This window comes from Aquarana catesbeiana, linkage group LG08 (genome assembly GCF_042186555.1).
Source record: "Aquarana catesbeiana isolate 2022-GZ linkage group LG08, ASM4218655v1, whole genome shotgun sequence".
Classification (NCBI taxonomy): Eukaryota; Metazoa; Chordata; class Amphibia; order Anura; family Ranidae; genus Aquarana; species Aquarana catesbeiana.
This window is the reverse complement of record NC_133331.1, coordinates 21,513,232-21,649,735: the sequence shown is the minus strand read 5'-3', so window position 1 is coordinate 21,649,735 and position 136,504 is coordinate 21,513,232. Positions and strand designations below refer to the sequence as shown.

Below are 136,504 nucleotides of genomic sequence, written 5' to 3'. Positions count from 1 at the left end.
AACAAACCAAACTATAACTGGCATTGAAGTAGGAGGTATTACACACAAATTATGTATATTTGCAGACGATATATTACTTTTTCTATCATCACCACAGGTCTCTGGTCCTAACTTAATACCAGCTCTTGATGGATTTGCAGCCCTATCCGGCCTTATGATTAATCCTAAGAAATGCCTAATGCTTAATATTTCACTCACAAACATGGAATTGATCCCGGCTAGGGCTGCACTCCCATTCACATGGGCAGAAAAATCAATCCCATATCTTGGAATTCATTTAACAGCGTCTCATTCTGACTTATTCTCAACCAATTATCCTCCTGTATTAAGACAGATCACAAATCTAATAAAACAATGGTCTCAACTTCCTTTATCCTGGATAGGGAAGATTAATGCAATCAAAATGACTATTCTACCCAAATTGCTTTATCTATTCAGAGTCCTCCCTATTCCAATTCCTTCCTATTTTTTGAGAATAGTACAAAAAAGAGCAACTTCGTTTATATGGGGCTCTTCTAAACCACGTATACCTATACACACACTACATCTTCCCAAAAATAAAGGAGGCCTGGGATACCCTAATTTTACTAACTACTACAGAGCAGCACATTTGGCCAGTCTGTCCAAATACCATGCAAAACAGGAAATCCCATTATGGGTATTTATAGAGGCTTCAGAAAATGACCTTCTATTAATATCAAATTTATTATGGCTTGATCCTAAAGACCGCTTTAAAATTCATAATCCCATAACTAAACACTTCTTATCTCTCTGGGATAAACTAAAAACCAAATATCAGTTACAATCTCCACACAATCCTCTCCTTTCTTTTATCAGAAATCCGGCCTTTTATCCGGCATGGATCTACCCAAATTCTTTTAAAGCTTGGACAACATCAGGCATTCAGACACTAAATGACTTCATAGCATCTAAATCATTCCTTTCATTCCCATCGCTTAGAGAAAAATATGATCTACCAAACTCTGAGATATTTAGATATCTCCAAATCAAAAATTTCTATACACCATTCCTAAAGGGGGATACACCATTATCCCAATTATCCATTTTTTAATCAATCTGTACAAAAGATCCATTTGCTAAAGGTACAATTTCATCACTTTATAATCAATTATATGGAGTAGCAAATCTTAATAGACCCTCTTACGTTCAGAGGTGGGAGGAGGACCTGGGACGAACTTTAGAAGACACGGACTGGTCTAACATATGGCTCACATCTAAGTCATCTTCACCCAACATCTTAGCACTGGAGACAAATTATAAAGTCCTAACTCGCTGGTACCTTGTACCCGCTAGAGTGGCAAAATATTCACCTAATACCTCAGCTCTTTGTTTTCGAGGATGCCCAGAAATAGGCACATATTTACACATATGGTGGACGTGCCCAGTAATCCAAACCTTCTGGAAGGAAGTCTTCGTAATTGCATCTAAAATATTTAAAAAAATAATACAACCAGATCCATATTTAACTTTACTTAATCTAAAACCGGAATGGTTAACACTCTCTCAATTCAAACTTATGATCCAACTAATAACAGCTGCAAAACAAACAGTGGCCAAGGCATGGAAATCTCCTACATTGGTACTAGCAGAAACAATTCACAGAATGAATAATACAATGTCCCATGCTAAGATGGTAGCCATCGATCAAAATCAAATTCCAAAATTTGAAAAACTTTGGCATCCTTGGATAAAACAACAGTTCCTGTCAAACTTCAATGACTCTGTCCTGTTGCCATGGTAACAGATTAAATGACTTACAGAGACACCCATTCTAAGGCTTCAAAGAGAACTAAAAAGAATAATAAACTGACGAGCGGGACAACCTTGTGGACCATACCTCTACCTTTCAACCCTTTTTCTTCTTTTTCTTTCCTTTTCTCCACCTTACGATTAAAGCTCATTATCAGAATTTATTTGACCTATATACACTCTACTTGTAAACAATATGTATAGTAGGTATAAATCATTTAAATACCTACAAAAGTAACTAAGGAAATGATATATATCTTTAATTTAGGTTTACGTAAACCCAATGTTTAATATTTGAAATTTCATTATATTTACCTATAGAAACCCTACTGTAAAACAATGAGCTTACTTTATAGATCCTTGTAAACTTACTTTATGTATCTTTATAACATTGTATACTCAATAAACTTCTTTTGACAAGGAAAACAACAATGGCAGAAGATTTAATAGATGTAAAGATGAAAAATTACTGAAGTTCCACTTTCATGCCATGTTCTCATACAATTCCTCTCAGTGCTGGTGTGACTGTGGCAGCCGAGCCACACATGGTCATATTTGGTGGTATTGCCAGAATGGACAGATGAGTGGGCAAGATATGATTCAATTGATTTCTGTCTTACAAGGTATTTATGGGGGGGGCAAACAACCAACCATCCCCCCCCCGAGCGGCAGGCCATGAGGCTTCCAGCTCCTCTCCTTCTCCTAGGCGTCCAAGAGGTTTGCCTGTCCTTTCAGCCAATCAGATGACCAGTGTCAAAACCCGCATCCTGATTGGCTGGGAGGAGGATCAGTGTTACAATAGTGAATATTCATTTGCTGTTGCAACACACCTGGGTGGGCTTGGATTGTACTCTCTGCGACCCAAGCTCATCCTATATTGAAGCCTATTAGAGCCTATGGCTCTAATCGGTGCTTCAAAAAAAATCAGACTAGCAAACTCTGGGGTTGATTTACTAAAGGAAAGCATAATGTGCACTTTGCAAAGTGCAGTTGCACGCTACATGAGCAGTTGCTCCAGAGCTTAGTAAGTAAGGTAAGGCTTTTGTGACAGACCTAGCCAGGACAGAGGCTTTTGGAGGGGACTGAATGCTAGTCTCTTGCCTACCGATTATGGGCCCTGGCATTTGGGGGAACGGTGCTCGTTGTGAGCTGTATGTCTGGGGACCCTTGAGGTGGTGTTACTTTGGATTCAGGTCCATGTCCCCCAAGACACACAGACTCTGGGAACCCTGTATATGCCATATTAGAAATAGTGTCTGATTCATACTGTTGGGACACATACTGTTGGATGCCAATGTCATCAACTCCAGCCACCTGTCTGTTGTCTTCTATAATGTAAATGAGTCTAGTCTGGCTTGCCACAACTTCTAAGAGTATTTCACCCATTGTTGTTTGTGCTAATTAACCTTGCTATTGTATGAAGGAGTTCTGTGTTGATGTTTATGATAATGTATAATCTACTGTGTGAAGCTCGGTGACAACAAGTCTGACCTGTAGTGAAATCCTGATTAATCATAACAATGCTCAGGAGGGCAAGGAGTCACATCAGCTGCTTTAAGGGATTAGTTAATTAGCTCATGTTAATTCTGTTTCTGGTTACAGTTGTATTGTCAGAGTAATATGAGCAGGGGGTAGGAACCTCCTCCTCGTTAACTGTATATAAGACTTGTATTTTGCTTCTAGTAAAAGAGTCCATGTTCAGCAACTAAACAAGTATCGTCTTGTTTTGTGCTTGTGAGTGGTTGGAATATCTGATATCTATATTCAGACTGGGAGGAAGCGGTATATGACGAAAGCCATACCTCTCAACTATCCCGGATTCCGCGGGACTGTCCCATGATTTAAAGTCAGTCCCGGTGTCAGGGCTGGAGTCCCAGATTCCCAGCTCCCCACAGCTCTACCCCCTGCCTCCGGCTCTAGTTTACTGGCAGTCAGCGGCAGAAGCCATGTAGCAGGGACATAGCCCGCGCGGCCCCCCCTTTGCACCTGGAAAAGAGGAGCGGCTCGGCTGCATATGGATGAATCCATCTGTCCATATACCTCCTGCACTCCGCACTTCTCCCCTGTGCATACTAACCACCATACACTCTGCACTCCTCTGCTGCGCATACTAACCGCCGCCATACACTCCACACTCCTCTCCAGTGCATACTAACTGCCATGCACTCTGCACTCATCTCCTGCGCATACTAACCACTGCCATACACGCCGGACTCCTTCCCTGCGCATACTAACCACCATACATTCCGCACTCCTCTCCTGCGCATACTAACCGCCATACACTCCACACCCCTCTCCTGCACATACTTACCGCCATACACTCCGCACTCCTCTTCTGCGCATACTAACCGCCGCCATTATCTCCACACTCCTCTCCTGTGCATACTAACCGCCATACACTCTGCGCATACTAACCGCCATACACTCTGCACTCCTCTCCTGCACATACTAACCACCATACACTCTGCACTCCTCTCCTGCACATACTAACCACCATACACTCTGCACTCCTGTCCTGCACATACTAACCACCATACACTCCGTACTCCTCTCCTTCGCATACTAACCGCCATACACTCCGCACTCCTCTCCTGCGCATACTAACCACCATACACTCCGCACTCCTCTCCTGCGCATACTAACCGCCATACACTCCGCACTTCTCTCCTGTGCATACTCCCTGCCATGCACTATGCATTTCTCTCCTGCGCATACTAACCTCCATACACTCTGCACTCCTCTCCTGCACATACTAAAAGCCGATATACACGCTGCACTCCTCTCCTGTGTATACTAACCGCCATACATTCCGCACCAAACTGGGAGAGGACTTGTGCAGGTGTGTGGGATTTGGAGGAGAATTTATGCTGGGGAGGATTGATTTGACTCAGGATAGGGCAGGGGGTGGTTGTGCTGGAAATAAGGACTTGGGAGAGAGGATCTGTACTAGAAGCGGGGAGAAGATTTTTGCTGGGAGGGGGAATTGGAGATGGGGGCAGGATTTGTCCTCGAGGGTTTTGAAGAAGAGGAAGAAGGATTTGTGCAGGGATGGAGGGGTGGGGTGACTTCATGCTAGAAGTGGGGAGAGGATTTGTGCTGGGAGAGGATTTGGGGGTGAGGTATTTGTGGAAGGATGAGGAGTTGTGCTGGGAGGGGCAATTTGGGGGAGATGCTTTGTGCTAGAAGTGGAGAAAAGAATTACACTGAGAGGAGTAGGATCTCTGCTAAAATAGGGATTGGGGGGGATGTTTGCTGGGAAAATAAATTTGGGGGGGATTTCTTGTGCTGGGAAGGGGGATTGGTGGGGGAAAGAAGATTTGTGCTGGGGCATTTGAAAATGGGGGAATTGGGTGGGAGAGGATTTGTACTAAAATGGGGGATTTGGCTGGGATGGAGGATTTGGGGGAAATTTGCAATTTGGTGGAAGAGGATTTATTCTGAGAGTGGTACTGTGGGAAAGGAGGATTGTTGCTGTGAGGGGGAACTTTGTGTTGTGAAGGGGAATTTGCATGGGAGGATTTGTTCTGGGAGGGGGAGAGAGGATTTGTACGGGGGGGGGGTTATCGTGCAAATTTGTTTTTTTTGAGAGGAGGGAGTGGTAAAGTGGAGGAGAGTATTGCTTGCGGGGGGGGGGGGGATTTTGCATTCTCCTTACCCCTACACTGACTCCTGCACTCTTTTTGTATTGTACACCTGACTCTTACTGTGCATTACATATTCCTGTCCCCAGCAATCTATGCATTGCATACTCCTGACCCCTGCATTCTTTGCATTCTGTGCATTACGCACTCCTGTCCCCTGCATTCTGTGCATTACGCACTCCTGTCCCCTGCATTCTGTGCATTACGCACTCCTGTCCCCTGCATTCTATGGATGACACTCCTGTCCCCTGCATTCTGTGCATTACATACTCCTGACCACTGCATTCTATGGATAACACTCCTGTTCCCTGCATTCTGTGGATAACACTCCTGTCCCCTGCATTCTGTGGATAACACTCCTGTCCCCTGCATTCTGTGGATAACACTCCTGTCCCCTGCATTCTGTGCATTACATACTCCTGTTCCCTGCATTCTGTGGATAACACTCCTGGACCCTGCTCTGTGTGTCATGTACTCCTAAACCCAACACTGACTACAGCCCTCTGTGCATTAGATACTCCTGATCCTTAAACACATTGCATTACACACCCTGGACCCCTGCTGTCCGCGTTGTGCATCCTAAACCCAACACAGCATTCCCCAACTCCTGTGTTCTGCATTACACACTCCTGTACTATATACACAGTACTGTACATTATATATATACACAAAGGCTCAAGCGCTGACGTGGTTAAAGATTGCTACTAAAATACTGATATGGAAACCGAATGGATAAGATAAGATGATCAAATAATATAGCTGCAACTAAATAAGTAATAAATCAATAAATGGTAATAAAGTGATCAGTTGTGCTTACATTAACCTCATCTACCCATTAAAATAGTGAAAGAAGAAAATAAAATACTAAAAAGTGCCTCCAAATAATCTTAATCTACAAATGCTTTCAAAATTAAGTTAAAATAAATAAATAGATGAATAAATTAATCAATCTAATCCCATCATTATGCATATAATTAACTCATAAAGTGCATTAGTGATAAAACTTGCTCAAATGTGCATGTGCTTTTCAACATATCTATTATTCATATTAAATACATGGCATGTGTCTGAATAAATATATAAAATCGTGCTGCTTCAACTTCCAAAAATACAATAAATATAAATGTGCCAATACTGTGCAAGAAATCTTACTTTTATCTGAAAAACCTTCCTGTGAGCTCTGGCCAATACAACAGTATTATGTAACCAAAACCTCTTTAGTATCAGATATAGTGTGAATTTGAAACAAATTATATAAACTGAGTGAAAACAAAATGTGTTACTTTCCTTTTTTTTCCCTTTTTCTTAAATCGCTCCTCCACTCAGATTGCGGGCATGTAAAAAAGGAAATTAAAAATCCATTGCGCAGAGATCAACCACTGGTTTAAATACCATTTATCAGATAAGGTTGTTCCACTCACATAACCACTTAATGGGGAATCGCTTTCATTGATCAGCTGCAGAGAACCGGAGCACAGCGGTGAGACACTTCATTCACCGCTGCTGCTATCTCACACACTGCAAATACAAGGGACTTCCAAGGGTTCCTCCTACATGTTACGTCACTGCCACGTGACTTTTTCAAGGATGCCCGTCCACTTCATCTGCTAGGTATTTATAGTGTGTGTGTGTGATGGTTGCCATAGCAATCATCACTTCAATAGCGCGATCTTCCCTGTCATCTCATGATTATTCACAAACAGTACTATGGTTAACTTATATTCTGCCTCCATTTAAATATACTTTATTACATTACTAAAAAAACATAGACCCTAAGTATTATAAAATTGTGATACCCTAACTAAAACAGTCTGTATTAAAGTTTAAAAGATATTTTATTTTATTTTATCTCCTCATTGCGTATTTACTGTTCTATACTCCCCTACTGTCCAAAACATGGAACTTCACCTTTTGAGAACATATCTTCTAAAATCTTGATATTATCATGCTTCCACATAACATTTTACTTATTAAAAATATATGGGCTTTCAATCATCATATGTAGATATTAGTATTAAAACATATATCCAGATTGAACATAAAACTTATTATATAAAAAAATCTTTTCTAAAAATTCCCAAAAATTTTTTTTTTAAAAATCCGTCAGAGTAAAAATTGTAAATTATATTAAAAATACTTCCTTTAAAAATCTGATATAAAACAGTTTAGATCAAAATCTATATTTAAGCCAAGTGGCATGAGTGTACGCATGTTAAAGATCCATCTTGATTCCTGTTTACTCAGTTCTTTCACCTTATTACTCCCTCTCCAATGTGCATTATATTTTTCTATGGTCCAAAATTTTAAAAATGCTGGATTTTTTTGATGATGTGTGGAAAAATGCCTAGAAACACTATGTTTGGGAAATCCTTTTATGATATTTTGAATATGTTCCCTAATTCTCTTCCATAGTGGTCTTTTTGTTCTTCCAATGTATTGTAATGAGCACGGGCATTCCAACACATATACAACCCCTTCACTTCTACATGTCAGGAAGTCTTTAATCTCATACTGAGTGCCATTACTTGTGGCTTTGAAATTAATGCATTTTTGACCATTCAACTTGGTATTTCTGCATGCGTAACATCTTTTACACGGATAAAACCCATTTCTTTGGAAAAAAGACAATTTTTTTGTTGCTTTCGGGGGGTCCAGAACATTTTTTGCAATTATGTCTCTTAACGTAGGTGCCCTTCTGTAAACAAATTTTGGCTTGTCCGGTAATATTTTTCTCAGTTGATAATCTGCTAATAAAAGTGGCCAATGCTTTTTAAAAACCTTTTCTATTTTGCGGTGTTGTATATTAAAATCCATACTCATAGGGACATCTTGTGACATAATTGTAGGTTCTTTTATTTTATTCTGAATAAGTTCATCTCTATTAGTATTTGCAACCTCCCTTATTTTTTCTTCTATAAATATCCTGTTGTATCCTTTCTGGATAAATTTTTTACCTACATTTCCTGCTTGTTCAAGGAAAGTGTTTTTTTCAGTACAGTTCCTTCTTAGACGTACAAATTGTCCTTTGGGTATATTTATCAGCCAGGGGTCAAAATGACAGCTATCCACCGGAATAAAGCTATTTCTTTCTACAGGTTTGAAAAACGTTTTTGTTGTTATTCCATTTTTGGTTAGTTCTATCTCCAAGTCCAGGAATTGTACAGATTGAGTGTTTATTTCATAGTTCAATTCAATATTTTTTTCATTATTGTTTAATTCTTCCAAGAATCTTCGGAGTGGTTCCTCTTCACCCTTCCATAACATGATGCAGTCATCTATAAATCGTCTGTAAATTATTAATTGTGTAGGGATGTTGTTGTATATCGCTTGCTCCTCCCACTCAGACATAAATAGATTTGCAACGCTTGGGGCGTACTTAGCTCCCATCCCTATACCGTTCAATTGCCTATAGTATTCCGAATTGAACCAGAAATAGTTATGTTGCAATCCGAATGCTAAACATCTTAGTATAAATTTCTTTTGTTTTGATACTAGGTTGCTGTATTTATTCATGGCACATTTTGTTGCTGATATGGCATTCTCGTGTCCTATATTAGTATACAGTGATGACACATCCGCTGTAACAAGTATATATTTCTGTTTGGGTTGAATTATAATTTTATTTAGTTCCTGTATCAAATGTTTAGTGTCTTTCAAATAGGCTGGTGTCATGAGAGGGTTTACCCGTTGGTGGCGCTATCGGCCTCTTGGATCGCAGTACCAGTGTCCACCAGCGGGTGTCTTCCAACACCTGGGACCTGCAGTAAGAGGTCTCTCCTGCTGGTGGCACTGTTGCATCCTTGGGCCGTAGTACCGGTGTCCACCAGCGGGTGCACTCCGGCAGTGTGGAGCAAACAGCACACTCTGCGATCAGCTGTGACATGAGGTCAATTACCACAGCCTTATAAATACCCGGCAAGCCCTCATAGGCTTGCCTTGGTATCTTTCTTCCTTGCGCCCTGACCTGTTATCCTGCTATCCTGTAAACCTGTATCGCACCCTGAACCTGTTCCTGAGCCTGTATCCTATCCCATCCTTTATCTCCCTTTCCCAACCTGCCCTTGTTCAGTTGCTGATCTCCTGTGTATGACCTTGGCTTGGCTACGTTTATGTTTCTGGTATATCCCTTGTTCCTGCTGACCTGCTGTGTATGACACTGGCCTGGCTGACATCTGTGATTCCGGTATTGCCCCTTGCTGTATATATTATCTGTTGTTTGTGGGTTTCTGTCGGTTGGTTGAGCACTATTTATATTTGGGGTGTTTGTTTATTTATATCACTTATCTTTAATAAACATTCTTATTTCACTTTACATGCGTTTTGGTTTCCTCTTTGCAGTCCACACAATCTGGTCACACCGGTTCATGACAGTATACCAAGGCCATCTCTGACCAGAAGTGGCTGCACAAGGGAACCATCTCGGTTCTGTTGCACATTACTGGGATGAATTCAGATATAATTGCTTATTATGCTCTGCTGGCAACAGAGAGTTCTGAATATCTCCGCCAGACATTGAAAGGGTGGTCCAGTGATCAGCTGCTGGAGATTATCTGTTTAGCTCACTCTGTGGTCGATCAGGGCAGTATACGGTTTGAGGATGTTCAGCCTTTGATTGGAATGTGTACAGAGCTGGCTCTGCCTTGTATTCCAGAGGGCCATGATGACTTTTCTCCCCCCTTCAGCATTAACCAGATTGCGTCCTTAGTATGGCTGTTGGAGGATGACTCTGCATCCTTTTTTGAGCATTATTCGGTTTGTCCCAAACAGTTGTTGAAGGATTGTATAGATGAAGTGCAGTCGCTGGTCAGACAGGGGGAATGTGAGGCCACTTTTGTGCTACCTGTACTTCAGGCATGGTTAGACCTGTTATGCCCAGCTTCTGTCAGCTCTCCACAAACCAGACCTGCTACTAAATACCTGCCTGCTCAGATGTCCTTTCTCCCATCACCCCTGGCAACCTCAGCTGCAGTCCAATATACCCTGCTCCCCACCAAGTATCAATGCCCTGTTTCTACTTCCTGCACCTATCCTGCCTTTAACCCACCTGCCTCTTCTCTAATACCTGCAACTTCCCCACAAGAACTCCCTCTGGCTGCTGTTCCCCCTTCCTTGCCATATCCCAGCCCTTCCTTTCAGTATGCCTCACCTCCTGTCTACAGTCCTACAGCCTCCTACAGATCTCCAGCAGTTAAGCCAAAGAAGAAACGGAAGTTCTTCCCCACTCACACAATCCTGCCAGTAACCCAACCTGCTCCCACTTTCCAGTCTGATGTGCCGGCTTCCCAGTCTGATGTCTTGATGCCTGCCTATCAGCCTGATGTTCCAGCTTCCCAGTCTGATGTTCCAGCTTCCCAGTCTGATGTTCCAGCTTCCCAGCCTGATGTGCCAGCTTCCCAGTTTGATGTGCCAGCTTCCCAGTTTGCTGTGCCAGCTTCCCAGTTTGCTGTGCCAGCTTCCCAGCCTGATGTTCCAGCTTCCCAGCCTGATGTTCCAGCTTCCCAGTCTGATGTTCCAGCTTCCCAGCCTGATATTCCAGCTTCCCAGCCTGATGTTCCAGCTTCCCAGCCTGATGTTCCAGCTTCCCAGCCTGATGTTCCAGCTTCCCAGTCTGATGTTCCAGCTTCCCAGTCTGACGTGCCAGCTTCCCAGTCTGACGTGCCAGCTTCCCAGTCTGACGTGCCAGCTTCCCAGTCTGACGTGCCAGCTTCCCAGTCTGACGTGCCAGCCTCCCAGCCTGATGTCTTGAAGCTTGCCTTCCAGCCTGATGTCTTGATGCCTACCTACCAGTCTGATGTGCCAGCTTCCCAGTTTGATGTGCCAGCTTCCCAGTTTGATGTGCCAGCTTCCCAGTTTGATGTGCCAGCTTCCCAGTTTGCTGTGCCAGCTTCCCAGCCTGATGTCTTGCAGCTTGCCTTCCAGCCTGATGTCTCGAAGATTGCCTCCCAGTCTGATGTGCCAGCTTCCCTGTCTGATGTGCCAGCTTCCCTGTCTGATGTGCCAGCTTCCCTGTCTGATGTGCCAGCTTCCCAGTCTGATGTGCCAGCTTCCCAGCCTGATGTCTCGATGCCTGCCTACCAGCCTGATGTGCCTGCCTTTCAGTCTGATGTGCCAGCTTCCCAGACGGATGTGCCAGCTTCCCAGACGGATGTGCCAGCTTCCCAGTCTGATGTGCCAGCTTCCCAGTCTGATGTGCCAGCTTCCCAGCCTGATGTCTTGCAGCTTGCCTTCCAGCCTGATGTCTTGAAGATTGCTTCCCAGTCTGATGTGCCAGCTTCCCAGTCTGATGTGCCAGCTTCCCAGTCTGATGTCTTGCAGCTTGCCTTCCAGCCTGATGTCTTGAAGATTGCTTCCCAGTCTGATGTGCCAGCTTCCCAGTCTGATGTGCCAGCTTCCCAGTCTGATGTGCCAGCTTCCCAGTTTGATGTGCCAGCTTCCCAGCCTGATGTCTTGCAGCTTGCCTTCCAGTCTGATGTCTTGAAGATTGCCTCCCAGTCTGATGTGCCAGCTTCCCAGTCTGATGTGCCAGCTTCCCAGTCTGATGTGCCAGCTTCCCAGTCCTATGTGCCAGCTTCCCAGTCTATTGTCCCTGTGCCTGCCTTCCAGCCTGATCTCTCAGTGCCAGCTTCCCAGACTGATGTGCCAGCTTCCCAGACTGATGTGCCAGCTTCCCAGACTGACGTGCCTGCTGCCCAGCTCGAAGTGCCCATGCCCGCTGCCCAGCCTGATGTGCCTGCTGCCCAGCTCGATATGCCCATGCCTGCTGCCCAGCCTGATGTGCCTGCTGCCCAGCTCGAAGTGCCTGCTGCCAAGCTTGAAGTGCCCGTGCCCGCTGCCCAGCCTGATGCGCCTGATGCCCAGCTCAAAGTGCCCATGCCTGCTGCCCAGCCTGATGTGCCTGCTGCCCAGCTCGAAGTGCCCATGCCTGCTGCCCAGCCTGATGTGCCTGCTGCCCAGCTCGAAGTGCCCATGCCCGCTGCCCAGCCTGATGTGCCTATTGCCAAGCTCGAAGTGCCCATGCCCGCTGCCCAGCCTGATGTGCCTGCTGCCCAGCTTGAAGTGCCCATGCCTGCTGCCCAGCTCGAAGTGCCTGCTGCCAAACTCGAAGTGCCCGTGCCTGCTGCCCAGCCTGATACGCCTGCTGCCCAGCTCGAAGTGCCCGCTGCCCAGCTTGGTATGTTCCTGCCCGCTGTCATCTCGGATGTGCCCGATGTCATCTCGGATGTGCCCACTGCCTGCTCGGATGTGCCCGCTGCCTGCTCGGATGTGCCCGCTGTCTTCTCAGACGTACCCACTGTCCAGTTTGATGTACCCGATGCCCAGCCTGATGTGCCCTCATCTGTTCGGTTGGAGGCCATGAACTTTGGACAATTGCACCTTGTTAGAGCGTCCGGAGGCCGCTCCTTTAGGGGGGGGTACTGTCATGAGAGGGTTTACCCGTTGGTGGCGCTATCGGCCTCTTGGATCCCAGTACCAATGTCCACCAGCGGGTGTCTTCCAACACCTGGGACCTGCAGTAAGAGGTCTCTCCTGCTGGTGGCACTGTTGCATCCTTGGGCCGTAGTACCGGTGTCCACCAGCGGGTGCACTCCGGCAGTGTGGAGCAAACAGCACACTCTGCGATCAGCTGTGACATGAGGTCAATTACCACAGCCTTATAAATACCCGGCAAGCCCTCATAGGCTTGCCTTGGTATCTTTCTTCCTTGCGCCCTGACCTGTTATCCTGCTATCCTGTAAACCTGTATCGCACCCTGAACCTGTTCCTGAGCCTGTATCCTATCCCATCCTTTATCTCCCTTTCCCAACCTGCCCTTGTTCAGTTGCTGATCTCCTGTGTATGACCTTGGCTTGGCTACGTTTATGTTTCTGGTATATCCCTTGTTCCTGCTGACCTGCTGTGTATGACCCTGGCCTGGCTGACATCTGTGATTCCGGTATTGCCCCTTGCTGTATATATTATCTGTTGTTTGTGGGTTTCTGTCGGTTGGTTGAGCACTATTTATATTTGGGGTGTTTGTTTATTTATATCACTTATCTTTAATAAACATTCTTATTTCACTTTACATGCGTTTTGGTTTCCTCTTTGCAGTCCACACAATCTGGTCACACCGGTTCATGACAGCTGGTGTTTTAGGTACTAATGGTTGCAAATAATTGTCGACATATTCCCCAAGTCTAGAATTAATGTATTGAATCCCATTAATAATGGGGCGACCAGGAGGTTTTACTTGATCCTTGTGTATTTTAGGTACTGTATATATTACTGGAACTCTACATGTCTCCGGTACAAGGTATTTTTCCTCCTTCTTGGTTAAAATGTCTTTCATGCTTCCTTTTTTGATTCGTTCCTGTAGCTCCCTTTTGTACTCTTTTGTGGGGTTTCCTCTTAATTTTATATATGTGTTGCTGTCATTGAGCTGTCCTTGAAGTTCCTCGTTGTAATATTCTTTAGACAAGATTACAATTGCCCCTCCTTTGTCCGCCGGTCTGATTACTATTCTTTTATTTTCTTCCAATTCTTTTATTCCATTTTTGATCGTTGTTGGGTCACTGATTTTTCTTATTCTCATCTTCTCAATTTCCTGTGTAACCATATTATTAAAAACATCAATATGCTGATTATTATGCACTTGAGGGTTGAAAAGGGATTTGTTTCTTAATTCACTATATACAACTTTTCCTGGGGTTTCTGTTGAGTTCCTGGTATTCCTATCAATGGCCACTGGTTTATTTAACATGTATTTTTTAATGTTCAGTTTTCTTATGTATTTTTGTATATCCACATATAGGTTGAATTTATTGAGATTCTTTTTTGGTGCGTACTTCAGGCCCTTGTCTAGCAGTTTCATTTCATTCTGTGATAGTTCAACTTCACTTAGATTATATATTCCTTCCCCTAGTGTTCCCTTTTCCTTTTTGACCTTGTATCCTCCTCTGCATCCCCTTTTGCGTTTGGACTTCTTGGGTCTGCTTGTCTTATTTGTCTTGGGGGGGTTGTGTTTCTGCGACGGTCTATATAATAAGTTTAGTACCAATCTGGATATATGTTTTAATACTAATATCTACATATGATGATTGAAAGCCCATATATTTTTAATAAGTAAAATCTTATGTGGAAGCATGATAATATCAAGATTTTAGAAGATATGTTCTCAAAAGGTGAAGTTCCATGTTTTGGACAGTAGGGGGAGTATAGAACAGTAAATACGCAATGAGGAGATAAAATAAAATAAAATATCTTTTAAACTTTAATACAGACTGTTTTAGTTAGGGTATCACAATTTTATAATACTTAGGGTCTATGTTTTTTTAGTAATGTAATAAAGTATATTTAAATGGAGGCAGAATATAAGTTAACCATAGTACTGTTTGTGAATAATCATGAGATGACAGGGGAGATTGCGCTATTGAAGTGATAATTGCTATGGCAACCATCACACACACACACTATAAATACCTAGCAGATGAAGTGGACGGGCATCCTTGAAAAAGTCACGTGGCAGGGACGTAACATGTAGGAGGAACCCTTGGAAGTCCCTTGTATTTGCAGTGTGTGAGATAGCAGCAGCGGTGAATGAAGTGTCTCACCGCTGTGCTCCGGTTCTCTGCAGCTGATCAATGAAAGCGATTCCCCATTAAGTGGTTATGTGAGTGGAACAACCTTATCTGATAAATGGTATTTAAACCAGTGGTTCATCTCTGCGCAATGGATTTTTAATTTCTTTTTTTACATGCCCGCAATCTGAGTGGAGGAGCGATTTAAGAAAAAGGGAAAAAAAAGGAAAGTAACACTTTTTGTTTTCACTCAGTTTATATAATTTGTTTCAAATTCACACTATATCTGATACTAAGGAGGTTTTGGTTACATAATACTGTTGTATTGGCCAGAGCTCACAGGGAGGTTTTTCAGATAAAAGTAAGATTTCTTGCACAGTCTTGGCACATTTATATTTATTGTATTTTTGGAAGTTGAAGCAGCACGATTTTATATATTTAATCAGACACATGCCATGTATTTAATATGAATAATAGATATGTTGAAAAGCACATGCACATTTGAGCAAGTTTTATCACTAATGCACTTTATGAGTTAATTATATGCATAATGATGGGATTAGATTGATTAATTTATTCATCTATTTATTTATTTTAACTTGATTTTGAAAGCATTTGTAGATTAAGATTATTTGGAGGCACTTTTTAGTATTTCATTTTCTTCTTTCACTATTTTAGATGAGGTTAATGTAAGTGCAACTGATCACTTTATTACCATTTACTGTACATTATATACTTCTCACCAAAGTCTTCATTGTCTCAACAGTTGCTGGTTGCTATGCAGTCCCTGACTATTTTAATGAAGTTCTTCTTTAAGGTAGGCTCGGAAAAAGCAATCAAAGCATATTTTTAGGTACAATGAAGCCTGGGCTTAAAGCGGGATTAGCTGTAGCTGCTGACTTTAAATAAGTACTTACCTGCCCTGGGTGCCCGCGATGTCGGCCGCCCGAGGCAGACCCGTCCCTCGGCTCTTGGGTCCTGGCACCGCCATCCAAGGTAAGGGAAACAGGCAGTGGAGCCTTGCGGCTTCACTGCCAGTTTCCTACTGCGCATGCGCGAGCGGTGCAGCGCTTTGTGAATGGGACGCGATGTGTTGTGGGACACACACAGTTCCCATAACACACCGTGCCCCATTCCCCAGAAGACAACACGGGGAGCAGAAGACTGAAGATCACCGCGGTGTAGGAAGAGGCAGATTAGGAAGACTGCCTAGCAACAGCCATTTCACCTAAGTAAAAATGTTTTTTTTTCTTTTCCTCCATGTTTTTAGGTATTTTTTGGTGCATTTTTTTCAGGGTGGACCTCCACTTTAAGCCTCCCCCACTGGTAAGACTTTGGCGACACCCACACTTCCCCGCCCGTGTGTAGCAGATCACTACTTCCCTCAGGTGTCCCTCATTCTGAAGTTCAAATGTTGGGAGGTATGCGAAAGCACTCAAGCGGAGAGTGGGATGTTTCGTTACAGCTTTACTTTGCAAAGAATACCCAATCACATGCAAGGAATATTAAAAAAACAGCATTTTTGCTTGCACGTGATTGGATGATAACAGTCAGCAGAGCTTCTGCTCATTTACTAAGCTCTAGAGCAACTGCACTTGTCCATGTAGACATAATAAACCCGGAAAGTGCTATTGTGCATCATTCACACAGATCATATGGTAAAAATTACACATAACATAAGAGAAGACGTAAGGTGTATAAAGACCAAAACAGAGAACTATATCCACTGTGTATGTCATATGTCAATATTGGCCAAGTTTTAAAAACAGCAAAATACCCATGTACTGCATTCTACCCTGTATTGCATAATTTGAGTCACCTGGCAAATGTTTAGGGAAGAGAGCCAGTTAGGGCAATGGAGAATTAAAAGAGTCACGGGAGGTTTGTACTTAACCTGTCAACTTGCATGAAGATTCTTTTAATTGCATGAAGATTGTTCTAATTCACCATTGCTCTCACCAGGTCTCTTCACTTGACATTTGCTAGGTGACTCATAATGAAAAACATAAGAACACACATATTCTCAAAACTACAGGAAGTTGTATTCTTCATACTATCCTTCCTAGTTAGGTTCAAGAATAGCCAGGTCTCATCTTGGTTGACCACACAGGAACACCCACACCTTGTATAGTGTATGTGATATTGTACATCTAGCCGACCTCACCAGACACCACAGTACAGCAGTTCAGGACTCTTCTCATGTTATCAGACATGGAGACAACAGGTAAGATGCTCTTCTTTCTTATAATATTGTAGAATTGATTGACGATTGTGGATTTAGGATTAACTCCAGAACAGTAATCACTGGTAATCATTTAGAAATAAAGGAATTGCCTTAGTAAGTATAACATGTTTGTTATTTTAATTTAAAAAAAAAGAACCTTTACAACCCCTTTAACACTTATGCCCCGTACACGCGATCGGAAATGCCGCCAGCAAAACTTCGATGAGAGCTTTTGGTCGAAAAATGCGACCGTGTGTATGCTCCATCGGACTTTTGCTGGCGGAATTCCAGATTGAGAGCATGTTCTCTATTTTTGGGTCGGAAAAAGTTCCTATTCGAAAATGCGATCGTCTGTATGCAATTCCGACGTGCCAAAAATCATGCATGCTCAGAATCAAGTACTAGATGGAAGCGCTCGGTCTGGTAAAACTAGCGTTCGTAATGGAGATAGCACATTTGTCACTCTGCAGATCTTTTAATGCAGCGCATTCTTTTGTTCTTTATAATGCTAGAAGAATGAAGTTGTTTTGCTGCTGATATTCACACTGAGTTCTGACCAGGGGCGTTGCTAGGTGGCAAAAAGACCAGGGGCTTCAGCCCGAAGTCCAAGGCCGGACCCGGGGGGGGTGTACACGTGATGCAGGCTTTTTTTTTTTGGCTGGGCCGTGACCTACCTGACCTACATACACTGACGGTAGTGAACACTGACCTTTACATTCACTGACCTACCTACACTGACCGTAGTGACCTACCTACACTGACATTTACCTACACTGACATTTACATACACTGACCTACCTACACTGACCTACCTACATTGACATTTACCTACACTGACCTACCTACACTGACATTTACATTCAATGACCTACCTACACTGACCGTAGTGACCTACCTGCACTGACCTACCTACACTAACATTTACCTACACTGACATTTACATTCACTGAAATTTACATTCACTGACCTACCTACACTGACCGTAGTGACCTACCTACACTGACCTACCTACACTGGCATTTACCTACACTGACCGTAGTGACCTACCTACACTGACATTTACATACACTGACATTTACATACACTGACCTACCTACACTGACATTTACATACACTGACCTACCTACACTGACATTTACCTACACTGACATTTACATACACTGACCTACCTACACTGACCATAGTGACCTACCTGCACTGACATTTACCTACACTGACATTTACTACACTGACATTTACATACACTGACCTACCTACACTGACACTTACATACACTGACCTACCTACACTGACCGTAGTGACCTACCTACACTGACCTACCTACACTGACATTTACCTACACTGACCAGCCTGACCCACATACACTGTCTGACCTACCTCAGCTCAGCCGTGGTGTGCGGTGTTACAGCAGCCAGGCAGTCAGAGGATGAGGAGGAGCCGAGGAGGAGAGGAGAGCGGGCCGCCCGAGCGCTGAGCGGGGATCTTACAGTGGCGCGGCGGCCGCATTGAAATTCCCGCCTTCTGGAGCCTGCAGCGCCTATGATGGACGTCACACGTCCCGCGGTCCGAGCATTGGACCAGGGGGGCGTCCATCATAGGCGTGCAGGCTCCAGAAGGCGGGACCTGCTATGGCACTCGGCCAAACTCGGCCAAATTCGGCGGCGCTCGGGATCAGATCGGTCCTGGCGCTCGCCGCTCGGGGCTTGTAATGAAGAGCTGCATGCCTGAGGCTCGGGGCTTTTCGGGGGCACATTCGGGGCTTCAGCCACGGCTAGCCACCCCCTCCCGACGCCCCTGGTTCTGACAAACTTATTTCTTTATTATTTCTCGTGATCTCCTGAATAATCTTTTTTGTTTTTAAAGCCAGATCTCCATAATAATGTTTAGAATTATTTTTTATAGTCATCTTTTTTTTTATTTTTAATCAAGATCTCCTGTTTTTTGGATTATTAGTTTCTAGTGATCGCCATAATTTTTATTTTTTGGTGTGTCAAGTTTACACAACAAAATTATGATCTTGTATTTTTATAAAGCTCAAGGAGGTTGGTGTCCCTTGTTAATTTGACATTGTATTTTTTAAATGTACCTGCCTACTCACAAACTGTCCTATTTGAATAAAAACACATAGGTAAGTATTTTCATATAAAAAAATCTCCATTTATTCTGGCTCCTAACAAAATAAAGAGGAAGGCAACGCTGGAGAAACTGCTTGAATTTGTGAAGCCTTTGGCCCCCAGGGCACACAACTTTTTGTAAATTAAAATTGGTAGCCTGAGAAGTCCATATAATATTGAGCACAATCTGGTCCAGGACTCCCAGAGATCATGAACAGCAGCAGATGACATATATGTCCCAGGCTGTGGTACTACAACAGGCTGCGTCTTCTGTCAGACCAGACTGAACCCAGGCCCTCACTTTCTTGTCTTCCCTGCAGCCTTCCCTCCATGCTTCCCTGCAGCCTTCAATGCAGCCTTCCTTGGAGGCTGTGGCTCTGGAGGTGGACCTGTGGCAGGAGGAAGAGGAGGAGGATGATGGGCGAGTGCACCTAAGTACACGTTATCTGTCATTTGGCCCCTCAACCCCTTCCGAAGGGCCTGAAAAATTAGATTCTCACACATGAAGCGTTGGCTCTCCTCTATTTGCTGCAATTTGGCAGCTACATAGCAGCCATAGGCCTCTTCATCGTTGAGGGGGTTTCAAGGCTGCATTAGCATCCTTAATGAGGCCCAGTGCTGCCTCCTCCATGTTACTCCCCTTCCTGGCCCTTTTTGTTGGAAGGCGGGGGGGAAGCACCTGGGATTGTGTGAGGCTACTGGACCTGGCCACCTCCTGCCTGACACTTACACCCGCCTCCTCCTGTGTGCCACATTCCAGAGCCTCATCCTGGCTGAGGTCTTCCTGTGTATGAAAAAGGGACATGGTTTTAGTTTTTGGTTCATCAATCACACACAATTTTCAGCTCATGACTGTTGCAAATTGAATGTTAATAAATAGAAAAGACTATCATTCTGAGCTCAGCATTGTTCATTCTTGCCCCAATCATTTTTGGCCCCTACTGTCAATTGATATGGCTCCTCAACTTCTTCCAGGATGGAAGGCCCAGGTTGGTCCTCGGAAGCCTCAGCTGGGGTTGAGGGGAGGGTTGAGGGAAGGCTGGATGGAAGTGTAGAAAGTGATTCCCTGACTTCCACCTGGTCTTCCAGAAACCGCATCCTGTTGTAGTACCACAGACTGGGTACATACACATCCTCTGCTGCTGCTCCTGATCTCATGGAATCCTGGACCTTATTAAGTTCCTTCCTATACGTGCTTCTCAAGCTACCAATTTTCTTCTCCACAAACTCAATGTCTGCGTCGGGGACCTGCGTCTTCACAAATTGCAGCAGTTTCTCCAGTGATGCTTTTCTAGCTCATTTATTGCGATATAATGTTTTTTTTACCTCCCACAAATTTTGCATATCCCTGTATTTGTCAATGAACTGGCCCATGAATTCAGGGTCTTTGAATTGTTTCATATTTGCTGCAAGAAAAAATACAGGACAAAAACACTAATATCAAGCTAAACTCTCCTAATCTTATCCCAATATAGACCTCGAATCTCGAATCAGTATAGGCCACTGATGTCCCAAGTTAAAATGTTACCTTCGTTAGAACATTCAGTGCTTCCGGTCCTCCTTCCTACATACACAGAATGTAGGTACGACACATGCGTGTTAGCTTTATATACACTGCGCATGCGTGAAACTCTGCCCGTGTCGCCCTCCCCTGGCATTCTTTCTAGAATATTCCCTGCCCCTTCTCTTTTGGCGCAGTGGGAGATGACATGGCAGAGACACAGCAGGTGCATGATAATAGCAGTAATGAGGAGGAAAGCCAGGAGCCAGAAACGTCACGATCCAGGAGGAGAACATATAAGGCCTCAAATATGTCCTTTGTAGAGATGGTGGAGATGGTGGACATCTTGAAGAGGGCCGACTATGATGGGAAGTATGGACCATACCTAAACCCAAATGTGGGAAAGGCCAAGATCATGTCTAAAGTTGTGAGAAGTCTGCACAGGAATTTTGGGGTATGACGATCCAAGAAGCAATTGAGGAAACGCTGGTCAGACCTGAAATTGAGGGAGCAGGATCAGTACAGAAGAATCAAGAGAGTGCTTCTAAAAAGTAAGTAGCTGTGGTGTGTCCCTATTATTATTATTATTATTATTATTATTATTACTTGCATGCTGCTCCATGTGCTTTTTACTTAGTACAGTTTAAAATGGCAACTTTCAGGCTTGTGGGCACAGTAATCATTCGCAGTAAACATTGTTCATTCGCCAACTAAATACAATGTTTTGAGCACATACAGGGTTAACTACATTTGGTCATGCCAATTTGTATTAAAAGAAGTTTAGGACATTGCTCTCTAGATGTGTGTAACTAAAATGAATAGCAAAGTTGATTCAGTGTAATGTAAGGAGAGGACACTCAGCAGCTGTTTACACATCTGGACTCAGGAGCACTAGTGTGGGACACAAGAACAAACTTTTTAGGGTGTCCCACACAGGTACTCCAGTGGATACTTAGGGTGTCTCCATGTGTGAAACTTGTCCAAAAAAGGTAAGTATTCCAGCTTTCTTAAGGGGATAAATCATGTCTTCAACTTGGAACTCTGCCCAATCAGACAATTGTACCCCACTTCGAAGCAATGATTCACATTCATATTTCTGGCCACAAATATCTGTGTGCTAAGTATAACATTTGTTTCATTCTCATAGGGGAGAAAAGACTCAGGACGTCTGAGGACGCCAGGAACCCCCCACCTCCTGAAGAAGGGGAACAGAGGACACCACAACCTCAGGATGTGGAGGGAGGAGAGGTGGAAGAAGTGGTTGAAATTATCACCACAACAGGTCAGTGCTGACACCACTGATTCAGGTAATAGAGGTATGCCTGCATATTTATAATACATGGTGTGTATTTTTTCTTTTAGGTGATGTGCATGTTGTGGAAGACCAATCTACTCATTTCACAACTGACAGTGCACAAAGGCTAATCCGAGACATAATGTTTTGTAGTCGGGATTAGGGATGAGCCGAACACCCCCCTGTTCGGTTTGCACCAGAACTTGCGAACAGGCAAAAAATTTGTTCGAACACGCGAACACCGTTAAAGTCTATGGGACACGAACATGAATAATCAAAAGTGCTAATTTTAAAGGCTTATATGCATGGTATTGTCATAAAAAGTGTTTGAGGACCTGGGTCCTGCCCCAGGGGACAAGGATCAAGGATTTTTTCGGGAGCAGTGATTTTAATAATGCTTAAAGTGAAACAATAAAAGTGTAATGCCTGTAAAGGGGTGCATGTTTCCTGTGTTTAGAACAGTCTGACAGCAAAATGACATTTCAAAGGAAAAAAAGTCATTTAAAACTACTCGCGGCTATTAATGAATTGCCCGTCCGACAATACACATAAAAGTTCATTGATAAAAACGGCATGGGAATTCCCCACAGGGGAACCCCGAACCAAAATTTAAAAAAAAAATCACGTGGGGGGTCCCCCTAAATTCCATACCAGGCCCTTCAGGTCTGGAATGGATATTAAGGGGAACCCCGGCCAAAATTAAAAGAAAAAACAGCGTGGGGTCCCCCCAAATATCCATACCAGACCCTTATCCGAGCATGCAACCTGGCAGGCCGCATGAAAAGAGGGGGGGACAAGAGAGCACCCCCCCTCCTGAACCGTACCAGGTCACATGCCCTCAACATTGGGAGGGTGCTTTGGGGTAGCCCCCCAAAACACCTTGTCCCCATGTTGATGGGGACAAGGGCCTCATCCCCACAACCCTTGTCCGGTGGTTGTGGGGGTCTGCGGGCGGGGGGCTTATCGGAATCTGGAAGCTCCCTTTAACAAGGGGACCCCCAGATCCCGGCCCTCCCCCCTTTGTGAAATGGTACCCTACAATTTCACAAAAAAACTGTCAAAGATGCTAAAAATGACAAGAGACAGTTTTTGACAATTCCTTTATATAAATGCTTCTTCTTTCTTCTATCTTCTATCTTCCTTCGGTTTCTTCCTCCATCTTCTTCATCTTCTGGTTCTTCCTCCGGTGTTCTCGTCCGGCATCTCCTCTGCGGCGCCTTCTTATCTTCTTCTCCTCTGGCCGCTCCGCATCCATGATGGCATGGAGGGAGGTTCCCGCTGTGTGACGCTTCTCTCTTCATCTTTTTCTCTTCATCTTTTTCTCTTCATCTTCTTCTCTTCATCTTCTTGTCTTCATCTTCTTTTCGGGCCGCTCCGCATCCATGATGGCATGGAGGGAAGCTCCCGCTGTTTGACGCTTCTCCTCTTCTGACGGTTCTTAAATAATGGGGGGCGGGGCCACCCGGTGACCCCGCCCCCCTCTGACGCACTTTTTTTAAATTTTGGCGTGGGATTCCCCTTAAAATCCATACCAGACCTGAAGGGTCTGGTATGGATTTTAAGGGGGGACCAAACGCCAATTTTTTTTTTTTTAATTTCGACCGGGGTTCCCCTTAATATCCATACCAGACCTGAAGGGCCTGGTATGGAATTTAGGTGGACCCCCCACGTCATTTTTTTTTTTAAATTTTGGTTCGAGGTTCCACTTTGGGGAATTCACATGCCGTTTTTATCAATTAACTTTTATGTGTATTGTCGGACCGGCAATTCATTAATAGCCGCAAGTAGTTTTAAATGACTTTTTTTCCTTTGAAATGTCATTTTGCTGTCAGACTGTTCTAAACACGGGAAACATGCGCCCCTTTACAGGCATACTATAGACACCCCCCAGGTACGAAATTTAAAGGGATATTACACTTTTATTATTTCACTTTAAGCATTATTAAAATCACTGCTCCTGAAAAAACGGCCGTTTTTAAAACTTTTTTTTGCATTGATCCATGTCCCCTGGGGCAGGACCCAGGTCCCCAAACACTTTTTATGACAATACCATGCATATAAGGCTTTAAAATTAGCACTTTTGATTTCTCCCATAGAATTTGCCGCGTACACCCCAAATTGTTCGCTGTTCGGCGAACTGGCGAACAGCCGATGTTTGAGTCGAACACGAGTTCGACTCGAACTCGAAGCTCATCCCTAGTCAGGATTTAGACATAAAGGAAAAAACCAAGGAGATTGAACAAAGAATGAAGAACATGATTGATATATTTGGGAGAATCTAAATCCAAAAAATATTACACTTTTTTTTTTTGAAAAGAAAATTTAACCACTTCCCGCCCGCCCTATAGCTGATTGACGTCCGGGAAGTGGTTCTGTTATCCTGACTGGACGTCATATGACGTCCAGCAGGATAACATGCCGCAGCGTGCCCCCGGGGGCGCGCATCGTGGCGATCGGTGGAGCGGTGTGTCAGTCTGACACACCGCTACACTGATCTTGGTAAAAAGCCTCCGGCGGAGGCTCTTTACCATGTGATCAGCCGTGTCCAATCACGGCTGATCACGCTGTCAATAGGAAGAGCCATTGATCGGCTCTTCCTCACTCGCGTCTGACAGACACGATTAGAGGAGAGCCGATCGGCGGCTCTCCTGGCAGGGGGGGTCTGCGCTGATTATTTTTCAGCGCAGCCCCCCCGCAGATCACCACACTGGACCACCAGGGAAGGGGCAACATGTGGATGGCCAGGTATGTACCCCATGGCCATCCACATGTGCCCAGTGTGCCAAATCTGTGCCAATCAGTGCCCACAAATGGGCACTGATTGGCACCATTATGTTGCAGTGATGCCCAGCAATGCCACCCTTAGGGGCATCACTGCAAACAAGCAGTGCCATCAGTGCCACCCATCAGTGTCCATTCATGCCACCTGTCAGTGCCCATCTATCAGTGCCCATCCATGCCCATCTGTGCCAACTATCAGTGCCACCTATGAGTGCCCATCAGTGCCGCCTATAAGTGCCCATCTGTGCCACCTATGAGTGCCCATCAGTGCCGCATACCAGTGCCACCTATCAGTGCCCATCAGTGCCGCCTATCAGTGCCACCTATCAGTGCCCGTCAGTGCCACCTCATCAGTGCCACCTCATTGGTGCCACCTCATCGGTGCCCGTCAGTGCCACCGTATCAGTGCCCGTCAGTGCAGCCATATCAGTGCCCGTCATTGAAGAAGAAAACGTACTTATTTACAAAAAAGTTTTAACAGAAACAAAGAAAAACTTGTTTTTTTTCAAAATTTTCGGTCTTTTTTTATTTGTTGCGCAAAAAATAAAAACCGCAGAAGTGATCAAATACCACCAAAAGAAAGCTCTATTTGTGGGAACAAAATGATAAAAAATTTGTTTGGGTACAGTGTAGCATGACCGCGCAATTGTCATTCAAATTGTGACAGCGCTGAAAGCTGAAAATTGGTCTGGGTGGGAAGGTGTCTAAGTGCCTGGTATTGAAGTGGTTAAATAACGTTTTAATGCATTTTAAAAGCCAAATTTTGAAGATGCACACAGTGTGTCAACATGTGCTATTTGCCATCAGGGGATATCAATGTACACGTTTTGTGGGTGCAACCCCTTCCTCGCAACTCTAGTAGGTGAGAGGAAGTGGTTGCACCCCCAAACATGTCCATTGATCTCCCATGATGGGAGATAGCACATGTTGACATTAGGCATGGGATCAGGAGGGAAATCCCCAGTTTGACTGCCAATTTGTGTGCATCTTCTAAATTTGGCTTTTACAGGGGTGACATCACCCCATCTGATGAAGGCAAGATCAACACATTTTTGACACTATAATGTCTGATATTGCCTTCAGTTTTTCAATGTTGAACTTTGTAAGTTCCTGAGTTGTGTATGTTATGTTTTGAAACATGCTTGTTTATGTACCAACAAAAAAAAAAATATTCAAGGTAAAACTTTTTTTCCTTGTCAAAAGAAGTTTATTGAGTATACAATGTTATAAAGATACATAAAGTAAGTTTACAAGGATCTATAAAGTAAGCTCATTGTTTTACAGTAGGGTTTATATAGGTAAATATCATGAAATTTCAAATATTAAACATTGGGTTCACATAAACCTAAATTAAAGATATATATCATTTCCTTAGTTACTTTTGTAGGTATTTAAATGATTTATACCTACTATACATATTGTTTACAAGTAGAGTGTATATAGGTCAAATAAATTCTGATAATGAGCTTTAATCGTAAGGTGGAGAAAAGGAAAGAGAAAGAAGAAAAAGGGTTGAAAGGTAGAGGTATGGTCCACAAGGTTGTCCCGCTCGTCAGTTTATTATTCTTTTTAGTTCTCTTTGAAGCCTTAGAATGGGTGTCTCTGTAAGTCATTTAATCTGTTACCATGGCAACAGGACAGAGTCATTGAAGTTTGACAGGAACTGTTGTTTTATCCAAGGATACCAAAGTTTTTCAAATTTTGGAATTTGATTTTGATCGATGGCTACCATCTTAGCATGGGACATTGTATTATTCATTCTGTGAATTGTTTCTGCTAGTACCAATGTAGGAGATTTCCATGCCTTGGCCACTGTTTGTTTTGCAGCCGTTATTAGTTGGATCATAAGTTTGAATTGAGAGAGTGTTAACCATTCCGGTTTTAGATTAAGTAAAGTTAAATATGGATCTGGTTGTATTATTTTTTTAAATATTTTAGATGCAATCACGAAGACTTCCTTCCAGAAGGTTTGGATTACTGGGCACGTCCACCATATGTGTAAATATGTGCCTATTTCTGGGCATCCTCGAAAACAAAGAGCTGAGGTATTAGGTGAATATTTTGCCACTCTAGCGGGTACAAGGTACCAGCGAGTTAGGACTTTATAATTTGTCTCCAGTGCTAAGATGTTGGGTGAAGATGACTTAGATGTGAGCCATATGTTAGACCAGTCCGTGTCTTCTAAAGTTCGTCCCAGGTCCTCCTCCCACCTCTGAATGTAAGAGGGTCTATTAAGATTTGCAACTCCATATAATTGATTATAAAGTGATGAAATTGTACCTTTAGCAAATGGATCTTTTGTACAGATTGATTCAAAAATGGATAATTGGGATAATGGTGTATCCCCCTTTAGGAATGGTGTATAGAAATTTTTGATTTGGAGATATCTAAATATCTCAGAGTTTGGTAGATCATATTTTTCTCTAAGCGATGGGAATGAAAGGAATGATTTAGATGCTATGAAGTCATTTAGTGTCTGAATGCCTGATGTTGTCCAAGCTTTAAAAGAATTTGGGTAGATCCATGCCGGATAAAAGGCCGGATTTCTGATAAAAGAAAGGAGAGGATTGTGTGGAGATTGTAACTGATATTTGGTTTTTAGTTTATCCCAGAGAGATAAGAAGTGTTTGGTTATGGGATTATGAATTTTAAAGCGGTCTTTAGGATCAAGCCATAATAAATTTGATATTAATAGAGGGTCATTTTCTGAAGCCTCTATAAATACCCATAATGGGATTTCCTGTTTTGCATGGTATTTGGACAGACTGGCCAAATGTGCTGCTCTGTAGTAGTTAGTAAAATTAGGGTATCCCAGGCCTCCTTTATTTTTGGGAAGATGTAGTGTGTGTATAGGTATACGTGGTTTAGAAGAGCCCCATATAAACGAAGTTGCTCTTTTTTGTACTATTCTCAAAAAATAGGAAGGAATTGGAATAGGGAGGACTCTGAATAGATAAAGCAATTTGGGTAGAATAGTCATTTTGATTGTATTAATCTTCCCTATCCAGGATAAAGGAAGTTGAGACCATTGTTTTATTAGATTTGTGATCTGTCTTAATACAGGAGGATAATTGGTTGAGAATAAGTCAGAATGAGATGCTGTTAAATGAATTCCAAGATATGGGATTGATTTTTCTGCCCATGTGAATGGGAGTGCAGCCCTAGCCGGGATCAATTCCATGTTTGTGAGTGAAATATTAAGCACTAGGCATTTCTTAGGATTAATCATAAGGCCGGATAGGGCTGCAAATTCATCAAGAGCTGGTATTAAGTTAGGACCAGAGACCTGTGGTGATGATAGAAAAAGTAATATATCGTCTGCAAATATACATAATTTGTGTGTAATACCTCCTACTTCAATGCCAGTTATAGTTTGGTTTGTTCTGATGTATTGGGCCATGGGTTCGAGTATAAGGGCAAATAATAAGGGAGATAATGGGCAACCCTGTCGGGTACCTCTTTCGATATTAAAGGCTTCAGATTTGTATCCAGCATATTTTATATAGGCTTTAGGTTTATTATATAATGCTTTGATCCATGTTAAAAAGTGGGGTCCAAAACCCCATTTTTGTAATGAATATTGCATATATTGCCAGGATACTGTGTCAAATGCCCTCTTAATATCGAGAGATAGAAAACATAAAGGGATTTTCCGTTTTTTAGCAATATGTGCCAATAACACTGCCCTGCGTATATTATCGCCTGCCTGTCTATTTGGCATGAAGCCTACTTGATCTCTATGTATTAATTTTCCTATAATGCTATTGAGGCGTTTTGCTATTATTTTTGCTAATAATTTAATATCGAGGTTTAACAGAGAGATAGGCCGATAATTCACACAGGAAGTATCATCAGAAAGGGGTTTTGGGATCATACAAACAATTGCCATTAGTGTTTCTTGCCGAAAAGAATGTCCATCTAGAAGTTTGTTAAAAGTTTCAGTGAGAATGGGAGAGAGTATTTCTGAGAATGTTTTATAGTATAAAGCCGAGTAGCCGTCTGGGCCTGGTCTTTTGTTAAGTTTTAGGTCTTTTATGGCGTTAGCAACTTCATCTATAGTTATAGGCTCATCCAAACTGCTTTTTTGATTCTGAGATAACTCAGGTAAGGTTATTTTTGAGAAGAAGGATTCAGCCTCTGTAGGATTAAATTCATTGTTTGTCTTGTATAAATTTGCGAGATGTGAGTGAAATTTATGGACTATTTTAACTGGATTACAAGTGTAAACATTTTTTGATAATTTCAAACGTATTGGTTTGAAAGATTTGTTAGTTGAATTTAATGCCCGAGCCAAATATGTACCTGGTTTGTTTGTATTCATGTAGAAATTGTGTTTGGAGCGTTTGAGGGATTTATCAACTGACTCAGTGAGAAATAGATCGTATTCCAATCTAGCTTTTTCCAGATGAGATTTTGTACTCTGAGATGGATTATCTTGAAATGATATGTAGGCTGCATTAAAATTGAGTTCTAGTTTTTTTTGCTAGATTTTTGCGTTCCCGTTTAAATAGTGCCATTTGTCTTTGTATTGTACCACGCAAGACAGGCTTATGAGCTTCCCACAGTGTTATTGGGGAGATGTCTGTTGTATTATTAATTGATATGTATTCCTTTAAAGCTTGTTCAATGGCCATCTGATGTAGTGGGTGTTTGAGCATTATGTCCGGTAAGTACCACGTTGGGTCATGCGCTTTTGGTATGGCTGAGGCTATAGTAGTGTATACTGCATTATGGTCAGACCACGGAATCGGAATTATATCTGATGCAATAATTTCTGGTATCATTCCTATTGTTAGAAAAATATGATCTATTCTGGTGAAGGTTTGATGAGGGTGCGAGAAATAAGTGAATTTCTTTTTCATTGGGTTACTTTCTCTCCATGAATCTACCAGACTGTATTTGGAAAGAAGTTGAGAAAAAGGTAATCTAGAGGTTATTTTGGATGGTGTAAAAGGTGATTTATCTAGAAATGGGAGGAGGACCTGGTTCGAATCCCCACACATTATCACTGTTCCTATTTTGTGTGTATTAATCACTTGTAATATATGTGAGAGGAATGGTGTAGGTTGTTTGTTAGGAGCGTAGTAGGAAATCACCGTGATTGCTGTATCCATTATATAACCCATGAGTATCAGGTATCTACCTTCTGGGTCTTTAATTTCTGATGATAAGGTGAATGGTGTGGATCGGTGAAATGCAATTAGAGTTCCCCTTTGCTTGGTACAGGCAGAAGCCGTGTAAATTTGTTGATAAAAAGGAGAAATATATTTTGGAGTAGAATCTTTGGTGAAGTGTGTTTCTTGGAGGCATACTATGTGAGCCTTCTTGTTATGGAAAGTACGGAAGGCTTTGGTCCTTTTTTGAGGGACATTTATTCCCTGAACATTCAGGGAAAGTATATTCAGTGGTGCCATGGCAATAGATCAAATAGTTTTGACTTACTTTTTGTTATGCAGAGCTGACTGTGCAGATCAACCTGTGTGGACTGAAGAGATGAATAGATAGAAAAGAAACCAGTGAATTCTGGAGTAAAGAGTAAACAAAAAACATATGAGATTAGATGATACATTGTATAAATTATTTTTTGCAAGTAATCACAATTTACCCGTGAAAGAGAATAAATATCTCTCTCAGGGGAATAAGTGCCTTCGTCACACTCCCACATAATATAGTTGGGAGAATGAGGAGGGCTAATGGGGGTACACAGATCTTCCGCTTACAGGAGAGAAGTGCTAAGTCAAAAGACATCAAAATGATGTTTCATTAATTGGAGTGCAGAATATAGTTTTTGTTGAAATTATTTATTCCAGGGTGGTTGTATATGGTTAGTTTTGCCCTAGGCTAAATAATTCAGTTAGAAAGGTACTGTTAATAACTTTGGTATTGATGAAGATAGTTTGAATTATTTTGGGATTTTAACCCTTTTAGAGTAAACAATTACATATTTTATTCATATGTAACTGTTTAGATATGTTAACTCATAAAATTGAGGTTGTATTGCTTCAGATTAGAATAAACAAAAACATAATTCTAGGAACTAGTTAGGTAATAATATATTTGTTTTAAGAAAAGAAAGAAAAAGCTTCCATTACTTCTGGATTATTGAACATATTTGTCCTAAAAAGTAATAAATCTATTGTTATTACCTGATAATATATAACTGAACAAGAATTTCCTTATTTCACTTATATATTCTAAGGCTATATGAATCAGAAGTAATAAGAAATATAACTGGAATGTAACATGATCCCACACAGTGTGTGACTATCAGAATGCAGTTACATTCAGTTATAAATATAGGTTTTTTATAGAGAACCATCTCTTAGTATAATAAATGAAGAGATATCAGGAATTAGGATGTCAGTCCATTGAATCTTCTTGGTCCATGGATGATGTGGCATAACGGCCTCTTTTGTGAGAATGATGATTCCCATTTTGTTCTGAAATTTTCTGGGTGCTGCCTGAAGGTGAAGATGATGCCATTCTTCTGCGTGTGGGAGAGTTGCTGCTTGTGGGTTCTGTCAGATTTAATTTTAAAAGGGTTTGTTGTATTTCATCTGCTGATCTGCTTCTGTAAATTGTACCTTGGTAGTTAAATCTGACTGAAAAGGGGAAGCCCCATTGATACATAATGTTGTGGCGTTGCAGTTCCATTAGTTGGGGTTTCATGGATCGTCTTTTAGTAATAGTAAGTTGGGATAGGTCAGCAAAAATTTGATAATTGTGTCCTTGAAAATTAAGTTCCTTTTTTTCTCTTGCAGCAATTAGTATTTGTTCTTTCGTTCTGTAATAATGAAATTTTGTGATTATATCACGTGGGGGTCCATCTTTCTTTTTGGCTGTGAGGGCTCTGTGTACTCTGTCCAGTTCTAAACGTTCAATAGGGATATCTGGCTTTAGTTCTTGTAATAGAGCAGTAATAGTAGATTGCAGGTCTGTCACAGATTCAGGTATTCCCCTTATGCGCAAGTTTGAACGTCTGGCTCTATTTTCGTAATCTTCGAGCTTAGTTTGAAGTATTAAATTCTCTTTTTTTAATTGTTCCAATTCTGTTATATTTTCTTGGGTTGTAATTTCAATTTCATCCATTTTTATTTCTAAGGCTGCGGTGCGGTTTCCCAGCTCTCTAATTTCTTTGGTTAGGCTTTTTGTTATTTGGTCTGAGGTTTGTTTTAAAGCCTTATGAAGCATCTTTTCAAATTGTAATAATATTACTGGGGATACTGAGGAGGCTTGTGGAGAAGTTTGTGAGAGGATTTGTTCTGTATCTGACTCAAATGGAGAGTCTTGCTGTGACATTTTCTGTCTGTGAGAGCGCCCTGATGCTGTATCTTGTGAGGTGACTGGAGCTGCTTCAGCTGCAGTGAGTGCCTGTGAGCTCTTTGTGAGGTGATTTTTATTTCTGCCACGGTTTCCTCCCAGTACCATATTTCCTGCCCAAACTTTCACAGTTTGTTCCCTGGGGCAAAAAGGTTCAAATGGATACCTTTTGAGCCTGCAGGCTCTGCTTTGTCCTTCTCTTCTTTCCTCAGCGGTGTGGAGCTCTAACAATGCATGTCTGCTCCGCTAGGCTCCGCCTCCTGCCCCTAAGGTAAAACTTTTTAAAACAAAGATGTTATTTTTTTACCAAAAAAGGTTTTACAACGCACATGTGAATGTGTACGGAGTAAAAGGTTTTATACTCAACAATGTGTGGCTTCTTCTTTCAATGCTCAATACCAGTTTTTGTATTAAGTTGGTGTTTACAGTGACAATGGGTATTATTTAAATAATGGAAAAACCACTTAGCACTACAAGTGCACTAGGAGAACCTAGGAGACAGATAAAAGAAACACAAGCAGTAAATCATATTCAAGATTTTATCATATCATTTTTTTTTTATTTTGAAAATATTTAAAAATTTGCTGGCATAGCAATGGCCCCCCTACCTGTAAACTAATCAACATATTTTTGATGCACTTCACGGGCGCTTTGGGGGGGGCAAGCCAGGACGGCCAGCTTCCAGGGCTGTCATTGTTGGTTCATGAAGTCCGGCCTCAGGCGCAACTGAGGCCACATAATTAGTAGCATTTTGCTTTAAAAAGTTGTTCAAGATGCAGCATGCTAACACAATGTGGTTAAGTTTGTACTCCGCCATATTTATTGCCGGTAGAAATAGGTGGAACCGGCTGGCCATTATCCCAAAGGTATTCTCCACGACTCTTCTGGCTCTGGTCAGCTGGAAATTAAAAACCCTCTTCTCCGGGGTGAGGGTCCTCTGGGTGAATGGCCTCATCATGTGATCAACCAGACCAAACGCTTCATCAGCAATAAAAACAAACGGGAGTCCTTCCACATTCTGTTCCGCAGGTGGAAATACCAAGCCACCACTCTGGAGACGTGTATAGAACTCCTTCTGGGCAAAGACTCCACCATCCGACATCCGGCCATTCTTCCCCACGTCCACATAGAGAAACTCATATCTCGCCAACACCACCGTCATTAACACGCAACTATGAAACCCCTTATAGTTAAAATAGTATGACCCCGAATGGGGTGGTGGGATGATGTGGACCTGCTTCTCATCAATTGCCCCTCCACAGTTGGGAAAGTCCCAACGGTCGGCAAAGTGGGATGCCACAAACTGCCATTCCTGTGGCGTTGAAGGAAACTGTGGAGCCAAAACATAAAAAAAAAATTAGTACTTTTGCACATAACATTGCAAGCAGATTAGACACAAACATTCTTGGCCAACATCAGTATAACATTTATTTTAAGGAGTATTTAAAGACGAAAATATAAGGAACACTTATCAGATTCCTCACCCCCTCTGATGGCCCATTGGAAAAATTTTAGGGGGTCATCGATCTCTGGTTCCTCCGCCCAGCGCCTCTTTCCCTGCCCGCCTCGATGACCCCATTTGCATCTGGATTGCCGCTGTATACACACACACTGAGTAAAAATCTGTAGAACGCTCCACCTCTCAGCTCCACCCCCCAACTTTGGCTCTCACACCTTGCTTGCAGCAGTACTCGATTCCCGCCGATAAGGTAACATAAATGGAGATCCTAAAGAGGGCAGGGGGCGCTGCTATAAGGGGGTCTCTGATCTCTGGAGTTCTCTAAGGAAGGGGGGCACTGATATTAGGGGACTGTGAGCTAATGGGGGTCTCTGGGGGTACTCTAATGTAAGAGGCATCCTTCTTTCCTTCTGCTCCCCCTGTACTGTGCCCACTTATCCTCCCCCTATGCTGTGCCCTCTTGCTCCCTCCTTTACTTTACTGTCTTGCCCTGTGCCCACTTACCCTCCCCCTGTACTGTACCCCCCTGCCCCGGTACTGTGCCCACTTACCCTCTCCCCGTACTGTATCCCCTGCCCCGGTACTGTGCCTACTTACCCTCCCCCTCATACTGTACCCTCCTGCCCCAGTACTGTGCCCACTTACCCTCCTCCTGTACCCTCCTGCCCCAGTACTGTGCCCACTTACCCTCCCCCATACTGTACCCTCCAGCCCCGGTACTGTGCCCACTTACCCTCCTGCCCCGATACTGTGCCCATTTACCCCCATGCTCTCCTGCTCCCTGCTTTACTGTACCCTCCTGCCCCCTGTACTGTGCCCATGTACCCTCCCCCCTGTGCTTTGCCCTCCTGCTCCCCCTGTACTGTACCCTCCTGCCCCCTGTTCTGTGCCCACTTACCCTCCCCCCATGCTGTGCCCTCCTGCTCCCCCCTGTACTGTACCCTCCTGCTCACTCCCTGTGCTGTGCCCACTTACCCTTCCCCTGTGCTGTGCCCTCCTGCTCCCTCCTTTACTGTACCCTCCTGCCCCCTGTACTGTGCCCACTTACCCTCCCATGCTGTGCCCTCCTGCTCTCTCCTTTACTGTACCCTCCTGTCCCCTGTACTGTGCCCACTTCCCCTTCCCCTGTGCTTTTCCCTCCTGCTCCCTCCTTTTCTGTACCCTCCTGCCCCCTGTACTGTGCCCACTTACCCTCCCATGCTGTGCCCTCCTGCTCCCTCCTTTACTGTACCCTTCTGTCCCCTGTACTGTGTCCACTTACCCCCCCCCCATGCTGTGCCTTCCTGCTCCCTCCTTTACTTACCCTCCTGCCCCCTGTACTGTGCCCACTTACCCTCCCCCTGTGCTTTGCCCTCCTGCTCCCCCTGTACTGTACCCTCCTGCCCCATGCACTGTTCCCACTTACCCTCCCCCCTGTGCTGTGCCCTCCTGCTTCCCCTGTACTGTACCCTCCTACCTCCTGTACTATGCCCACTTACCCCTCCTCCATCTTGTGCTGTGCACTCCGGCTCCCTCCTTTACTGTACCCTCCTGCCCCCTGTACTGTGCCCACTTACCCTCCACCCATGCTGTGCTCTCCTGCTTCCCCTGTACTGTACCCTCCTACCCCCAGTACTGTTCCCCGTTTTTCTTTATTAAACACTCCTGCCCCCTGTACTGTGCCCACTTACCCTCCCCCGTGCTGTGCCCTCCTTCTCCCCCTGTACTGTACCCACCTACCCCCTGTACTGTGCCCACTTACCCTCCCCCTGTGCTGTGCCTTCCTCTCTCCTTTAATGTACACTCCTGCCCCATGCCATGTGCCCACTTACTCTCCCCCTGTACTGTGCCTTCCTGCTCCCTCCTTTAATGTACACTCCTGCCCCCTGTACTTTGCCCACTTACCCTGCACCGGTACTGTATCCTCCTTATACAGTTAATTTTTATCGCTTGAATTATTTTTCCCATTATGGGTGTGAGGGGGCCTCGTGCCTAAGTTTTGCCTAAGGCCTCACAAAGCCTAGAGCCACCTCTGGCAACAGGAATAGGACAGCTAAGCACTAGGACTTCTTTTCTGCTACACTACCAAAGGGGCTGTCAGATTAGCTATAACAAGAAAAGATAAAAAACAGAATGATATAAACACCCACCCTAAATAGTTATTCTACAAATGTTTATTCGCTGAAAAAAGAGCAAAAATACAAAAGATACCAACATAAATATCCAAACTCCCTGATAAAATACCAAACGAGGATCCACGAGGGGTAAAGCCTGCCATGGAAAAAATTAGCTCAGCGAAGCTGGCCCCTCTACAATCAGCACAAATAAAAACTGTGTGTTTCTTTAGTGCTACGTTTGTGCTGTTTTGTGCCGTAAAAATTTACATTTGTGCTGCTTTTTTTTTTTGAAGATATTAGCAATTGTTTTTTCCAGACTATGACATCACCTAGCCCCCCTACAACGCCCAAATGACACAAAACTGGTCTCGTTGGTTAGTGCTACATTTGTGCTGTTTTGTGCTGCTAAAAATTCCGTTCTATCTTCTATCGTTTTTGCTTTATTAATGATTTATTAAAGGTCACCAAAGGTCACTCAGCCCCCCTACAACGCCCAAATGACATAAAACTGGTCTCGTTGGTTAGTGCTACGTTTGTACTGTTTTGTGCTGCTAAAATTTCCGTTCTATCTTTTATCGTATTTGCGTTATTAATGATTTATTAAAGGTCACCAAAGGTCACTCAGCCCCCCTACAACACCCAGATGACACAAAACTGGTCTCGTTGGTTAGTACTACGTTTGTGCAGTTTTGTGCTGCTAAAATTTCCATTTTATCTGTTATCATTTTTGCATTATTAATGATTTATTAAAGGTCACCAAAGGTCACTCAGCCCCCCTACAATGCCCAAATAACACAAAACTGGTCTCGTTGGTTAGTGCTACGTTTGTGCTGTTTTGTGCTGCTAAAATTTCCGTTCTATCCTTTATCGTTTATGCGTTTATTAATGATTTATTAAAGGTCACCAAAAGTCAGTCAGCCCCCTACAACACCCAAATGACACGAAACTGGTCTCGATGGTTAGTGCTACGTTTGTGCTGTTTTGTGCTGCTAAAATTTCCGTTCTATCCTTTATCGTTTATGCGTTTATTAATGATTTATTAAAGGTCACCAAAAGTCAGTCAGCCCCCTACAACACCCAAATGACACGAAACTGGTCTCGATGGTTAGTGCTACGTTTGTGCTGGTTTGTGCTGCTACAATTTTTATTTGTGCTGTTATGGTTTTTAAGTTATAAGTTTATTTTTTTTTCAAACCCCACTCACTTTCCCCCCTACAATCAGCACAAATAAAAACTCAAGTGTGTTTCTTTAGTGCTACGTTTGTGCTGTTTACATTTTCGTTCTATCTTTTATCATTTTTGCGTTATTAATAATATATTAAAGGTCACTGAGCCCCCCTACAACAACCAAAAGACACAAAATTGGGTTGGTTGGTTAGTGACTGAGCTGTTTTGTGCTGCTAACATTTTTTATTTGTGCTGTTATGTTTTTTTTTAGTTATAATAGCTTGTTTATATTTGATAACACCCCACCCATTTTGCACCCCATGTTATTAAATCTTAAAAACAAACATACTATTTGTTAGTGCTACCTTTGTGGTTTTTTATGTCATAAAAATAAAAATTTGTCCTGTTTTTATTTTTAAGATAATAGCAATTTGTTTTTTCCAGACAATGACATCACCCCGCCCTCCTGCCATGTACCTGGTTAGTGAGCTCCTGGTTAGACAGCAGCCATGGGAGCACAGCGAGGCTAGAGTGCCTGTGATCAGTTCAGTAGACTGCGTGGCGGCAGCAGTCACAAGGTGGATGTGGCAGCAGAACAGGCTGGTGGCATATCAGCTGGCACTAGCTGTGTGAAGTTGGCACCCCATGTTTGTGAAACCTGAATAAAAATATACTATTCGTTTGTGCCGCATTTGTGCTGATTTGTGCTGCAAAAATGAGCGTTTTGTGCCGGTTCAGTTTCTGAGATATTAGATATTCAATTTAATGTAAGCCCCGCCCACTTTGCACCCCATGTTGCTGAATTTTAAAAACAAACACGCCATTCGTTTGTGCCGCATTTGTGCTGGTTTGTGCCACAAAAATAAACGTTTGTGCCGCTTTGGTTTCGGAGATATTGTGCGTTGTAGTTGCTTAAAGCCCGCCCACTTTGCAACCCATGTTTTTGAATATTAAAAACAAACACGCCATCCGTTTTTGCCGCATTTGTGCTGGTTTGTTGCGCAAAAAAAAAATTTGTGCCGCTTTGGTTTCGGAGATATTGTGCGTTATAGTTGCTTAACCACTTCAGCCCCGGAAGGATTTACCCCCTTCCTGACCAGAGCGTTTTTTGCGATTCGGCACTGCGTCGCTTTAACTGACAATTGCGCGGTCGTGCGACGTGGCTCCCAAACAAAATTGACGTCCTTTTTTTCCCACAAATAGAGCTTTCTTTTGGTGGTATTTGATCGCCTCTGCGATTTTTATTTTTTGCGCTATAAACAAAATAAGAGCGACAATTTTGAAAAAAACGCATTATTTTTTACATTTTGCTATAATAAATATCCCCCAAAAATATATAAAAAAAAACATTTTTTTTTTCTTCAGTTTAGGCCGATCGTATTCTTCTACATATTTTTGGTAAAAAAATCGCAATAAGCATTTATTAATTGGTTTGCGCAAACGTTATAGTGTTTACTAAATAGGGGATAGTTTTATGGCATTTTTATTAATATTTTTTTTTTTTTACTAGTAATGGCGGCGATCAGCGATTTTTATTGTGACTGCGACGTTATGGCGGACATGTCGGACATTTTTGACACATTTTTGGGACCATTGTCATTTATACAGCGATCAGTGCGATTAAAAATGCACTGATTACTGTGTAAATGACACTGGCAGTGAAGGGGTTAACCAATAGGGGGCGGGGAGGGGTTAAGTGTGACCTAGGGAGTGATTACTAACTGTAGGGGGATGGGCTGTGTGGGTGATGTCACTGATCTCTGCTCCGATGACAGGGAGCAGAGATCGAGTGACACTGTCACTAGGCAGAACGGGGAGATGCTGTTTACAACGGCATCTCCCCGTTCATCCGCTCCGTGAGGCGATCGCGGGTATCCCCGTGGCGATCGAGTCCGCGGGACCCGCGACCCGACTCACGGAGCTCCCGGCCGACGCGCGCGCACGCACGGGCATGGCGGGAAATTCAAATCGACGTACAGGTACGCCCATTTGCCCAGCCGTGCCGCTCTGCCGACGTACATCGGCGTGCGCCGGTCGGCAAGCGGTTAAACCCCACCCACACAAGAATGCACTGCAGTACCTTTTACTATACTAGGCCTCCAGCCAGCATACTGGCTCGGAGATAACCCACTAACCGCAGTGCACCAATTAACCAATTCCAGCTAATCCACGTTACCTGAAATACACCAGAGGGACTTATACCACCGATGGGTCCCGAATCCTTCCTTATCCAAGGTTTCTTCATTCGCCAGCAAAGACCAACCTCCGCCACAGCGCACAAAGGGAAGACCTTACCCTTGAGTGCCCCTCCACACCCTCAAAGCTCTCTGAATACCATTCTGCAACCCCAGAGCCCACAAATCAATTACCACCACATTGAGGTGTACCCCGTCACCCCAAAGGTATCCCCAAGTATCCGTTTCCAGTTCCAAATGCCAGATAACCAGGCCCCCATTCCTAACTACAAATCTGCCTACCTCGCTGTTGACTTTCCTGCGGGCCTTATTGAGCCGCTCCACTGACCTAGCCAAATGCCAAGTCGTCTGAGCTTGACATCATAAATGGTGTCCAACATGGACCTCAGTCCTAAATCATTGCCGCCGACGCGTAGCACCGGAACGTTTGGCGGTCTATCCAGTAGTGCAAAGCGATGCACTTCCAGCACCATTCTGCTCCACAGCATGCCCGGTACCCCCAACCAGCAGACACAAGCTTCCTGCCTAGAAATGCCTAGTTGCCTACCATTGGACCTAAAGTCTGCTCGCCTGGCCCCCCAAAACACATAGGCATGGCCCAGTATCCAGACAAGGCCCATCACACCACCTGAAAGAGAAGAAACAGCACCACAAATAACACCAAACAAGCACGCAAACACAGGCTTACCAACACAGAACACTCACAAAATGACCTACCCCCCAATCAGACAACAGATGAGGATGAACATATAGCTGGAACCTTTTAGATTCCCATCCACCAATACGCTTGGCCGCTTCATCATCCAACCCACACCTGGCGGCTTCCGTGGCCGCCCCAATTCGGAATGAGTGCAAGATGAATTCTTTCTCCTCCAAACCCAATGCCCTTAAACATTTACGGAAAATGGATATGAACTGAAATCTGGACAAGGGAGACCCATCTGCATGTAACAAAAAGGACCCAGCCAAATCCAGGCGCACTGTGTGAAACTCTCTGACAGTACCCACCGGACACAAGGGCACAGCCGGCACAGCAAAAATCTGAACCCTTCTGCCCCTGCCAGCCTGATCCATTTTGGACCATCACAAAAGCAAGGATACCCTGTCCTCCCCACAGATGACCTCCTGATCCAACATACCCCCATGGACCCTCTTGGAAGGGCTGACTAGTTCGCTAATCCGAAAAGCTACAAAAAAAGCCAGAGAGAAGGCCATTTTAAACAAAAAGACCTCGTAGGCTGAGGAACACAGGGAAACTAACTGGGCTAAAACATTTTACAGAATATCAAAAGAAACAGGGTGCCTGGAATCCCTGTGCTTCTGAGACCTACGTTACCCCTTTAGAGCCCATCAGACCCAAAAATCTTTTGTGAAATCACGACAGCCCTGCAATTTGAAGGAAAATGCTAATTCTGCCAATTTGCGCTCCACGACTGACACCAACACCCCCTCCTCAAGGTTCTGTAAGACAAAGTAAAGGACCAGCAACCTCACCTTCAGGCCCTCTTGCTCCACCACAACCTGCTGCAACAAAGACAACCACTCTTGCCATTTATTATAGGCTGCCCATGTCATGTCACGCACTGACCATCTGATCCATCCGGAGATGACCCCAAGGCAAACCTCCACAGCCATTCGGGACAAGGGACCCTGCGTTGCTCCACTGCCGGTGCCAACTCCTGGAACCTGCCCCTCTGAAAGCGAGACAATGCGTCAGCTAAGCCGTTCTCAACCCCTGGGAGGTGAACAGCATAAAGAAAAACATTTAACTGTAGACAACGTAACACTAGGTGCTGAAGAAGTCGGACCACGGGTGGCGACGAGGTTGTGACATGGTTAATGACCTGTACCACCCCAAGATTGTCACAGTGAAAACGCACTTTAAGGTCCTTCTTAGGCACGACCCCCGGGGGCGAGATCACCAAATCCGCTAAAGGCTGCGAGGGGAAAGGGCCACCCATGCGGCCCAATGCAAGTTCCTTCCGCCATTTTTCAGAAACCATTGCAGGATGTTGCAAGGCCGAACGCAAGTTCTGGGACACTGGTGGAACAGAGGCCAGGGAACAAGGTATGCGTAAGCCTTCGGAGAAACCCACTCCCAACAACCAAGCAGCCTCCTGATCCAGATATCTATCGAGGATAGGCTGCATCCTTTCCACCCTCACTAACGTCATCCCTTTTGTTAGCAGACTCGCCGGCACGGCCCTTCCCCTGTTTGAAGCAGCGGGACAAGGGATGCAAACCTCCACAGCCGGAGCACTTGTGCTGGAAACGGCAAGCCCCCCAAACTTGCAGGATTATACTGCCAGCAGACACCCCTTTTCTTTGTGGCCAGTTGTCCGGGGGTAGATGTGCCACCGTCCCCCCCCTGGAAAAAACTGATTAGGGGCCCGTGCCGAGGTCATAAGTCACATCCACAAACTAATGTCCTTGTGGTCCCACCTCAAGGACGGGCGGATAGATCTCTGCTGCTGGAACTGCTTGTCATACCTCAACCATGCGGATTCCCCGTAGACCCTGTAGGCCTCCCTGATGACGTCAAGATAACAGAAGAGCGCCGAACAGTGTTCCGGATTCTTCTCCCCAATTACACTTGCCATAATGGCAAAAGCCTGCAGCCAATTAGGGAAAGTCCGTGGGATAAGCCTGTACAGCCGTTTTTCTTCATCCTCCTTTTTGCTCTCCTCTGGCTTGACCCCATCCAGATAAAATTTTTCCAGGGATAGCAGAGAGAATATCCCCACATACTCACCCTTCCAAATTTTTTTCGTGGAATTCCGGCTTCAGGTGCGCACCCAGAGGCCCCTCAAAACAAATGTAAACCTCACATTTCGCAGAATCAGACAATCTGACTGAATCCTGTTTGGTAACGGCCTCCCCCGACGACTCAGCCTTGTCCCTCAATGCCAACTTGTGCCCCACCGCAGACTGGCCTGGCTCCACAAATGCCACTGTGGTGGGCACCACCGCCGTAGGGGGATCAATCCTGGACACAGAAGCCAGCCTCGTCGCCTCTGACCCACCCACCGACGGGATCCACGCCGATGACGGCATGGCTTGGGCACTCGTTTCTGGTTCAAATAGCTGGACCAGCTCCCTCAAACCCAAAAGGAACCCCTGCAACCCCCCATCTGACCTTGATGGGGCGCCCATGGTCCGCACTAGAAGGTGCAGAAAGCATGGGAAAATCAGACCGCAGAGCTGCCAAATCCGTGCAGGAGAGGGCCCTCCCCTCTAGACACACATTATCATCAACAGCAGAAAACACAGACATGTTAGAAGAAGTAGAAGATCTACCAGGCTGCCTAGGAAGGATCCCACCAGCCGCAGGTCCTGACTCCATTGATGCAGGGCGTCCATGCGACTCCTCCGCCTCTGAAGCGGAAAACTTGCCCTCCGATCTCTCATCTATCTCCACATCTCCTCTCTCCACCAGCACCCCAAGAGAAGTGGCCCTGGATGCCGAGGATCCGTGCGACTGTGAGATCCTCTGGACGTGGGTGAGGTGAGATCCTCTGGACGTGGGGTTTCAGCAACTATAACGCACAATATCTCCGACACAAAAGTTTATTTTTGCGGCACCAACCAGCAGAAACGCGGCACAAACAAATGGCGTGTTTGTTTTTCAAATTCAGCAACATGGGGTGCAAAGTGGGTGGGGTTTCAACAACTATAACGCACAATATCTCCAAAACCAAAGCGGCACAAACGTATATTTTTGCAGCACAAACCAACACAAATGTGGCACAAACGAATGACGTGTTTGTTTTTAAAATTCAGCAACATGGGGTGCAAAGTGGGCGGGGCTTACATTAAATTGAATGTTTAATATCTCAGAAACCGAAGAAAACTTCACACAGCTATAACACACAATACCTCCGAAACCAAAGCGGCACAAAAGTTTATTTTTGCGCCACAAACCAGCAGAAACGCGGCACAAACGAATGGCGTGTTTGTTTTTAAAATTAAGCAACATGGGGTGCAAAGTGGGCAGGGTTTCAGCAAATATAACGCACAATATTTCCGAAACCAAAGGTGCACAAACGCTCATTTTTGTGGCACAAATCAGCACAAACGCGGCACAAACGAATAGTATATTTTTATTCAGGTTTTACAAACATGGAGTACCAACTTCACACAGCTAGTACCAGCTCATCTGCCACCAGCCGGTTCTGCTGCCACATCCACCTGCTGACTGCTGCCACCACGCAGTCTACTGGACTGATCACAGGCACTCATACCTCGCTGTGCTCCCATGGCTGCTTTCTAACCAGGAGCTCACTAACCAGGTACGTGACGGGGGGTGATGTCATCATCTGGAAAAAACAAATTGCTATTATCTTAAAAATAAAAGCAGCACAAATTTTTATTTTCATGACACAAAAAAGCACAAAGGTAGCACTAACAAATAGTATGTTTGTTTTTAAGATTTAATAACATGGGGTGCAAAGTGGGTGGGGTGTTATCAAATATAAACAAGCTGTTATAACTAAAAAACCATAACAGCACAAATACAAATTTTAGCAGCACAAACCAGCACAAATGAGGCACTAATCAACCAACCCAATTTTGTGTCTTTTGGGTGTTGTAGGGGGCTCAGTGACCTTTGGTGACCTTTAATAAATTATTAATAATGCAAAAACAATAAAAGATAGAACTAAAATTTAAACAGCACAAATGTAGCACTAAAGAAACACACTTGAGTTTTCATTTGTGCTGATTGTAGGGGCGGGACAAAGTGGGTGGGGTTAAAAAAACAGTTATAACTTAAAACCCATAACAGCACAAATAAAAATTTTAGCAGCCCAAACCAGCACAAACATAGCACTAACCAACGAGACTAGTTTCGTGTCATTTGGGTGTTGTAGGGGGCTGAGTGACCTTTGGTGACCTTTAATAAATCATTACTAGCGCAAAAACAATAAGAGATAAAACAGACATTTTAGCAGCACAAAACAGCACAAACATAGCACTAACCAACGAGACCAGTTTCGTGTCATTTGGGCATTGTAGGGGGGCTGAGTGACCTTTGGTGACCTTTAATAAATCATTAATAACGCAAAAACGATAAAGGATAGAACGGAAATTTTAGCAGCACAAAACAGCACAAATGTAGCACTAAAGAAACACACTTGGGGGGCGTGGCTTGGTGCGCGGCAGAGATGGACGCTTAGTACAGGAGCTCCGGTGGAACAGCAGCCTGAGCACGCCTCTTAGCGCCGACAGCACCTCATAATGAGCAGGAGGAATCTGGGAACACCTCGCACCAGATCCCGCCGTTCAGCGGCTGCATATAAAGGAAGGAACATATCGGATTTACTTAGAAATCTCTCGGCGGAGCGGATCAGCAAGTCGGGATCCAAGATGGCGACGCCACACGTGGAGGAAGATTTCAGCGAGGATTCTCAATCCACGGCGGATGACACTGGTAGGAACACTCCTCACCCTGATCTACCGCTCACCTACGCTGGCATGTCAGGCTTTGCAGCCGACATTAAAGCCACTTTCTCTGCGGCTATCACTGATTTAAAGTCCAGCATGATTGTACTAACAGACAAGATGGCCACTGCGGAAGCTGCAGGCAGAGGCAGAGACATAGCAATTCACCGTCTAGAGAAAGTTACCTCCACCCAAGCCCAACATCTCATTGAGATCAATAAGCATTTAGAAGATCTGGATAACAGGGGGAGGAGGAACAATATAGGGGTGAGGGGGATCCCCGAATCAGTGGAAGCTGAACAAATTCTCCCAGATCTGCAAAGAGTCTTTAACAGCCTACTGGACAGGCCTGAAGACACAGTAATAGAATTTATGAGAGCCCACAGAGCACTCAGAGCGAGAGGCCCTGATACTATGCCACCCCGGGATATCATTTGCTGTTTGCAAAACTTTTCTCTAAAAGAAGATATCATGCGCAGAGCACGCAGAAACGATCACATCATCTTTAATGGCGAGACTATTATGCTCTTCCATGACCTCTCCCAGATAACTTTAAAAAATCGCAGAGCTCTGCGACCACTCCTCGACAAACTTAGAGAAAAGGACATTCGCTACACATGGCGCTTCCCATTTGCACTTCTGGTGAACCACAATGGCAGACAACATACACTAAGATCACCTGAAGATCTACCGGATTTCTGTCACGCACTTCAATTAGACCTCATAGAATTACCAGAATGGTATCAGGAGTTCTTATTACCTCCTCTGGAGAACACACAAGCAAGATCACCACTTACTTCTCCAGACAAGCGGCATTCAAAGAAAATGAAATCTTCACGCCCTGGTGGCTCTCAAGCCGGAACACCAAGCAACAGGCCACACTCTTCCAGGGGACTGGATGATGCATGAAGATCCCTCTTCATTGATTCATTTCAGATGACCAACAGGGTGGTTCGGATGGAAAAGACGCACCACTCACTCTGAACCCAATTCATCTTTGGATCTATCTCATAGACTTATTCAATGAGGATCAAGACAAGTCATCATGGAGCGGTTACCACAAAGACTTCCAAAATTTATATTGGCTATGCTCCTTATAAGGGAAGGATCAAAGAACTGTACAGTTATAAAAATGATGACAGAAATGGGTAGTTCTAAGTTGTTACGGTTAGATAAATTGACAAACCTATATAAAAGGTTAACATTGAAACTAAAACTGAAGCGGAGGCAATGATAACAACAATGCCACGGAAATCCTCCCCTTGCACGTTTGAGCATGGAGATGGCGGGAGACAAGCTCCATTTAAAGGAGACCCCGCGACCTTCACGTAACAGGGTGTTCTTCTCCACAAAACGCGGTTATTATTATCATTATTATTATTATTTTTTCAGTTCAAGTTTAACTCTACATAAGTAGAGTCCATAGTTTCCTTCTTCAAATATTTTAGGCGCTAAGCTGACTAACACAACTATTGTATACTTACACAGGCTGCTACCGGCTTCAGCTCTAATAACTAGTGTTGTTTTATTATCACATTTAAATTTGTATTTCTAATAATCCGGGCAGTCATCCACTGCTCCCAACAAGTGCTCTCTAGCGGGAGGGACTTCTCCTACTGAGTAGCACTAATTTAAATTACTTCCTTGGACCAATTTGGTAACCAGGGAGAAGACAGTATATCTTACTCCTTTTTCCAACTTTCTCTTACTCTCACTCTTCCTCTCTAAACATATCCCATCTATCTTTTTTTTTTTTTTTTTTTTTTCCTTTCTTTCTTTTTCTCTTTTCCTTTTAATATTATTTCTTATTTATTTTCTCTCTATCTAGGAATTGAAAAGTGTATTGATTATTCGCAATTTATAGCAAAAATACTAACAGTCATTAAGCTTTGTTTCCAGATCTTGTGCTGACAGCTCTCTTTGAATCCACAAGATGGCGTACTCATCCCTGGGACACTCTCCCACAGTGATTTCTCATAATATGAATGGTCTAAACATTCCTGAAAAACGCACCACTCTACTAAAAGAACTCAAAAAAGGTAGGCCCAAGTTTGTATTTTTACAAGAGACTCACTTCCAGACTGACAAGGTCCCTAAACTGACAGACTCCTTTTTCACACAAACCTATCATGCAACTAACAGTATGGCCAAATCCAGGGGAGTGTCTATACTTATTAGTAGAGATGCTTCCTTCGAAGTCACAGATAAAATAGTGGACCCGGAAGGCAGGTTCCTATTCTTGAAGGGAAATTGTTCTGGCACCCCCATGACTTTAGCTAACGTCTATTTTCCTAACACAGCGCATGCAACATTTTGTAAACGCATTCATGACAAACTCCGAGATTTCAGCACAGGTTGCCTTATTCTCGGAGGAGACTTCAATGTGCCGTTAAACCCTCTAACTGATACATCTACCGGTAAAACTTATATCACTTACAAGATTCTTAAACAGATTAAAACACTACTCAACTCCCTACAATTAGTCGACTCCTGGAGATTTGTGCATCCTAATGACAAAGATTATACCTTCTATTCATTTCCACACAACAGATACTCCAGAATAGACTATATTTTTATTACACAAAAAGACCTTGACAGGATCTCGGAAGCAAAAATAGGGATTCAAGCTGTATCAGATCACGCCCCTACATCACTAACCTTAAACTTATCTGACTCTACACCAAAATCCAACCAATGGAGACTGAACTCAGCTTTATTGACAGACCCAATCTGGCTACCACAAATAGCTAAGGCATTAAAAGAGTACTTTGCACACAACACCACACCTGAAGTAAACCCCTTGACAATTTGGGAGGCCCACAAATGTACAATCAGAGGTGACCTCATTCGAGCAGGTTCCCAACGTAAAAAAGAAAGAGATAAACAAATTAAACAACTGACAGGGAAAATCCATAGTCTAGAAACTTTACACAAACAATCACTAACAGAACAATCAGCAACAGAGCTGTTAGAAACCAGGAAGGCACTACAACAGATTTATGACACTAGGTCTAAAAGATTTTTATTCTTCAGGAAAAAAATTTATTACGAACACGGTAACAAAACAGGCAAATTCTTAGCGAGAGCCCTGAAAGCCACTAGAACACAACACAACATCTCTGGCATTAGAACAAAAGAAGGAAAAATGGACATTACCACCAAACAAATCGCACGCAACTTTCACGACTACTACACGGCCCTTTATAATCTACCTGCTTCACAAAAACCCAACGAGACACAGGGAACAAGACAACAAAGTATCCAAGATTATCTTAAAGAATCCAAATTACCCACCCTGACAGCAGAAGACATATCCTTACTAGAAAAACCCATTGAAGCTATAGAACTACAACAAACAATCAAAGACCTTAAACCAGGGAAAAGCCCAGGCCCAGACGGCTTCACGGCCATATATTATAAAACGTTTCAGACCACTCTACTTGGGCCACTACTGAGAGCACTGAACTATATGTCACAACCCAGGGAGATCCCACCAAACTTTCTAGCAGCTCACATCACAATTCTTCCCAAGCCACATAAAGACCCAGCAGAATGCGCTAGCTACAGGCCAATCTCACTTCTGAATTTAGACGTGAAACTGATGTCAAAAATTTTAGCCAATAGGCTGAAACCTTTGCTACACAACCTGATAGGTGCCGAACAAGCAGGGTTCATGCCTGGCAGAGAAACTAGAGATAACGTCATTAAAACGCTCAACTTGATTCATGCAACCAGGAGAGAGAACATCGAAGGCCTTCTCCTATCAACCGATGCGGAGAAGGCCTTCGATCGAGTGGCATGGGACTTCATGCTGGAGACCTGCAGGTATATTGGCTTGGGAAGTCACATGATGACGTGGATCTCCTCTCTCTATTACAATCCCACGGCTCAGCTCAAAATAAATGGTTCGCTTTCAGAAACAGTTAAAATCAAAAATGGCACGAGACAGGGATGCCCCCTCTCGCCAATTTTATTTATCCTAACACTGGAACCATTCATTAGACGGATTGTAGCAGAGAAAGCAATAAATGGTTTTAAAATAGCCGGGAAAGAGTTCAAGGTGGCGGCTTACGCGGATGACCTGCTATTTTTTATATCTAACCCCCATATTTCTCTCCCTACTTTATTAAAAGAATTTTCTTTATTTGGTCATCTCTCCAACCTAAAAATTAACTATTCCAAGTCCGAAGCAATGAACATTAGCATACCCACGAATAAAATAGAAGCTATCAAAGCCAACTGCCCCTTCAAATGGGAAAATTCAGCACTTAAATACTTAGGAGTGTGGCTGACCCCCCAGATTTCCCAAATTTATGAACGCAATTTTTCCCCGCTATTAAAGTCAATTTGCTCGGACCTCCAAACTTGGCACGCGAAAGGTTTTTCGTGGTTTGGACGCATTGCTATATGCAAAATGACTATACTACCTAGAGTCTTGTACTTATTTAGAAACCTGCCAATTAAGGTACCCCAAAGTTTCTTTAAAGCCTTAAACACAACCCAAATGAAATTTGTCTGGGCCCACAAAAAACCCAGAATTCGCTGCACAGTACTCACACAACCTAAAGAGAAAGGAGGGATGGGAATCCCAGACTTTCGTACGTATTACAGGGCAGCACACGTCACAAGGATAGTGGACTGGCATTGTCATCACAAAATTAAAGACTGGGTAGAATTGGAAGAGGCAGTGAGTCAAACCCCAATTAGGTTCTCGCCATGGATCCCATGGACTAGCCTTCCGGCCGCTATGAAATCTCACCCTCTCATAGGCACCACGCTTGCAATTTTTCATAAATTAACTAATCTCACAAATTTCTCTTCTCACTTAAGCCCACTCACACCACTACAAGACAACCCTAACTTTATACCAGGCATTAAAAACCACCTCCTTTGGTCTACAAGTACAAACAGAACATTACTAGCCAAGGACTGCTTTTACAACCAAGACTTTAGAGACTATACTGATCTAAAAGCGGTGAATAATATGCCAGACTTACCTTTATGGACCTACTTTCAGTGCCGAAGCTACCTGAACCAAACAGGGGGGAAAATTAACTTTAATAGACCAATGACAGACATAGAAGAGGCTTGCCAGAAAGGAGAACCGATTCACAAAACGACTTCCCTGGCCTATAAATGGATACAAAATAGTGTAGGTGCGATGGACCATGGATTCAAGAAGAGCTGGTCGAAAGCATTAGAGATCTCATTGTCAGAAGACCAATGGAGAAAAGCGTGCATTTTTGCCCATAAATGCTCACTGAGTACAAGCACCCAGGAAACAGCTTACAAGTTGCTTACCCAGTGGTATGCCACACCGGCAAGGCTGCACTCTTGGTTTCCAGATTACCCCGACACATGTTGGCGCTGCCATAATGAAAAAGGAACGCTGCTACATATTTGGTGGCAGTGTCCTGTACTAGAACCTTATTGGTCGGAAGTAAAAGAGATCATTCTCCATATCACTGAGACATCATTAAAATTAGACGCAGCGGGGTGCCTCCTCCATATCACTGATTTCCCCATCAAAAAATATAAACACTCACTCTCTAAACACTTGCTGAACGCTGCAAAAGCTCTGATTCCAATCCACTGGAAATCTACAAAGATACCAACTATTAAAGATTGGCTCAATAAGATTTCAGAGATACGTGAGATGGAGGAGACCATAGCCCAGGCAGGAGAAAATGTTGAACGCTTCCATAAAACATGGAATCCTTGGATAATATTTAGATACTCTCAGAAATACTCAAATTTAATGAACCCAGATTAGGGAATCTAAACTTCAAAGTAGGATCAAACACAGACCATCTACTTCTTTAACAAATTATAACAGTTACTACTTACTTTGTAGGATTGTTTGCTATAAATGAACCAAATATAGAAAAAGAATATTCGGTATAGGTTCTGGGGTTCTTTTACCCATCTGATTAGGTTATTGCTATGGATTGTTTTCTTTTTTATTTTACTCTTTCCACTTCCTTACTACTTTCTATTTTTAATCAATGAATAACATTTGACAAAACTTTGAGACACTATTAAAAATGCACTTAATTAGGGACGCAAGTCTCTAAATTGAAAACAATTGAATGATTCAAGCTGTCTGAGCCAACGTTGACTCATAGATATACTCTATACATGTTTCTTCCTCTTTCTGTTTTGTGATGGAGCTGCGACTCCATAGTTGCACTATTTTGACTTCAATAAACTTTGATGTTTAAAAAAAAAAAAGAAACACACTTGAGTTTTTATTTGTGCTGATTGTAGAAGAGGCAAAGTGAGTGGGGTTTGAAAAAAAAAAAAACTGTTATAACTTAAAAACCACAACAGCACAAATAAAAATTTTAGCAGCACAAACCAGCAGAAATTTAGCACTAACCAACGAGACCAGTTTTGTGTCATTTGGGCATTGTAGGGGGGCTAAGTGACCTTTGGTAACCTTTAATAAATCATTAATAACGCAAAAACTATAAAATATAGAATGGAAATTTTAGCAGCACAAAACAGTACAAACGTAGCACTAACCAACAAGACCAGTTTTGTGCCATTTGGCTGTTGTAGGGGGGCTAGGTGATGTCATGGTCTGAAAAAAACAATTGCTAATATCTTAAAAATAAAAGCAGCACAAATGTAAATTGTTACGGCACAAAACAGCACAAACGTAGCACTAAAGAAACACACTTGAGTTTTTATTTGTGCTGATTGTAGGGGGGCCAGCTTCGCTGAGCTGAAAAAATTCCCCAAACCTTAGATTCGAAGATTCTCACAAAATAATGAGAAGGGGATGAATCATGCAGTGGGGTAGACCCCCTCCCTCCCCCAATATAAGACACCCCCTATGAGCACCTGAAAATACCCCAAATACCCGGGGCGAAAAGCTGAACTGGGTGATTCCTGAAGGGGACAGTGTGAATCCGTAACCACGGAACTATGTCACACTGTTACACTTCTGAAATGATACAATCACAGCAAGCTGAAATGGAAAAATGGATAAAACTACACAAAAAGTCAAGCAGTCAGTCAGGGATGGAATATTATTGAAAGAGGGCAACCTGGGATAATGGATAGTCCAAAGAATGAAAAAATAAGGGGGAGAAAAGAAATTGTTCTCCTCACAGAAAAAAGGGGTATGTCCTCAGATGTATAAAAAATCCTGCTGTAAAATCTTAATGGATGACGTATGTGTGTTTAAACAATGGCAGACACTGATAAGAGATGGATGGATCACTGAGCACTTCAGTCCCAAATTTATCAGGTGTATAACACAGATCAGAGTGATCACACAGATACCGTCAATGTAATCTAATGCCAGGGTTCCCGCAGCGTGCAGGTATATCCTCCAAGTAGTTGTCATAATAAGAATACATAGCGGTTACTTACTGATACCGGATCACACAGAGATCTCTCCAATGCGGGATGAGATACAATCTGTTCATCTGTGTGTAATAGCCAGAGGTCTCCAGCTGACGATCGCTCACAGGTGATGATTCCACATCCAAACTAAATTATCAGTACGTGTCAGGCTATGAATAAGCCAATAAAATAATATAGTCCACAGTTACAGTGTCTGTATTCCATGATTGAATAATCCATTTGAGTCCATATGACAGTCAATCATGCTGATAGATTCATAGTTGATGTATCATCAGATAGATCAGATTCATCAAATTCCAGCTCAGTCCTTCAAGCCCATCATAGGGTGTTAATTAGGGGTAGAGGAGCAAAAAACGGGGGTGTCTGTCCCAGCATAAAGCTAAAAGCTTACATGTTTCATTCCTTAAGTGGCAGAACTTCGTCAGAGCTTAGGGATTTGTCAGTCGTCACCTGTTTAACCAATGGACCACTGGGCACTTAAACCCCCTTCCTAACCAGACCAATTTTCAGCTTTCGGTGATCTTGCACTTTGAATGACAATTACTCAGTCATGCAACACTGTACCTATATGAAATGTTTGTCCTTTTTTTTACACAAATAGAGCTTTCTTTTGGTGGTATTTATTCACCGCTGGGTTTTTTATTTTTTGCGCTATAAATCAAAAAAGACTGAAAATTCGGAAAAAAAAAAAAATTCTTTGTTTCTGTTAAAATGTATTGCCGAGTATTGGCAGAGTATTGGCAGAGTATTGGCAGAGTATTGCATAGTATTGCATAGTATTGGCAGAGTATTGCAGAGTATTGCAGAGTATTGCAGAGTATTGCACAGTATTGCATAGTATTGCATAGTACTGCAGAGTATTGCATAGTATTGCATAGTATTGCATAGTATTGGCAGAGTATTTCAGAGTATTGCAGAGTATTGCATAGTATTGCATAGTATTGCATAGTATTGCATAGTATTGGCAGAGTATTTCAGAGTATTGCAGAGTATTGCATAGTATTGCATAGTATTGCAGAGTATTGCATAGTATTGCATAGTATTGCAGAGTATTGCATAGTATGGCAGTACTGGCATAAGGGCACTGAGCAGCGCTGTGGGCTGGATCTGTAGTGCCCACAGCACTGCAAACGATCTCTCCCCCTCTCCTCTCACACTGTACCGATTGGTACAGATAGAGGAGGTAGGAACCGGCATCATGGCATGACACCAGTTTGTTTACAAGTGTTGCTCCGTCATTTGATGGAGCGATCACGTGGTAAATGGCTGCTATCAATGGCTGTTTACCGTGATCCGTGATTTGCTGGGTCCCCCGGACCCCCGGACCCGGCGGTCACGGATGTTCCCGGGTGCCTTCCCCCAGGGGGCGCTCGGGAGCACGCTTCTGTGAGGACGTCCATGGACGCCCACCCAGAATAAGCTGACCGCGCTGTAGCCGTCTTTCGGCTATGGCCCGGTCGGCATGTGGTTAAGTAAGGGGCCACAACCCACCTGTAATTATGTGAAATTAAAAACAGATGCATCCCATCCATCAAAACCCAGTGAATAGTGTGATAATCAAAGCGTTCAAACTAAAAGTTTCATGTACTGGAGCGCTGCCCTACACACATAAAAATCACTTCCACATTAGCTCCCACACATAGCACAATCCATCAAATAACAAAAATAGGGATAACGATGAACATGAACGAATTCTGGACAGCCGCACTCATATAAAGCCTTGTTTATTTGGAAGATGCACATCAAATTCAAAAAATCATAGCAGACAAAAAAGAGCTGACGTTTCGCACTAGCGTTAGTGCTTATTCATAGCTGACAATTACATAACAGGAAATCAAATAAATACTATTGCTAGATATTGAAACACATGTGGCTAAGTGGTTGGGTTGTGGCTCCGACTCTTAATGAACACAAATGTGAAAGGGATCTATAATTAGCCACCACAAACACTCATTAGTGAAACAAAGAAATTATTTCACATAGTTGATTGTAATAGGAGAGTAGTGAAGATGGAAATATAAGTAACACGGACCAATATGTGTAAATATAATTTTTTTTTTTTTTTCATATATATATATATATTATATATTTTTTATTCTTTACTTCTTTATATATGTACACATATTTTTCACCTCTCTACATTACCATACACATATATATCTTTCATACTTTCTTATACTTTTGTATATATATATATATAAAGAATGCATATACATAGGTGTAAAAAATATATGTGTAAAAAAAAAAATATATATATATATATATATATATATATATATTTTTTTTTTTTTTTACACATATATTTTTGTCAAGTGAGCAATAAAAAATAAATAAATGGGAAGTGCATGTAGATGAGGAAAAATATATAATATAAAATAAAATGAATAGAAGAAGTAAATGATGTATGGAAAAGTGAATATAATGCATGTAAAAAGTTACCGATACTCTTAAATATTATGGGATGAAAAAATGAAAAAATGGGATGTGACAGGAAAGAAAAATGTGAACGTGAAAATGAAGTGTGAGGATGATTGGATGCAGTAATCTTTGGGTTAATGAGTAAAAAACATATAAACATGACAATTTACTAGCTGTAAATAGATAAATTGTAAATTAATTAAAGGATGGACAAGCAATGTGTTCATCCATATACATGAAAAACATACATTGAATCGACACAATTCATAGGAATTTATAAAAAGTATAAAAATTTGACTAAACACTTTACGAGCATATTGATAAGCAAGACGACATAAGACATTGCACTTTAAGAAAATATACGTACATATTTACGTAGAGAGTTATTAACATTCGTGGACACCTAACAAACCCTAAAGATGTAAATAATAAACCCTCCCACAAAAAATCTTCTCCTTCGTGTGCATACAAAATAAATAAATAATTTAATCTAATAGTTCGTTGGTGCCGACTGGACATTGTCGCCAGAGAAGAAGGGAGGAGAGAAAAATATCTAAAAAACAGGAAAGGTGTGCATATAATATGTTAAAATCAATATAATGTAATATAAAGATATAAAATATATATCCAAAATATATATCCAAAACAATACTCACAGCAGAATATCCTATTCTAGTATATTATAATTCGCATATGCATATATATATATATATAAATAGGTACCAGAATTAGAGACACCTCTGTCTTTCAAAAATAAACAAAATTATATGTGTAGGTGACCTGGCCATTTAACAATGGTCCGATGTAGCACCGAGGGATGGACAGACAGGTACACCATTATAATAATAACGGTGGAACAGGACAAACTACAGGCAGTGTAAATTTATGTACCGTATTTATCAGCATATAACACGCACTTTTTTCCCCTGAAAAAAATCGTGGGTGCGTGTTATAGGCCGATCCCCGCCGATTTCTGTGTCATCGGAGCGATCGCGGCGATTGCCGCGGTCGCCGTCAACATACACAGCCGTGGGTAGATTTAAATATGGCGCCAAGACTGCAGGGAGCCGAGATACACATACCCGAGTGTTCTCGGCTTTTTTCAGCGCCGCCGTCACGCCCAGTCCCGCCCAGTCCCGCCCCTGGACCTGTGTTATGTCCATCATAGGGCGGGACTGGGCATGACTGTAAGCGGCGCCGAAAAAAGCCGAGAACACTCGGGTATGTGTATCTCGGCTCCCTGCAGTCTCGGCGCCATATTTAAATCTACACCGAGTGCACAAAGCTGCACTGACATGGCTGGACTGGGGCAAACCTGCACTAACAAAGCTGCACTGGGGCAAGGCTGCACTAGGGCAAAGCTGCCCTGACAAGGCTGCACTGGGGCAAGGCTGCACTGACAAAGCTGCACTGACAAGACTGCATTGGGGCAAGGCTGCACTTACACTGAAAAGGCTGCAGATGGACAGATAAGGCTGCATTGATGGGCATTTTAATGTAAGTTTTTTTTCCTTAAACTTCCCTCCTAAAAGTTTTTTTCCTTAAAATTCCCTCCTAAACTTGGGGTGCGTGTTATACGCCGGCACGTGTTATATGCCGATAAATACGGTATATTCTATTGATGGTTAATATAAACACCCACATGTTTCTCAACACAGATCCATATCCCGAGATGCATGTAGGTATCTCTCTTGGCTGTCAAACAAAAGTCCGATATAAACGGAAGGATAGAAAGAGAAAACAAAAGTAAAAGTACAACGTTGTGACAGCGGTGGGTTAGATGATCAGCGTTATAATGATAAACTGTTAAGATGCTGCAGTACCATAGTGCAATGTATATCGGCCGATAAAAATCTAAAAGTTGGCCTCTGTTCCACATACACATTGCAATCCTGATTGGTCGGGCAGTATATATATGTATACATACACTGTCCGAAACAAGAAGAAAATTAAAAAAAAAGTAAATAAATAAAGGCAAGACTGGAAGCGGAAGGCAGAAGGTGCCGAAAACAAGGGGTACATTTTAATTCGCATATGCGTATATATATATATATATATATAAATAGGTACCAAAATTGGAGACACCTCTGTCTTTAAAGATAAACAAAATTATGTGTGTAGGTAACCTGGCCATTTAACGATGGTCTGATGTAAATCCGAGGGATGGAAAGACAGCGTTATAATAATGGCAGTGGAACAGGACAAACTACAGGCAATGTTGATTTATGTGTATTTTTATTGATGGTTGGTATAAACGTCCACATGTGTCTCAAGACAGATTCATATCCCGAGATGCATGTAGGTGTATCTCTTGGCTGTCAAACGAAAGTCCGCTATAAACGAAAGGGTAGGAAAAGAAAACAAAAGTAAAAGTACAACATTATGACAGCAGTGGGTTAGACGATCGGCTTTATAATGATAAATTGTTAAAATGCTGCAGCACCGTAGTGTAATATATATCGGCCGATAATCTAAAGGTGGTACACATAGAAGAGCTGGCCATAGCAGTGGTGGCAATCCAAAAGATATGTATATATAAGCAGGCTGGTCTACTGTGAATCAGACAACCAACATAGGTCGAATGAAATTGACCGATCCAGAATGATGATCTGGATCGTGTCATCAGTGGATACAATGAATTGAATCAGGTAGGGTGTAGCATAATGAATCTTAACAAGTTAAATAAATAAATATGAAAAGCAACCGTATTAACAAAAGAAGAAAAATCAATCGTAATAGTGGGAAACATCCCACTCAAAGTTGAGCCCGAACGGAATTCTAGTATGAAGGGAAAAGATCCAGAATACTTTGCGTTTGCAGAGCATCCTGAATCTATCACCTCCTCTTTTTGGTGTAACAATTTTTTCAATGCCCTGTACAGAGAGGCTAGATGTGTCTTTAAAATGGATTGAATTCCAATGTTTGGCAACATTAGTGGGTCTATCTTTTTCTATATCAAATAAGTGATCATATAGCCGATTTTTTAAACGGCGTGTGGTGCGACCCACATATTGGATGTGACAGATGTCACATGTGATTAAATAAACCAAAAATCGGGTATTACAATTGATGAATGACGATATGTCAAAGGTTTTACCGTTGGTACAGGATCGTACTTGTTTACCTTTCTTAATGTAGCGACAATAATTACACCCCCTGATTCCACATTTAAAATTCCCCTTAAAGGATAACCAATGTGACCCTGACTGTGTTCATGAAAAAAACGCTGGGAGAAAGGAAACTACCCAACGTTGGTGCTCTTCAGGAGACTGACCTAATGCCCCCGGAAAGGTATTCATGATAAACCGGATCATTAAATAAAATGGGGAGATATTTGATCACTGTATTCCTAATTTTAGTAAATTCTAAACTAAAAGGTGTGGAAAAGGTGGGAACATCCTATTGCTATTGCCAGTTTTCTTCTTTTTATGTTTGTTGTCATTGTCTCTAAGTAAAGTTTCTCCCTGTTTCATCCCTGATGGGCAGAGTCAGCTCTCAAGAGGGCATTACCCGCCGTAGGTTTTCGAAACAAACTGGTGGTGATTTTACCGTTAATGCCTGTCAGTTTAACATCTAAAAACTCTATGGTGTCTGTCTGTATAGTTCCAGTGAATTTTAGATTCAAATTGTTATTGTTTAGGTATAAAAGCCATTGATCTAGATCCGCATTCCTGTCAGAGGTAATGAATAGCAGATCATGTATATAGCGACAAAAGAATGCTGTATCTGGATGGCGAGGGCTATCGTGTCCAAAGATGTGGGTCCTCTCCCACCAACCCATGTATAGGTTGGCTAATGAGGGCGAAAACTTAGCCCCCATGGAGGCACCACATCTTTGGAGATAATAGCCCCCGTCGAACATAAAGTAATTGTGACTCAAGAGGTATTCCAGAGACTGTAGGATAAATTCCTGAAGGACAAGTGAAAATTTACCAGATTGTTTTAAATGCCAGGCAACCGCTTGAATGCCTAAATGGTGTGAAATTCTGGAGTATAGGCTTATGACGTCACAGCTAATCCACTTGTAATTGTCATGCCATTCCATATCTTGTAGTTGACTGAGTAAATGTTTGGTGTCCCTGAGAAACCCAGGGAGACCATATACAAGTGGCTGTAGCTGTCAATCCATTCTCCAAGGCGTTCATTAAGTGAGCCTATCCCAGCGACTATGGGTCTGCCCACAAGAGGATTTGACCCCTTGTGGACTTTGGGTAGGTGATGGAACACTGGCATAATAGGACATTCAGGGATAAACAGATCCTTTTCTTTGTCTGAGAAAATGCCAGCACGGACCGCTCCGTCTAAAAGTGACGACAAAACTTTTTAAAAAGAGGATGTGGGGTCACCTGAAAGCTTTTGATACGTGTTGGCATCAGACAATTGGCGCAATGCTTCATCTCTATAAACCACTGAATCTAGAACTATGACAGAGCCCCTTTTATCCGCATTTCTGATCACAATTGTATTGTCAGCTGACAATATTTTAGGAGCTTGTCTTTCAGAATTAGTTAAATTATCGATAGTCGGTCCCTTACGACAGTCCCTAGCCAGCTGAGTCAAATCCCTCTCAACTATTTTTTGAAAAAGGTCAAGATCCTTACCCCTAGATGCCACCAGGTAAAAATCTGATCTATGTTTAAATGATACTTTACCTAAGGCATCGGTGGGATCAACGGGGATTGGATCAGACTCTTGTGCTAGATCAATGAGGTCCTGCAAAACGCAGACTTCTGTAAACAGGACTGCACACTGGCATACGGTCATCAGCAATAGGAGGTTCAAAATAATGTTTTCTAAGGGTCAAGCTGTGTGAAAATCTATTGACATCCAACAGTTCCAAAAAGATCAAAGTGTCGATTAGGGCAAAAGTTAAGTCCTTTAGAAAGTAGGGTGATTTCCTCTTCTTTAAGGGCTCTGCTGGAGATGTTGATCACATTGGAAATCATTGCTTCGTCTTGCCTCTTAGAGAGTAGTGGGTATTTTTTGGAGTTTTTATGCCGCCTGCCTCCTCTTCTTGTCTTTTTATGATGGATTTTTTCTTTTTTGGGGTTCGGCTGGATTCTAGTGTCATAATCAATAAGGTATGGGAGGTAGTTGCCTACATGCAGATATTAAATAGATTAATATCTAATTCCCAGGTTATAATGCTGTGTTTATCTTAGGGCTAAACCCGGTTACTCTATTAGAAAGGCTAATATGACAGTAATAGGGAGAGCAGAGGGAAAAGAAAAGATAAGGGAAAGCTAACAAAAAAAAAAAGATACAGCAGAAGTAGTTATAACTGTATCCATAAGGTAAAACAGCATACAAATGTAGCAGTACTGACCTATACACAAGGGTAAGGAGTTTTTGACTAAGCTGGATTGGCAAACAAATGCATACTCTAACTGGCCAATCCAATGGAATACAAAAGATTGCAGGAGTTAAATCTAACTGTTAGTCATTTTCTGGGTATATTCGCTATGAACCAAGACGTCACTTAATGTGGGTGCACGCTTTGCTATCATATTGGGGCGGGGTCCCAGAATTTGTTTAAGTCTTTTATCCAACACAAGTAAGTGCCAGTGTTTACCCAAAATATTTTTCAGGTATTCCCAGTGGGTACCATAGGGAGTTACCAGTCCTATTTTATCTGCACTCGCCTTATTTTGCTTTTCCTCGTCCTGTTCAAGGCCCAGAATGATTTCCCTCCGTTTTCTTAGGGCTTTTTGTTTGGCCTGTCTGATAATGGACTGGTGCGACGGACCAAGTCTGGCGGACAATCCAATCCTGTGTGGGCTTCATCGGACCTTCAGCGGACTTTTCCAGTCGAAAATCTGACAGACTTTAGATTTGGAACATGCTTCAAATCTTTACGTCGTAACTCCGCCGGACCCAGAAATCCGCTCGTCTGTATGCTAGTCCGACGGACAAAAAACGACGCTAGGGCAGCTATTGGCTACTGGCTATGAACTTCCTTATTTTAGTCCGGTGTATGTCATCACGTACAAATCCATCGGACTTTGGTGTGATTGTGTGTAGGCAAGTCCGTTTGTTAAAAAGTCTGTCGGAAGTCCGTCAAAAGTCAGTTGAAATTCCGTCGGACCAGTCCGGTCGAAAAGTCCGCCCCTGTGTACGCCCCATAATAGTTCAACCAGGAAATCATTATGGGGACCCGCCAGGGGGTGTCTAATGTCCAACCACTGGGATACTGCATCTATTCCCACTGCATGAGGAATTGATGATTGGGGGATTCCACATCAATCCCTGCTAGTATACAGTCCTCCTGTATCTCCAAATTATTCAGTTTACACAGTATATCTGCAGAGTCCTGAACATAGGATGGTAGTTCCTTAACAAGATGTTTAATTCTTTTGTCTATGTATTTTCCTATTCTCTCGAGGGGACCCCCCACCCCTGACACAATGGGTCTCCCAGGGGTTTTTTTTAAGGTTTTTATGTACTTTAGGTGTTACATAGAACGTTGGTATGTTATAGTTAGTAATGCTAAGGAATAGGAGTTCTTTTTGACAGAGTAAGCCAAAGGCTTTTGCCAAATGGTGGTTAATTTCCATAATCAGTAACAGAAAGGGATTACTTGGCCATCTTTCATAGCAGCTACAATCATTTAGCTGTCTATAGACTTCTTCCAAGTAGTCACTTTCAGGCCACAGAACTACATCCCCCCTATCACTTGGTTTGATAATACAGTTGGGTAGCATTTTTAATTCATGGAGGGCTTTTCTTTCATCAGGTGAGAGATTATCCTTGACAGGTTCAATGTTATCCCAGTTTATAGCTCGTATGTCTTCCGTGGTTGACTCCAAAAACATTTGTAAATATTTGTTATTGGAGAAACTAGGGAAACGCTGAGATTTATTAGCTAGACCAGACATAGGAGGGGGATCCAATATCTCAGAGTCAATCCATGTGTTTCCCTCGAGATAGTCAACCATTTGTAATTCACTAATCTCCATCAACACATTTGATTGATTTTCATTAGTTTTGGTTTCTTTTCTGGAGAACATAAGTTAGAAGTTAACCCATCAGATCAGCGAACGGAAGTGACATTCAGTCAGATGCGCATGCGTTCCACCGCTACCAGGTTTGCTAATCTGACAGAACACCAGTCAGAAGGCAGTAGCGGTCATTTTACTACACCCAGCTACATCTTGAATTTGACAGTAAGTTGAGCAATAAAGTGAGCGTATATAAATAAATATAGTATAGTGACATCTGGGAGGCTGTTTGGATGTTTAATTTTGCAATGCAATGCAATGCAATGCCAAGCTGCTGCTAATAAGGCAAACAGAATATTGGCATGTTTTAAAAGGGGGATCAACTCCAGAGATAAAACGATAATTCTCCCGCTCTACAAGACTCTGGTCCGTTTGCACCTGGAGTATGCTGTCCAGTTCTGGGCACCAGTCCTCAGGAAGGATGTACTGGAAATGGAGCGAGTACAAAGAAGGACAACAAAGCTAATAAAGGGTCTGGAGGATCTTAGTTATGAGGAAAGGTTGCAAGCACTGAACTTATTCTCTCTGGAGAAGAGACGCTTGAGAGGGGATATGATTTAAATTTACAAATACTGTACTGGTGACCCCACAATAGGGATAAAACTTTTTCGCAGAAGAGAGTTTAATAAGACTCGGGGCCACTCATTACAATTAGAAGAAAAGAGGTTTAACCTTAAACTACGTAGAGGGTTCTTTACTGTAAGAGCGGCAAGGATGTGGAATTCCCTTCCACAGGCGGTGGTCTCAGCTGGGAGCATCGATAGCTTCAAGAAACTATTAGATAATCACCTGAATGACCGCAACATACAGGGATATGTAATGTAATACTGACATATAATCACACACATAGGTTGGACTTGATGGACTTGTGTCTTTTTTCAACCTCACCTACTATGTAACTATGTAAAAAGGCTATAGGTTTAGCACTGAGCAGTGCGGGGTGTACCAACATGGCCTCCGCCACCTTCCTATTGTTAGGCGTCCAGCTTCTTTCAAAATGTAACATCAAAACAGCATCCCAGATGTCACTATACTATATTTATTTATAAGGTGGATGAATGCATGAATCTATCCAATATGCATATCCATAGATGTCTGTAGTTTAAATAAGTCAGGTTCCACCTACATAACCCCTAAGGAGGCTCTAATTATTGCCATCCAATCTGGAAAACCGATTGTAATTTTGTGGATTTGAAGTGGTTGTAAATGTAGGAGGGTACTTTTATTTAGATTTAAATAATCATTCTCTGCATCTATTACCTTTTGTACTATCACCCCCTCCCTTTAGAATGTAAGCTCTACGAGCCGGGCCCTCCTGTCCTTTCTGTATTGAACTGTACTGTAATTGTGCTGTCCCCCCTCTACATTGTTAAGCGCTGCGTATAAATCCTGTATAATAATGATTCTAAAAATTAGTACACCATGTCAGTTTTATAGGTAATTTGTTCAAGTATATCATTTTTATCTGTAGGCACCATTTGTCTCAGTGTCTGATGTTCAGTCAACTGTGAACAGTGAACTGATGCTTGTTCAAATACACTATATTACCAAAAGTATTGGGTCGCCTGCAATACTGCACTCAGATTGGCGCCCTCTTGTGCTTCTCTTTTGTATTTCAGAGAGTGATTCCTGTCTCTTTGGTGGAGCTGCCTACTGACTGCAGAATCCCCTTTAATTAGCTCTAATGGACTATTATAGACTTTTTTAAAATTTAAACTCTTTTAACTATTTTTCTGTGTTTGTTGTTACGCTTCTTCTTACATGATATTGTGTGTTGGTTATGCTAGATAAACCCCTTATTGCGCCGTGTTACATACCTTTATGGTATGCCGCAAAAGTGGCACTTAGAGGGTTGAGACAAACCATTTAACACTGACAGGGGTGCTTACAATGGCCAATTCTTATTTAGTTATGTAAATCCTTTATTCCAAAAGCAAAAAACTGCTTGAAAGTGTAAGCTGGAGTTCAGCTTAAATTCCTTAACTACTTCCGGACCGCCCACTGCACATATACTGCGGCAGGGCCGCCCGGATGTGCGGAACAACGTGCCTGTACAATGTTCGCACTACCTGGTCTGGTGCGCTTCCGGCGACCCGCTGTGATTCGACTGCGAGGAACAACGTGCCTGTACGTTGTTCGCACTCCCTGGTCTGGGGTGCGTACGTGTGCTTCCAGCGACCCACTGTGATTCGACGCAGCGGAGGCCAATCAGCGTGGCTGGCAGCCGCGATGGGCGCTGGCCACCTGCCTCCATTCTCGGGAATGACAGAATGGCGGTCTGCCTATGTAAACAAGGCAGACCATTGTTCTGTCAGACAGGGAGAGAGAGAGTGATCTGTGATTCCTACTAATCAGGAACACAGATCTCTCTCTTTGTCCAGTGTCAGCATCCCCCACACAGTTAGCAAGCACTCCCAGGGAACACATTTAACACTTTTATTTTATTTTTTTTCAAATAATTTTCTTTTATTGAAAAGTTACACACGATCGGGATTTTGGTCGGAAAAAGATATCATGGCTTCTCTGACGGGATTCCGCTCAAGCTTGCCTTGCATACACACGGCCACACAAAAGTTTGCTGAACTTTCGACCGTCAAGAACGCAGTGACATACAACGCTACGACGAGCCGAGAAAATGAAGTTCAATGCTTCTGAGCATGCGCTGAATTGTTTCCGAGCATGCGTAGGAATTTTGCGCGTCGGAATTGCTACAGACGATCGCATTTTTGGATAGGGATTTTTTCCGACCGAAAAATTGAGAACATGGTCTCAATCTTTTGCTGGCTGGAATTCGGCCAGAAAAAGTCAGATGGAGCATACACACAGTTGCATTTTCTGACCAAAAGTTCTTATCGGTCTTTTGCTGGCCGAATTTCCGATCGTGTGTACGCGGCATAAGAAGCCTTTATAGATATCTTGTACAACAGTTATACAATGATGATTTGTACAGCCACAAAATACCGTTACATAGAAGATACAATCACTTCAACATAGGATCATTCGTGGTGAGGGGTCAAGGCCCAACCTGTAGATCTAAATGTATTAAAGTGCAGTTGAGAACTGTAACATGGAGAAAAGTCCAAGGTATGGTCGATTGTTTCTGAGGTTGGCTGGTACTGTGTTATAGGGGGAGGGCTTGTTGGGCATAGAGTACTATTGTGGTATAACTCCCTTAGAATGTGGGCATGGTCAGTGGATGGAAGGAGATAGCTATGTATTTGTCCTTTAACCCTTTTATTGCCCCTGATGTTAACCCCTTCCCTGCCAGTGTCATTAGTACAGTGACAGTGCATTTTTTTTAACACTGATCACTGTATTGGTGTCACTGGTCCCCAAAAAGTGTCACTTTGTGTACAATTTGCCCACCGCAATGTCGCGGTCTCGATAACAATCGCCGCCATTACTAGTAAAAAAAAAAAAAGTCCCTAAATCTATTCCTTTGTTTGTAGACGCTATAACTTTTGCACAAACCAATCAAATTACGCTAATTGTGATTTTTTTTTACCAAATATATGTAGCAGAATACAAATTGGCCTACACTAATGAAGAAATTAGATTTTTTACTGAATATGTTTTCTAGCAGAAAATATATATATTTTTTAAAATTGCTCTTTTTTTGTTTATAGCACAAAAAATAAAAACCGCAGAGGTGATCAAATACCACCAAAAGAAATCTCTATTTATGGGAAAAAAGGGACATCAGCCCCCCCCCCCCCACCAAAAAATGAAAAGTCAACAGCTACAAATACTGTGGCTGCCGATTTTTAATATATGGACACTTACCTGTCCAGGAATCCTGTGATGTCGGCACCCAAGATGATTTTCCGATCGGCTCTAGGGTGCAGCTGCCGCCATTCATGTTAAGCCTTTCATCTTCACAGCCTGTTCCCTACTGCGCATGCACGAAGCGTGCTTTCTAACTGGCCCAGCGGCGTTGGAAAGAGGAGGGGGACCAAACTTCTGGGGGACCTCTCTGCAGCCAAATCTCCCGGAAGTAGGGTCCGGTACCTGTCAAAAACCGGTACCCTTTCCCCCCTCCCACCAAAAGGTGCCAAATGTGGCACCGGAGGGGGGGAGGAAGCAAGCAAACCAAGCTTCCACTTTTGAGTGGAAGTCTGCTTTAAGCTGGGTACACATAAGTAGAATTTCATTTGAATGTTTGTACAGAAGTCAGAACATTTTTTTTCTTGCCATCATTGAGTTAACTAATTTAGATTGAAAGCCTTTAAAATTTGGTCCAGACCTGCTATTTGAATGGAATCCCAGACATACTAAAAATGTTTTTTTACAATATTTTTATGAACATGTGAATGGCTTGTGGTCAGGAAGTTCCACAACTCCACTCTACTTCCAGGATGTGCAATTCTGTAGAGGAGGAAGTTACATCACAGTGACGTCACTTCCTTCTTATAAGGTAAGATAGGATCGACTCCTGGCTCTTCACCTGATAGGAAGCCCACCACTGAACTTTATTCCTTCACTCTACTTCTAGAGTTCTAGAATATACACTACCAACAGTTTTAGTGCAATATGATTAATACATTAATTACTGGTAATCTCAACAGGTAACAGTGAGAAGAAACTCTGGCGTCTTTTCTGGAAAGGGGTCATTATAACCCTCCTTATGGGATCCAAAATCATCATCAGCTGTGTCATTGCAGCGCTGGGTAAGTTATATAGTATGGTGGACACAATCCATAAGAAGGGAAAGTCTCTGGACCTGTTTTATCAAACTGTCTAATGAAATGGTTTGCTGATGAGACACAAAGACCCTTGGAAATGATTCTTCTCTCTGATTTGCACTGTGATAAATGATGATCCTTCTAATATGTAAGAGTTTCATTCCACCCATTATGTCTCCTCTCTTTGTGTCTTCCAGTTTATAAAGGTCAGTCTTTGCAAAAAGAGATTGTCCAGCTAAGGAAGAACCTCAGCCAGTCATCTGCAGGTAAGTTTGATTTTTATTAGATACAGTTTACAGATCTCCCATTTACTCCATATGGAGGATTATTTTCCAGAATCAACTTGACCCAATTGGATCTAAAATTATGAAGAACCCCGTGAGATGTACAATGCTATTCACGTGGCTGTATTTATATAATTGACCATATGTACTATAAAAATATCTATAATATTAATGTAATATTAGGATAAGGTATCAAAAGTACCTTTATTATTCAAATAGAATGTACAGTATAGCAGTTTGTACATATGCTTTGGTCTTTATTATGGGAAGGAAAATATTAAATATTGCTAATTGATGTAGTCTTTTATGCAGCTAACAGGTAAAGCTTTAGGCTCCTTTTCACATATTTTCCCCTTTCTCCTTACCACATGCAATAAAAAGTAAGTTGTGTACAGAGCTCAATAGCGTAACCTAAAATTTGCACACACAAATGAATGAATCAGAGCAGTGACTCTCTCTTCTCATACGGCATGATTTAAAGTGGCTGTACACCTTGTACAACCACTTTTACCTACAGGTAAGCCTATATTAAGGCTTACCTGTAGGTGCTGGAAATATCTCCTAAACCTCCACGGTTTAGGAGATATTTACAAGAAAGTCGTGCGTGAAGTCTACGGCAAATGTGCCAACGTCTACGGCGCATGCGTACTTTAAAAAGGGTAGATTGTGCTTTTTTTAAAGGGGTCATGCCGTGACTGGTGGCTCCTGTGCTTGGGAGAGAGGACATGCGACTCCGGACAGTCACAGAGCCGGAGTTCGCGTCCCCAGAAGGAAGAGGGGTGAAGCTGGACGCTCGCTGCTAGTGGGGACAGCGGTGACATCGCAGGCTTCGGTTTCAGGTAAGTGACACATAATGGGCCACTATGCGATGCCACCACCATGTTTCACCGTGGGGATGGTGTGTTTAGTGTGATGTGCAGTGTCAGTTTTCCGCCACACATAGCGTTTTGTTTTTTTAGGTCAAAAAGTTAAATTTTGGTCTAATCTGACGAGCGCACCGTATTCTACATGTTTGCTGTGTCCTCCACATGACTTCTCGCAAACTGCAAACAGAATTTCTTATGGCTTTCTTTCAACAATGGCTTTCTTCTTGTCACTCTTTAATAAAGGCCAGATTTGTGGAGAGCACGACTAATAGTTGTCCTGTGGACAGATTCTCCCACCTGAGCTGTGGATCTCTGCAGCTCCTCCAGAGTTACCATGGACCTCTTGGCTCTTCTCTGATTAATGCTCTCCTTGCCTGAACTGTCAGTTTAGGTGGATGGCCATGTCTTGGTAGGTTTGCAGTTGTGCTATAATCTTTACATTTTCGGATGATGGATTGAACAGTGCTCCGTGAGATGTTCAAAGCTTGGGATATTTTTTTTTTTATAACCTAACCCTACTTTAAACTTCTTCACAACTTTATCCCTGACCTGTCTGGTGTGTTCCTTGGCCTTCATGATGCTGTTTGTTCACTAAGGTTCTCTAACAAACCTCTGTAGGCTTCACAGAACAGCTGTATTTAAATTGGGATTAAATTACACACAGGTGGACTCTATTTACCATTTAGGTGACTTCTGAAGGAAATTGGTTCCACTAGATTTTAGTTATGGTTATCAGAGTAAAGGGGGCTGAACACAAATACATGCCACACTTTTCAGATATTTGTAAAAAAAAAAAAAAATTTTCCTTTGACTTCACAATTATATGCCACTTTGTGTTGGTCTATCACACACATTCCCAATAAAATACATTTACGTTTTTTGGTTGTAACATGACAAAATGTGGAAAATTTCAAGGGGTATGAATACTTTTTCAAGGCACTGTATGTGTAAATAGTGCCAAAATCCGTGTTTATATTAGCTATCTGTAACCCCCTCTCAAGGCAGAATTGTGAGGCCATCAGTCTCATATAGAGTGGTATCAGTCTAACACAGGGAGAAAAGAAGGGAGAGCAGAGGGATGACCTCATCCATGAGCTTCGTCTCCTTCACTGTCCAATCACATGCTAGAGAGGTCCCTGTATAGCCCTAGCTACACTGGAAAAAAAGTGAGGTCAGAGACTTGACTGTGATGTCAGGGGTGTTTGGGTTACAAGACATAAATGACAAATATATTTTGAAAAAGCAAAATTACTATTCAAAGGCATGTGTTTTTATTGTTCCAATCCTTTTCCGTTTATAGATCAGCTTCTTGATTGGGAGATCAGGATGATGGAAATAAGGAAGCTGCTCTGTGGAGACACCAGCGAGGAACTTGCCGGTACATCCTGTTGGATGCTGTCCATGTGATCTTATTGAGTGGAGAATAACTGTTAAACATATGCATTCGTTTTCGTCCAAATGCATTTTCGTCCGAATTTCAGGTATTTTCGTTATCGTTTTAACAAACGATAACGAAAGTGCAGAATCCGAAAAATGAAAGATCCGACATAAACAAATGCTTTATTTTCCTTTTCGTTGCTACAACAGTTCGATATAGATAGGAGATTCGACATGATGATGACAATAACAATCTGTGTCCATCAAACCTGTGGTCGAATGTGCCTATCATTAACTCTATTAGTCCAAGATTATTCTACATAGAGAGAAAAGATTCGACGTAGGGGAGAAAAGATAAATAAAAATAATGATGATGATGAATGTTATTGGCTGATTGTAACCAAAGAGGAGGAGCAGTAAAATAGCTAGAACTAAGTACACACTCTGTGGAAAGTTCTAAGAAGATTCGACGGAGCAGGTAAACTATACGGCGTCGTACAGTTTAGCTGCTCCGTCGAATCTTCTTTGAACATTCGACAGACACCATAAGCCTTCAATGACAGATTCAACCTTAATTTGGATTTTCAGACGAATGCAATTTTTTTTTTTTGAATAAAAAAATATCTTTTATTGAGCATTATAGACGTAGTAACAAACGGGTGAGAAAAAGCTTAGAAAAAATGATAGAGAATATTTTCCTTTAACAACGAGAAAGTAAGTGCAATTTTGACGTCCAGCTGGAGGAGAGAAATCGGCCGATACGATTCGGGGAGATGGGGGTCTTTACCGGGTTTGGGTATCAGGACGATGAGTGCCTCACTCATGGAAGCTGGGAGTGTGTCTATGTCGAATATATGGGATACAACTTACATAATTTAGGGACGAGGATTTCTCAGAATTGGTTATAGAATTCTAGGGGGAGTCCGTCAGAGCCAGGCGCCTTGGACGCGGGAAGTTGAGCCAGGGCCTCTGCTATACAGTCCGTAGTGATAGAGGCATCTAATTGAGCAATTTGTGATGGGGTGAGCGTGGGGAAGTCAATGCCCTGCAGAAAAGCCAATAGCTCCTCTTGGGAGTACCTAGCCTTGGAGGAGTACAGGTTGGAGTAAAAGGACCTGAACTCCTCAGCCACCAGATCCGGGTCTGTTATCCTGGTCCCAGAGGCTGATTGGAGGGAGACTATTACTGGAGGGTTATGTTCTAGGTGTGCCATGTATGCGAGAAGCTTGCCAGCTCGCTCACCATGCTCAAAAATACGTTGCTTATTGAAGAAAATGCCTTGTTTGGCTTTCTCAAAGTGTAGCTGCTCAGTCAGTCTGGATTGCGCGCGCACAAGGGTAGCATTGGCGGCTGTTGGGTCATTTTGAAAGGTTTGCTCAAGCGTGTTTAGATAGTCCTCTGACTGGTGGAGCAGTACTTTGGAGGTGGCCTTATGTCTATTAATGTGTGTGGAGCGTATCATGCGAGCATGTAGTTTAAATGTGTCCCAGACGTTCCCAACCGAAGCGGAGCCTTCGTTGGTGCGGAAAAAGTGCTCCCATTCGGATTGGATAATATCTAGGTTGGATAAGATGGATAGCCAGAATGGGTTAAGCCTCCATATATGTTCTGATGGGGGGGAGGGGAAGCGTAGGGTGATCCAGTATGGAGAATGGTCGAAGAACACTCTGGTGTCAAAGCCCGCGTCGAGGAGATGTGGCAGGAGGGGGGGGGGGGGGGGTAAGGTGAATAAGGTCAATTCGAGACATGGCGAGGTGGGAGGGGGTGAAGCAGGAATAACGTGGAATCAACGGTTATTTGTGTTGCCATGTGTCGGTGAGGGCAAATTCCGTGAGGAACCTCCCAAATCTGGTGATGCCAGGGGGAGGAGTAGTGAGTGCAACGGGAGACAGTCTGTCTAGGCTCGAATCTATAACCATGTTAAAGTCTCCTGCCCATATGGCAGTCACAGAAGGGTGTTGGGCCATGAAGGCTATCCCATGCTGCAGCAGGGTAAATTGAAATGGGCGAGGTATGTAGAAGGCTAGGAGAAGTATCTCCATACCATATACAGTTGCGTGTAAAAATAAGGTGCGGCCCTGAGGATCCGACTGCAATGAATGGAGCTGGAACTGGGTCGATTTGGCTATGAGGATCGCAACCCCTCGGGAATTGGTAGTATGAGGGGCTTGATACAACCAGCCCACCCATGGTTTTTTAAGGCTCATTTGTTTTTGACCCGCTAGGTGGGTTTCTACCAGGATTGATATATCTGCCTTGTGAGACTTAAGGTGCGATAGGATTGCCACCCGCTTGGCTTTGTCGCCAAGTCCCCAGACATTCCAGGTTACAATCCTAAGGGAGGCCATGAGGTGAGAGGGAAAATGGAGGTGAGCAGTCGGATTGGGCGCCATCTTCATCTCCAGGCTCCCGTTCTTCGTTGCGGTATTTGCCGAGTTTAGCAATGGCACTTGCTTTTTTCGGTGGGGACATGTTGCAGCTGGGTCAGGCAGGCAGTCTGTGGTGTTCTAGCGGCTGTAAATGGGGAAAATAGCCCCCAGGATCAGGTATTAGGATATCGCTCGAGCGGAGCTCTCACTCTGCACGTCCTATTCCATGCGGCTCCAGACCACGCCCCCGACTAATGCAATTTTTAACGAAAAACGAAATAAATAAAAAGGAATTTCAGGAGTAACTAAATAAATTTATTTTTCGGACAAAAACAAAATTCCGAAACGAAATATTTTAGTGTGCACGTCTAATAACTGTAATGGCGCACAAATGCAAACCTTGGATCTACACAAGGAAGACATTGGCCTTTAACCACTAAGCCACCGCCCACCGTCATATGACGGCTGGACGAGGCTTCTGTTATTCTGGGAGGACGTCATATGACGTCCTCGCCTTCCCGAGCCACTAGGGGGCGCGCGCGCGCCGCCGGCGGCGTCACTCGGGACCCGGTGCGCGTGCCCGGCGGCCGCGATGTCCGCCGGGCACCCGCGATTGCCGGGTAACACAGCAGGAGCGTGGATCTGTGCATGTAAACACAGATCCACGTCCTGTCAGAGAGGAGAGGAGACCGATGGCGTGTCCCTTGTACATAGGGACAGCGATCGGTCACCTCCCCCAGTCAGTCCCCTCCCCCTACAGTTAGAATCACCTCCTTAGGTAATACATTAACCCCTCGAGCGCCCCCTAGTGTTAACCCCTTCCCTGCCAGTCACATTTACACAGTAATCAATGCAATTTTATAGCATTGATCGCTGTATAAATGTGAATGGTCCCAAAAATGTGTCAAAAGTGTCCGATGTGTCCGCCGCAATATCGCAGTCACAATAAAAATTGCAGATCGCCGCCATTACTAGTAAAAAATAAATAAATAATAAAAATGCTATAAATCTATCCCGTATTTTGTAGACGCTATAACTTTTGCGCAAACCAATCAATATACGCTTATCGCAATTTTTTTTTACCAAAAATATGTAGAAGAATACGTATCGGCCTAAACTGAGGAAAAAATTTAAAAAAAAAAAAAAAAAAATTGGATATTTATTATAGCAAAAAGTAAAAAATATTGTGTTTTTTCAAAATTGTCCCTCTTCTTTTGTTTATAGCGCAAGAAATAAAAACCGCAGAGGTGATCAAATACCACCAAAAGAAAGCTCTATTTGTGGGAAAAAAATGATAAAAATTTAATTAAGGTGCAGTGTAACACGACCGCGCAATTGTCATTCAAAGTGCGACAGCGCTGAAAACTGAAAAATGGCTTGGGCAGGAAGGGGGTGTACGTGCCCTGTATTGAGGTGGTTAAAGACCAAGTAAAGGGGGGGCAGCTCTCAATGGCTTGGTATTTTACATCATAGGGTTGGCCGCCATGGCCATTAAGGTATTTTTGGAGCCTTATTGTCCCTCTCGTTAAACAGGTACATGTAAAAAAAAAAAAAAAAAACATTAGAATCCCAAATGTTAGGCCCAGCTTGCACTGGAATAAGGTACTTAGAGCGTTTAAAAAATGAATTATGGCAATTAACACTTTATAGAGGTACACCTACACCATCTGCACCATCTGCACCATCTGCACCATCTGTACCTGTACAAAAAACATAAAATGTTAAAATTAGACTGACAGCAGTAAATCAGTTCTTTGCGTAATTTTAACATTTTATGTTTTTGTACAAGAAAATATTTAAAAAATTGGTGGATATCTAATAAAATAAAAAAGATTTTACATATGATTTTTTGTGCAGATTTACCTCTAATATAATGGATGGAGGCACATCTGCCTATGTACCAGACCTAAATCGAGACTGTCACTTTAAAAAACACCTCCCTAGCATGGCTAGCCGCGGCCATTTTTTGTAAGGGCAGATGATTTGTGTAGCATTTACTTTCTGGAATCCATGTGCCCTTAGCTCAGGTATGCAGGCAGGAGGGCATACTTAGCTAAGAAAGCCCCTACTCCCCTCCTGAAGACTCCTGGGATGTATGACATCATTTTTGCCTAGGCCAGAATCAGGAAGTGACTGAGGAACAGCGATCGATCTCCTCCTCCAGGCAGCCCCCTCCTACCGCCCACAGTTAGAAACACTCCCTAGGTAACAAATGTAACCCCTTGATCCCCTAGTGTTAACCCCTTCCCTGCCTGTGACATTTATACCGTAATCAGTGGCTATTTGGGCTCTGATCGCTGTATGAATGTCCCAGTTGTCCCAAAAAAGTGTCAAAAGTGTCCAATCTGTCCACCGCAATGTTGCAGTCCTGCAAAAAAAAAAAAAAAAAATATTAAAAATGTCATAAATCTATCCCCTATTTTGTAGATGCTTTAACTTTTGCGCAAACCAATCAATATACACTTATTGCGATTTTTTTTTACTAAAAATATGTAGAAGAATACATATCAGCCTAAACTGACTAAAATTTGGGGATATGTATCATAGCAAAAAAGTAAAAAATATTGTTTTTTTTTTTCAAAATTGTCGGTCTTTTTTTGTTTATAGCGCAAACAATAAAAACTGCAGAGGTGATCAAATACCACCAAAAGAAAGCTCTATTTGTGGGGGAAAAAGGACATCAATTTTATTTGGTTGCAGCGTCGCACATCCACTCAATTGTCAGTTAAAGCGACGCAGTGCTGTATCGCAAAAAAATGGCCTGGTCATTAAGGTGGCAAATCCTTCCAGTCCTCAAGTGGTTAACCATTTGCCGACCGCCGCACGCTGATGTACGTCCCTTTTTTGGGGACGGATATCGTTCTTATTGCAGCAGCTAGCTGCCATAACCCCGGTATCCCTGTTTTTGGGCGGCGGTCGGCTACAGGATAAAAGTGGTCTCTGCGGCGGATTCGCCGCAAAATCGCTTTTATCGGTGGTAGGAGAGGGCCCCCCCTCCCGCCGCGATCCGGTGCCCTCCGCCACTTACCGGAGCCGTCAGTAGCGGCGGAGGGGATCGCATCTGTTGCCTAGCTGTGCATGGAGACGAGTGAGGGGAAGATGGCGCCCACTCGTCTCCATGACACTGCAGGGTGGAAGCGACGTCAAAACGTCCCTTCCACCCATACGTCTTAAAGGCACATTTTTTTTCAATGTCATTTTTTTAAATTACTTTTTTTTTTTTTATTGCATTTTAGTGTAAATATGAGATCTGAAGTCTTTTTGACCCCAGATCTCATATTTAAGAGGACCTGTCATGCTTGTTTCTATTACAAGGGATGTTTACAGTACATTCCTTGTAATAGGAATAAAAGTGACACAATTTTTTTTTTAAAACAGTGTAAAAATAAATAAAATCATGTAAAATAAATAAGAAAAATTAATTTTTTTTTTTTTTTTAAACGCCCTGTCCCGACGAGCTTGCGTGCAGAAGCGAACGCATATTTGAGTAGCGCCCGCATATGAAAACGGTGGTCATCCCACATATTTGAGGTTCGATCGTTAGAGCGAGAGCAATAATTCTAGCCCTAGACCTCCTCTGTAACGCAAAACATGCAACCTGTAGAATTTTTTAAACGTCGCCTATGGAGATTTTTGAGGGTAAAAGTTTGATGCCATTCCACGAGCGGGTGCAATTTTGAAGCGTGACATGTTGGGTATCAATTTACTCAGCGTAACATTATCTTCTTTCACAATATAAAAAAAAATTGGGCTAACTTTACTGTTGACTTATTTTTTTATTCAAAAAAGTGAATTTTTTCCAAATAAAAGCGCGCTTGTAAGACCGCTGCGCAAATACAGTGTGAAAAAAAAGTATTGCAATGACCGCCATTTTATTCTCTAGGGTGTTAGAAAAAAAACCAATAATGTTTGGGGGTTCTAAGTAATTTTCTAGCAAAAAAAAAACTGTTTTAAACATGTAAACACCTAAATTCCAAAATGAGGCTGGTCCTTAAGTGGTGCAATATGGCCTGGTCCCCACCCCACCTTCCCACCTTAGGCTGTGATTGGACAGTGGTCCCTCATTGAAATATTTTGGGTATGTGTGGTATGCCCAATCAATAATATCAAAAATGTAAACGTTGATTTGGTCCATAAGAGGTGTACAAATGTGAGCACTGACGTGGTTACAATACAGTTTCAACTAGATAAATACACTGATGAGCCAAAACACTATGACCACTGAAAGGTGAACTGAATAAAATCAGTTATCTCATTACAATGGCATCTGAAAGTGGGTGGGATATATTAGGCAGGAAGTGAACATCTTGTCCCTGAAGTTGATGTGTTAAAAGCAGAAAAAAAATTTGCAAATGTAAGGATTTGAGCAACTTTGACGAGGGCCAAATTGTAATGGCAAGACAACTGGGTCAGAGCAACTCCAAAACTGCAGCTCCTGTGGAATGTCTGGTCTGCAGTGGTCAGGACCAACCAACAGTGTTAATTTCGTCGACTAAAACATTTCAGTCGACTAAATGAATACTATTTTAGTCGACTAAAATACAACTAAAACTAAAACAATTGAGATGACTAAAATACGACTAAAACTAAAATGCCATTTTAGTCAAAAGACTAATGCCCCGTACACACGGTCAGACTTTAAAATGAAGTAAAATGTGTGATCGGAGCTTGTTGTCGCAAATTACGATCGTGTGTAGACTCCATTGGATGGTTTCCATCGGAATTTCCATCGCACAAAATTTGAGATCTGGTTCTCAAATTTTCCAACAACAAAATCCGTTTGCGCAAATTTCAATCGTGTGTACACAATTCCGACGCACAAAGTGCCACGCATGCTCGGAATCAAGCAGTTAAGCCACACTGACTATTGAATGTCACCGCGTTCTTGACGTTCAGAATTTCCGACAACATTTGTGCGACCGTGTGTATGCAAGACAAGTTTGAGCCAACATCCATCGGAAAAAATCCATGGATTTTGTTGTTGGAATGTCCGATCAATGTCCGATCGTGTGTACGCGGCATAAGACTACACACGACCGGACTTTCCGGCAGAAAAGGTCAGACGGAATCATTCCATCAGACATTCCGATCGTGTGTGGGCTTCATCTGACTTTCTCTTTCGAAAATTCTGACGGACCTAGAAATAGAACACGTTTCAAATCTTTCTGACGGAATCAGTTCCTATCGGGAAAACCGCTCGTCTGTATGCTATTCCGACGGACCAAAAACGACGCAAGGGCAGCTATTGGCTACTGGCTATTGAACTTCCTTTTTCTAGTCCCGTCGTACGTCATCGCGTTCTAAACGATCGGACTTTGGTGTGATCGTATGTAGGCAAGTCCATTTCAGCGGAACTCCGTTGGAAAGACCGTCAGAGTCTATTCTGACGGAAAGTTCGGTCGTGTGTACGCGGCATAAAACTAGATTGAAATTTGACTTCAAAATTAACACTGGTTAGTAGTGCATGTTCATACCTCAATACCATAAATAATAACATTCGATTTTTCACTCCAGCAATATATAATGAGTTTGGACTTTGTAGAGAAATGTTAACTAATGCATTACAATTTAACTAAACCCATTTGATTTTAGAGGACTAAAATGAACTGGAGATTTAGTTGACTAAATACGACTAAAACTAAAGCAATTGCAGAAGACTAAAATGGGACTAAAACTAAAATGCCATTTTAGTCCTAAGACCAAAACTAAATCTAAATTTGCTGCCAAAATAAATGCTGCCAAACAAAATTGGTCCAAGGAAGGAAAACCGATGACAAGATAATGGGCAGTCAAGGCTCATTGATACATGTGGGGAGCGAAGGCTGACCTGTGTAGTACAATCCAATAGAAGAGCTACTGTAGCTCAAATTGCTGAAAAAGTTAATATTGGTTCTGATAGGAAGGTGTCAGAACACACAGAGCATAGCAGTTTGCTGTGTATGGGGCTGTGTAACCGCAGACTGGTTAGGGTCTCCATGCTGACCCGTGCCAAAATCTCCTACAATGAGGATGTGAGCATCAGAACTGGACTACGGGGAATTGAAGAAGGTGGCCTGGTCCGATGAATCACATTTGTTTTCTTTTACATTCAGTAGATGGCCAGGTACGTGCGTGTGACTTTCCTGGGGAAGAGATGGCACCAGGATGCAGTATGTGAAAAAGGCAAGCCGGCGGAGGCAGTGTGATGCCTTGTCCAGTGGAGTCCAGACCTCAATGGGTCAGACCTGTTTTGGTGGCCAAAGAGGGACCTACTAAATATTAGGTGGTTGGTCATAATGTTATAGCTGATCAGTGTATGTAAGCTCCCATTGCTTGGCTAAGAAAGTTGAGCTTTGAATGACAAGGTTTTTTGCATTTTCATTTATGCTGATTTTAAGATTTTTAAAGCAATGAAAACATTTTCTTATAGGCTGTGTGGTGTGTCCCGATGGCTGGTTGCAGCACAGAGAGAACTGTTATAACATTTCATCTAGCAAAGTTTTCAGAACATGGAATGAGAGCCGGGAAGTGTGTGAAGAGATGGGAGCCGATCTACTGGTCATAGAGGACCCGGAACAGCAGGTATTATTTAACATGGCAATAGATGTAAGATCGATAGACAGGGGATTTTGACTTGATTGAATCTATGGCCCAAGTAAATGGGCCTTTAAAGGCAAAGTAAAGGAGTAGGGGCTTTTCAAGGCACTACCAAAACAATATATGTAAATGTAAAAAAGTATAAAGTTTATTCAATAGATGAAAATCACAGAATAAAAGAAAGGATGCATTATATATTACAAGCATAAGGCCAAACGGCGTGATACATATTCCTAAACCCAACGACGTTTCAGAGATGAACTGTAGTCTCCTTCATCAGGGGTTTTCACAGGAAGTATAATGTATCGTAATAGCCAAAGAGGTACATGTATGCATCCAAAAAAAAAATCAAGTTAAAATAAGGAAAGTTGGGGCATGCGGTCTCCCACCGATCTTATCCACCAATAGGCACCAAAACAAATTCGGCAAAAAGTGATGGAGGGGGAAGAAAATATCCCCCTTCAAATACCCAACAGCCCAGCTGAATTCCGAAGGTTCAGCCAAACAAAGACTCAGCCAAAGAACCGTCATACCCCTGGCCCTACCCTACATTTGGGATGCGGCACACCTTCTTACAGTTTGTTTCGGATAATCCTTTTTCATTTAAGTAAAGGAGTTGGGGGATTCATGATGGCTTGGTAATGTACATCACAGAATTAGCAGCCGTGGTCATGCTTTCCCATGTCTCTTCTAGCTGCAAACCTAAACACATATATAGTAAAGGTGCAGCGCTTAATAGTCCCAAGAATTTATTCAGGAACGAATGTTCAAATGATGGCATAGCTTCCAAATATCCCTGATTTTGAGGGACTGTCCCTGATTTGGAGCAAAGTCCCTCTGTCCCTCTTTCCTCCTCATTTGTCCCCCATTTTGGTCTGATCCATATAGTTATATATAAAATGCACTTTTTATCGTTCAAAAAGTGTTCCCCAGTGCTAAACCTTTCATCCAAATTCTAAATTGCTGCATTTGTAGATTCTAAAAGCCAATATAAAAGAATAGTAGTGGTAAAAAAAATAAAGCCACTGTGAATTTAATTAACCTTTTTTGGGGTTAATTTTCATTTAAGGGGGTGTGGGTGTCCTGTGCCTACATACATTTGCTAGTAGGTGTCCCTCATTCCCACCTCAAAATATGGGGAGCCAAATCAACACCCTTTATTAGCCTTAGATCTACTCATTCAATCAAAAAAGAGGGGTCAAAAAGTTAAAACTGTAGCGTAAACTTATACTGTAGCGTAATAAAATGCCAGTATAAAATGAATAAAGTTTGAAAAGAATGTTTTTAACAAACATGTATTGCACTCGGACTCAGCGCCATCTTGTGGTTTGAGGAAAAATTACAATCAACCATATATACCATAACTGTACACACACAGAAACAGGGATAAAAATATCTAAAAAATTGAATTGATACAAAACATGATTAAAAAAGAAAAGAAAAAAATATAAAAATACTCCTACCTCAGCAAACTATTCAATGTTAATGGGATACTTTATTACTATTACTGTATTTATCGGCGTACAACACGCACTTTTTTTCCCCTTAAAATCAGTGGAAAATTGTGGGTGCGAGTTATATGCCAATACCTGCTGTCTCTGAGGGGAAGGAGGGAACGAGCACCGCCGAAATAGACAGAACTGAGTGTACTGTGTAGTAGGCTAGGCTCGGCTCCGCTCGCAGTCACGCCCAGTCCCGCCTCCTAGCATTTATGTCCTGCCATTGGGCCGGTGTTGTGTCCATCATAGGAGCCGGGCCAAGGGGCGGGACTGAGAGACGAGCCGAGAGGAGCCGAATACACAGGACATCTGGCTCTGTCTATCTCGGTAGCGCTCGTTCCCTCCTTGGCAGGGGAAAGATTGATGGGCTGATGGGCACACACCATGCTCCAATGATGGGCAAGGCTGCAGATGGACACAGGGCAAGGCTGCAATGATGGGGAAGGCTGCAGATGGACACTGATAAGCCTGCATTGATGGGCATTTAAAATGTAAGTTTTTTCCTTAAACTTCCCTCCAAAACTTGGGGTGCGTGCTATACCCTGGCGTGTGTTATACGCTGATAAATACGGTAATTAAACCTCCCATCTTGCATTACTGATAAATGCGTTTATATCCCATTCCACATTCATACCATGCGGATTGTAAGTTCTGGCCTTATAGATCCATTGGGTCTCCAATTTGGACACCCCTCTGGTCATGTGGCTACCCCTCCAGTTTTCCTTATCAATGCCCAGAAATACTGTACCTTTTAAGCCATTTAAGCTCCTATTGTGGTGGGTAGCATAATGATGGGATAGACTATGTTTCGGATATCCATTTTTAATGTTGGTAACATGTTCTTTTAGCCGCACTTGGAGTTGTCGTATAGTCCGGCCTATGTATTCTAACCCGCACGGGCACCTGATAACACAGACTTGGCATGTGGCTCCCAAAGTGGCCTATACAGTATATATATATATATATATATATATATATATATATATATATATATACAGTGGGGACGGAAAGTATTCAGACCCCCTTAAATTTTTCACTCTTTGTTATATTGCAGCCATTTGCTAAAATCATTTAAGTTCATTTTTTTTCCTCATTAATGTACACACAGCACCCCATATTGACAGAAAAACACAGAATTGTTGACATTTTTGCAGATTTATTAAAAAAGAAAAACTGAAATATCACATGGTCCTAAGTATTCAGACCCTTTGCTCAGTATTTAGTAGAAGCACCCTTTTGATCTAATACAGCCATGAGTCTTTTTGGGAAAGATGCAACAAGTTTTTCACACCTGGATTTGGGGATCCTCTGCCATTCCTCCTTGCAGATCCTCTCCAGTTCTGTCAGGTTGGATGGTAAACGTTGGTGGACGGCTATTTTTAGGTCTTTCCAGAGATGCTCAATTGGGTTTAAGTCAGGGCTCTGGCTGGGCCATTCAAGAATAGTCACAGAGTTGTTGTGAAGCCACTCCTTTGTTATTTTAGCTGTGTGCTGAGGGTCATTGTCTTGTTGGAAGGTAAACCTTCGGTCCAGTCTGAGGTCCTGAGCACTCTGGAGAAGGTTTTCATCCAGGATATCCCTGTACTTGGCCGCATTCATCTTTCCCTCAATTGCAACCAGTCGTCCTGTCCCTGCAGCTGAAAAACACCCCCACAGCATGATGCTGCCACCACCATGCTTCACTGTTGGGACTGTATTGGACAGGTGATGAGCAGTGCCTGGTTTTCTCCACACATACCGCTTAGAATTAAGGCCAAAAAGTTCTATCTTGGTCTCATCAGACCAGAGAATCTTATTTCTCACCATCTTGGAGTCCTTCAGGTGTTTATTAGCAAACTCCATGCGGGCTTTCATGTGTCTTGCACTGAGCAGAGGTTTCCGTCCGGCCACTCTGCCATAAAGCCCCGACTGGTGGAGGGCTGCAATGATGGTTGACTTTCTACAACTTTCTTCCATCTGCCGACTGCATCTCTGGAGCTCAGCCACAGTGATCTTTGGGTTCTTCTTTACCTCTCTCACCAAGGCTCTTCTCCCCTGATAGCTCAGTTTGGCCAGACGGCCAGCTCTAGGAAGGGTTTTGGTCGTCCCAAACGTCTTCCATTTAAGGATTATGGAGGCCACTGTGCTCTTAGGAACCTTAAGTGCAGCAGAAATTTTTTTGTAACCTTGGCCAGATCTGTGCCTTGCCACAATTCTGTCTCTGAGCTCTTCAGGCAGTTCCTTTGACCTCATGATTCTCATTTGCTCTGACATGTACTGTGAGCTGTAAGGTCTTATATAGACAGGTGTGTGCCTTTCCTAATCAAGTCCAATCAGTATAATCAAACACAGCTGGACTCAAATGAAGGTGTAGAACCATCTCAAGGATGATCAGAAGAAATGGACAGCACCTGAGTTAAATATATGAGTGTCACAGCAGAGGGTCTGAATACTTAGGACCATGTGATATTTCAGTTTTTCTTTTTTAATAAATCTGCAAAAATGTCAACAATTCTGTGTTTTTCTGTCAATATGGGGTGCTGTGTGTACATTAATGAGGAAAAAAATGAACTTAAATGATTTTAGTAAATGGCTGCAATATAACAAAGAGTGAAAAATTTAAGGGGGCCTGAATACTTTCCATCCCCACTGTATATATATATATATATATATATATATATATATATATATATATATATATATATATATATATATATATATATTAACACTCTTGTTATATAGTTTTGAGGTTTCCTAGAATGAGGGCATGTCCCTGTGTTTTGATCTTGGCTTCATACTCAAAATACTGCCCTCCTGAACCTTATTCACACCCTCCATGTATTTAAATGTTTCCATCATGTCTACTTTTTCCCTTCTTTCCTCCAGACTGTATTTATTAGGTTCCTGAAGTCTCTCCTGATATGTTTTATCCATCAGGCCTTCCACTATTTTTGTTGCCCGTAAATGACTGAGGTCTCCACACTGGACACAGTATTCTAAATGTGGCCTAGCTAAAGATCTATATAGAAGAATCAGGACCTCCTTCCTCTTGCTGGTGATCCCTATAGTAATATAAAGATCTATATAGAGGAATCAGGACCTCCTTCCTCCTAATGGTGATACCTCTAGTGACAGCTAATTGTATCAAAAAGTTTTCCTGAAATGAAAATGTCCACAGCAACCATTTGTGATAGCCAAAAAATACAGTCACTTATTGAATGATTGGGCTCTTTTAACTGTGCCATATCCTCATTATTCATATATCGTTGTAAATAGGATTTTTTTTTTAAGAGTCAGGACTTTTGAGGCATCACAAACTAATGCCCCGTACACACGGTCGGACATTGATCGGACATTCCGACAACAAAATGCTAGGATTTTTTCCTACAGATGTTGGCTCAAACTTGTCTTGCATACACACGGTCACACAAAGTTGTCGGAAAATCCGATCGCTCTGAACGCGGTGACGCAAAACACGTACGTCGGGACTATAAACGGGGCAGTAGCCAATAGCTTTCATCTCTTTATTTATTCTGAGCATACGTGGCACTTTGTGCGTCGGATTTGTGTACACACGATCGGAATTTCTGACAACGGATTTTGTTGTCAGAAAATTTTATAGCATGCTCTCAAACTTTGTGTGTCGGAAAATCCGATAGAAAATGTGTGATGGAGCCCACACACGGTCAGAATTTTCGACAACAAGGTCCTATCACACATTTTCCCTTGGAAAATCCGACCGTGTGTACGGGGCATTAGAATGTTTTTCTATAAAACAATATAGCTTTACTTTTTACAAAATATATAAAAAAATGCTTCCATAAAAAAATTGTAGGATAAAACAATGAGAGCAATATAGTCACAGAGACCCAAATATAGTTCTAACTCTACCCCACACTTCACTGGAGTACATGCTAACAAACTATGGGTACACCATTATATTAATAATAATTTCCTCCTATAGTGGTTGTAAAAGACTGTATAGCTTGACGCATTTCTCAGATTTTTACTATTCTACTTCTTCAGGAGCTGAAGGATCAATTAGCTTTAAAATGGTGAAGATCAGAAGCGTCAATCCCCATGGGGACACAGGCAGGGACAGACATAGAAGGAGTGGGCATCCTCCACTCCAGGACCAATCACACCAGGCAAGGGGTCACCAGACGTAAACTTAACCACTGCTTTCCATCAGAGAAGATCATCTCAAGACTTTTGCTGAGGCCATTATCAATCTAGGAATAAAAAAAAGAATCTCTTTTGCAGATAAGGGTTTGTGGCTTGTAGACCAAATGCCTCACAGTTAACAAATTGAAAAGTTTTCCTGGGAATCATTACAGAGTGCATTGCGAGCGAGGTACCAGACATCATACCAGCAGTATATAATATGAAGTTGGTTCCCAGGAAAAGATTTGATGCCACAAGCTCTTTGCAACACACTGTACCGGTGTCAAGCCGGATACAGGAGGTCAGAAGATGCTAGGCGGCACGCAAGCTCGATGTTGTCGTGGCGACCGTGACTAACATGTTTCAGGTGCCTTTGCTTTGTCAAAGTCGAAGTCCGGCTCTGACCCTGTCTTCCGGCTTTCGGTTCCAGCTCTCGCTGCTCAGAGTGCCCCCCAGGACGCCAGGTATCTGCTTGCCTGATCAGCATGCTGACCGTGGAAGTTCCGCTGTGACACGAGCGACAATACATCCCCTGGTACAGAGCGTGAGTGACATCCACCATTAAGCCAGCAGCTGCAGTATAGAGAGCAGTGTCTCTCTTTTTTAATCCCTGCATATTTGAGTCATTGGGTCTCCTTATTTCGGACCAGGAATTTGAACACATTTCCTGATATTAACCCCTTGGCATCTGGCGGTATCGTAACTATTATTTTTCGGTGCATTTCAAGGATGAAAATGATTTCTTCTCATTAAGTTTTATTTTATATTTAATCTTTTCATCTTTTTTAATATTTCTTTATTTTTCTGGTCCCATTGAGCGCTGTTTGTGTATTTTGTATTGCTCTTCAGGACACTAGCCAGTATCCCCTTTCTGCTGCACCCAGTAGCTGACTTTCCTAGCACAGAGGGGTAGCCTACAAAAGAACAGGCCCCTAGATCGTTGGTCTGTACTCACAGGAGTCACAAACAGATCCACTCAGGCACGGCTCTCCTCAGTCAGCTCTCCTTCTTCCAGGCCTCCAGCTTGAGGCCGCATTGGCAGCAGGTGCTGAGGAGGTCAGAGCGCCCCCCCTCCTCAGCCGGACTCTCCTCCGCAGGCAAAGACCACTTCCTGTGTGTCCTCAATGAATATAAATACCCTTCCCAGCATGCATAGGGGCCCCTATGCCTGTAATTGGATGGGATGGCATTCATATTCATGCCACTGATCTGCATGAGTCACTCCTGTCCACCCAACAATTTCCAAAACTTCCTGGATACAGAAGAGTCAATGCAGATATTGGCAAAAAAACTACTATATTTCACCTTAGTTTCCTGTTAAGCAGCAGACCACACTATTCTAACTATATACACCCTAGCAACTTACCTAGGAGGGTGCTACATAATAATAATAATGGGTAACTTCTCCTGTTAGAAGAGAATATTTAAAATATCAGGTAACGGTCCAACATGCTGTATATACAGTGCCTTGAAAAAGTATTCATACCACTTGAAATTTTCCACATTTTGTCATGTTACTACCAAAAATGTAAATGTATTTTATTGGGATTTTATGTGATAGACCAACACAAAGTGGCACATAATTGTAAAGTGGAAGGGAAATTATAAATGTTTTTCAACATTTTTTACAAATAAATATGTGAAAAGTGTTGGGGGGCATTTGTATTCAGCCCCCCTGAGTCAATACTTTGTAGAACCACCTTTCACTGACTCAATCAACCATCCTTTAACAGGGGTCTTTTTTGTTAAAAAGGGTTTTTAACCACATGCCGACCGAGCCATAGCCAAAAGACGGCCACAGCGCGGTCGGCTTATCCTGGGAGGGCGTCCATGGACGTCCTCCCAGAATACTGCTCTCGCGCGCCCCCTGGGGCGCGCACCCGAGAACTTCGGTGACCACCGGGTCCAGGGGACCCGGCGCATCACGGTGAACGGCCGCTAATCGCGGCCGCTTACCATGTGATCGCTCCGTCAAATGACGGAGCGATCATGTGTAAACAAAACGGCGTCATATCATGACGCCGGTTCCTCCCTCCCCTCTCTGTACCGATCGGTACAGAGGGGTAGGAGCGGGGGAGGGATCGGATGGTAGCAGCGTTGTGGGCTGCATCTGTAGTGCCCACAACGCTGCTCTGTGACAAATACAGTCACATACATCCATCCATCCCTCCATGATCAGCCATCCCTCCATACTATAATACCCTGCAATGCTCTGCAATACCCCACAATACTCTGCACAACTCCGCAACACCCCACAATACCCCACAATACTCTGCAATACCCCACAATGCTCTGCAATACCCCACAATACTCTGCAATACTCTGCACTACTCCGCAACACCCCGCAATACCCCGCAATACCCCGCAATACCGCACAATACCCCACAATACCCCACAATATCCCACAATACTCTGCACTACTCTGCAATACCCCGCAATACTCTGCAATACCCCGCAATACCGCACAATACCCCACAATACCCCACAATACCCCACAATATCCCACAATACTCTGCAATACCCCACAATACTCTGCACTACTCCGCAACACCCCGCAATACTCTGCAATACCCCGCAATACCGCACAATACCCCACAATACCCCACAATATCCCACAATACTCTGCACTACTCTGCAATACCCCGCAATACTCTGCAATACCCCGCAATACCACACAATACCCCACAATACCCCACAATACCCCACAATATCCCACAATACTCTGCAATACCCCACAATACTCTGCACTACTCCGCAACACCCTGCAATACTCTGCAATACCCCACAATGCTCTGCAATACCCCACAATACTCTGCAATACTCTGCACTACTCCGCAACACCCCGCAATACTCTGCAATACCCCGCAATACTCCACAATACCCCACAATACCCCACAATACCCCACAATACCCCACAATACTCTGCAATACCCCACAATACTCTGCAATACTCTGCACTACTCCGCAACACCCCGCAATACTCTGCAATACCCCGCAATACCCCGCAATACCCCGCAATACCCCACAATACCCCACAATACCCCACAATACCCCGCAATACCCCACAATACTCTGCACTACTCCGCAATACCCCACAATACCCCACAATACCCCGCAATACCCCACAATACCCCACAATACTCCACAATACTCTGCAATACCCCACAGTACTCTGCAATACCCCACAATACTCTGCACTACTCCGCAACACCCCACAATACTCTGCAATACCCCGCAATACTCTTCAATACCCTGCAATACCCCGCAACACCCCGCAATACTCTGCACTACTCTGCAATACCCCGCAATACCCCACAATACCCCACAATACCCCACAACACCCCGCAATACTCTGCAATATTCTGTAGTACTCCGCAACACCCTGCAATACTCTGCAACACCCCGCAATACTCCGCAATACCCTGCAATACCCAGTCATACTCTGCAATACCCAGCCATACTCTGCAATACCCAGTCATATTCGGTGATACCCTGCCATGCGCATCCATACCCAGCCATGCGCAGCCATACCCTGCCATGTGCAGCCATACCCAGCCATGCGCAGCCATGCTCGGCCATATTCAGCTGTACTCGGCCTCTGTATGTGGCCAGGCTGTGGAAGTCTCACACATGTGGTATCGCTGTACTCAGGAGGAGTAGGAGAATCTATTTTGGGGTGTCATTTTTGGTATGTACATGCTATGTGTTAAAAATATTGTATAAATGGACAACTTTGTGTTAAAAAAAAAAAGTGTGTTTTAACCACTTCCCGCCCGCCAGCCGTCATACGACGTCCTTGACTTTGTGTGGGGATATCTGAATGATGGGTGCAGCTACAGGCATCATTCAGATATCAGCTTTTTTAGCCGGCGATTCCCTACACCATAGGAATGATCATAGCGGCTGTTGCACTGCTTGATCGTTCTTATGGGAGGCGAGAGGGGACCTCCCCCCCTTCCCGCCGCCCTCCGGTGCTTCTACCGTCTCACCGCTATGATCGAAGCCAGGATCGTTTTTTGGTTTTTTCATTTCAGGCTTCCCAGCCTAGAGGTGAGATGTGGGGTCTTATTGACCCCATATCTCACTGTAAAGAGGACCTGTCATGCCATATTCCTATTACAAGGAATGTTTACATTCCTTGTAATAGGAATAAAAGTGATCAAAAAAATTTTTTTTTGGAAAAAAGTGTCAAACTAAAATAAATAAAGTAAAATGAACAATAAAAAAAAAAAAAAAAATTTAAAGCGCCCCTGTCCGTGTGCTCGCATGCAGAAGCGAATGCACACTTAAGTCTCGCCCACATATGAAAACGGTGTTCAAACCACACATGTGAGGTATCGGTGCGAATGTTAGAGTGAGAGAAATAATTTTGGCCCTAGACCTCCTCTGTAACTCAAAACATGTAACCAGTAAAAAATTTGAAAGCGTTGCCTATGGGGATTTTTAAGTAGCGAAGTTTGGCGCCATTCCACGAGCGTGTGCAATTTTGAAGGGTGACATGTTAGGTATCTATTTACTCGGTGTAACTTCATCTTTCACATTATGCAAAAACATTGGGCCAACTTTACTGTTTTGTTTTTTTTTAAAGCACAAAACTGTTTTTTTTCCCAAAAAAAAGCGTTCAAAAAATTGCTGCGCAAATACCGTGCAAGATAAAAAGTTGCAACAACCGCCATTGTATTCTCTAGGGTCTTTGCTAAAAAAAACATATATAATGTTTTGGGGTTCTATGTAATTTTCTAGCAAATAAATGATGATTTTTACATGTAGGAGAGAAATGTCAGAATTGGCCTAGGTGCTCCAGAACGCCTGGAGGTGCTCCGTGCATGTTGGGCCTCTGTATGTGGCCACGCTGTGTAAAAGTCTCACACATGTGGTATCGCCGTACTCGGGAGTAATAGCAGAATGTGTCTTGGGGTTTGATTTGTGGTATGCATATGCGGTGTGTGAGAAATAACCTGCTAATATGACATTTTTGTGGAAAAAAAAAAAAAGAAAAAAAAATCTTGATTTGCAAAGAATCGTGGGAAAAAATTACAACTTTAAAAAACTCACCATGCTTCTTAGTAAATACCTTGGAATGTCTTCTTTCCAAAAAGGGGTCATTTGGGGGGTATTTGTACTTTTCTGACATGTTAGGGTCTCAAGAATATAGATAGGCCGTCAGTAATTCAGGTGTGATCGATTTTCAGATATTGGCACCATAGCTTTTGGACTCTATAACTTTCACAAAGACCAAATAATTTACACCGATTTGTACTTATTTTTACCAAAGATATGTAGCAGTATAAATTGTGGCCAAAATTTACGAAGAAAAATTACTAAATTTGCTAAATTTTATAACAGAAACAAAGAAAATTTCATTTTTTTACAGAATTTTCAGTCTTTTTTCTTTTATAGCGCAAAAAATAAAAAACCCAACGGTGATTAAATACCACCAAAAGAAAGCTCTATTTGTGTGAAAAAAAAGGACAAAAATTTCATATAGGTACAGTGTTGCATGACTGAGTGATTGTCATTCAAAATGTGAGAGCACCGAAAGCTGAAAATTGGTCTGGTTAGGAAGGGGGTTTAAGTGCCCAGTTGTCAAGTGGTTAATTAAACCTAGTGACAGGACAGACTTTGTTACACATGGTGCATGTCACTGAGATCAATAGTCTGATCCATAAATATTACCCACTCTAATTAAAAATTGCCTGGTTATAGGTGTGTGCATGCATGGTTGAAGCGTGATGCAGCTGCTCTTAAACAGACAAAGTTGTCTATTTCTAACATGATCTTGGTGTTGGTGGTGGGTACCTGGTCTTGGCCCTTTTTGTATTAAATATATTTTTTCTAATAAAATTGATTTATTGTATGTGTCTCTTCTCAGTGGGAATCTTTCCCCTGTAAATCTGCTTTCATCTATTGACTGGGCTGTCATCCAATCTGCCAGGCGAAGGGAAACAGATCCCTAATCCGTCTGTTTTTTAGTGGATAGGATCAAATCGGATGTCGTCGGATGTAAACCGATGCATCGGTGGGAAAAAATGACAACTTCAAAAAACTCACCATGCTTCTTAGTAAATACCTTGGAATGTCTTCTTTCCAAAACGGGGTCATTTGGGGGGTATTTGTACTTTTCTGGCATGTTAGGGTCTCAAGAATATAGATTATAGATAGGCCGTCAGTAATTCAGGTATGATGCATCGGTTTACATCCGCTGCTCCATAGAGGGCAATAGAAAGTGCCGATCGGGTCCACTTAAAATACTGACATGCGGCCCCGATTGGTAAACCCGCGTGAAAGGGGCCTTAAGTTTTAAACAAGCCAGTTCCTCTGCTCTCTGTCTCCAGAAACCCTGAAAATGAACCTTCAGTATAGAACCCATCTGATCTCCAACTTGATTTTGTTAGTGTCATAATCATTTACTTCTGAGAAGACTGAACAGAAGTAATGGTTCAAATGGTTTTCTACATCAAGGTCAGCCTCAACCATAGGTGTGTGCAGCCTATTGCATTAGGGTGTGCACCCCAAAGCTCAAACACACATTACCGATAACTCACAATGTTCATTCAGAAAGGGAAGAGGCCGGTAAATTACATATTTACCGGCCCTTCCCCCGCTCATCCTAAAACATCTCCACAGTAACAGGAAAGAAGAGGAGGGAAGCCGGAAGCGCTGTGGGAGGAAAGGGGGGCAGTAGGGGGAATCTGTGCTGCACAGGGTGATTCGGGTGTGCCTGGGAACACCTCGCACACCCTGTGCGCACGCCTATGGCCTCAACATAAATGTTAATTACATACCTTTAGAATATAGGTAAACTTGAAAAAATGTAATGAAAGATATAGTAATAAACAGGAAAATGTAAAATAAGAACTTGTACCATAGCGATAGGAAAATGTTCCACATATTTTTAGTACTTAGGCACTTTTAAATTGCCCTTTAGTCATCAACCGAAAGACACAGTACCTATGGATTCCAGTACAGGTTAAAGTTCGAGAGGTTTTGGGATCTCGCAGCAAAGTAATTTTCATAGGTATTTTGTGATTTTACTCTATATATTACCTCGGAGACATTAGGGGCTAGCGTGGATTTCAACTTGGATGTGATACAGTAGTTAATCTGGCTGCAATGAGGATATGTGTTATCAAGGGTCTAAACTGTACGGCTACATTATGTATACCAATGTTGAGTAAAGCCAGTTTTGGAGATGGGTGGTATGAATACTTTTGAAGGCACTGTAGGTGCTGGAACTCCCCCCCTTCTGAGTCACTTTTTGTCTCCGCCCCCCTACCCACCTCCGAGCACTATCTCTTGGTTCCACCCCCTACCCACCTCCGAGCACTATCTCTTGTTTCCACCTCCTACCCACCTCCGAGCACTATCTCTTGGTTCCACCCCTACCCACCTCTGAGCACTATCTCTTGGTTCCACCCCCTACCCACCACCCAGCACCGCCTCATTTAGAGAATACAGCACCAAGTACCATTATGTTGTGGTAAGTAATTTTTATTGAATTTGGTGAGAACAAGAAAAGCAGTAAAATAGACATGACAGAGGGAAAGGGAGAAAGAGAATCCCTCAAAGAAAGTAAGTATTTAGTGATCCCAGACGTTATGCTACTTTGTAAAAATATAATCTTTATTGGACTTGTTTAAAAATATTTGCACATGTAATGTATCAAAAACCCTCCATGTGACACTTTCTTTGAGGGATTCTCTTTCTCCCTATCCCCTTGTCATGTGCATTCTTTGGTATGTTGACCCAGGTCTATCAATGATGGAATGACGCATGCTTTAAAACTGTCCTCCCACCCTCCTAGGATCCCTGCAGTCAGCAGCAATATAGCCCCCAGCAACAATAGACCCCCCAGCAACATAGGATCCCTGCAACAAAATATCACCCCTGCAACAATTGACCCTCCGGCAGCAAGAACAGATCTTGCTTCAGCCAGCATCTATAGACTCTCCAGTAGCCAGGAACAATAGACCCCTCCCTCAACAGTAGATTCCTCCCAGCAACAATTGACCCCCCCAAGCAACATAAGCCCCCACCAGCAAAAATAGACCTCCCCAGCAACAATAGATCCCCTCCAGCAACAATAGATCCCCCAGCAGCCAGCATCAGTAAACCCTCCATTACACCCCAGCACCCCTTGCTATTACATACATTCAGTGCTGGAGGTGCCGGAACACCATTCCCCCGTGTTCCCACTGAAAAAAATGCCCTGCTGACAACAGTTGTCCACAATAGAGCTTTTGTACAAATGATCAAAAAGACAGTTCGCTACTTTGCTATTCAATGTGTGTGTCCGATGTCTGTGAATGGATTGTGTCAGATACTTTTCTGTTGTCTCAGGAGTTTATAAAAAATTCCAGCAGAGAACAAACACATTGGTTTTGGATCGGACTGTACAGAGATGGAGATGGATGGAGATGGGTGGACGGTCGGCTCTATAATACCGGCCTGTAAGTGACTCTTCATCTACTCTGAGAATATGAATGTTGTTCATCCAGAAAACAATAAAAACTCATAACTACTCATTGTTATTTATTGCGCAGATTTCAGCAATCACAAGAATTCAAAGGAAATTGTATATTGAAGGTTGCTGCTAATTATTATATGGAGAACTGTCAATCCAAATACAGCTGGATATGTCAAAAGAGAGCCTTGAAGATCTGACAGATACCTTGTAGCACAAGATGAAGCACAAATTGTTGACGTGGCACCACATCCAGTAAATATTGACTCACAAAGATGGCTTCTTCAGGAGATTCTAACATAGAAAATGAGAGGGGGGGGGGTCAGAGATGCTCAGTCAAAACAGAGGAGTCCAGGCTAACCCAAAACCGAGGGGGGGGGGGGTACATCAGGGTCAAATACAGTTGTCAAGGAACCCCCAACACCTCTCCCGCTTGCCTATAAAAGTGATCCTGTGGCGAATCCGCCACCGGGACCACTTTTAATCAGATGCCGAATCGCCGCGGTATAGAAAAAAATACCCTGAATGGTTGTCCAATGGGTATATTTTAAAATAAAGTATATTCCCAGAGGTTAGGAATGTCGGTTATAGGGAAAAAAATCACTGGCTGACACAAACAGTACGTGCAAGGCTGCCTCCCCACTATGGACTGGGAATCAACAAACTGCAAGAGAAGAGGGGAAGGATATAGAGGCGCCAAGCAGGCATGGTGTAGCACATTTTAGTAAAATATAAGTATATGAACAACAATTGCACTCACATAGTGGAAAGGGTGACAGACTGAATCCAGTGATAGATGTTCCGGGACATTCACAGAGAACTACTGTCACAGATCCGGGGGAGATATGTTGTCCGTCAAGCCTGGGAGAGCCTGCAGTGCGAGGAATCCGTCTGGGGAGAGCCAATGCCGGAGAGACAAGGGATTCCCGTTGTAATGTGTCCAGAGCAGTGATGAAGGCCCAGGTAGAATAACCCGTCCACTGGCTTCTACAACTGGCTTCAATCTATCACCCCCTCCACTATGTCATAGATCCCAACTGTCCCTGGTTTTGAGGGGCTGTCCCTGATTTGGAACAAAGTCCCTCTGTCCCTCTTTCCTCCTCAACTTTTTATCTTTCAGAAAGTGTTTCCCGATGCTAAACCTTTCATCCAGTTTCTAAATTGCTGCATTTATGAATTCCAAAAGCCAATATAAAGGAATATTAGTGGTAAAAAAAAGCACTTGGTTTGTTTAACCAATCATTTTTTTTTGTACAATTCTCCTTTAACCACTTGCCGACCAGCTCACGCCTATACGTCGGCAGAATGGCATGGCTGCGCAAAACAACGTATGGGTACGTTTTTCCCTCTAAGAGCCACCGGAGGCACACATGCCCGCAGCACAGCAGGGGGACCCGATGCGCATGGCTGGCAGGCGCGATCGCTGCTGGCCATGCGCGATCACAGACACGAGAGCCAGCGTGGCAATTTGGGTAAACACAAAAATCCCTGTTCTATCAGGGGAGAGGAGACATATTGTGTGTTCCTACTAAGTAGGTCAACGATATGTCTCCTCCCCCAGTCAGTCCCCTCCCCCCACAGTTAGAAGAACTAACTAGGGAACATATTTAACCCCTTGATCGCCCCCTAGTGTTAACCCCTTCCATACCAGTCACATTTATACAGTAATCAGTGCATTTTTATAGCACTGATAGCTCTATAAATGTCAATGGTCCCAAAAATGTGTCAAAAGTGTCCAAACTGTCCGCCCCAATGTCGCAGTACTGCTACAGATCGCAGATTGCCGCCATTACTAGTAAAAAAAAAAAAACTAAAAGAGCCATAAAAATGCCATAAGTCTTTCCCATAGTTTGCAGACGCTATAACTTTTGCTCAAACCAATCAATATACGCTTATTGCGATTTTTTTTTTACCAAAAATATGTAGAAGAATACATAATGGCCTAAACCGATGAAGAAATTTGTTTTTTAAAAACATTTTTGGGGATATTTATTATAGCAAAACGTTCAAATACCACCAAAAGAAAGCTCTATTTGTGGGAAGAAAAGGACGCAATTTAGTTTGGGTGCAGCGTCACATGACCGCACAATTGTAAGTTAAAGCGACGCAGCGCCAAATTGTAAAAAGTGCTCTGGTCAGGAAGGGGGTAAAATCATCCGGGGCTGAAGTGGTTAAGGGGGTGTGGCAGGGGGTGTGTCCTATGCCTACATACTTTTGCTAAAATGTGTCTCTCATCCTTATCTCAGAAAGTTGAGAGGTATGCCTATTGGGAGGAGCGACGTACTGATGTCACCGCGGGCTATGTCCCATTGTTTGCAAGCACGGGCGTGTGTAATGTAGCCAGCCGGCCGCATACTTTTATCCTTTGTTGTTCTACGCCTATTGGCGGTTTGTATTTTTAAATTTAAACGGATTTTACCTATGGCTATTCTGTTGATTTCTTCTCCGAGCCACGTCTGCATCACTATGCATTGAATTGCATACAAGCTTCCAGCGGAGGTTTTAGCCTGTTGAAGTCCGGACCAGAGGATCCCCCCACAGACGCGGCGATCAGATCGATATCGGAACTCCACTGAGCAAAAGGCCCTGGCTGGGTGTTAGCCACAGGCATTACTTGTCTGTGCAGCTGGTAAGCGCACACTTCTTATGGTGGTGGGCCTGCAAACAAAGTCACATTTACTCTTTGGAACTGATCACAAGGGGATATCTTCACTATTTGTTAGAGATTGGTCAATTGAAGTTTGACCGACTGTGATGGGAAACTCTACAAAGCGTCACTTAACATTTATATATTTTTCCAGTTTGAATTTAAGTTATGATGCATTGATCACTTACCATCACGGTCTAAAGTTAAGGGTATAGAGTGCAACCACATTTGTTTTTTATTTTTATTTGTGTGTATCCCACCTTGTGTTGCAGCTTATTTTGTAAGGTTTTTCCAGCGCAATTTTTTCCCATTTATGCCTATGTGAGTGCAATTGCTGTTCATATATTTATATTTTAATAAAATATGCTACACCATGCCTGCTTGGTGCCTCTCTGTCCTTCCCTTCTAAATAAACTTTGTATATTTTTATACAGAAAACTCTAGTACTTATCTCCTTTTTTGAAGGTTATTGGTGGCAACCTACAAAGTCCTTTCTTTTTGATCTGACAGATTTCCCCCAACATCCTGCATTGCTCAGACCACAGAGAAAGAGGTAGCCTATTGTTACCCAGTAGAAACCATTAGCTCCTACCCTGCCAAGGTCGAGGAGAAAGAAACCAAATTAGTCCTGCAGAGCACAAACAAGCGCTAGGAGAGCAGCAAATGGAATATGATTATGTTTTCTCAACTGATGACATGGATGTTGGGTGTGCTAAAAGTATTCAGCACAGTATTCGCCTAACAGATAGCACCCCATTTAGTGCTTGCACAAAATGAAAGATCAAAACATCATTGTTGAGTCTAAAAGCCTGTATGCATCCCCAATAGTTGTGGCCAGAAAGAAAAATGGTGGAGTACGAATATGTGTTGATTATAGGACTCTAAATCGGTGAATGGTCCCAGATCAATACACGCTACCTCTCATTGAGGAAACTCTTGATGCCCTGCAAGGCAGCAAATGGTTCACAGTAATGGACTTAAAATCCGGTTATTACCAAGTACCAATGAATGAGGAAGATCAAGAAAAGACAACTTTTATCTGCCCCCTGGGGTTTCTCCAGTTTGCTTGCATGCCTCAGGGCATTAGTGGTGCACCTGCAACCTTCCAGCGTCTAATGGATCGGACACTGGGAAACCTTTGTCCCACTCAATGTATTGTCTACCTAGATGACATAATTGTTTTTGGCTCCACTCTGGAGGAGCATGACCAGAGACTGTTTAAAGTGCTAGATCGTCTGAGGAAAAGTCTGAAACTCTCCCTGGACAAATGTAAGTTTGCACGCCCTTCAGTAAACTTTGTGGGTCACATCGTATCTGCAGAAGGGGTAGCAACTGATCCTGCTAAAGTGGATGCTGTGGTAACCTGGTCCCATCCCACAAATCTGAAAGAACTGAGGCTATTCCAAGACTGGTTGGCCTCTTAATGACTTGCTAAAAAAAACAAAACCCTGGCATTGACACAACCACCAAAATTCCTTTCATTGAGAGGTGGATTTCTGCTTGTGAGGACGCTTTTGTACAGCTTAATGCCGCGTACACACGACCGGACTTTCTGACAGAAAAAGTCCAATGGGAGCTTTCAGTCGGACATTCCGACCGTGTGTATGCCCCATCTGACTTTTTCTGTCGGCATTTCTGATGGACTCAGATATAATCAAAAACAAAGGAATTGGGGAAAGTGGGACTTTAAATGAAGCACTTGGTAGCACATAGATAGTTGAGCTGAACAAGGGAGCTTTATTTTGTGTACATTGTTGGTAACCATACATATAATGTTAATATCAAAGGAATGGGTAGGCATTGGGGTACATATACTTAACCATAAACTGGCAATACACATGTCTCAAATGCCATCATTGGTACAAGTTCAGACAAGATAGGAATAAAATGGTACATATGATGATACAAAACCATGAATAAAACCATAACAAAATTCCCAAAATTCAACCTGAATTGGGTTGGATACAATTATAGTTACGAGGTAATGCCTGCAGGACCTGAGGCCTCACTTCAGCCTGTAGAGGTACAAATTACATAAAAAGTTAAGGATCTGGATGTAATTGAATGAAAACAACGCATCAATTAGCTCTACGTGTTTCGTGGCTAATCCGCCACTCGTCAGGAACATGCGTGTTGATACAGATATAGACTCAGATATAGAACATGTTCTAAATCTTTCCGTCGGAAATGCAGACCGAGTTTAGTCTGTTGGAAAGTCCGGCCGTGTGTATGGGGCATAAGAAAAGTTTTACAGAAGCACCAGTGTTGGCTTATGCAGACCAACAAAAGCCATACATTCTGCATGTAGATGGCAGTTATGATGGATTAGGGGGAATCCTACATTAGTTGAAGTCTTATGCTACGTACATACGGGCGGACTTTTCCGCAACAAAAGTCCGACAGTCTTTCCGACGGACTTTCTACGGACTTTTGACGGACTTCCGACAGACTTTCGAATGAACGGACTTGCCTACTCATGATCACACTAAAGTCCGACGGATTCGTACGTGATGACGTACGACCGGACTAAAATAAGGAAGTTGATAGCCAGTAGCCAATAGCTGCCCTAGCGTTGGTTTTCGTCCGCCGTACTAGCATACAGATGAGCGGATTTTTCGACCGGACTCGAGTCCGTCGGAAAGATTTGAAACATGTTCCAAATCTAAAGTCCGTCGACCGAAAATGTCCGCTGCAGGTCTGATGGAGCCCACACATGGCCGGATTGTCTGCCGGATTCGGTCCATTGGACCAGTCCGGTCGAAAAGTCCACTCGTGTGTACGCGGCATAAGCCCAGCAGAAAATAATTATCCTGTTCACAAACTGGAATTTCTTGCCCTGAAGTGGGCTATTGTTGAAAAGCTGCATGATGACTTGTATGGGGCTCCATTTGAGGTAAGAATTGACAACAACCCCCTCACTTATGTTTTGACTACAGCTAAGCTGGATGCCACTGGTCATAGGTGGCTTGCTGCCTTGTCTTATTACCAATTCACTCTCAAGTACAAGCCAGGGCCCAAAAATATTGGGGCTGATGCTCTCTCTTGGTGTCCTGGGTTGCCAGTGAACTTAGAAGAAAGTGAATAGGAGGAAGTGCCTGGGCCTATTGTGGCTGCCTACTGTTGTACAGCTGCTGTACAAGGAGACAAAATTGTTTTCTCTAACTTAGTTATTGACTCCTTGGGAGCTGGTGAAGAGTGTATCTTAAACATGTATTGCTGCCCCACCTCTTTAGAGGTACCAGAAAACATCCAGCTGCAAGAGAAAGATATGATCTTTCTACAAAAGAGAGACACAGTAATCAGACATATTAGAGAATCTGTTTTCCGCAAAGATCCTAATTACATGAGAAAAACCTTACCTGAGCAGAGTACCTACAATCTTAAAGAATGGGATAAACTCAAAATAATTGATGAGAAAAAAGGGGGGTTGAATCGCGCTAAAACAGATTGGTGATCATACACATCATCACCAAACCAAATATTTAGAACTAAGTGAAGAGTTCCCCTTTAGTGTATACATAATATACAAAACACATGTCAAATGAATAATCAATCCAAAAATAAAATGTTCAAAGTGATAATGAAAAGTCCATGTATAAAAAATAAATCACCCAAGTGATATGAAAGTATCTTAAAAAAGTTCCAAAAAACATAGATTCTTGCTGTGAGAAGAAAAAAGTGTGCTTGCTCCACCACCGTGAAATCAGACTGGCCGCTTACCAGAAACTCATGATCCCCCGTTACAGAGGATCAGAGAAAGCTGTTTGTTAATACTGCTTCGAACCACGACCAATGGATCAGAGACCTTATACTGAGATGGGACATCAAAGACTGCAGGGTCAGGCTAGAGATTTTCACACTGACAGGTACTCAGACATCAGCCCACAGCATTGCAGATATGGTCATAGAAGGAAAAAAAGGCTCCATATAGTGTAAAATCATTCACTCTATTGGATAAGTAAAAGGTTAAACTCACATGTTAGTAGACAATAGTAGGCATGTAGTGTAGTCTGGAGCGCCGGCCGGAAGCTCACAGACAGCCCGTCCTACTGGAAACAACAGCTGCAATGGGAGGTGACGAGAACACGTCGCTCTGCCCTATGCGGCGTTTCGTGATAGAGTCACATCATCCAGGGGCGGATGATGCATCAGCCCCTGGATGATGTGACTCTATCACTATACTCGATATGCTCAAGCCTATCCCAAAGATCAGAAAGCTGTAACTGTAGCTAAAGTGTAGTGGGAAAAGTTTTTTGTTCATTATGGATTGCCAAATCGACTTCACTCTGACCAGGGGCGGGACTTTGAAAGTCACCTAACTAAAGAGCTGGTAACATTGCTTAACTTCGACACCTTATCATCCAGAGGGTGATGCTCTCCCTGAACGTTTCAATCGCACCTTGTTGAACTCCTCACTAATGGTGCTAAGCAAACCTGGAGCCGACATGTTGGAGCTATGGTACATGTCTACAATTGTACCAGACATGAATCAACTGGTTTCTCTCCTTATTTTCTCATGTTTGGGAGAGAAGCCCGTCTCCCTATTGACATTCAGTTGGTCTGTGTCTACTGATGGAGTGGAAAATAGAAATCACTACCAGTATGTGGCACGACTTAAACAGAGTTTAAAAGAGGCCTATCAAATGGCTGAGGAAAATACTGCAAAAATAAATGCTGCCAATAAAAGGCGTTTTGATGCCAAAGTTCGTTACAAAGACTTACAACCTGGTGATAAAGTGCTTCTCCGCAATTGAGGACCTTCAGCCAAACATAAATTAGCTGATCGCTGGCAAAATGAGTTGTTTGAAGTTATAGAAAAACTGCCTAGAATTCCAGTCTACAGGATTCGAGGACCTGAGGGTCGAATCAAAGCCTGGCATAGGAATCACTTGCTTCCAGTACCACAAGTTGCTACTGCTGATGCTGATATTGTTACAGATTCTAATGATGTGCCTTGTGCAGACCATGGAGACCAGAGTGATGACACTGACTGGTTTACACCTCCACCAGAGTCTCCTGTACAGGTTCCTTCACCTATTACTGATGGAGGCCTTCATCAGAGAGGAAGTCTGAACCCAGCTACTACTGTTTTTCAACCAACAGCCCAAAACTTTGTGCCTACAGTTCCAGGCATGGTTGGAGCATCAAGTTTTCCCACTAATGCCGCGTACACATGAGTGGACTTCTCGTTGGACTGAACTCCGACAGAGTTCCAACGAAACGGACTTGCTTACACACGATCACACCAAAGTCCGATCGTTTCGAACGTGATGACGTATGACCAGACTAGAATAAGGAAGTTCATAGCCAGTAGCCAATAGCAGCCCTTGCGTCGTTTTTGGTCCGTCGGACTAGCATACAGACGAACTGATTTTTTGATAGGAATCGAGTCCGTCGGAAAGATTTGAAACTTGTTCTATTTCTAAGGTCCGTCATATTTTTAGACAGAAAAGGTCCAATGAAGCCCACACACGATTTAATTGTTCCGACAGATTTGTTCCGTCAGGCCTTTGATGCCGAAAAGTCCTGTCGTGTGTACGCGGCATTATGCTGTCCCAAAGTTATCTAGACTAATTCCTGAGGGCTTGAGGAGAGGAGATCGTGTTCAAAGAACTCCTCCAGTGTTTATTTATGACACCTTGGGAAGACCCTGCTATGCTGTACACAACTATGTACAACCTCATGTTCTGAAGGACATGATTGCAGCTTATTCTAGACTGGTTAGCATGATGCCTATTTGTTACTAACAATATTTCCTTTGCAGCTAATCTCTGTAATAGATTGCTTCTGGAAAAGTGGTCTGCAGAAGGTGACAACGATGTTAACGTTTGCTATGTTTTGTTGTTTTGAGTGTATATCCTTGCCAGGTCGGAAGGATTTTCAGCAGGGGAGAATGTAGTGATGTGATCACTTCTTTGCCCATTTACCAAGTGTATACTCTTGTTATGCAGTGTTTGTTTGTCCTTTTCCAATATGGCTGCTGTGCTCTCTTTCTCTCACCAAGGATAAGGTCATCAAGAAGAGCAGAGGTTTTGTGGGTAAGTGGTTGGAGAGAAGGACACGTGGCAGAAGAAGAGTGAATTCCGGCTAAGAGAGGACAGACTGTGTAAGTGGCTGCAGTTTCACCTCACTGAGGCATACATAGAGACTGGTAATGATTTCATGTTCCTGTTTGGAAAATACCTTATGTTGGATGGTTCACTGAATGTTATTTCTTCAATACATGGATTTTCAAATACAATGCTGTGTGGATTACTGTCTATGTGAAGATATATTTCTCAATTGGGATTTCACTTAATATTCACAAGCCCCAATTGAGTGGAGGCACTGCGCCTGTTAGAGATCCTGTCCTGATCACACTGGTTATGAAGACTCTGCTCCTAAATACTATAGAGGTGACGCCATCATACCTCAGTAGTCGGAGAGAGAAAAAAGAATAGCGCTACACCTGAATAAGGGTCTTGGGATGGAAGCCTCCTTTGAAGAAGTACCTATGCTGAAGCACATGCTGCAGTAAAAACTGGGTATAACTAATTTTTAAGGATGTGGCTTAAGACTTTAAAAGGGGACTTACCAATGCACACAGTGCAAAAGATGTTGAACAGGCATACAAATTGTGCAGTGCACTTAATTTTGCAAACAAGAACAGAAAAACAATCACTTAGAGCTACAAAAATGGTACTATGCAGTGTCTATATAGACATAATACACGCTGTATGAGTGGTACTGTGCATGTAGACAGAAAAAGGACAGATACTGAGAATTACACCCAGCCTACAGAAGATATATAGAAGACTCTGTCACATAAGTGATAACATACAGGGTGACTCTCTGAATTTTAGGGTGAGTTGTGAGAGTGACATGGTGACGCACAGAATGGCCCATATCAGTTCCTGCAACCCAAGGGAGCTAACAATTAATATCCTTACACGGTCTTACAAACACAAATACATACACGGAAATACAGGATGTTATGATCTTCACACCGTTTCTCATGGTTAGACTGGACTGGGCACATCTCAGCGTAGGTGACCACACAGGAACAGGGGGGTGGCAGTGCAGTCACACCATGTATAGTGTATTTGATATCATACATATAACCTATTAGAACGGACACCACAGTACAGCAGTTCAGGACTCTTCTTGTGTTATCGGACATGGAGACAACAGGTAAGAGGCTCTTCTGTTATTATAATAATGTAGAAATGATTGATGGGATTTAGGATGCATTCCAGCAAAGTGATCACCAGTATTAGAGGTTGTCTCACTGGTGTCACATGAAATGCGCTTAGTATGGGCATCAGTCCTGTCTGTCTTTTGGTCCCGACCTCATAACCGTAAACGAGCATCAAACAAATATACAAGCACCAGAGAGGACTATAGTGATATCATGTACAAACACAGTTGGAGAGATTTCCATATCAGCCTCCTGATATATAAAAGTCCGGACCACAAGATTCAGCTTACATTAAGAGATTATCAAAGACTCAGCAATAAAAACGGCAATTATGCCAGACATTCATCTTTGTTAAGCCATATCTCTAATATCCTGCTATGTTTTTATAGATCACCGATTTTTAGACAGGTCCTCATGTTCCACTTATTCCTATTTCATATACTATGTAAGTGAAGCATTTCCTAATACTGTGTCTGAAAGTGTGCAGAGTGTCAGGAAAACCAAGTGCATGGCCGTGCCTGCAGATCTGTGTGTGTACAGAGCAGTTTGTGGACCAGTACGCAGAACTAGGACCATGCACGCTTGTTCACTAATGGCCATGTGCATTAGCATGAATTAATGTGTATGCTCAGTACTGGCCTAGCTCCAGCGGCCTATTTAAGGCATCACAACGCTCAAGGGAATTGCTGAGTGTTCTTCAGTGTTCTTCGCCATGACCAGGCCTGCTTCCTGTTTATTCTGTGTTTTGACCCGGCTTCCCTCCTTTCTCTGTTTGATCGTGATCTCCTTTTTTTGACCTTGGCTTGTGCTCTGACTCTGTTTTCTGCCTGCTGGTTTTATACTGCTGCTACTGATCTGACCACAGCCTGGCTTCTTACCCTGCTTCTGCCTTCTGAATATGGAACTCTGCTGCCTGGTTGTTGCTGACTCTTGCTTGTTGTGATTATGGCTCTGACTCTTGTACCTGCGAGTTCCTGTGCTTTGTTTGTGTGAGAGCATCCGCATCCTACACAAGTTCCAGTCCTGCAACCATCTAAGCAGTATACAGACTGTCACCTGTCCAGGACCTACCACACCTGGTCCGGACTGTCCAGGACCTACCACAGGTACTCGTGCCACTCCTTGTCCTGCTATACACTGTCACCAACTCCAGGGGGTTCTGGACAGCCCTCTTGTCAGCTCAGCTTTGATAAGGTACATGACAGAGAAAGCTAACTGAGGTGCAAGACACCTATGTGCTACTGGCTACAAGATTGCCATAGCATACACAAATATTTTGCACAAAAACACACACATACACATATATATTGTATATCAGTTTTTCTCAACCACCATGCCATGGCCTTTTGCCAGGTCCCAGCTTCCAGGCCATGGCTTGATAGCCCATTTATGTTTGGTGATAGATACTTTGCTTGTTACAACACCTGAGAGCTGATCGTTGCCTGTGTCTATCCCCACCACAATCCAGTCTACACCTCCTTCCCACTTCCACATCTGCTTCTCCGTCAGCCATATCCAGCTCCCATCAACCTCCCTGCCAGTCCCTCGTTTGATCACTTTTGATGACCAGTGTCCCACCTTCTCCATTTCCACCACCTACCCTCAGTTTACTTACATTCCTCATATTCATAATTTCTGTACTTGCTGAAAATGTTCTTAGCATGAAAAAAAGGTTAATGCATCCACCACATCTAAAGACTGATGAGCTCCAATATATTACATTTTTGGGTTTAGTTATACTATTGGAGATGCTAGATTGGGTGCTTATGAACATGTGTTTGGCTTGTGGCTGGGAATTTCTACAGCTCTACTCTATTTCCAGGATGTGCAATTCTGTAGAGGAGGAAGTTACATCTCAGTGACATCACTTCCTCTTCTATAAAAGAGATGGAATTGGCTCCCATCTCTTCACGTCATAGGAAGCCCACCACTGAACTTTCTTCCTGCACTCTACTGAGTTATGGAAATATTAAGTAGAAGGGATTTTTATCCTACTATGAATAATTAATGATTTATTGATAATCTCTACAGATAACAGTGGGAGGAAACTCTGGCGCCCTTCCTGGAAAGGGGTGATTATAACTCTACTTGTGGGATCCAATATTATCCTCATCCGTATCATTGAAGCTCTGGGTAAGTTATACAGTATGGTGGACACAACCCATAAGATGGGAGAGTCTCTGGACCTGTTTTATCAATCTGTCTAATGAAATGTAGAAGAGCATCAGAAATTGTTCTTCTCTCTGATAAACAAAGATCCTTTCATCGTGTAAGAGTTTCATTCCATCTTTATCTCTCAGCATATTTGCATGGTCAGAAAGTTGTAAAAGAATGGAGAATATTTGACACCCAAAGCAGATATTATTTTTAACACTCTGCCCTGTAAGGAAAAAAAAAAATTATTTTAGGCCCGAAGTTTACATAAAACCCCCAAATATTAGACACTCTAGAGAATAAAATAGTGGAAGATCCATTTTTTTGTTGCACGATGTTAGTGCAATGGTTTATGAAATGCAAAATTTCAGTAAAAAATCACTAAAGCTAATTCTAGGGCCAACAGATTAAATACATGACCCAGTTTCCTGGTAAAATATGAAAAATTAGGTTGCGCCAAGTAAATAGATACCCAACGTGTCAAGCCTTTAAATTGTGGGCACCTGTTAAATGACAACAAACTTCAGTACTCTATATTTTCCACAGTTTAGCAGTTTAGAACTAACCATGAACAATGGGCCTAGAATCATTACTTTCACTCCAGTGTGCACAGTGATATGTAACAGGTTTAGAGCAATCAATGTTTTCATGCATAGGTGCCACTAATGCATGCAGTTATATTTATACATGCATGTATGCGAGGGGCGGGGGCCTTAAAAATGTATTTTATCCAGAAATCAGATGGAAGTTTTAGGCTCCTTTTCACATATTTGCCCTGTCTCCTTACCATGTGCTGTTAAAATGTTGTTTTCAAAGCTCCAGAGCTTAAGCTGAAATTTAGAAACACAAATGAGTGATTTAGAGCAGTGACTCCTCCTCATCATAAGGCCTGTTCTGAGGATTCATTATGAACCAGCATGCCTGAAAGCGTGCTTCTTCTGCAATGCTGTCTTTAGGTAAGCCCTAGTGCTCTGGGAATCCCTTCTCAAATATTAGGAGTTAGAAAAACAAATAATTTACATATTGTGTATGTATTTTTTATAAACATAATATTATATTATAGTATTTAGTATTATATTTGATAAAACAGTAAAAAGAAAACTGACCTCAAACCAATATAATCTTTATTGTTATCTTGACAATTAGCTTCATTGATAGGTAAATTACCGGTAATCATTTTTACAATTAGTTTATAAGATAATTTTTTTTTACACAATGAAATAAATACAATTATTGTATAATTTCTACAAAGACTTGTATTATTTTTCCATTGCTTTTCTTGTTTATAGATCAGCAGCTTGTTCATCTAAAGAAACAGCTGTGTATGGACACCAGCGAGGAACTTGGTAAGTCCTGTTTGCTACTGTCCATCAGGGACGTGCGGTCAGTGACTGGTGAGGCACTGGCTAGTATCAGAGCCAGATACACACAGGTTACATATGCCACGAATGTTAGAGGTAGAGCAATAATTCTAGCACTAGACCACCTCTATAACTCTAAACATGTAACCTGTAAACATTTTTACAGCGTCGCCTATGGAGATTGTTAAGTACTGAATTTCCACGAGTGTGCGCAATTTTAAAGCATGACATGTTAGTTATCTATTTACTTGGCGTTACATCATCTTTCATAGTATGAAAAAAAATCAGGCTAACTTTACAGTTTTTTTTTTTATTCATGAAACAGTTTTTCCAAAAAAAATGTGTTTGAAAAACTGCTGCGCAAATATACCATGTGACATAAAAAGTTGCAACGGCCACCTTTTTATTATCTAGGGTGTCTGCTGAAAATAAATAAATATAAATATATATATATATATATATATATATATATATATATATATATATATATATATATATATATATATATGTATTTATATTTATTTATATATATATAATGTTTGGGGGTTCTGAGTAATTTTCTAGCAAAAAAAATATGATTCTTATATGTAGGAGAGAAGTGTCAGCATTGGCCTGGGTGTCAAGGGGTTAATTACCATAAGTAAGTCATATAGAAATAATTATTAAATATTGTTTTTAAGTTAATTTACTATATTTTCAAAAACTGTACTCAAGCAGGTGGCTTAACGGACAAATTACTGAAGTTTGAAGTTATAACTTCCAACCAGTAATTTCACAGTAAATAGATAAATAATAAATTATTATCTTATAACATATAGCATAATAATATATGATTTAGCTTGTACCTTTTTAGCAGCAGCAGATTCTCATTCTCCCTCTTAACTGTGTGAGAAAAACAGGAGATTGTGGGTGAACCTTATACCCATAAACCCATTCTTTTTCCTTGTAGATAAGAGGGCTGGAAGGGAGCATTAGTCTTTTAGACACGCCCCCTTCTATGACACTGCTGTGAGAGGCGTGACTCAACTGCAGCATTTTTATTGGACAGCTTGGGCCAATGTTACTTTACCATTGGTTCAAAACTCCAAGCTGTCCATTGAGCTCAGTGCCTCTGACAAGAAGTAAGGAGAGGCACTGTGAGCTCAACCTCTCAGTCTGCTGCAAGCAGAGTGTGCCATCTTGTATTTAAACTGGCCGCTCTGTATGTAGCTTCTGACAGGCTGTGCAAGGAGCCCCATATCTCCGGAACCATAGATGACAGGAGCCCCATATTTTGACCAGTGGTGGGGTATGACTTCAGGTCGCTGCGCTATGACCCTCGAAGCTCAATCTTTTTTTTTTTTATGTTCATGGCAGGTGAGGCTCCGCCTCACCTGCCTCCCCTGACTGCCCGTCCCTGCTGCCCATGTGATCTTTTCAAGTAGAGAGTAACAGAGATGATGCACAAATGCAAACCTTGGACTTACACAAAGATGAAATGGGCCTTAAAAGGCAAAGTTAGTGCTTGGGGGTGGCTCATAATGCCTTGGTGATATACTTTATAGAGTTAGCAGCCATGACCTGGAAGGTATTTTAGAAGCATTCTAGTGTTCCCCCTGCATCTGAAAAATGGGTACATTTAAAAAAAAAAAAAAATCAACATTTTAGGTCTGGCTGACACTTGTGTGCATTCCAACATCTCTTATATCTGCAGATCTGAACACAGACTTGGTAGGTGGCTCCCAGTGTTGACTCTAAAACATTCTCCTTTACAAGTACAAATCACAAGATTTATAGGACTGAATGTAATCTTCTATTATGGATTCTGATTGGAGAATGGAGGCTGTTTATCCAAAGCCATAAAACAAAAATAAATAATGGGTCCAACTGAACAGTACAGCTCCTCATCCCAGTAAAATAACAAGAAAAAAACAAAAGAAAAGTAAAAAGGATTTTTTTGTGGTGCTGAAACCTCCCCACAGACAGGCATTTAAAAAGACATGTTTATAAAAGCACAAATTTTTATTATAAAAAATATCCTTAAAAAGGTAATGGGGTATCCGTCCCCTGAAAATACATATAACATAGATACAACTTATAAGCAAAATAAAAAAAAACAATAATAGTTCGCTAAATTTCAAAATTGACTGCTTTACAGTGAACAGGTGAGAAACTATATTCTTCAAAATAAGGAAAATCCACATGCAAAATAATAGACAAAAACTTTTTTAACTTGCTAAAAAAAACTTGAGCCCGGGAAACAGACAAGTCATGTGAGCGGGAGTTGCAAGAAATTAAACCTGGAGGAATCACATTGTTTGTGGAAAAGTGTTGCAAACCTGGAGCCATCAGCTGAAACCTGAGTACTCACAAGCTGATTTCAAGCTGAGCTTTGTGAGGAATATCACTGAAAGTGTCATTAGACCCAAGCAACGACGGATCCAGAGTCTAGTCTCGGGAGGGGCGCGCGCTGATTGGTCAGAGGGGGAGCCAATCAGCGGGTCTGGTGGAGAGATGTCCGCCGGCCACCCACAATCACTCCTCACAGAGATAGAACAGCGCTCTGTAGATGTAAACAAGGCAGACCACCGTTCTATCAGAGATGAACAGAGTGATCTTGTGTTACCGCTAACCAGGTGGATGGATCACTCTGTTCGTCTAGTGAGTCCATCCCCCACAGTTAGCAAGCACCCACTAGGGACACAGTTAACCCTTTGATCACCTCTGATGTTAACCCCTTTTTCCCATGATAACTTTCTGCAGTGTTATCATGGGAAAAAGGTGTCCCCACTGAAGCTTTATCACCAATCCTTGTTTCCACAACAACCCAAAATTTTCAAAATTCCATTGTCACAGGGACAGAAAAAGAGGTGAAATCTTCCCTGCGCTATCCAAAAAGTGATATTAAAGTCAGTTTTTATGTTCGCTGAATGAGCTGGTAATAGCAGAACTTAACATGCTCCTCCTGTTTTTTTAATCTCTCTGTTGATACTATCCCCTGGCCACACTGCCCATCTCTGCTCATGTGCTCCTGTGCCTGGAATAAAGGAACAACTGTTCCCCTATTTGAGGCTCCAGCTCCTGTGTGTCACATCGGCTCCGAGCAGGGGGGCGGAGCCTCCTAAACTGCCGTGACACAATGACGTCACTCGTTGCTGGACACCAGACAGCCCAGGCACTAGCAGCCAGTGCAGGGAAGACGCCAAGCCAGCTGTGCAGCTCCACCCACCTCCTCGGCTCCTCCTGGTCCAGGCGTCCAGCGGAAGACCGGTGTCTTGTCAAATACAGTCCCCTATCATATAGTGTCCTCCCTGTACTGCGCAGGCGCAGTACGGAGGACAAACGAGACGCCGAAAGTCTCCGAAGTTTAACAGCTGATCATCAGCTGTACACGGCGCCTGCGCTTTTATTCTCACCCTATGTCCAGGATCATTCCCTACTATCCAAGTGGACATAGAGTGAGAATATATAGTTGCCGAGCGCAGCGAGGCCGTGCCCGAAGCGTGGCGAGCGAAGCGAGCCCGCGAGGGGCCCTCTTACACAGCCATCGCTAAGAACTGCCAAAGCGCCGTGTACAGCTGATGGTCAGCTGATCAACTTCGGACATTTTCGGCATCTCCTTCTGCTCCGTACTGCGCAAGCACTGCGCCTGCGCGGTACGGAGTGGACACTATCCGATAGGAGGACACTATATGGCAGAACAGGCAGTGCGGCATAATTACAGTTACACTAGACGAGTCTCTCTCTCGGCTCTGCTGATTGGCTGATGCGAGACTGAGAGAGAGACTCAGGCAGAGCAGTGACATAACAGTCAGTGTGATATTCTCGTAGGGGGCAATTGCCCCCCCCTCACCCCTGGATCCGCCATGGACCAAAGGGGGTCTTTAATTGAGGTGAGCAGGCATTGCACATTGAGGTGATGGTGATCATCTGTCAAAAGATACTTATTCAAAGACTGTCACGGAGCACAGATTATTGATTTAAGTTTTTTTAGCAAGTTTTTTTAGCAAGTTAAAAACGTTTTTTGTCTTTTATTTTTCACGTGGATTTTCCTTATTTTGAAGAATATAGTTTCTCACTTGTTCACTGGAGATTTTTGTAAAGCAGTCATTTTTTGAAATTTAGCGCACTATTATTGTTTTTATTTTTTATTATGTTTATGTGCTATCAGAACACATTTGAATAGTTGCAGCTGTTTTTCATTTCATTATAACTAGTTTTATTTGTATATTATATTTTTGTTTGTTCATATTAGCGCTTGAGTAATCACAATTTAAATCAACTTATAAGCAGCTCAGTCACCCTCAATATCATCTTCCCTCACGTAATAACCAAAGTAGAGTATGGACTGAATATTATAATGTTGGACACACTTGCTTGATGGATGCTCCTTTTTCAGACGATAATTATCTTTGACACACTCCCTCATCATTGGTAGCTATATATTTATGCCTTAATAAGCATATATGCTCTGTGCAAATCCACTGCAACAGAGCAGGTAAGTGTATTATGTTTGTTATTTTTATTGTAAATAAAACAAGACTTTACAATCACTTTAAGTTGACGTTGTTTGGCTAAGATAACTGGGTTTGAATGCCAAGGTTTATGGACATGGTTTTTTTTTTATTTTAAAAGCAATGAAAAATTTTTTTTATAGGGTGTGCACTTTGTCCCTATGGCTGGTTGTGGGACAGAGAGAACTGTTATTACATTTCATCTGGTAGAAAATACAGAACATGGAATGAGAGCCGGGAAGTGTGTGAAGAGATGGGAGCTGATCTACTGGTCATAGAGGATCGGGAACAGCAGGTATGGTATAACATGGCAATAGATGTGAGATGGATGGACACATACAGAGGATTTTGAAAAAAAGATAGAGAAATCCTCCCAAGGGCTTTTGCGCAGCTTACAAAGAAATTATATACTTGTTAAAGCAGAGGTCCACCCTAAAAAAAAAAAAAAATTACATAAAAATGCTCCTAAAAATCTTAAAAAAAAAAAATGACTTACCAGAAATGGCTGTTGCTAGGCAGATCGTCCTAATCTGCCACTTCCTACTCCGCAGTGATCTTCATTCTTCTCCTCCTCGCGTTGTCTTCTGGGGAATGGGGCGCGCTGTGTTCCGGGAACTGCTTGTGTCCCTGAACACAGCCGGCCATTCACAAAGCGTCGCGCGACTCGCGCATGCGCAGTAGGAAACGGGCAGTGAAGCCGCAAGGCTCCACTGCCTTTTTCCCTTAGTTCGAATGGCGGCGCCGGGACCCGATCTGATGGACGGATCGGCCTCGGGCGACCGACATCGCGGGCACCCTGGATAGATAAGTGTGCTTAATAAAAATCAGCAGCTACAGTATTTGTAGCTGCTGACTTTAAAAAAAAAAAAAAAATTCAGCTGGACCTCCGCTTTAAGTGTAAAAATATATGCTTTATTATTCCTGTTGATGTAAAAAGTCAATAAAAACCGCAACAACAATAACAACTTGAGTTCTGGTGTACATAAAAAATAGGGGGTATTTCCAAACAATAACACTCACACAGATATATATTTCTTGTGTAATGTTTAATGTTAGTGTCCTTTGGACATCCATCATGTATATTTCTTATGTACACCAGAGCTCAAGTTGTTATTGTTCTTGTTGTTTTTATTGACTTTTTGTATCAATAGGAATATTAAAGCATATACTGTATTTATTGGCGTATAACACTCACTTTTTCACCATGAAAATCGGGTGCAAATAGCGTGTGCGTGTTATACGCCAATACTTCAATTTTAGCTGCCTCGGAGGGGACAGGGAGGGGGGAGGGACGAGCGCCTTCAGATTACATACAATGAGAATCTCCTGTTTATTTGGTGGCCTCTGTAATAGGAAGTCCCGTCTCCTGGGCTGCCATTGGACCACTGTTCTGTCTATCATAGGAGATTCTCACTGTATGTAATCTGTTGGCCCTCGTCCCGCCCCTCCCTGTCCCATCTAGGCTGCAGATGGGCATCGATCAGGCTGCACTGATGGCAATGGTGAGGCTGCTGCATTGATGGCAATGGTAAGGGTGCTGCATTGATGGCAATGGTGAGGCTGCAGATGGGCATTGATCAGGCTGCATTGATGGCAATAGTTAGCCTGCAGATGGGCATTGATCAGGCTGCATTGATGGTAATGGTGAGTCTGCAGATGGGCATTGATCAAGCTGCGTTGATGGCAATGGTGAGGCTGCAGATGGGCGCTGACCCTTATTTTGCTTCAAAGTTCCTTATTTAAAATTTTATTTTTTTTCCTGAAACTTCCCTCTTAAAATTAGTGTGCGTGTTATACGCCGATAAATACGGTATTTTTACACTTAACAAGTATATCATTTCTTTGTAAGCTGCGCAAAAGCCCTTGGGAGGATTTCTCTATCCTTTCTCACAATTATAATTGGGCTAGCAGCGCTCTGTCCACAATCAGGGGAGGTGGGTCCCATATTTTGTTAGATACAGAGGATTTATTATACTTCATTGTTCCAAAATCTGCATGTTTATTATGCAAGAATGACCAGAACAGATGAGATCACACTATGACATGTCACCTTAGTGGTGGCCACATACTGTACTGTGTACTGTATGTATTGTATGTATTGATTCGATCTTACAATTGTTTATTTAATGCAATTACACTAAACTGAATACATTAAAGACCATTTATTTGATTTAGCAAGCTCTTCAATGATTTGGACTCAGTTAAGAGGGATTTATTTTGATCACTTCAATACAAATTGGTTAAATTATTGTTTTCAAAAGATTGTTGAGGTTCATGACTGATGAATTGATGATTGTACAATTGTTATATATGTAATGTAAAAATGACAGCCAAGAACTGCTTTGTATTACATATTAGGAGCAGCTGTCAAAATATAGACACTCCAGGATAAAATGACACATGCAGATAGACTGTTATGCCGCGTACACACGAGCGGACTTTACGGCAGACTTTGCCCGGTGGACGGGATTTCGTCGGACAATTCGATGGTGTGTGGGCTCCAGTGGACTTTGTTTGCTCAAAAGTTGGACGGACTTAGATTTGAAACATGTTTTAAATCAATCCGTCGAAATCGAGTCCGGTCGAAAAGTCCGCTCTTCTGTATGCTAGTTCGACGGACAAAAAGCCACGCTAGGGCAGCTATTGGATACTGGCTATGAACTTCCTTGTTTTAGTCCGGTCGTACGTCATCACATACAAATTCGACAGACTTTGGTGGATTTTGTGTAGGCAAGTCCGTTCATTCAGAAAGTCTGTCGTAAAGTACGTCGAAAAGTCCGCCGGGCAAAGTCTGCCGTAAAGTCCGACCGTGTGTACGCGGCATAAGTGTCATGGAGTAAATACAATGTATCAGTGTGGTGTTTGGTTGTATTTACTAATTTAGTCATATGTTGATCAAATGTGTGACCTTTGATTTGCATGTGAAATCAGTCAAATAAACCTTAAAAACCTAAAAGATGCTTTTATTATGTATTACTATTTATACAAAAGGAACAAGGTGGGGAAATACCTCACCTAAAAGAGATTACTAAGGGCCATGCAGCTTACGATAAGGGAACATTAATACAAAATGACAAATGTTAATACAAAAAACTGGGTAAAAAATTCCCACCACCAGCACCTCGGCCAAAAAGATTTAAAAAGAGACAACGTTGTCTAATCAAAATGCAGCTGCAACAGTCAAATGACCAGCTCAAGTCGCTCGGTTGTTATCCCGGAGGAGTGGGAGGGAACATCCCCCCTCCCGCCACCTTCCACAGCTCTTACCGGGCCTCTCGTCCCACCGGGAGACCCGATCCTCGATCCGCCACTTCCGGCGGCTCTTCTCTCTGTAAACACAAAAGTGACGTCACAGCGTCACTTCCGGTTTACTCGGCTGACAATGGCGCAGGTTTTTAAAAAATATACAGTATTCAGAATTGCCGTTTTCGGCAAACTGAATACTTTGAAGTGCAAAGGAGGGATTGGAGGTCTTTTAGACCCCCGATCCCTCCATAAAGAGTACCCGTTACCACCTATTACTGTCACAAGGGATGTTTACATTTCTTGTGACGGCAATGAAAGTGATCAATTTTTTTTTTTTAAAACACAATGTAAAAAAATTAAAATAAAAGAAATAAAAAAATAAATAATAAAAAATTTTTTTAAAGCGTCCCCGTGATCTCACGCAGCAAAGAAAACGCATACGGAAGTCACGCCTGCATAAGTAAACAGTGTTCACATGTGAGGTATCACTGCGATCGTCAGAGCGAGAGCAATAATTCTAGCACTAGACCTCCTCTGTAACTCTAACCTGGTAACTGTTATTTTTTTTTAAAACGTCGCCTATGGAGATTTTTAGGTACCGTAGTTTGTTGCCATTCCACGAGAACATGCGAAATTTTAAAGTGTGACATGTTTGGTATCTATTTACTCGGCATAACATCATCTTTCACATTATACAAAAAAATTTGGCTAACTTTACTGTTACATTTTTTTTTAAATTCATGAAAGTGTCTTTTTTCCCCAAAAAGTAGCGTTTAAAAGATGCTGCACAAATACCGTGTGACATAAAATATTGCAACAATAGCCATTTTATTCTCTAGATTCTCTGCTAAAAAAATATACATAATATTTGGGGGTTCTGATTAATTTTCTAGCATAAAATACAGATTTTAACTTGTAAACACCAAATTTCAGAAATAGGCTTAGTCATGAAAGGGCTATAGCAACAACTCAGCGCGCCCTTACTCAAGATGGATGCCTCAGTTCTCAAGGAGTCCAATGAGCGTGTGCAGATGTGCAAAATTGCATCAAGGGTGACGACAGAGCGTCACTCACGTGATGTTTTGACAGCCGACATGTTTCACCCAATCAGCGTGAGCTTCTTACTATTTAACCTCTTATTGCCCCTTAGTTGACCTTAATCGACCCTAAATAACTCTTTCCTCCCCCTCTCCTTTTAGCTATTATTTGTTTGCTGTTTTTTTTTTACATATTTTTTACTATCAGTATTTATTTTCTTTTTATTTGATGTTTTATTTGTACTGTAGATCATTTTATTGACAACAGGACAAATTGTAGAATAAAATGTGTACTTTTTATTGAAAACTACTTTGAAACACTGGCAAATATTTTGTTTATTTTTTTTTAATGTGGTTTTTCTATAGATTACATAGAAAATAGTGGAAATGAAAAATTTCCGGGGTGCATCAATTATGATTTTAATTCGATAAAATTGTCATCCAGCATTGTGCCATTGATCAGCCGTTTCTCTAGTTGTGTCTACGGAGGGCTCTGAGTCTCCTCCTCCTCCTCTATGTATCATCAAATTTTATTTGGTAAATAGATTGTTAGTAAAATAGAGTCCCCCTGTGTGTAATTTAATCTCAGTATAAATACAGCTGTTCTGTGAAGCCCTCAGAGGTTTGTTAGAGAACCTTAGTGAACAAACAGCATCATGAAGGCCAAGGAACACACCAGGCAGGTCAGGGATGAAGTTGTGGAGAAGTTTAACCGCTTGCCGACTGGCTCACGCCGATACACATCAGCAGAAGGGCACGTACAGGCAGATTAACGTACCTGTATGTTGACCTTTAAGAAGCGGTTAGCGGGCGCGCGCCAGCTGCGACCTCCATGAGTGTGATCGCGGGTCCCACGGACTTGATGATCGCGATGGCTCACAGAGAGGAAGAACAGGGAAATCCTAATGTAAATAAGCATTTCCCCGTTCTGCCTAATCACACTGATCAGCTCTCCCTGTAATCGGGAGCGGTGATTAGTGTTGTGTCACACACAGCCCCTCCCCCCCCACAGTTAGAATTACTCCCTACGACACACTTAACCCCTTCATCACCCCCTAGTGTTTAACCCCCTCACTGCCAGTGTCATTTACACAGGAATCAATGCATTTGTAGAGCACTGATTGCTGTATAAATGACAATGGTCCCAAAAATGTGTTAAAAATGTCCGATGTGTCCTCCATAATGTCGCAGTCCCGATAAAAATCGCAGATCGCCGCCATTACTAATAAAAAAAATAATGAAAAATAAAAATGCCATAAAAATATCCCCTATTTTGTAAATGCTATAACTTTTGTGCAAACCAATCAATAAATGCTTATTGCGGGTTTTTTTAACCAAAAATATGTAGAAGAATAACTATCGGCCTAAACTGAGCAAAAAAAAATTTTTTTATATATTTTTTGGGGATATTTATTATAGCAAAAAGTAAAAAAAATGTGTTTTTTTTCAAAATTGTCGCTAATTTTTTGTTTATAGCGCAAAAAATAAAAACCATGGAGGTGATCAAATACCAGCAAAAGAAAGCTCTATTTGTGGGGAAAAAAGGACATCAATTTTGTTTGGGAGCCACGTCGCACGACTGCGCAATTGTCAGTTAAAGCGACGCAGTGCCGAATCGCAAAAAGTGCTCTGGTCTTTGGCCAGCCAAATGGTCCGGGGCTTAAGTGGTTAAAGCAGGGTTAGGTTATAAAAAAATATCCCAAGCTTTGAACATTTCACAGAGCTCTGTTCAATCCATCATCCGAAAATGGAAAGAGTATGGCACAACTGCAAACCTACCAAGACATGGCCGTCCACCTAAACTGACCGGCCGGGCAAGGAGAGCATTCATCAGAGAAACAGCCAAGAGGCCCATGGTAACTCTGGAGGAGCTGCAGAGATCCACAGCTCAGGTGGGAGAATCTGTCCACAGGACAACTACACTGAGCAAAATTATAAACGCAACACTTTTGTGTAACCGGATTCTCTGCTACATTCAGGTTACACATAGACAGCGGTCATTGGATCGTACTGTAGATCTTTCCATAGACACTGATAATTTTATCTATTACTAAAAAGATCATTCACTCTTCATGAGATGGTGCCGGGTATTATCAAATGACGCTTCCTGGGGATAGGAAATCAGCATGTATATTGTGTGTGATCTTTGATTATTTATAGAAGAATAAACCTGTACAATGATTGTGTTTCCAATGGAACATCAGGAAACTGACAAATATTTCCAGATCAAGTACCATTTTTTTTTCTGGTGACATTTATCCACAATAGAGATTTTGTAGAAATGATGGAATAGATCTTCAGACTTCTATCCAATGCAAACCTCCCAACTTTTTGAGATGGGAATGAGGGACACCTATTAGCAAAAGTATGCAGGCATAGGACACACCCCCTGTCACACCCCCTGCCACACCTCCTTAAAGGGGAATTATAAAAAAAAAAAAATTAGTTAAACCCATGAGTTTCTATTTTTTAACATTTATTCCTTTATATTGGCTTTTAACATTTACAAATGCAACTATTTAGAATTTGGATGAAAGGTTTAGCACTGGGAAACACTTTTTGAAAGGCAAATAGTGCTTTTTATATACAATTATATAGATCAGACCAAAATGAGGGACAAATGAGGAGGAAAGAGGGACATTGCTGCAAATCAGGGACAGTTGGGAGCTGTGACAATGTGTGTGTCCGATGTCTGTGGTTGGATGGTGACAGATGATGTTCTCTTCTCCCAGGAGTTTATACACAGATCCATCAACCAACAAACAAATGAATTTGATTTTGATGAATTGGAATTCTGGATTGGTCTGTACAGAGATGGAGATGGATGGAGATGGGTGGACGGTCGGCTCTATAATATCAGCCAGTAAGTGACTCTTCATCTACACTGAGAATATGAATGTTCTTCATCCAGAAAGCAATAAATACTCATAACTTCTCATTTTTATTTATTACACAGATTCCGGATCTCAGAAGAATATTCAGGAGACTGTGTATGGTGGGGAGCAAATTCTGAATATAATAGAGATCGCTGTCAATCCCCACACAACTGGATTTGTCAGAAGAGAGTCCTGAAGATCTGACAGATTCCTCCCAACATACAGACACTCTGTACAGACCACAGATCACCCCCAATACAGAGAAATACAGGAAGATGACATCCAATGTCCCATATCATCACCATTCTAGATGTTATTAATCCATTCCTGCAATAGGAAATCCAGGTCTATGTAGAAATTGTCATATGTCTTGTTCAATGCTTTTATTGATTATTAGCCTCTTGCTGACCATGTAATGTGCATCAGCAAGGAATGTGAGCTTAAATGTCCTCACACCGCACACATGTGACCAGAGGCAGCAGAGCTTTCTGTGTTGAGAGCGTGCTCACTGCGCATCCCCATTTATTTACTTTTTTTTTTGAATTTACGAATTGCAATCATAACGAATTTCCAAATGGCCGATTTTTTTCTTGAATTTTTGATCTTTTGTTTAAATCTCCAAATTTCTTTTTTTTTTTTTTGAATTTCTGAATCTCCATTTTTTTTTTGAATCTCCAAAATATTTTTTTTTAATTTCAGTTTTTTTCGAATTTTAGAATTTTTTTCGAATTTATGAATTGCGATCCGATCATAACGAATGACCCGAAAAACGGAAAAAAAAACAAAAAAAACAAAAACAATAAAACTTTTCGGCAGTGCGCATGTCTACCAAGCATCCTTTTCTTGACTGATATTCTCATGGAGTCACACATCCACATATTTGCTCATATCAATCTAAAACCTGGGCAGAATTTTCAACAAATTGATCAGACATCCTGTCAATTTCTATTTCATCAAACAAAGCCAATGTACATCTCTATGGGCTATGAATGTGATATTTCTTTATGAACAGTTCTGACTGTTGCAGCTGCATTTTGATTAGACAACATTGTCTCTTTTTAACTCTTTTTGGCTGAGGTGCTGGAGGTGGGAATTTTTTACCCAGTTTTTTATATTACCATTTGCATATCTCCCAACATTCTGAGATGGGAATGAGGGACACCTACTAGCAAACGTATGTATGCATAGGTCACACCCCCCTGCCATGTCCCTTAAAGGGGACATAACAAAAAAAAAAGGTTAACCAAATCCACAAGTGCTTTTTTTTACCCACAAATATTACTTAATTTTGGCTTTTAAAATTGACAAATACAGCAATTTAGAATTTGGATGAAAGGTTGAGTGCTGGGAAACACTTTTTGAAAGATAAAAAGTGCATTTTATATACAACTATATGGATCAGATCAAAATGAGGGACAAATGAGGAGGAAAGAGGGACAGAGGGACATTGCTCCAAATCAGGGACAGTCCCTCAATATCAGGGACAGTTGGGAGCTATGCCATTTGTAATTTTGTATTAATGTTCCCTTATCGTAAGCTGCATGGTCCTTAGTAATCTCTTTTAGGTCCCACCTTGTCCCTTTTGTGTAAATAGTAATACATAATAAAAGCATCTTTTAGGTTTTAAGGCCCCTTTCACACGGACGGACCGTCTATCCATTTTTCCTCCATCCGTCAATGCATTCCTATGGGCAAACAGATGACCATCCTTTACTATCCGTTAACCTCCGCTTCCGTTTTTATTAGGGGTGCAACGGATCGTCATTGATCCGTGATCCATACGGATCAACCTCCGCGGATCGGGACACCCGCGATCCGCGGAGCGCTCTGTGGCCTCGGCCATAGGAAAGGCCGCGGCTTTGGCCTAGCTCCGGAGTAGCGGCCATCTTGGTACACCCGGCGGATAATTCGTAACTTCGGATAAATTTGTATTTGTTATTTTAACTAAACAGCCAAATTTGAAAGAAAATTGAATAGTTAAGTTATTATTAGTTATTATTTCAGGTTTTCAAATTTTTAGAGTTTTTGAATTTCCGATTTTTTTTTTTTTTAATTTACGATTTTTCTTTTATTTACTAATTTACGAATTGCAATCATAAAGAATTACCCCAACCCCCCCCCCCCCCAAAAAAAAAAAAAACAATGAAACAAAAACTAAAACGAACACATTTTTCGGCAGTGCACATGTCTAGTCTCATGATCGGTACAAACCTTGATTTTTTTTTTTTAACTTCAACTCCATTATAAGTCTGTATTTGCTGCCAAAACATATAAAAAAAGAATCAGCCAAAAATCTTCATTTCCATTCACCTGTACAGTACTTGTCCTCTTTGATTTTATACATGGTTGTTGGCTTATCCAAACAGACAAAGGTGCTTATTTTCTCCTCACTAAATGTGCTCCATAATATTTAAATAGCTGTGAATGCCTATTATATGTATGTATATAAACACATATATATGCTTATATAAAAATATATATAGATAAATCAGTGCAGTCATATAAAGCAAAAGGTATTTTTTTTTAAATTGTGAAGCATGGGCAGGTATTACTGTATACCTAACAACAAGGTGGCCTTAAAGAATAACTAAACATAACAACATCTTACCAGTCCTTAGATGTGGTGACTGCCTTTGTTTTCATTTTTCAGACATCAGAACATTTTCAGAAAGTACATAAAATATTCCGGTTGATCCTGCCAGAAATGCTGTGTCCTTGTCACTTCTTGTGGGATGAACTGGAAGCAAATACAATGTTATTTTTCTATGTTTAAGCTACTAATCCTATTACTATCCACATAATGGGGAAGAACAAAGGCAATCAGAGTCTGGCCTAGGTGACAAGCATGTTGTATTCCTTAGCTACAGCGGAGAAGTGAGCGTAGCCACCCAGAGGATCAATGGGGTTGATTTACTAAAACTGGGGAATACAAAATCTGGTACAGCTCTGCATGGTAGCCAATCAGCTTCTAACTTCAGTTTGTCCAATTACGCTTTGACAATAAAACCTGGAAGGGGATTGGTTTCTATGCACAGCTGCACCAGATTTTGCACTTCTTAGTTTTAGTAAATCAACCCCCCAAAGTGTGTCATTAGCAGGATTACGATGTGAAAATAAAGTGAAAAAGTCAGGAAAGAGAAAACGAAAGCAGAAATCTTATCTAAGGGCTGGTAAACTGCCAAATTTGGGTTTAGATATACTTTAATCTTTCGGTTGTGATGGCACTTTATAAAGTGTCACTAAACCCACATCATATAAACTCAGTAAATGGTGGATTACATGTTGTTTATACTCACTCAGTCACTAGAGATTCGTTTTCTGTATTCTGCAAAAAACCTGGTTGATCCTGCTGCTCGCTATCTCCCCCCTCTTTCCATGTCCCCACTGCAGTTAGGGGATTTTGTAGGGTAGTGGTGGCACCTCTGCACATGCTCAGTTTTCAGTGTATTTTCTACCCTGAGCATTTCCTCCCTATCACATCTGAGCAGCCCATGTGACTATAGAGTCACACATGTGGGTGTATACACAGTGGTAAATGACAGACCACTCCCTCTCTCCTCCTCTATGCCCACTAATCAGCTAAACCCAATGGGGGTGGGATATTAGACACAGGCTGGAGGGGGGTGACACAGCCTGTGACTGGCAGAAATCTGCCCACACCATGTTATTTCCAAAAAATAATAACGATTTGAATTTAAATATATATTTATATGACAATTTATAAAAGTTTATTGATATTAATTAGTTATTTTTACTCTGTATTACAAAGGCTGTTTTATTGTTTTGGTTTTTTTTTGAACATGTGACCAGCAGCAGAGAACTAGAAGCTCCTCCTGCCACTGTTTACCTGCAGACAGGCTTGGAGAGAGCTGGGTCATGTGTCAGCTGCATATTGATTAGGAAATAAGATACTTAGATGTTTTTGTTTTTTTTTTAATCAAAATAATGAGTGCTGTCATCCACATACAGAAATAGAAGGGACAATATAAATGAAACAGTGTGTGTTTAGTATAACATTAGTAGCTCTTTCTCTTTTTCCTCTGCAGTTCTCCCGCTCTACCAACTGAGCTATCAAATGAGCTAAAAAGTCTTTTGAGCCGGAATTGAACCAGCGACCTAAGGATTCCTGCATGCTTTTCAAGCTCTTTCTCTTTTTATGAGATTATTCTGCTGTATGCTTTAATTATTGGCACACCTACAGTCATATAAAAGAAAACTCTGGGTTCAGGCATCAAGTTAATGTGCGTCATGTTGACATGCATCAATGTTTATTGTGTCATAATAGCTATTTAGGGGTCTATTTATCAAGGAATTGATGGGAAATTTGTTCTTCATTCACCCAGAAGTCTTTAGTCAACATCCACAATGGTGTAGTTTAATATTGCAATAGCAGCTGTACAATGGCTCTGACAATGTGGGACGGGACAGACATTTCTAGGCCAACGATTATTTTTTATGAATCCTGAGGTTAAAACTAAATAACAGAACAGGGGTTTCTATGGTGATGGTTTAGTAACAAATTGAGGTTGCTAAACCAGTTATCATAGCAGATCATGTCCTCGACAGTCCAGCATTGTTAAGCTCTGGTGAAGAGGACCCCTTCAGTCTCCTGATATGAGTTGGTTGTTTCATGGTGACTGTGATAAAAAACTTTATCTGGACTGGCCACCATACTTTGGTACTCTCTTTTTTGAAACACCTTGAGAAAATAAAATCTTGAAGTTCTTCATTAGCCATCATCTGTATATACAAACCTAAAAAAGAAGTTTAGATTTTTAAGACATAAAGAGATTCTGTCACATAATAAAAATCTGAAGAGGATGAATACTTACCTCTCTTGTCACCCATGCCGTTCAACACAGTTCTGTTGCAGGAGCAAGACATCTGCCATGGTAAGTCCTGGACCTTGTGCCCATTTCTAGTCTTATTGTGCTGTTACCCCCATAGCTGGTGACTATTGCAGAGTGCAGGCTGTGACACTTTAAAAGATGCATCACAAACATGTAGAGGGAGTGGTGGAACTAATGAAATTGACACATTTTTGGGGCCCATTCTTGTGGAAGTCTGTCGGAGGAGCTGCTATTCCATCTGCGTAGCCTTGATCTTCCTGGCCCTCCCTGGTGCAGTGGATTTCCAACTAGTCATAAGTAATGCTTTCCCCTAAAGACATGGAAAATTCTCACGATGGGACTTGCTCATTGGAGGGAACTCAACTTCCCATCAACATCCTTGAACTCAAGGTGATTTGGTTGTCCCAGGTGTGCTACTCAAACACACTCAAACTCATTGCACACTCTCCATGGACAAGTCAGGATTTTTTTAGGATTTTCAAAGAAAACCATCACTTAGAGTTTACAGGGTGATAAGGAAGATGCGGCAGCAAAAACTGGGTGTGGCAAATGTTAAGGGGCCTGGCTTCAGACACAGTAAAACAAGAACTTACTAATAGGAATCTTGAGGATGTATTTGGGATTTTTAAGGTGTACAATTATAACAAAATCATTTATAAAAAGTAGAAAAAAAAGTAGATTGGAACATTAAAAACAAACATCCAAAAGGTAAGTATTGAGATTACAGTACTAATACAAGTGCAAACTGATTTCATCTCTACATGTTTCGCCTTGATAATTGGCTTCTTCAGGAGTATTTATTGATATCAGGCACAGTGAGCACTGTATATTCAAAAACTATTTGTAAATTGAGGCTCCAGAGTCATAGGGATATGAAAGATCGGATCATCAGGTATAGCCATAGAGGGGGGTGCATCTAAGGTACAGCCACTGGTCCAAAAACCTATACCAGGAATCCTTTGATAAGTTCCCAGGCTTGAAAGTTGATCATTCACCTCCAATTCCAAAAAGGGATGGATAAAAATGTAGAAAATGATGAAAGAGATAAGATGAACTAATTTCTGAACTTCCACAAAGTCAAATCATGACCCCTTAAGTCAGAAGTTCACCGACCAATCTCTCCCCTTCCCATGGAGGTCCAGCATGGTTGGACTGGACTGGGAAGATCTCAGCCTGGGTGACCACACAGGAACAGGGGGGTGGCAGTGTAGTCACACCATGTATAGTATATTACATGTTATGTCATACATATAGTCTTTTAGATCGGACATTACTGTACAGCAGTTTAGGACTTTCCTTGTAATATCAGACATGGAGAGAACAGGTAAGAAGCTCTTCTGTCTTATAATATTGTAGAAATGATTGGTTGGATTTAGGCATCATTGCAAAACAGTGGTCACTGGCATTAATAGTCATCACTAAGAATCACCGGTGTCACATGACTCTAGGAATTCAGACTCCATGCTTCATTTTCCTGATTTAGGATAATAAAAAGACGATGAAATATGGTTATTATGGGCAACCTCCTTGTCTTTCCTTTTGGTCCTGACCTCACAAAATTAGACATTGAAAATGTGTTATGATGTCATAACTGTAAATGAGCATCAAACACATATTCAAGCACCAAATAGGACAGTACATAGGACTATAGGAATATCAACTGGAGGGATTCCCACATTAACCTCCTGATATAAAAATGTCCAAACCACAAGATTCATCACAAATCACGTTTTTTAAAGGTTCAGAAATAACAATGGCAATGATTTCAGACATCCATGTCCTTTATCAGGTCAAAACTCTATTATCCTGCCGTATTACACATAGTCACACTCCAAACTCAACCTTCACCCTCCTAACTTTTTCTCCAATACGCTCTCCTACTTTTTCTCATGATCTTGCCAACACTGCTGCATAAAGAATATGTAAACCCAACATTTCATATTCCTGATGCCTGCTGTACCATGTACTTGTATGAAAAAGTCTCCTGTTCTCTTTGCATTGCTTCCTTTGTGTGAAACTCTCGGTGTTCCTGACGGTTCCTATGCTTTCCTATTAAAAACTGACTACTTTAGGCATGATTAGGCAGCGTGATCGGCTTGTGTTCAGGAAGTTCCACAGAGGAAAAAAAAAGATATTTATAATGTTTGTTTACAACTATACATAAATGTTTTGCTTTTTATTTCTATGTTAAACTGGATGGTTGTTTTACAAGGTGAGGGTTCCCATATACTTTAAACCTGTTGCTGACAGACACTTTGCTTCTGCCCAGCCAGGTTCAAGTAAAAATGTTTCTTCCTCATTCTGCTTCCAAACAAAGGCAATGGTTCTCCATGTATTCATTTATTCTTCCTATGTCACACACACAAACCGCATATTTTATCCTTTCCATTCTTCACTCCAAACGTCTACACCAGAGTACATATAGACATAGTACACTGTTTTTTAACACTCATTAAATGATTTGGTCCTGCATCTGAGAGACATGGTAAATCAAACTCCTGTGGGGTGTGACTTCCAAATCTCTTTCGTAATATCCAGTAGGCTGTGGGACCATCTACCATACATCTTAATATGAGAAAAACCCCTCTGTAGACTGTGGGACCTTGTAGAGAGTGAATGTGAGAGATGAAAGAAGAAGAATTCCAGTCCCACCCATCTTTGTTAGTTACCTTACACAACATACTTTTTAGTATTATGTTAAACCCCCCATCAACCCGTCAATTTGTGGGTGATTCAAGGAGGTTTCCTAACTATTTGTTCTTCAACAGTGTGCATAAAACCTTCACCACTTTTAATATTAAGGAAGTCCCTTGTTCCGTATTCCAGTGCTGGCGAACATACAGTATGTAATAGCTCTTTGGTGATGGTCTTTGCCAGGGCATTCACAAAGAATCACTTCTGGATAGCGGGTCGCATAATCTAAAACAAGAATATGCTGGTGGCCCCAGTGGAAGCCATCAATGGCCTGATCAAATTCATTGCAATCCTCTGAAAAGGTACCTCAATAATGGGCAGGACTTATTCATGCCCTCCCATCTAAAATATTCAAATATTTTCAAATGTTCAAATATTTCTCCATTTATTTTGGCTAAATGGTACAAAAGGTCTTTGATTACCACTATCCATGGAAATGTGTCGACCGCCCCAGGACTTGGGGAACCCCATTCATCTCCTTAACATTCATGGCTTTTTTACACCTGCTATTAGTCCCACCCACCAATACGCGCCCCTACTCTGCCCCCATTCTCAAGAATTCTTTCAAAAAGTTCCCAGGTATGACCTTGGTTGTCACACAGGCTGGACTTCAAACTTGTCTGACTTTGTTCATCTCAGTTACTTTGTGGATTAATGGGACTATTGGTTTACAAAAGAGGGATACCATTGTTTGTGCTTTCTTATTCTCAGTTCACAGGAAGTGGAAAAGATACTGTATTTCTGGCAAGATCAACAGGTATTCTCTGTACTTGCTGAAAATGTTCTTAGCTTGAAAAGTGAAAGCTATTGCTAAGGACTGGCAAGCGGCAATATATTACATGTTTGTTTTTATATTTAGATACTCTTTAATGGAGATGTAGGACTTGTTACTTATGAACATGTGATTGGCTTGTTCCACAGCTCTACTTCCTGGATGTGTAATTTTGTAGAGGAGGAAGTTACATCACAGTGACATGACTTCCTCCTCTATAAGATAGGATTGGCTCCCGTCTCTTCACCTGATAAGAAGAAGACCACTGAATGTTATTCCTCCACTCTACTGAGTTCTAGAAATATAAAGTAGGAAGGATTTTATCCATACTGAAATATTATGATTAATGAATGATTTATTAATAATCTCTACAGATATCAGTGGGAAGAACCTCTGGCGGCCTTCCTGGAAAGGGGTCATTATAACCCTCCTTCTGGGATCCAATATCATCCTCACCCGCATCATTGAAGCACTGGGTAAGTTTTACAGTATGGTGGACAAAATCCATAAGAAGGGAGAGTCTCTGGGCCTGATTTATCGAAAAGTCTAAAAAGATGCAGAAACCAGTTGGTTGTTGAAAGGACACTGTGATAAATGATGCCCTAACATGTAAGAGTTTCATTCTACCTATTATGTCTCCTGTCTTTGTGTCTTCCAGTTTATATAGGTCAGTCTCTGGAAAATGAGATCAGGCAGCTAAGGATGAATCTCACCCAGTCATCTACAGGTATTTTTTATTTATTTTTTTAGCTACAGTCTAGGAGATTATCAGACCTGCTATTCACTCCATATGGAGGTTTTTTTTCCCAAAAATAAAATCCACTTGGACCAGTCTGATCTAGAACTAATGAGGGACAATGTGAGATGTACATTGCACTTCACTTGGATGTATATATATATAAAGGCATTCACTTTATGTAGTGCACAAAAATGGTAGGATAAGGTACCAAAGAGTACCCTAATCATTTAAATAGAATGTATAGTATAGTACTTTGTACATTTTTATGCTTTTATTATGACAGTACTAACAATATAAACATTTTTGGACTTTTTAGTCAGGAAAATAAGAAATATTGCATATGAAAATTATGTAGTATTTTATCCAGACACACACTTCATGGATATAACAGCCTCCATTCTTCTGTGAAGCCGTTCCATGAGATTTTAGAGTGTTATGCCGCGTTCACATGATCGGAAATTCGGCCAGCAAAAGACCGATGAGAGCTTTTGGTCGAAAAACGCGACCGTGTGTATGCTCCATCGGACTTTTGCTGGCCGAATTCCCGCCAGTAAAAGATTGGGAGCAGGTTCTCAATTTTTCGGTCGGAAAAAGTTTTGATCGGAAATTTCGATTCATCTGTACCAATTCTGGTTCATGTGTATATATATTCTGGGAGTGTCTGGTGTAAACGTCACATCCGGTGTGCAGTGTGGAGCAGCAGGAAGGTGAGCAGGGTCCGGACCAGAACAGAGCAGACGGCACACATGGTGTGCAACATGGGAACACTATAGCAGAAGGTAAACAGGGACCAGAGAGAGAGAGGACTGAGCAGCAAAGGATCAGCAGAGCTGGGGGACAGGAGCAGGAGAAACTAGCAATGTCACACGTTCTGCACAGTTTGGGAGGAATATAGCAGGAGGTGAGCAGGGACCAGAGAAGGATCAGCAAAGCTGGGGATTACTACTGAGTGGGGGACCAGCAGAGATAGAGGTTACTGCTGAGCTGGGAATCTGATAACTTGGAGTACTACTGAGCTGGGAGTTCTACTGGGCCCCTTTAAAACAAGTAGAAACTCAACGCACACACATGACATTTGCCAATCTTCATTAAAGCTTCAAAAATATCATTGAGGCATCAAAAACACATCACAAAAACATGTTGAAGTGGTAGGCGCTTCAATGTGTGTTGAAGTTGAAGCAAGTGTAAATGAGCCCTAAGCTTTTCATTCCTCCTCCTTATGTCTCCTGTCTTTGTGTCTTCCAGTTTATAAAGGCCATCTACAGGTAAGGTTATTTTCATTAGATACAGCCTAGGATATTGTCAGACCTTTCATTGCCTTTATATGAAAGAATCTTTTCCAAAATGAAAATTAACTGGGAAAAATCAGAACAAGGAATAATGAGGGACGATGGAGAGAAATTTATTGTGGATGGATCACCATTTGATTATAGCACTACATTCCTTACTTTGTGTGCAAAGCAATAGCAGATTTCCATGGGATTTTTTAAGTGCGACACAAAACTGAACATAAATTCTTTAAAAGATCAATATTTATTTATCTATTTAACAATAGGCTAAAATAGTATATCCACATAAATCTATATACAGATATGAACCATATAGTACAGTTCTTGTATTCATAGCGGCATTTGTGTAGATCCTGACATGTTTCGCCCTAAACTGGGCTTCCTCAGGGGACACTATCAGCTTAGAACAGTGTTTCTCAACTCCTGTCCTCAAGGCGCCCCAACAGGTCATGTTTTCAGGCTCTCCATTATTTTGCACAGGTGATTTGATCAGTTTCACTGCCTTAATAATTACCACAGCCGTTTCATCTGAGGGAAATCCTGAAAACATGACCTATTGGGGCGTCTTGAGGACTGGAGTTGAGAAACACTGGCTTAGAATGAGAGCCTTCTAGTAAATAAAAAAAATGAGGGATAATGTGAGATGTACAACGCACTTTGCATTTATGGATTTATACAAAAGCATTCACTATATGAATTGCACAAAGTTACCTAAAATGTAATGAAGGTATAAGGTGCAAAAAGTAAAATTATCTTTGGATTGGAATACATAGGAGCTGTGTACATTCTTTCTTTCTTATGGACAGAATTAAAGTTTAAAGATTACATTTTTTTAGTCAGGGAAATATGAAATATTGCATATGAAAATGCTGTAGCATTTTATCCAGTCAGTAGGTAGAGCTTTGGGCTCCTTGATACATATTTACCCCTGTTTTCTTGCCATATATTGTAAAACGTATGTTGTTTACAGAGCTCAATAGCTTCAGCTAAAATTAACACACAAGTGAATAAATCAGAGCAGTGACTCCCCCTCATCCAAGGTTTCAATGAGAGACAGCTTACCTTACAGCAAGCTACATTAGTAGCACTATCTCTAGCTAACCCATAGTGCTCTGGGAATTCATTCTCATGTATTAGATGTTTATTAAAGTATATGTGAAACCTCACCTCAGCACAGCTAGAGAACTGTCAGGAGTGTGTAAACACTCCTGTTCTTTGACTGCTGCTGGTCTCATTTCAGCATCCTGGTTTTGGCTACGATGCATCCCTGTCTGTCTGTCCACCTGCAAGGTGATTAATGTGGCCAGTCTCTGGGCGGAGATGTAAACTGATTTAAGCCAGCCAAGCCTAAAGTCTCATGCTTGTGATAGCGTGTATAATACGGGCAAGCTCTCCGTCCTGCTCTGCTGTTTGGATCCCCTATTTATGACCTCGGATATAGACTATTCTCTATGAATTAGAGCGGAGAATGCGAGCCAGGCCTCCTCATCCAACATCAGTACCTGACCTCACAAATGCGCTTCTGGAAGAATGGTCAAACATTCCCATAGACACACTCCTAAACCTTGTGGACGACCTTCCCAGAAGAGTTGAAGCTGTTATATCTGCAAAGGTTGGGCCAACTCAATATTGAACCCTACAGACTAATGCCCTGTAGACACGATAGGATTTTCCGACAACAAAATCCATGGGATTTTTTTCCGACGGATGTTGGCTCAAACTTGTCTTGCATACACAGGGTCACACAAAGTTGGTCGGAAATTCCGAACGTCAAGAACAAGACAATTTTTTAAAAATATATATTTTTTTTACTTTCTGCTATAATACATATCCAAAAAAATAAAAATAAATGTATTCATCAGTTTAGGCCAATATGTATTCTTCTACATACACATTTTGGTAAAAAAAACAAAAAATGCAATAAGCGTATATTGATTGTTTTGCGCAAAAGTTACCGCGTCTACAAACTATGGGTTAGATTTATGGACTTTCATTTATTTTTATTGTTTTTACTGGTAATGGCGGTGATCTGTGATTTTAAGCGGGACTGCGACATTGTGGCGGACAAATCTGACCCCAAGTGACACTTTTTGGGGTGCAGTGACATTATTACAGTGATCAGTGTTAAAAAAATGCACTGTCACTATATAAATGACTCTGGCAGGGAAGGGGTTAACACTAGGAGGCGATAAAGGGGTTAACTGTGTTCCCTGGGTGTGTTCTAACTGTGTGGGGGATGGGCTTACTGGGACAACAAAGATCGCTGTTCCTGATCACTGGGAACAGCAGATCTCAGTATTGTTCCCTGTCAGAATGGGGATCCTCCTTGTTTACATAGGAAGATCCCCGCTCTCTCTGTACCACAATCGCGGGTGGCCGGTGCATGCCCACGCTATCAGGTGCACGGATCGATGTACAGGTACGTCAGTTTGTGCAGCCGAGCCACCTTGCCATAGTATATATGCGGAAGACAGTCGACAAGAGGTTAACAAGACCTGGACATCCCACATACAACATAAAAACTGTCATAGAAATACTTTGGATGGATGTGGTATGTCCAATCAATAGGACCATAATGAAAATGTAAAAATAGTTCTAATCCCTCGGAGGTGTACATGTGTGAGAGCTGAAGAGGTTGGAATACAGCTGCAATGTGAGAAATACAGTCAGGTCCATAAATATTGGGACATCAACACAATTCTAATCGTTTTGGCTCTATACACCAACACAATGGATTTGAAATTAAACCAACAAGATGTGCTTTAACTGCAGACTTTCAGCTTTAATTTGAGGATATTTACATCCAAATCAGATGAACAGTGTAGGAATTACATCAATTTGTATATGTGCCTCCCACTTTTTAAGGGACCAAAAGTAATGGGACAGATTAACAATCATCCATCAAACTTTTACTTTTTAATACTTGGTTGCAAATCCTTTGCAGTCAATTACAGCCTGAAGTCTGGAACACATAGACATCACCAGACGCTGGGTTTCATCCCTGGTGATGCTCTGCCAGGCCTCTACTGCAACTGTCTTCAGTTCCTGCTTGTTCTTGGGGCATTTTCCCTTCAGTTTTGTCTTCAGCAAGTGAAATGCATGCTCAATCGGATTCAGGTCAGGTGATTGACTTGGCCATTGCATAACATTCCACTTCTTTCTCTTAAAAAACTCTTTGGTTGCTTTCGCAGTATGCTTCGGTTCATTGTCCATCTGCACTGTGAAGCGCCGTCCAATGAGTTCAGAAGCATTTTGCTGAATATGAGCAGATACTATTGCCCGAGACACTTCAGAATTCATCCTGCTGCTTTTGTCAGCAGTCACATCATCAATAAATACAAGAGAACCAGTTCCATTGGCAGCCATACATGCCCACGCCATGACACTGCTACCACCATGCTTCACTGATGAGGTGGTATGCTTTGGATCATGAGCAGTTCCTTTCCTTCTCCATACACTTCTCTTCCCATCACTCTGGTACAAGTTGTTCTTGGTCTCATCTGTCCATAGGATGTTGTTCCAGAACTGTGAAGGCTTTTTTATATGTTGTTTGGCAAACTCTAATCTGACCTTCCTGTTTTTGAGGCTCACCAATGGTTTGCATCTTGTGCTGAACCCTCTGTATTCACTCTGGTGAAGTCTTATCTGGATTGTTGACTTTGACACACATACACCTACCTCCTAGAGAGTGTTCTTGATCTGGTCAACAGTTGTGAAGGGTGTTTTCTTCACCAGGGAAAGAATCCTTCGGTCATCCACCACAGTTGTTTTCCATGGTCTTCCAGATCTTTTTGGTGTTGCTGACCACACCTAATGTTTTTGCTATCTCTCTGATGGGTTTGTTTTGTTTTTTCAGCCTAATGATGGCTTGCTTTACTTATAGTGACAGCTCTTTGGATCTCATATTGAGAGTTGACAGCAACAGATTCCAAATGCAAATAGCACACTTGAAATGAACTCTGGACCTTTTATCTGCTGCTTGTAAATTGGATAATGAGGGAATAACACATACCTGGCCTTGGAACAGCTGAGCAGCCAATTGTCCCATTACTTTTGGTCCCTTAAAAAGTGGGAGGCACATATACAAACTGTTGTAATTCCTACACCGTTCACCTGATTTGGATGTAAATACCCTCAAATTAAAACTGAAAGTCTGCAGTTAAAGCACATCTTGTTTGTTTCATTTCAAACCCATTGTGGTGGTGTATAGAGCCAAAAAGATTAGAATTGTGTCGATGTCGCAATATTTATGGACCTGACTGTATATAAGTTGTCATTATTTAGCCAAGACAGCTGAGTTTTGAAGGAAAATAATTATAGACATGGATTTATACAGATATTTAAAGCAATTAAAACATTTTCTTATAGGATGTGTGGTGTGTCCCGGTGGCTGGTTGTGGCACAGAGAGAACTATTACTTTCCATCTGGTAGAGAATACAGAATATGGAATAAGAGTCAGGAAGTGTGTGAAGGGATGGGAGCCCATCTACTGGTCATAGAGGACCCGGAACAGCAGGTATTATTTAACATGGCAATAGATGGGAGATGGATGGACAGACACAGAGGCTTTATATTCCATTGTTCCATCATCTGCATGTTTATTATACAGGAATGACCAGAACAGATGAGATCAACTATGACATGTCATAAATGTCATTAATTTGTTCATAAACCACCTGGAGGATGGGGTAAACAGTTCAATCTCTGTATTTGCAGACGATACTAAGCTAAGCAGGGCAATAACTTCTCAGCAGGTTGTGGAAAGCTTGCAAAAAGACCTGAAAAAATTAATGGGGTGGGCGACTACATGGCAAATGAGGTTCAATGTAGAAAAATGTAAAATAATGCATTTGGGTGGCAAAAATTTGAATGCAATCTATACACTGGGGGGAGAACCTCTGGGGGAATCTAGGATGGAAAAGGACCTGGGGGTCCTAGTAGATGATAGGCTCAGCAATGGCATGCAATGCCAAGCTGCTGCTAACAAAGCAAACAGAATATTGGCATTAAAAAGGGGATCAACTCCAGAGATCAAATGATAATTTGCCCGCTCTATAAGACTCTGGTCCGGCCGCACCTGGAGTATGCTGTCCAGTTCTGGGCACCAGTCCTCAGGAAGGATGTACTGGAAATGGAGCGAGTACAAAGAAGGGCAACAAAGCTAATAAAGGGTCTGGTGGATATTAGTTATAAGGAAAGGTTGCGAGCACTGAACTTATTCTCTCTGGAGAAGAGACGCTTGAGAGGGGATATGATTTCAATCTACAAATACCGTACTTGTGACCCCACAATCGGGATAAAACATTTTTCGAAAGGGAGTTTAACAAGACACCTGGCCGCTCATTAAAATTAGAAGAAAAGAGGTTTAACCTTAAACTGTGTAGAGGGTTCTTTACTGTAAGAGCAGCAAGGATGTGGAATTCCCTTCCACAGGCGGTGGTCTCAGCGGGGGGCATCGATAGTCTCAAGAAACTCCTGAACGACCACAACATACAGGGTTATACAATGTAATACTGACATATAATCACACATAGGTTGGACTTGTGTCTTTTTTCGACCTCACCTACTATGTAACTATGCAACGATGTAGCTATTTCACCTTAATGGTGGCCACACGTCGATTTAATTAAACAATCGTGCCTTCAAAAAATACACAATAAAGACTTGATTGATTACAACTCAGCCAAGGTGGATCACTTCTTTGTGTCTTAAAGTGGTTGTAAACCTTTACAATCCACTTTTTACTACATGTAAGCCTGTAATAAGGTTTACCTGTAACTATCTCGGATATCCTCTAAACCTGCACGGTTTAGGAGATATCCCCTGTATCTGCATGTGCCGATGTCATCAGCACAAGTGACAACATCGCGGCTCTGGCCAATCACAGCGACGGAGCCGCAATACCCGGAAGTAACTCCAGGAAGAAATGACGCCGGCCAGTGCTGTGTACCGCCACCGCAGCGAGGGCTTCGATCTCAGGTGAGTATTACATAATGAGCTAGTATGCTATGCATACTAGCTCATTATGCCTTTGTCTTGCAGGTCTTTTTTTTTTCATGTGGGTTTGCAACCACTTTTAAGCCAATGGTAATACAAATCGACCATATGATTGTTTTCAATAGATCATTTACATTTATGACTGAGTCATAAGGATTGTGAGTCAAAGGATTGTCTACAGTTCACCACACACATTACAATCTGATTGCACACTTTAAATCTACCAACAACTGTAATGTGATATGAGAGCATCTCTGATTGGATGCAAATCAACTGGATGGTTTAGGTAGGTCCTTATCAACTTAAGAATGTTGAGGTTGTAAAGTCAGAAGTTTTTTTTATCTTAATGCATTCTATGCATTAAGATAAAAATCCATGTGTGTGCAAATCCTTTAATACTTACCTGAGCACCATCTAGATCCAGCGATATGCAAGAGTGTCTCTCAGCTGCCCGGGACTCCCCTCCTCATTGGCTGAGACAGGAAGACATTAGCATTGGTTACGTGCACAGAATATCTCACTTCCTATTCCATTCCTATGTGATGACATCATACGGCCACACCCCTGACGTGTTTCGTCACACCACTGTGTGTGACTTTTTCAAAGGGAAGATAATTTCACTATATACTGCGCAATGAGAGCCTTTTTGTATCTCTGAGCTGGCACTGCTGGAGGAGCCATTGGCCATATTGGGTATGCAGAAGACTCCTGATGTTGGTGGACCAAGTGACATAAGGAGTAGTGAAGACGGTGATACTGAGTGTAGCAGAGTGCAGTGGCCCTATTTGAAGAGCAAAGCCCATGTAGACTTTACTGCAAAGTGGGTACATTATTGGGTAAGCAGTTAGATTGGATGGTGGAGGAGCACGACACTGGTGGTGAATAATAATATTAGTGTCACAGTCACAAAAAATATTGGTGGCACAGTTTATATTTTACACAGAAGACATAAGGGTTTTATGACTTTTACTTAATAAATAACAACATGCACCTTTTGACTTTACATTATTGTAAATTGTTCATAATATACTGTATACAGTATATCACAAAAGTGAGTACACCCCTCACATTTCTGTAAATATTTTCTTCTATCTTTTCATGTGACAACACTGAAGAAATGACACTTTGCTACAATGTAAAGTAGTGAGTGTACAGCTTGTATAACAGTGTAAATTTGCTGTCCCCTCAAAATAACTCAACACACAGCCATTAATGTCTAAACCGCTGGCAACAAAAGTGAGTACACCCCTAAGTGAAAATGTCCAAATTCAGCCCAATTAGCCATTTTCCCTCCACGGTGTCATGTGACCCGTTAGTGTTACAAGGTCTCAGGTGTGAATGGGGAGCAGGTGTGTTAAGTTTGGTGTTATCGCTCTCACTCTCTCATACTGGTCACTGGAAGTTCAACATGGCACCTCATGGCAAAGAACTCTCTGAGGATCTGAAAAAAAGAATTGTTGCTCTACATAAAGATGGCCTAGGCTATAAGAAGATTGCCAAGACCCTGAAACTGAGCTGCAGCACGGTGGCCAAGATCATACAGCGGTCTAACAGGACAGGTTCCACTCAGAACAGGCGTCGCCATGGTCGACCAAAGAAGCTGAGTGCACATGTTCAGCGTCATATCCAGAGGTTGTCTTTGGGAAATAGACATATGAGTGCTGCCAGCATTGCTGCAGAGGTTGAAGGGATGGGGGGTCAGCCTGTCAGTGCTCAGACCATACGCCGCACACTGCATCAAATTGCTCTGCATGGCTGTCGTCCCAGAAAGAAGCCTCTTCTAAAGATGATGCACAAGAAAGCCACATACACTTTGCTGAAGACAAGCAGACTAAGGACATGGATTACTGGAACCATGTCCTGTGGTCTGATGAGACCAAGATAAACTTATTTGGTTCAGATGGTGTCAAGCGTGTGTGACTGCAACCAGGTGAAGAATAGAGAGACAAGTGTGTCTTGTCTACAGTCAAGCATGGTGGTGGGAGTGTCATGGTCTGGGGCTGCATGAGAGCTGCCGACACTGGGGAGCTACAGTTCATTAGGGGAACCATGAATGCCAACATGTACTGTGACATACTGAAGCAGAGCATGATCCCCTCCCTTCAGAGACTGGGCCGCAGGGCAGTATTCCAACATGATAACGACCCCAAACACACCTCCAAGACGACCACTGCTTTGCTAAAGAAGCTGAGGGTAAAGGTGATGGACTGGCCAAGCATGTCTCCAGACCTAAACCCTATTGAGCATCTGTGGGACATCCTCAAACGGAAGGTGGAGGAGCGCAAGGTCTCTAACATCCACCAGCTCCATAATGTCGTCATGGAGGAGTGGAAGAGGACTCCAGTGGCACCTGTGAAGCTCTGGTGAACTCCATGCCCAAGAGGGTTAAGGCAGTGCTGGAAAATAATGGTGGCCACACAAAATATTGACACTTTGGGCCAGGGCCGATCCCAGGGTCACAGACACCTGGGTGCAGAAATATTTCTGGCACGTGGGCGTGGTCATCTTACCAACTCCTCCCCTTTACAAATGTTTCTATGGCAACGACTCAAACACAGAGATGCTCCCCTAAGAAGTCTTTGCTACCTTGGGATCCTCCCATGATCTTTTAACAATAAAGAAAATAGGGGAAGAGCGTACACTAATGGGACCTGGAGGGGAGTCTCTCTGATTCACACAGAGAGGGCTTCTGTTACAGAGCCTGTTAGAAAGAGCCCCCAGACATAGTACTGGAGATGGTCAGAGACTGCAGACATAAAACAGAAGATGGTCAGAGACTGTAGACATAATACAAGAGATGGTCAGAGACTGCAGACATAATACAGGAGATGATCAGAGACTGCAGACATAGTACAGGAGATGATCAGAGACTGCAGACATAGTACAGGAGATGGTCGGAGACTGCAGACATAATACAGGAGATGATCAGAGACTGCAGACATAATACAGGAGATGGTCAGAGACTGCAGACATAATACAAGAGATGGTCAGAGACTGCAGAGATAATACAGGAGATGATCAGAGACTGCAGACATAATACAGGAGATGATCAGAGACTGCAGACATAGTACAGGAGATGGTCAGAGACTACAGACATAATATAGGAGATGATCAGAGACTGCAGACATACTACAGGAGACGGTCAGAGACTGCAGACATACTACGGGAGATGGCCAGAGATTGCAGATATGATACAAGAGATGGTCAGAGACTGCAGACATGATACAAGAAGCTCGGGCTCGGCCACGGACTGCCTCCCCCCCAGTGACGTCAATGCGCGTCCGCGGCTGGTCTCTCTGCACACAGAGACAGCCGATCCGATCGCCGGCTGTTTCCCTCTCCTCCACTGACAGGAGGAGGGGGGGGGGTGGGCTTCAGCAGAAAACACAGTGGCGGCGACCGGCGGAGAGAGCCGCCTACGAACAAGGAGAGGAGGAGGGAGGGGAGCACTCTGGCGCTTCAGCGCCCCCACCTCTGTGGCGCCCGGGTGCACTGCACCCCGAGCACCGGGCTGGGATCGGCCCTGCTTTGGGCCCAATTTGGACATTTTCTTTTAGGGGTGTACT

At 42.3% G+C, this 136,504-nt stretch overlaps 2 protein-coding genes across 3 annotated transcripts; both read left to right on the top strand.

Annotated features, from left to right (window-relative positions):
- The first annotated feature begins 14,941 nt into the window (after positions 1-14,941).
- LOC141105631 (killer cell lectin-like receptor subfamily B member 1B allele B) lies at positions 14,942-93,514 on the top strand. 2 transcript variants are annotated; one of them, XM_073595594.1, is made up of 8 exons: positions 14,942-15,057; positions 65,700-65,759; positions 65,911-66,012; positions 66,225-66,293; positions 68,478-68,555; positions 77,333-77,484; positions 91,482-91,591; positions 91,685-93,514. In XM_073595594.1, exons 3-8 carry the CDS (start codon positions 65,970-65,972, stop codon positions 91,803-91,805), a joined length of 573 nt encoding a protein of 190 aa, XP_073451695.1. In that variant the 5' UTR covers positions 14,942-15,057; positions 65,700-65,759; positions 65,911-65,969; the 3' UTR covers positions 91,806-93,514. The 2 variants fall into 2 exon arrangements, with proteins under 2 accessions (XP_073451695.1, XP_073451694.1); XM_073595593.1 differs by lacking the exon at positions 14,942-15,057 and adding an exon at positions 16,830-17,189.
- A 7,741-nt stretch (positions 93,515-101,255) lies between these two features.
- Positions 101,256-117,273, top strand: LOC141105226 (killer cell lectin-like receptor subfamily B member 1B allele B). The gene is made up of 6 exons (XM_073595116.1): positions 101,256-101,422; positions 103,461-103,562; positions 104,873-104,929; positions 109,581-109,732; positions 116,453-116,583; positions 116,677-117,273. Exons 1-6 carry the CDS (start codon positions 101,410-101,412, stop codon positions 116,798-116,800), a joined length of 579 nt encoding a protein of 192 aa, XP_073451217.1. The 5' UTR covers positions 101,256-101,409; the 3' UTR covers positions 116,801-117,273.
- The last annotated feature ends 19,231 nt before the right edge of the window (positions 117,274-136,504 follow it).

Coding starts and splice junctions, on each gene's coding strand:
- LOC141105631 (XM_073595594.1), top strand. CDS start 65,970: ATGGGATCCAAAATCATCATCAGCTGTGTCATTGCAGCGCTGG. Junction 66,013..66,224: donor CTGTGTCATTGCAGCGCTGG/GTAAGTTATATA, acceptor TGTGTCTTCCAG/TTTATAAAGGTCAGTCTTTG. Junction 66,294..68,477: donor CCTCAGCCAGTCATCTGCAG/GTAAGTTTGATT, acceptor TTCCGTTTATAG/ATCAGCTTCTTGATTGGGAG.
- LOC141105226 (XM_073595116.1), top strand. Junction 109,733..116,452: donor TAGAGGATCGGGAACAGCAG/GTATGGTATAAC, acceptor CTCTTCTCCCAG/GAGTTTATACACAGATCCAT. Junction 116,584..116,676: donor CGGCTCTATAATATCAGCCA/GTAAGTGACTCT, acceptor TTTATTACACAG/ATTCCGGATCTCAGAAGAAT.